Source organism: Chiloscyllium plagiosum, unplaced genomic scaffold (assembly GCF_037043375.1).
Source record: "Chiloscyllium plagiosum isolate Xiang-an unplaced genomic scaffold, Cpla_swu_hap1 HiC_scaffold_37, whole genome shotgun sequence".
Lineage (NCBI taxonomy): Eukaryota > Metazoa > Chordata > Chondrichthyes > Orectolobiformes > Hemiscylliidae > Chiloscyllium > Chiloscyllium plagiosum.
This window is the reverse complement of record NW_028270175.1, coordinates 52,072,986-52,217,164: the sequence shown is the minus strand read 5'-3', so window position 1 is coordinate 52,217,164 and position 144,179 is coordinate 52,072,986.

The window sequence follows — 144,179 nt, the reverse complement described above, 5'->3', positions numbered from 1 at the left end:
GAAGGCTGATGTTAGGATGAGAGAGCTCAGAAGAGCCAGGTGGAGGTATGAGAAGCTGTTGGCGGATAGGATCAGGGTAAATCCTAAGGCTTTCTATAGGTATTTAAGGAATAAATTAATGATGAGATTAGGATTAGGGCCAATCAAGGATATAGTGTGAAGTTGTGCGTGGAGTCAGAGGAGATAGGGCAAGCACTAAATGAATATTTTTCGAAAGTATTCACTCTAGAAAACGACAATGTTGTCGAGGAGAATACTGAGATACAGGTTACTAGACTAGGTGGGATTGAAGTTCAGAAGGACGAGGTATTAGAAATCCTGCGGAGTGTGAAAATAGATAACTCCCATGGGCCGGATGGGATGGTTCCTCGGAACCTGTTTGAATACAGCGAGGAGGTTGCTGAGCCTCTGGCATTACTCTTGAAATCGACATTGTATTCAGGAATAGTGCCAGAATACTGGAGGTTAGCAAATGTGCTTCCCCTGTTCCAGGAGGGGAGTAGAGACAACCCTGATAATGATAGACCAGTGAGTTTTACTTCAGTAGTTGTTAAAATATTGGAAAAGGTTATAAGAGATAGGATTTGTAATCATTTGAAAAGAATAATTTGATTAGGGATAGTCAGTACGATTTTGTAAAGGGTAGGTTGTCCCTCACAAACCATATTCAGTTCTTTGAGAAGGTGACCAAACCGGCAGAACAGAGTGAACAGATTGATGTGTTGTATATGGATTTCAGCAAGGCGTTCGATAAGATTTCCCAAAGTAGGCTATTGTACAAAATGTGCAAGAATAGGATTGTGGGAGATACAGCAGTTTGGATCAGTTATTGGCTTGGTGAAAGAAGACAGAGGGTAGTGGTTGATGGGAAATGTTCATCCCGGAGTCCTGTTACTAGTGTTGTACTGCAAGGGTCGGTGTTGGATCCACTGCTGTTCATCATTTTAATAAAAGACCTCGTTGAGGGCATAGAAGGGCGGGTTAGTAAACTTGCAGATTACACGAAGGTCGGTGGAGTTGTGGATAGTGACGAAGGATGTTGTAGGTTACAAAGATACATAGATAAGTTGTAGAGCTGGTCTGAGAGGTGGATAATAGGGTATAATGCGAACAAGTGTGAGGTGATTCACTTTGGTCTGAATAACCGAAATGCAAAGTACTGGGCTAATGGTAAGATTCGTGGTAGTGAAGATGAGCAGAGAAATCTCGGTGTCCAGGTACACAGATCCTTGAAAATTACCATCCAGGTCGACACGTTTGTTAAGAAGGCATAATGTTTTATAGCTTATATGAATTGAGTGATCGAGTTCCAGAACCATGAGGTTATGCTACAGCTTCCACCCACTCTCCTAATCTCCCTTCCCAGTTCTCTCTCTCTGTCCTTTCCCATCTGCTCTCCTTCTCTCCACCCACCGCCACTGCTTCTCAACTCGCTCCATCACTGTCTCTCTTCCCCTCTCACACTCCCCTTCCACACACTCTCTCCCCTTCAATATCTCTGCCCACGAGCATGCCCCCTCTCTTTCCTACCCCTCCTCCCACCACTTCTTCACGCCCCATCTCTTCCTCTCTCTCCCTCTCTCCCTTTCACTCTCTCCTTCCACTCCTTGCCTCTCTCCTCCTCGCTCTTCACTCCCTTTCACTCTTGCACTCTCACTATCTTCCCTCCCGCTCTCTCCTCCTTCCTCTTGTTATCGTTGTACGTCTCCATCTCCCGATCTCTCCCACCCCCTCTCTCTCCTTCAGGATCACTCCCCGTCCCCTCTCTCAGATACACGTCAATGTCTCTATCACTCTCTCTCCTCCTCCTTATCCGCACATTCCTTACCTCTCCTGAGTCTCACGCTCGATACACCTACCTCTATGTCTCCCCTGCCCCTCTTGCTTCATGACTCTCTCTGTCTCTCTCTCTCGCTGCTCCTGACCTTCTCTCCCTCCCTCTCTGTTTATCTCTTCCCTCTCTCATCCCTCCCATTCCCTTACTTCCCCGTCCCTCACTCTCTCTGCTCCCTCTCTCTCCCGCCTCCATTTCTCTAACCCCCTCCATCACTCTCTCATTTTCCTCTCTTTCGCTGTATCTCGCTCGCGCACCTCTCTCCTCCTGCCTTTTCCCTCTTTCTGTTGCTCCCGTCACCACTCTCCCGCTCTATCACTACCCTCGCTCTCTCGCACCCTCTCTCCCTCTCTTTCTCACTCGCCCCTCCTTTTGTCACTAAATCATTCTCTGTCCTCTCTCCCACTTGTCCCTGTCTCACACTCTCCCTTCACCTATGCCGCTCCAGTCTCTCTCACTCTCTTCCCTCTCTCTCCCATCCCCTCTCTCACCTTCCTTCTCCCTGTCTCTCTCTCTTCCTCCCGCCTCAGTCTGTATCTCTTTTCCTCCCCTCCCCTCTCTCTACCTTCACTCTCTCTCACCCCACTCTCCCCGTCCTGTCTGTCTCTCCTCACTGCCCTCTCTCTCTACCTCTCCCTCTACCTCTCTCTTTCTTCACATCCTCCTCTCTGACACTGCCCTCTCTCTGTCTCTCTCTCACCCCTTCTTTAGCTCACCCTCATGCTCTCTCCCTAAGCTCTCTGACTCTTCCCAAATCCCCACTTCCCCTCTCCATCTATCTATCCCTTCAGCCTTCTCTCTCCTTTCATCAGGTCTCTCCTGCTGCTCTTTACTTTTCGCAAAGCTCTCTCTCGCTCGCTTTCTCTATTTCTTTCACTCGCCTCCTTTGTATATTACTCTGCCATCCTCCCTCCAGCTCTCTCTCCGTCCTCTCCTCACTCCCTCTCTCTAATCCCTCCCTCAGTCTCTCTGTCCCTTTCCTCTCGCTCCCCTTCCACTGTTTTCCCCTTCAATCCCGTTGTCCTCCCCCCTACCTCTCACTCTCTATCCCGACCTCTCTCTCTCTATTGCCTCTGTTTATTTCTCCCCCTCTCTCTGCCCTTCCCATTTCTCTCGCTCTGTCTTTATCTTCCACTCCCTGTCTAGCACTCTGTTCCCTCCCCCTCTCTCATCTATTTCACTGTCTCTTCCCCACGCTCTCATCTCCACTACCATCTTTGTCTCTTTCTCTCTCCCTCTTCCTCTCTCTATCCTCCGTTTCCGTCCACTATCTCTCTCTTCCACCTCTCTCGTTCTCTCCTTTCTCCCGTCCTTCTTCGCTTGCCCCTCCTTGTTCTGTCCCTTCCCATCCCTTTATCTCTCACCCCTCCGCTCTCTCTACCCCCTCTATCTATCCACCCTCACTCTCTCCCCCTCCCTCTCTCTCGCCCCCGCCTCTCGGTCTGACTCTCACTCCAGCTCGCGAGCACCATCCATCTCTCTCTGTCTATCCACTCCATCTTTCTCTTTCCGCCAATCTATCACTGTCTTTCCCTGACCACACTCTCCCGTTGCCTCTCACTCTCTTTTCCACGCCCCACACTCTATCTCCAAACCTCTTATTTCCTCCTCTCTCTCTTGACTCTCAATTGGTCTCTCCAGATCACCCTCTCCCTATCTCCCTCACACTGTCTCTCTAAACCTCCCCCTCACTCTATCTCTCTCTCAAATGTCTCTCTCCGTCACACTCTCTCTCCACCCTCTCTGAAACCTCCCTCTCCAGCTATCCTGCTCTCCCCATTCTCGTTCCACTTCCCTGAGTTTCTCACTCCCCTATCTCTCTCTCTCTGTACCACCACACTGCCTCTCTCTGTCTGCACCCTCATTCTCTATCTCTCCCTCTTCCCTACCATTTCTCTCTCTTTCAACCCTGTCTCTGCAGCCCTCTCATTCGCCCTCTAAGTCTTGCCTCTCTCTCGCTCTCTCCCCACTGCCCGGTCTCTTTTGCTTCCTTCCCTCTCTCTCTCTCCATTACCCCATCCCTTTTCACTCCTCCACATCTATCTGTCCCGTCCTCTATCTTTCTTCTCCCATTTTCACCTTCTCTGTACCAGGCACCTCCCTCTCACTCAAACCCTCCCTCCAACTCTCCCCTTCATCTCATTCCCCCTTCCTCACTCTGACTCTACACAACTCGGTCACTCCCATAAAGCTCACACCTCACCATTTCTCCATCACTTTCCAAAATTTCCTTTCCCTCCTCTTTCTCTCTACCTCGCTTCTCCCTCTTTCGCGCTCAACTCCCCTCTCCTTCTAACTCCCTCCTCCATCTACCGTTTCTCCCCCTCTCTCCCCATTCTCCCTCTCTCCTCACTTTCTCTCCCCCTCCCACACTATTTTCCCTCCCTCTCTGCCGCTCTCTCTTCCCCTCTCTCTCCCCTCCATTTCCATTTCTCTCCCCTCGCTCTCCCCGTCCCACTCTCTTTATCTATTCCATTCCCTCTCTGTTTCTGTCTCTCCCCTTTCTCTCTCCCGTCTCCCTCTCAACTTCACTCTCTCTCTGTTTCCTCTCTCTCTCTAAGAGAGCAACGCCTCCGTCGTTTTCTCTCCCACTCCTAATCCCCGTTTCCTCTCGCACCGGCGGCCCACTTGCTACACGTTACCCCCTCTACCCCCTCCCTATCTATCTGTCGCTCTCCCCGCTGTCTGTGTCTCTCTCCCTGGTGTTCCCTTTCTTCCCCTCCCTCTCTGTTTATCTCTACCCTCTCCCTTCCCACCCAATTTCTCACTCAACCTGTCCCTCACTTTCCCCACTCCATATGTCCTTCTAAACCATTCACTCTCTCACTCCCTTCCCTCTCTTTCTTCTCTCTCGCTTCCCCGCACATTTCTCCCGCTCTCCACCACTCCTTCTCCGTCCCCACTCCATTTCTCTCCCCTTTCCTCTCTCTCACGTGTCTCCCTCTTTTTATCTCTCTTTCTTAATTGCCCCACTCTGTCTCTACCCTCGCTCTTTTCTTTCTCGCTCCCGTATGTCTTTACCCCATTCTCCCATCCCTGTCACTCACCAACCCTTCTCTCTCTCCCCCCCATCTGCCCCCTTCCAGCTCTTTTTATCTATACCCGCCCCTCTTTCTCTAACTATCTTCCACGAATCTCTCTTTCCCATCTCTCACTCTCTCGCTTACCCCCTCTGCCAGTCCAATCTCTCTCCCTCCCTCTCTCACTCTCTTCCCTTCTCTCAAACTTCTCCCCTCTCTGGCTCTCTCTTTCTCCAGCCACCCACTAAATCCCTCTTTATCCAGCTTCCCTCCTTATCTCCCTTCTTCCCGCCTCCCTCGCTATGTCTCTTCCCCTCTCTCTGCCCTCCTTCTCAGTGCCTCTCCCTCTCTACCCCACCTCTATCTCCGTGGGCGGCACGGTAGTACAGTGATTAGCACTGCTGCCTCACAGCGACAGAGACCCGGGTTCAATTCCCGCCTCAGGCGACTGACTGTGTGGAGTTTGCACGTTCTCCCCGTGTCTGCTTGGGTTTCCTCCGGGTGCTCCGGTTTCCTCCCACAGTCCAAAGATGTGCAGGTCAGGTGAATTGGCCATGCTAAATTGCCCGTAGTGTTAAGTAGAGGGTAAATGTAGGGGTATGGGTGGGTTGCGCTTCAGCGGGTCGGTGTGGACTTGTTGGGTCGAAGGGCCTGTTTCCACACTGTAATCTAAACTAACCTCCCCCCTGTCTATCACTCCCAACGCTCCCTCTACCTCCCCCTCTCCCTCACCATCACCCTCTCTCCCTCTCACTCCCTCCCTCTCTCTCCATTTCTTTCTCTCTTTGTCCCACCTCCACTCCCCCTCTCTCAGCTACCGGTCATGTTCCTTTCCCCCTCCCCCTTCCGCTCTCTTCTCTTCTCACTCTTCCCTCTCTCCCTCGCTTCCCCTGCTCTCTATCTCTCACCACTGCCGCCGCCCTTTCTCAACCTCTCCCTCTCTCTGTCACCGTTCAATCTCTCCCTCTCTCTTCTGCATCCCTCTCCCTACTCCGTTTATTACTTTCTCTCTATCTCCCCAATTCTATCTATCTCACTCCCCACCTGCCTCACTCTCTCAATTCATGTGTCTCTCTCTCTCGCCTCGCTTTGTCCCTCCCATCCTCCTCTCCTTATCTCGATCTCCCTCTCGCTCATTCTGCCTCGCACTCCCCTTCCTCTCTTCTTTCCTCTCTCTCATAATCTCCTCGTTCGCCCTCTCCTCCCCCCTCTCTGCCTGCCCCTCCTCATCTCTCTATCTCCCTTCTATCACTCTCTCTATATCGGTCTCCACTTCCCTACTCTTTATCTCACTCGCACTCTCCCTCTCCCCTATTTCTTTCTATCTCCCCTTTGCTCTCTCACTCTTCTGCAGCATTTCTTTTGCTCTTTCTCCTCTCTCTCTCTCTCCCCTCGCTCCCGCTTCTCTCTCACTCGGTTTACACTCCCTCTCGCTTCCCTCTCACCGCCACACCTACCTATCTTTCTTCCCCTCATGACTGTCCCTCTCTCCTTCTGTCTCTGTCTCCCTCTTCCCATTTCACCCACCCCTAGTCCACGAGTTCCTCTCACGTCCAAAATGTCTCTCACACCCTCGTCTCTCTCCACCTTCCTCCCTCTCTCTGCCCCTCCATTCCCTTTCATTCACTCTCCCACCCCATTCTTTATCTCGACTGTTCCCTCTCTTCATCCACTACCCCACTCTCCTTTCCTCTTGCCTCACTCTCACTTTTGTCCTCCTCGTCACTCTCACCTTCCCTCTCTTCCACATCCAGTCTGTCTCCCCATTCCTCTCTCCACCCACTCTCTCTCTGTTGTCTCTCATCCCTCCCTGACCCGCTCTGCCCCCTCCTTCACTCTCCTTCCGCCGCTCCCGTCCCTGTCCCTCTCCCCTTGTTCTCTCTTCATCCGTTTCCCCTACCTTCTCTACCCTCATTTCCCTCCTTCTTCACTTCTCTTTTCTTTAAACCTCTCCCTTCCCCTTCTCTCCTGCCCATCTCTTCCACCTGACCCTGTCGAAACCCACTCTGCCTCGCTTCCCCTCTCTCTCCATCCTCGTCTCTTTCTCTCTCGCTTCCTCCCGCCTCCCTCTCTGTCTTTTGCCCTTTCCGATCTCCCATCCTTCCGCTTGCTCACACCATCATTCCCCTCTCTCTCTCTATACTGTCTTTCTCTCTCTCCCTCTCCCCACCTCTCTGTCTTCCCGCATTGCCCCCTCTCTCGCTGGTTCTCTTCGTCTTTGTCTCAGAATGCCTCACACACCTCCACCCTCTATCACGCTTTCTCCCATCTCCCTCTCTCTAACACCCTCCCTTTCTCTCTGGACACTTCCTCGCTTTCTCTCTTTTTCTCCTTCCCTCCAACTCTCTCTTTCTTTCTCCCCATTTACCTCTCTCTCCACCCCCCCCCCCCCCCACGAACTCCCACTCACTTCACTCCCCTCCCTCTCTCGGCCTCTTACCGTCATCCCCATTCAATCTCCGCCCCTCTGTCTTTCTGCCACATTCTCTCTCCAGCCCTCTCTCCCATTCCTTTCTGTCTCTCCCCACTTCCCCATGCCCCTCTCTCCCTAACCCTCCCCCATTTCTCTCTCTCGCTTCCCACGCCCTCACCGGCGCAGCCTCCCTCTCTTACTCCCGCCTTCGCTCTCACACCCCTCATACTTGCGCTCTCTCCCTTTGATGCTCTTTGTCTCCCCTCACTCTCTGCCGCTCTGAGCCCTGTCTCTCTCACTCCCTCTCTCTCCATATGTTTCTTTCCCTTCTTTTCTTTCTGCCTCTCTCTCTCCACCCCTTGGTCTCTCTCCACAGTGCCTCGATTTACACCCTCTCCATCCCTCCACTCGTTCACTGTCTCCCACCTCCTCATTCTCTCCCCTCCATTTCTCTCTCCATCCACCCTCACGCCTCTCTCTCCATCACTGTCTCTGTGCCCACCTCCCTCACTCTCTATCTTTACCACTCTCTCTAATTCCCCATCACACTCTCACTTCTGTCTCTCTCGCTACCTCTTCCCTCCTCCCTACCTCCCTCTCTCTGCCCGCTCTCCCCCACTGTCTCTCCCATCCTCCAGCCCTATCTCGCCCAGCCCATACTTTCTCACTCTCCCACATTCCTCTATCTCACTCCTCGCACCTACTCTGTCTCTGTCTCAACCAGCCTCCTGCTCTCTGTCTGCCTTTCCCTCCTAGTATCGCCTTCGTAATCTCCCCCACTCTCTCTATCTCTCTCTCTAATTTCCCTTTCTCTCCCCTTCCTCTCTCATCCCCTTCTCTGTCCCTCCCCACTGCGCTCTCTCTCCCTCTCTACCCCACGCGCTCCCTCTCTATCTTCCCACACCCTTTATGTCTCTCTGCCTTTGTTACCCAAGCTCTTTAACCACCCTCTCTCCATCTCTCTCTCTCACTCCCATATCATTCTTACTCTCTTTGGCTCACATCTCTCGCTGTACCTCTCCATCGTTCCCTGCCCTACTTCTCTCTGTCTCTCTCCCCTCCCCATCTCTCTTCCTCACTTCCCCCTCCCTCTCACCTTCTCCTGTCTCTCCTTCCATCCCACTCTCTCTAACCCCCACACTCTCTCACACTGAGCCCCGCCCGCTCTCTTCCTCAATCGCCTTCTTAACTCTCTTTCCTCATCCTGACCTCTCTCCTAACCCACCACACACCTTCTCGAGCCCCACTATCGCCTCCCCATCTCCACACCCTCTCTCTCCCAATCTCTCTCCCCGCACTCTCTACATCCCCTCGCTGCACTCCTTCCCCCTCCCCTATACAGTCTCTCCTGAAGTCTCTCTGCCATCATCTCTTGCTTTCCCTCTCTCTCCCCCTCACTCTCACCACACCATTCTCTGTTCCCTTCCCTCCCTCTCCTCATTCCTCTTTCTGCTACGATCCATTTCTCCCCCTCAATCTTTTCTCTCGTTCCACTCAACCTCTCCACTTTCCCTATCTCTTACTCTCACCCGCTCTCTCCACCACTTGTTCTCTCTCACCTGTTTCTTTCTCCCTCCTAATCTCTAGAGACGCGTTTTCTTCCACCACTCTCCCTCCAATGTTCACTCTCACTCTTACCTCACTCTCACTCCCTTCACACCCTTTTGCTGTCCATTTCTTCCCCTCCCTCTCTGTCTTTCGCTGTCCCCACTCCTCTCCTCTCATCCTCCTTCGTCCTCGCTCCCCAGCCTCAATCTCAACTCCAAATCTCTCGCCCTTGCCCTTGCTCTCTCCCGCTTCCCTCTCGCTCCCTGTCTCTCTCCCCTCACTTCCTCCCTCTCTACAACAATCTCACTCTCTCCAACCTATCCACACTCGCTCCTGCTCCATCTCTCCCCTTGTCTCCCCACGTATCTCTCCCACACTGCCACTCTCTCTCTTCGACCCTTCATTTCTCTTTCTGTACCCACCAATCTTCCCTCTTGCACGCTCTCATTCTCTCCCTTGTACCCCTCCATTCCCTCTCTCTCCCTCACTCTCGCTCCCTCCTCATCTCTCTCTGTGTTCCTCACGTTTCCGTTTCTCGCTCACTTTCTCATTTTATTTCATTCACGCCATTCTCCCTCCCGTCCCTGTCGGTCTCTCACCACCGCCCGCTCTCCCTTTCTCTCCCACTCCACCTCCGTTTCCATTTCTCTCTGTCACCCTTCCCTCTCTCCCTGTCTCTCCCTCGAACCCTGACGCTCTCCCTTTCTCTTCTCCATCTCTTTCGCACTCCATCCCTCCCTCTCTCTCCTCTCCCTCTCCCTCTCCCAATATCCTCCTTTCCATGTCTCTTCCCGCCACTTCACCCCTCTCCCTTTGTCTCACACCTCACTTTCCACCTTCTCTCCCCCCCAATCGCTCTTTGTCTCTCACCTCCTCCTCCTCTCTACCCACCGTCTCTCTTTCTCCGGCTCTCTCTCTGTCTCTATCTGTCTCTCTCCCCCGCTGTGTCTCTCTATCCCCTCTCCTACTCTTTCTCACTGTCCCTTTTGTCACCCCCTCACGCTCGACCTCTCTCCTCTGCTGCCGCACGTTGACTTCCCTCCCTCTCTCCACCCTCTCTCCCCTTCTCTCCCTCATGCCTCCGCTCCTTCACTCTCTCCCGTTCCCTCTCTTGCTGCACACCATCGCTCTTTCTTCCCTCCTCCCTCTCTCTCCACCCCTCATCCTCGTCCTTTTAACGCTCTCCCGCTCCCTTTCGCTGCCCCATTCTCTCTCTACACCTGTCCCACTCTCTCCCTCCGATCTGTCTCTCCATACCTCCCTGTCTCTCTCTTTCTCCCTACCCTCTCCCCAATTTCTGTCTATCCATCTGCACTCCATCTCGGCGCCTCCCTCTCTTCCTCCCCGTCCCCATACCTCTCACATCCCTCACTCTCCAGCTCTCCCTCTTTGTATCTCTTTACCCCTCCCTCACTCTCTGTCTCTTTGCCCCTACCACTGTGTCTTTTACACCCTCTCCCTCCGTCTGTTTCCTTCCCTTATTATCTTTCCCTCTCTCCACTCCCATTTTCCCTGTTTCCGTCCCCACCTCTTAATCACATTCCCATATGCCTCTCTTTCTCCACCCCTAAGGCTCTATCCGCACTGCCACTCTCTCTCTCACCATCTCTCTCCACTCGCTCATTCACTTCCACGTCCCTTATTCTCTCCCGTTCACTTTTTCTCTCTCTGCGACCTCACGCTCTTTTTCCCACTCTCCAAGCCTCCTTCTCTCTCCCACTTTCCCTCCTTTTCTCTTCTGGACCCTCCCTTTCCCTGTGACGTCTCCCTCTTTCTCACCCCTTCTCTCTCGCCTCTCTCTCTCGTTCTCTCTTGCCTTACCCCTCTCTCCCTCCTCCCACTCACCCTTTCTCTCCTCCCTCCCTCGCTCTTCCCCTCTCTCTGTCCGCAATCATTCCCTCTTCTTCTTCCATCTCACTCTCACAATCTCTCTATCTCTCACTCCCACTTTAACTGTCTATCCCCTCCTTTCTCTGTCTCTTTCAGCTTCTATATCTCGCCCTCATCCTCTCTCCCTCTAGCCTCTCTTAACTCCCTACCCAGAGACTCACTTTTCCCCTTCCTTGACTCTCTCTCACACTCTTCATTCCCTCCCTCTCACTCGCCCATTGCCCTCTCTCTATCAACCCCCTCTCCAGCCTCCCTATCCCTCTCTCTGCACTTTCCCTTTATTTATCCACCCTCCCCGTCACTGTATTCTCTCCTCCCTCACTCTCATTCTCTGTCCACTTCAATCTGGCTCCACCCCGTCGTCCACTCTCTCTCCCATCCTCCCACTCTCTCTTTCACTCGCCTTCCCTCTCTTTCTCTCTCCATCCCCTTTCTCAGTCCTCACTCTCTTCCAGCATCCCTACCTTTCTCTCTTCTTACCCTCAGTATCTCTCAGCTCTTATGTCTATGTCGCCGACATTCTTTCTGTCGCCTCAATCTCCCCCTATCCACTTCTCTTTTTATCTCCTCACCATTCTATCTCTCCCTCTTCCTGTCTCTCACTCCCCATTTCCCTCTCTGTCCCAACTCCCTCTCAGTAAACTTCTCCCTATTTGACTCTCTCCTCTCCCTCTCTCTTTTCCTCTCGTTGTCCCCACCTCTCTATTTCGTTCTTCACACCTGCATCTGTCTCTCCACCCCTTCCACTCTATACTCTCTCTCTCGGCCTCACTATCTCTCCATATCTTTCTGTTTTTTTTTCTCTCTCTCTCTCTGTTCCATCTCCGTCTTTCTCTCACCATCCGCCCTCTCTTTGTTCCCCTGTCTCTCAGCCTCCCTCTCTCCCACTTTCCCTCTCTTTCACTCTGCACCTTCTCTCTCTTTCTGACCCCTCCCTCTTTCTCGCCGCTTCTCTCTCACTCTTCCTCACACTCCCCACCGCTGTCTCCCTCTTTCCTTCCATCAACTCACTAGTTCTCGCCTCTCTCTCGCTCACCTCTCTCTATCCCCAATCACTCTCCCTTCCTCTTCACCTCACTCTATCTGTCTCTTCACCCTCTCTCTCTTTCTCCCAATCACTCTCCCAGCCTTCCTATCTCTATCTCTCTCACTTTCCCTCACTCTCTCTCTGCCCGTCCCTTTCTTTGTTCGGTCCCTCTTTCTCACCGCTATTCTTTCGCCTGTACCTCTCACTCTCCACCGCCGTCTCTCTCTCCCTCCTCCCATTCATTCTCTCTCGTTCCGTCTGTTTCTCCCAAATCAGTCCACACTCCGCATCTCTCTCTCCCCTTCCTCTTAATCTCTCTCGGCCTCACTCAGTTGCTCTTCCCCCTCTGTCTGTCCCCAGTCTCTCCGTCTCGCTCTTCCACCTCACACTCTGCCTCCCACTCGCTCTTTAACTGTATCTCCCCTTCCCTCACTTTGTCGTTTGCTATCTGTCTCTCTCACCATCTACCTGCCCTCCCCGCCTCCCTTAACCGCCCCTGTCTCCGACTCTCACCCCATTCATTGTCTCTCACTGCCTCACTCCATCCCCGCACTCTCACTCCCCCACTCTCCCTTTTCTATCTTAAGGTCTCTCTCTCCCGAGCCTCCCTCTCCCTTTCTCTCCCCCCTCTTTCTTTCTCTTTCGCTCCTCACTGCCTCCTCTCTCTCCCTCGCTCTCCGTAAGTCCCTCTCCTTCTCTCTCTCCCTACCTCTCTTTCGCTCTCTCTCGCTCTCCACCTTCTGTCTTTCTCCCTCCCCATCTAACTCGCTCCCCCCATACTTCTCTGTGTCTCGCCACTCATTCCTCTCTCCACACCCTTCCTCTAACCATTCTCTCTCCATCTCTTTCTCCTCTCCCTCTCTCCCCACTGTCTTTCTTAAACGTCACTCAGCCCCTCTCGTGCCCTCCTTCTGTCTGTACCCCGCCCTCGCTCTTGCTATTCCCCCTCTGAATACTCGCCCATGTCCCTCTCTCTCTCGACCTCCTTCGCTCTCTATCCACTCCAACAGTCTCTCCTCTGATGCTTCTCTTCTCGCTCTGTCATATCGTTTCCCCAAACTTTATCATCTCTCAATATCTTTCACTCTTCCTGTCTGTCTCTCTCCATACTCCCACTCGCCCTCCACCCGCTCTCAGCCTCAATTCTCGGTCACTCGGTTTCCCTCCATTTCTCTCTGCACCTTCCATCTCTGTCTCGCCCTCTTTCCCTCTCGCCACTCCCTCTCGCTCCCACTCCCCCTCTCTTCCACACGTCCCCATCTTTCCTTGCCTCCGTATTTCTCTTTCACCACTTCTGCCACTCTGTGTCGCCCCCTCCCGCTAGTACTTCCCAATGTCTCTGTCCCTATTAGTCCGTCTCCCTCTCCCTCTTCAATCTCTCTTCACCCTTTCACTTGCCACCTCCCTGTCTCCCAGCACCCTCTCACTATCTGACGCCTCTCTCTATTCCTTTCTGCTCGTCTCCCTTTCTGTAAACGCCCCTTCCTCTCGGTACCCCACTCTCTCTTTCTGTCTCTCTCGTTCCCCACAGCTCTTTCTTCCTCTCTCGCCATTTGCCTTCTCTCTCCACAGCCGTCCATCTCACTCCCTCTCTCTACCTGTCCAAATTATCTCTCCGCCCCCTCACTCTCTCTCTCGATTCCCACTCTCATTATCCAAAACCCTCTTTCACTCGATACACCTCCTTTTTCTCTCTCACGTCTATTTCTATCTCGCCCCTCAGACTCTCTCTCTTCTCTGCTGCCTGTCTTTGTCTGCACTCTGCCTCTCTTCCCCAGCTCCCTCCGTCTCTATCATATCCTTTTCTTTCTCCCCGTCACCCACCCGTATCTCTTTCTCCCCCCTCAGTTTCTTTTTATCTCCTTTTCTCCATCTATGCTTTCATCCCCCTCCCCACACTTTCCGATTCCCTCTTTTCACCCTTCATCTCTGCCTCACAATATCTCACTCTCTCTCACGCAACCGCCCACTCTTTCTCTCTCGATCATTCTCCCAGGTTTCTCTTCCCATCGGCTTCCTTCTCTCCACCCAGCCCTTTCTGTCCTCTCCTCCTCCTCTCCCTGGCTCCCCATTCTCTTTTTCTCTGTCTCCCCTCCCTCTCTCCCTCTCTTCTCTCTAACCCTATCTCTCTTTTCCTGCAACAGACTGTCCTCTCACTCTCCCCTCCCTCTGTATCTATCATTCGCTCTCCCCGAGCTGCGTGTTCTGCTCCGAACTCCCTCTCCTCTCCCTCTCTCTCCCTCTCCGCTCACTCTCTCTTCCCCTCCCTCTACACCCCCATCTACCTTCTATCAACCTCTCTCCCTATATCCCTATCTCTCTCCCTATATCCCTCTCCCTCAGTCTCTGCCGCGCCTTCTTCTTCACTCTGTCTCCCCATCTCTCTCACTCCACAGCTCTCTCTATCTCACTCTCACTCGCTATGTCCTCTCTCACTCTTTATACTCTCTCTTCTCCCCTTTTACTTCCTCACTCTCTCTATTGCCCTTAGTATCTGTATTTCTTATAACCTACACTCTCTCTTCCCCCGCCTCTCTCGGCGCGACATGACATCCGCTCTCCCTCAACCTCTCCCTCTCTCTCCCTAGCTCACTCCATCACTCTATATCTGACTCCTCCCTCTGTCCCTTTCTCCCTCTCTCTCCGTCTGCCAGTCCCTGTCCTCTCTACTTCACACCCCACTCTGTCTCTGTCCCTCTCTCTCGTCAAGCTGCCTCTTTTGCTCCACCTCCATCTCTCCTCTCCTTCTCTTTCTCTCGCCTTCCTCTCCCAACAATTTCTCAGCCCTGCCTCTCTTTCAACCCTCCCTCGCTCTCTCAAATTCCTCCCTTTCTCTTACTTCTCCCTCTCTCTCAATCCCTCCACCTCTCCCCTCGTACTCTCTCACTCCTCTTCTCTATCATTGGCTGCCCCAGGTCCCTGCGTCTCTCTCTCTCTCCCTGCCTCTGTCGTATCTCACTCGGTACACCCTCTTTCCTACCTTTCCTCCTCCCCCTCTGTATTGTCCCTCGATCTATCTCTCTGTCTCTCTCTCAGCTCCTCTCATTGTCTCTTGCCCTACGTGTTTTTCCCTCATGTGCTTCCTCTCTTTCACTCCACCCTCTCCCTCTGCCCCTCCCATTCTCAATCACTCTCTCCCACCCCTCCCAGACACTCCTCTCTCCCCTCCCTCTCTCCCTCCTTTATCTCCCACTCTTCCGCAACCACACTCACGCATCAGCCTCCTTCTCCATCCCTCCCCTCCCTCTGTCACCCCTCCCTCTCTGATTCTACCCCCTCACTCTCTTATTCGCCCTTCCGCCTCTTCCCACCATCCTATTTCCTTCTCGCCCATCCCTCCCTCTCTCTCTTACACCTCCCTTGCACTTTCTCTCCTTCCCTGCCTCTCTTCCTTCCTCCCCCACTCTTATCCCTCCCTCTTTTCCCCTCCTTCTCTCACAACTCTAGCTCCCCACACTCGCTGCACCTTCCCCATGCTTCCTCCCCCTCTCTTTCTCTCCCTATCATTCGCTCCCAACTTTACGTCCATACTTGTCTCCCAGTCTCCACCACTGCCTGACACTCTCCGTCACCACAATATCCTTCCCCCATTCTCTGATCACTCCCTCTCTCCCGTTCAAACCTCTTTCTTCACCCTCCCCTCTCCCTATATTCCACGCCAGTACCCGTCTCTCCTCCTACTCTCCCTTCTCCCTCAGTCTCACCCCTATTCACTCTTTCGCCCCCAGTCTCTCTCAACCCTCCCTCTCTCTCCCCCCCCTTTCGCGTCTCTCCCCTCCCTCTCTGTGTCTGTACCCCCTCCATCTCTTTATCTCTGCCTCTCTGTCTCTCCCCACCACGGTCGCTCACTCTCACCGCTCCCTCTCCCCCCTCTCCATTTGTGTATCCCTCTCTCTCTGTCGCACCAACCTCTCTTTCTCTCTCTCGTTCCACCAATTCTCTTCCTCTCTCCCAACTGCTTTCTCTACGTCCACAATTCCTTCTCTCTCGTCTCTCTTGCTCGCCCTTCTCCTCTCACTGGCTTCCACTCTCCCTCATCCCTCTCTCTCTCCAATCCACCCTCTCTCTCTTCCCATCTGTATCTCTCTAACCATCGTCTTTCTAAAGCCATCGCTCTCTGTCTGTCCTCCTCCCTCTTCTGTTCCACATGCGTTTTTCGCACTCTGCCCTTCCCACTCTCTCGGTCAACTTTGCTGCCTGTCTTTCGCTGCTCCGTCCTTCTCTATTCCCTCCATCCCTCTTTCTCTGTTTTCCCCTCCCTCTCTTTCTCCTCTCCCACGCCCTGCCACCCCTCCATCTCTCTCTCTCCCACTTTGATTTTCTCTCCTTCCCTCGCGCTCTCCCATCCGCCCTCTCTCTTTCCCCTCTCTCTCCTCTCACTCTCTTAAGCCTCTCTCTCGCTGGCTCTACCTTCCTCGCTTTCTCTCCCTGCCATCCGTGCCTCCCTATAACTCTGCCATTCTCCCTCCCTCTCTGAGCCCACTCTTCCTTCCCCTCTCTGTCTCTGTCCCGCCTCCCTCTTTATCTATCCCTCATCTCCATCTGCCTTCACGTCTCTCCCTCTCTCACGTTTGCCTGTCTTCCTCTCTCCACTCACTCTCTCGATGAACTATTTCCCTCCACTTGTCCCAGCCTCCCCATCTCTCTTGCCCCTTTCCCTCTCTCTTTTCCTCTCCCCTCTCCCCTCTCTTTGCCCCTTTGCTCTCTCTCTCTGCCCATTCTCGCTTTCTCCACTCTGTCTCTACCCACTCTCTCACCCACCTCTCTTGCTCCTTGTCTCGATCGCTCCTCATCTCTCTTACTTTTCATCTCCATCTCTCCCTCCTCTCTTGTCTCTTTTTCGCTCCGCCGTTTCTCTCTTCTCCCCTCCCTCTCTCAATTTTGCCCTCATGTTCCTCTCCCCAGTCTCTTTCACCCCAATCTCTCTCATCCCTCTCTTATACTCCCTCACACCCTATCTCGACTATTCACTCTCCCTCCCCCCGTGTCCCTCTCTCTGCCCTCTCTCAAGCTCCTGTCCTTCCCCACTGTCGCATTCTCCCATCTCTCTCCTGTTTGGCTCTCTCCCTCGTTCTCTCTCCCTGTCTGCCCCGCAATCACTCTCTCTTCCTTCTTTCAATCTCTAATCCTATCTCCCTTCCTGTCTCTACCCCTTCCGTCTGTCATTTTCCACTCTCTATGTCTCTCTCTCTCCCACTCACTTCTACGCATCCTCTTTCCTCTCTCTCCTTCCCTCTCTCTCCCCTCCCTCTCTCTGTCTTGTCCTCTCTCCCCTTCCATCCCATCCCTCTCTCTTCTCGCTTTCACCTCCTCTCTAACCCGTGCCTCCGTCTCTCTCCCTCGCCCTCTACACCTGTCTCTCCCTCCCTCTCTCTCCACCTCTCTTACACCTCCCTCTCTCTTTCTCTCTCCTTCCATTTTCTGTCCCTCACCTCTCTCTCTCAATTCGCTCACTCTCTGCACACGTTACGTCTCTCCCCACCAACCTCTCTCCCTTTAATCCCTCCCTGTCTCCCTCTGTCACCGCGCCTCACTCTCTACAACCCTGTTTTTCTGTATCTCTCTTGCCCACACCTCTCTTTCTCTCTCCCCAACTACCTCTCTCTGTCTCCACAGCTGCCTCTCTCCCATTTTTTGTCTTCCCCTACCCCCTTTTGATACCCACTATCTCTTACCACTCATCTCTCTCTCCTCCTCTCTGTCTCAATCTCCTCCCTTCATGTTTCTTTTCCCTCCGTCTTTTTCTGTCTCTCTGCAACCTCCCTCTCTCTTTCCGCATCCCTTCTCTCTAACCTTTCCCTCTTTCTATCTCTCAATTCACTCCTCCTTGTTCTCTCTTCAACCTTCTTTCTCTTCACCCCTCCTCCCTATCCCTCCCTCTCACTCTTGAATCCGTCTGCCGCTCTCCCATTCTTCCTCTCTTTCTCTCTCACTTGCGTCTATTTCTCTATCTCTTTCGCCTTCACTCTTATCTGTCTTCATCTCTCTCCCTGTTTATCCCACCTTCCACCTCTCTCCCACTCACTCTCTCGCCCACCCCCCCTCCAAAAATCTCTATCTCTCTCTTTCTTCCATTCCCCCCTCTATTCCTCTGTCTCACTCGTCCCCTCTCTCCACCCTGCAGGCTTCATGCCTCTTTTGCTGATTAAGGGTTTGTGCCCGAAACGTTGATTTTTCTGCTCCTTGGATGCTGCCTGTCCTGCTGTGGTTTTTCAGCACCGTTCTAATTCTCTCTGTCAGTTTAACTCAGTTGGTTGCGCAGCTAGTTTGCAATGCAGAATAGTGCTAACCTCAGGGGTTTAAATCCGACACCAGCTGAGATTACTGTGAACGTTGTTACTTATAAAACCAAAGGTCGTATTTTCCAATCTCACTCGTGCATTTTTCAGATTCAGTCAAGTGGGTGGCACGGTGGATCAATAATTAGCACTTCTGCCTTGCATCGCCAGTGCTCTAGGTTGAATTCCAGCCTCGGTATGGAGTTTGCATATTATCTCCGTGTCTGCTTGGGTTTTCTCCGGGTGCTCTGTTTTCCTCTCACAGTCCAAAGATGTGCAGATCGTGTGAATTTGCTGTGCTGTATTGCCCGTTGGGTTAGCTTCATTAGTCAGAGGGTCGTTATGGACATGTTGGGCCGACGGGCCTGTTTCCACACTGTCGGGAATCTAAACTAATCTGTCCCGATTCCTCCTACACTCCACTCTCTCCCTTTCCCATCGTTCCCTCGTCTCTTTCGCTCACTTTATCTCTCGCCCGTCCCTCTCTCTCCATATCCCTAATTACTCTCTCGCTTTCCCACCTCTCTCTCTTTGCTTCCTCCACCTCCGCTTCTCTCTAATTCTCCTGTCTGTCTCTCCCCACGACGCTATCTCTTTCTCCCACAATGTCTCTTCCTCTCTCTGCCCACTATCTCTCTTCCCTCCCCTTTCTCTTCCATTTCCCCTGCTCCCCATTTCCTTTTCTCTCACTCTTCTCTTCCCACACTCTCTCCCCTCCACTCGTCCTGTACCGCACTCTCTCCCTTCTTCTACATGCCATCTCTCAGTCTCTCTCCATCTCCTCTGCATCTCTCACTATCACTGTCCACCTTCCCTCTCTCACTCCTATCTCTCTCTTAAAATTCCCCTTTTCTCTCTCCCTCACCATCTCCCCCACCGTCTCGCATTCTGTGTCTGTTTTACCTCTCACCGCCTCTCACTTTACCCCAACTCTATCTCTCCCCTTCCCCATCTCTCTCCCACTACATCTATCTCCGTCCCTCTCCCTCTGCCTCTCCCACCCGTTCCACTCTCTCTCATATTCTCCCTTTTCCCTCTCTCTTTCTCTCTCTCCCAAACTGTCCTTGCCCCACCTCTTCCCACTTTCTACTCTTTTCTCTCAACACCTTCTCTCTTCTCCTGCCCCTCCTATTTATCCCCTCTCCTTCGCCCCGTCACACTCTCTCCTCCAACCATCTCTCCCACAATCGCCACACCTCTCATATTCTATACTCTCGCTCTTAAAATCTCTCTCCCCATCATCTCTCTCTTCCCCCATTCCCCCATACTCTCTCTGTCAGCCCGAACCGTCTTTTTCCGTCTCTCTGCCCTCTTTCCCTTTCCCTCTCTCCCCCACATCTCCCCATCCGCTCTCTTCCCCCACAATTTCTCTCTTTCCCCCTCCACCTCCCTACACTCTCTCTCCCCTTCCATCACTGCCTCCCTCCCGCTACCTCTCTCCCTCACCCACTCCCGCTATTCCTCTGTCACCCCACTTCCCAATCTCTCCCCACCTCTCCGTCCATCTTGCTCCCGTCCCATTCTCTCTACCCCCTTCATTTCCACTGTCTCTGTTCCCCTCTTCCCACTTTGTGTCACCCATTCTCTCCCCGTCTATCTCACTCTCCCTCTCTCTCTCTCCATCCCCTTCCCATTCTCTTTCCCTTCTTTCTCGTTCTCTCTATCCTTCACTCCCTGCCCACTGTCTCTCCCTCCTGCCTTCCCACTTTGTCTCCCGCTTCCATATCTCTCTCTCCCGATGCCGCTCTCACTCTCTTCCTACACCCACCCACCCTTTCTTTCTCGCCTCCCCTCCCACTCGCTCCTCGCTGCCTCGCTGTCTCTCTTCCTCTCTCTCTCGTATCCTCTCTCTCCGCACACTCTGCGCCCTCTCTCTCCAACTCCCTCTGTGTGACTTCTTCTCATCGTCTCCCTCTGACTCGCATTCTCCCCGCCCTCAATCCGTTTCTCTCTGACTGTCAGTAGGGAGAAAATGGGGGAGGAATATGATGGTGGGTAGTAAGAGTTAGAGAGAAGTTGCTGGAGAGAGAGAAGGGTGAGAAGAGTGGACAAAGGTGGAGAAACCGTGGAGGTTAGAGAGAGCGAGACAAAAGGTTTGGTGGCAAGAGACGGAAGTGAAAGTGAGAGTGGAGAGGACGGGCGAGTGCACAGAGGGAGTGAGGGAGGAAAATGAGATGAAATAACGGCGGAGATAAATTTGGGACTGTGTGTAAATGAAGGATTCGAGAGCGAACCAGTGATAGAGAAAGCGAGAGACAAATGAGGTTGATTGGAGAGAGCGGCAACGGGGTAGAGAGATGAAATGTGTCGAAGACCAGGTCAGTGTGGGGGACCCAGTGGTGAAAGCAATGACAGAGCGACTTAAATCTAACTCCTGAACTCAGGCCCCGGTCCCCTCCCCTTCCCCAAGGACCAAGACTTGTGGCTGACTCTGTCCCTGTCCAGCTCAGCTTCTTCAAAACAACGACAAACAACAATATCCTTCACTCTGCTGCTCGGTAATTTTTAATGAACATTTTTATTGTTTGTACTTTGAAGTGATCGATACAGTGACTGGGATGGTGCCTTTACGTACTGGCACCTGAGTTGATGGAATGATTGAAATGTCCCTGTAACCCGCCTGTCGGATAAGGTTGGACAAACCCGTGATACCCACAGGCTGATACGAAAGCGACAGGCTGCTTCATCGCTGCAAAATTCAACTAAAATGTGAGACTCCCGGATGGATTGATTTATAAGTGAATCTGATTGATTGATATATTTGTCTTAAGGGATATTTCAGCACATTCTTCAGCTGCTGTCTGAACTTTGTCTGTGTCACAGCATAAAGTGCGGTGTTTGTGCAGCAACTGAGGAGCTGCAGCATGAAGCCCAGTTCCTTCACAAAGCTATGTAAAGACACAGAGCGACGGCCGATCACATCCATCCGGTAGGATATGGAAAACATCATTAATATTGACCATAACAGGATGAAATTGCCCGAGACTACAAACAGTAAAATGATAGATCTTTTGCGATTGCTCATTTCTATGTCAAACCGAGTATCCCCGCTGGTGTGAGCCCTGAGTCTCCTGCGGGTTCTGCTGCTCACTAAAATGTGCCTGACGGTGAAAACATTCAGCAGCAGGATCAGGAGAAATGGGAGAGCTGGGGTTAGAATGTGGTGGAGGAACTCGATTGCCACCCAGAAAGGGGAGAAATGAACACCGTCTATTACGTCACAAAACCAGGGCTGGTTCGCCAGCCAATATTGACCTGAGAGCATAAAATACCAGAAAATATTTTTTAAACAGCTCAGCACAGTCACTGTTTCCAGAACAACAGCCGCCGTTTTCTCACTACAATATTTCCTTTTAATCTTCTGGCAACAGATGGCCACAAATCGATCAAAGGTGAAAGTGACGGTGAACCAGACAGAACAGTCAGTGGCTGCATAAAGCAGGACGGCGTGGATATTACACACGGGAATGTCCCGCATGAAATAAAACTGTTCCCGATAAAGAATGGGAATGTGTCTCAATATCAGGTCGAGGATAATGACCAGTAGATCCGCCACTGCAATGGCCGCCAGGTAACGTCTGACACATGGGGACAATCCACAATCTTTATAAAGCAGGACGCAGGTCGTCACTACGTTAGCTGTAAGGAATTTTAAAAAATACATTTTACATCAACATGGAGGAATAGTGACTTGTTTGATTGAGGACAGATAGAGATTTTCAAATGTGTCACTGTACTCTGGGATTTATTAAAACAGTAGGAGCTGAAATGACAAATGTGAAAATCTGAATTTCAGACAGAAATGTATTATAAACCACAAGAAACATTCCCTCCCCAAACATACTGAGACACATCCAAAGGAACAGATGATTTCGAGGATACTCATACATACTCGATCGTTGGCGAGCAGACACAAATCACATTTTTCCATATTCTAACACGGAGGGTGAAACCGTGCTTTTGTGAAGGATTCTCTCCCAGTTCCTTGATGACAAATGGAGTTTGGAAATTTCTGACTTTTAGAATCAATTGTGATTGATCGTGCTAACCGAACAAATGTAAACAGAGGTAAAATGTATTCACCACTTTAACTGCCAGTGGGGACTCCGTAACAGTGTCTCCCTCACCCTTCAACTGTGCCTCTTCACTTGGGATCTGATCATTTCTTTCAATTCACTTACGTCCGGCCGTTCCCAACTAATGTCGGGTGTAGAATGGTACAGAGAATGATCGTTAGAGTATTTTCTCGGGAATTCCAGTTACAGACAGAATGTTTTGTGCAGATTGCTGCGGAGAAACTTCAGTTACATTGGCAACATTCCCCAACTATCTTGACGCTACTTCGATGAATTTATCGGCGCCAATTCGTGCTCCCACGAGAAGGTTGTACAGTTCATCAACTGTACCAACACGTTCCATCCCAAACGCAAGTTAACCTGTACAACCCCGGACACCTCCCTGCCCTTCCTCTAAATCTGCATCTCCATCTCTGGCGATCGTCTCAAAACGGACATCTACGACCCACTCACCAACTCCTACAGCTACCTCGACTACACATCCTCCCACCCTACTTGCTGGAAAATACGAAATCCATTATTCCCAATTCCTCCACAACGGCCCCACCTGCTCCCAGGATGACCAATTCCACCTTAAAACATCCCAGATGTCCTCCTTCCAATACCGCAATTTTGCCTCCTACATGGTCGATGATGCCCTCCATCGCCTCTCATCCACTTTGCGCACCTCCGCCCTCGAATGCCGACACCCAATTGCAATAAGGACAGAATGTTCCCGGTCCTTACCTGCAAATCCACCTCACTCCGTATCCTTCGCATCATCCTCCATCAATTCCACCACAGACAAGAAACCCATTACCTCCGTCCAGTGCCCCAAAAACCCTTTCGCATACGTCACAATTTTACATGCACTTCCACACATGTCATCTACTGTATCCATTTCATGCAATGTCATTACCTCTACGTTGGGGAGCCATGGCACCAACTTGTAGATCATTTCAGAGCACGTCTTTGGGACACCCGCACTCGCCGAGCCCCGTGGGTGAAAATTTCAACACCCTCTCACAATCCACCAAGAATATGCAGGTCGTGGTCTTCCTCCATCACCAAACCCGAACCACCCGATGACGGGACGAAGAACGTCTCAACTTCAATCATTGGATCCTGCAATCCCACGGTATTAAATGTAGATTTCACGAGTTTCCTCATTTCGCCTCCCCCAGCATTATCCGAGTCTCAAGTCTCCAACTCGGCACCGCTTTCTTGACAGGTCCATCGCCTTTCCCATCTATCCACTCGACTATATTTCCTAAATAATCAACTATTCCCTCAGATCCATCTTCATATAGAATTCGCAGCTACCTTGCCGCCAGCCACAGCACACCTCCGATTTATTTCTCGACCACACCCCTCCCCAAAAAAACGACATACAAGCCTCATTCATGGTAAAGGGCTTATGCCAGAAATATCGATTCTCTGGCTCGTATAATTCTGCCTGACGGGCTGTGTTTTCCGACAACTGGTCAGGAAACAGTCTGATACAGCCGTATTCACTGAATCATGCCTGATGGGTAATATTGAATGAATCTGTATCACCATCCCTGGCTATATCCTGTCCCGCGGGCAGGGCAGATCCAAAAGTGGTGGGAAAATCCTCGGGGATAAAGTCAGGAAAGGAGTTACCCTGCAATTGTCCAACACTGATTCCAGAACCCGGGAATTCTCATGGTAACAGATCCAGAAAATCTCCTGATGGTCGGCATCTACTGGTTTCCACAACACCCCTTGGTGATAACTCAATTCCTCAGAGCAAGCACTGAGGGTGACAAGGAAATAGAATGCACTCAGGGTGTGTGACTTCAATGTCCATTACAAAGCGTGTCTCCACAGATCCACCACTGGCTGAGCAGGCACAAGCCTCAAATACACAGCAGCAAGTCTGTGGGAAGCGATGGGGGAAACGACAAGAAGGAAGCATTCTCAACATACACCTTGGCACAGATGGATCTGTCTCTGACAACTTCTGTAGGAATACCGAGCAGACAGCCCAGATGGAGAGAATGTCCCAGTCTCATTCTGAAGATACTGCACACTGTGTTATGTGGCACGACCTCCTGTGAAGTAGGACATTCTTCTGAAGGTCTAAGCAAATAGAAACTGGGTATCCATCAGTTAATTTAGTTCATCAGCAGCTGCAGCATCGATGCACTTCCCTCCATCAAAATGTCAGAAGTAGGCTGTTCACTGATTGTTCCAAAATATTCAGCAACATTCATAACTGCGCAGATACTGAAGCAGGCTATTCAGCCCATCAAGAGTTTTACATGGGAACGGAATGAGGCCATTCACCATTCGAGCCTTCTACCTTGCAATTGGATCATATCTTTTAACTCTCATAGCTGTTACACAGGAAATGAAAGGGAATAGTCAGCATTCCAAAGTAGCTACATGTGAATGGGGGAGGACAGGTCATTGAGCCGGCAAAAGGGATATATTGCGAAAAATCGATTTTTATCATTTTAACACAAATCAATGACTGCAATGACAGAGTGACCAGTGCTGGGCCTCAACTTTTTGCAAACTATATCAAAGATTTAGATAAATGCAAAAGATGTATTCTAATTAAGATAGTTAGGAACTGAAGTTATCAAAAAGCGGTCGAGGCACTCTGATTGTATAAGCATAGGACAATAAGTTGCCAGCTGGAAAATTGCGTGTTTAAACGTGAACCTTTGAATTTTTCAGTCAGAATGAAATGCAGTATGCTACTGAAAAGGAATGAGATTACAGGACTCAGCGACACAGTGATTACTGGAGGGTTCACTCTGACCAGTTCAGACATGGGAAGTGTTGCTCCATCTCCTTGATAGTCTGCTCCCTGATGTTTCCAGTGGTCGCATTGCTCTCATTACACACTGAATATTTTCATGTGGTTGCTTGGCGGTGTGAAATAGTGAGGGGGAGCATGTTTTGATCTATGCACCAAGGGGACGGCCTTTAGCCAGAGGCCATCATTTCTTTCTACGTGAAGACACAAAGACAATGGGAATTGATGACTGCTTCTGAATAAAGAGACCGAGGCTGCTGCCATAAACAGTGTGAATTAAGAAACATGATGTACTGTATATGGGAACACTGCAGCATTAATAGAGCGAGAGACGAGGTTCCAAACACAAGAAGGAGGACATAAATAAAATGCAGTGTCAGATCAACTCAAAATGGGCGGTTATATCAAGTTATCAATGCACCACAGAGAGCCATTAATCAAGAGGGCCTCTCTAGTGAAGACACAGCACTGCATAAATCAAGCTGTGGTCGGTTCAACACAGAAAATTGCCAAATGTGGAAGACTGTGTAGTCGGCAGCATTGCATTGATCTATAAATCCGGAAGGGATGTCTGGCAAACATCGGGAGCTATGGCGTGAATTAATCTAAAAACAATCTCTCCAGCAAAGGAAGCTATGCTGACCACAGCAGTACGATTGCATCCAAGCCATTCTGAGTGAAGCAGTTTGGAAGAGGTTGAGATGAAGGTAATATCAATTTACCTAACTTTGAATGTGTTTTGATGTACTTTTCCAAGTTGCAGTGGGAATGGACTATAAAGTCCTGAAATAAAGCCAATGGCAGCATACAGGATAGTAATGGTCATGTTCATCTCCCTCTGTTCATATTTCAGGGACTGTATTGCAAGGAATCTGACAATATTGCTCTGAGTCTCCAAGTTATATGTGGAAGAAGGAAACAGCGTGAAATATGCTGCGTGAAACATGAAAGGAAACAGCGTGAAATATGAAGGATAGAGGCAGGGTAGGAGCTCATCTGCTTCCACCCACTTTGTGTCTCTCATTTTTATTCTGGTTTCTGGTGTATTTATTCCTACACAAACTTTTAATTTTTTAAAGTGACTCAAATGGTAATGGTGATGGTGAATCCCAGAACAGTGGCTTGCTTAGGGAGTTAAGGCCTCGCGATTTAATGCACAGTGCGGCCTGGAGACTGGGCTTTGTGTATTTTGGAGACTGGGCTGGTGCGTCCTGAACACTGGGTCTGGTGCGGTTTCAAGACTGGGCCTGGTGTGTTTTGGATACGAGCCCCGGTGCGGTCCAGAAACTCATTGCTGGCACACACTCGGGTGTAAGGGTCAGTAATTTGAATCCGTTCTTTTTATTTTATTATTCGTCTGCACCAAATACTGAAGAATGTGTACCGAGATTTCTTGCACTTGAGATGGTGTCATAACCGAAGACATTACTAAAATTTCACTGCTTTTTCGTTCATGTTGCGAATTTAATTCAAAGCTGAGAGAGTCACTGTCTTTGGTGCCTTTTCCCAACATAACTGCTGCTTCTGAAATGGCCTGCGGCGGCCAGCAGAGGATGGTAATACATCACTTCAAACACAGGAGGTTTGACAGAGAGCAAGAAGGGACATTTTGATTCACATTTCAATGGATTCACAAACATGCACATGTGCGCGTCCACAAACAGATGCACACACACATACACACACAGAGAAACACACAACCAGAAACACGAAATTATATGGAATTATTCTGCCCCTCATTCTGGCCTCACCCTTATTAGCTCTTGGAAATTAGGGAAGGGCAAGTGACTGTGCTGTTCGAGTGCGAGCACTTTCGTACCAGTGACCAGAATTCTCTTAGTTTGAAAATAGTTCTGGAAAAGGATAGGCCTGTTTCACAAGTCAATGTTGTAAATTGGGACATGGCCAATTGTGATGGCATTGGGTAAGAACTTTCAAAAGATGATTCGAGGGAAGCTGTTCTCAGATAAAAATACACCTGGCAAGTGGGAATCTTTCAAAAGCGAGATCGTGAGAGCTCAGAGACAGCATGTTCCTGTCAGTGTGAAGAGTAGGGAACAAGACATGACAGGGTACATTGACGGTCCAGTCATGGGAAAGGAATAAGGGTTATATCAGGAATAGGCAGCTGGGATCATGAATCCCTTTAGTAGAACACTTTCCAGGGAAATCAGAAGGGCAAAAAGGATTAATGAGATAGCTGTAGCTTATAAAGTTAAGGGAAATGGAAAGTGTTTATGTAAGTATATTAAAGGTTGACGAGTAACTAGAGAGAAAGAATAGGGTCCCCTTTAAATCAAACTGCCATGTATATGTAGTTTCACAGGAAATGAATTAGGTTTATTAGTGTCATTGCCACATGTACTCACATGAGACAGTGAAAAGTTTGCATGTCTGCACAGGTGGCATAATCGTAGGTACAAAATTCCACACACACGCCTCTCATGTACAGAATCTTGTTACAAAGCAGAAGATAAAGAAAAGAAAGTTAAAATGTAAAACATTGCAGCCCTTCCTGTAAAAGAGGAAAAAAACATAGAAACACAGTTAACAGTTCAACAGCACAGCCCATAAGTGACTGGCAATGCCGGGCTCACACTCCTCACAAGGAATCGCCCTGCCCCGCTCGGCCTTACAGCCTGTTACTGTTGTATGGGTGAGATTCCACATGAATACATCACGTCAGTATTTACTGTCGAGAAAGACATGGAAGCGAGGGAACTCGGGGAAATAAAATAAGTGATTTTTGAAACGTGACCACATTTCAGAAGAAAAAATGGAGATCATAAAATGCATAATCGCAGATAAATATCCGGGATCCGTTCACGTGTATCCCAGGCCTTTGCAGAAAGCTGGGGAAGAAACTGCGGGATCACGAGCTGAGATATTCATGTCATTCGTCAGAGTTCTGAATAATGATAGTTTCCAAGTCATCGGCTTCCTATGTCTCTTTGCTAGTGAAACACCGAGGACGCTGGGAGAGATTAGTTCTTCGAATTGGACGCCTGTGACCAGCGGAGTGCCACAGAGGCCAGGTTGCTGTTGTTCATTGTTTTCGTAATAGATTTGGATGACAGTATAGGAACCATGGATAGTTTGCAGACAATACGAAAGATTTGTGTGATAACGGACATTGAAGAAGGTTATCTAAGTGAACAATGAGATCTTGATCTACTGGGTCAGTAGTCTGAGGCATGGTAGATGGAGCTTCATGCAGATTAATGTGAGACATTGCATTTTGTTAGACAAACCAGGGCAGGATATAGTCACTTAACGGTAGGGACCTGGGGAGTGTTATTGAACAGAGAGATAAAGGGGCCAGCACTTTATTCCTTGAAAGTGGAGTCGCAGGTAGACAGGGCTGTGAAGAAGGCGTTAGCACTGAGTAAACGAAATGGGGCATTATGCTGTGGCTATACAAGGGAATGGTAAGGCCATATTTGGATCACTGAGTACAATTCTGATTGGCCTGCTACAGGATAAATGGTATAAACTGGAAAGGGGATAAAATATCTAAAATTATGGGGTGAATACTGGAGGTTTCGAGACATGTGGATGGCCTGGGATTTTGTTAGTTTTGCATTGGAGGCTGAGGGGTGACTTATTATAAGTTTATAACATCGTGAGGAGCATAGATAGGATGAATAGCAATGCCTTTTCCCTAGGGTAGGGGGATCCAAAACCAGAGAGGTTAGGTTGAAGTTAAGAGGGGAGAGATTTAAAAGAAATCTAAGGGGCATCTGTTTCTCACAATGGGTGGTGCATTAATGTAGCGCGCTGACAGAGGAAGTAGTATTGTTGAGTACAATTACAACATTTAAAAGAAAGTTTGATGGGTACCTGAATAGGGAAATGTTTGGAGGTGTACGTGCCTAAAGAAGAAAAATAGAACTAGTTCTGATCAGGAAAACTGGTGAGCATGGACGAGTTGGGTCGAATGCTCTGTCTGAATATTGCATGACTCTGAGAGTCTATGACTCAATTGTTCATCACTAATTCTTTACTGCAATCAATTCATTTAGAAATCAAAACATCCTCTGTACATGCTTTCAAAGTCTAGCTTTATGAAATTTCTTAAGTAGAGAATTCATGACATTGATGTGGTGCTGGAAACCACAACAGCAGCAGAAACAGAATTATATTCAACCACAATCTGAAACCTATTTACCCAGGATAATCTAATATTACTATCAAGCTGCTCTATGTTTCAATAACGAGAGTGGGTGAACGTGCCAGAGTCAGAACCATGTGTAGCAAAAACTGACGATAACGAGTTGAAGCGACTTCACTTTTTGCATTCGTTCCAAACAACAGGACGAACATCTGATAGACAGAGCGCAACGATCTCAAGATCAACAGACCATCAGTTCTGCAAACTCTCGCCATAAATGATGATGGGTGATTTAACGACTCACTGCAGGAGATTGCTCTGCAATTACCCCCATGTTAATTAATGTACCAGACCTGTACATAGTGCAAAAGGCAAGGATGTAGTCTCTGCACCATCCTCAGCCAGAACCGTTGAGTCAGAGATCCACCTCACCCTTGCCATGAAGCCCATAGGATCACCCATGGCAGTCTTCAACAAATGCACATGACATTAAGAAATAGCTGGATACAATAGATATGGCAAAGTCAATGGGCCCGACACTACTCCTGCAATAGGAATGAAGACTTCTGCTGCACAACAAGTCGTGTACCAGGGAAAGCTGCTTCATTCCGGCTCCAGCTCTGACAACTCCCTGGCAATGTGCAACATTACTCAACTATTTCCAGTCCGTTAAAGAGGGGAATAATTACAATCTAATGTCTTACTATCCCCTCAGTCTCATCACGATCGTCAAATCTTTGGAAATTCTTTTTGACAGAGCTGTCAGCTGCACAGAAATAACCTGCTCAATGTGGTTTCCGTTGGGTCCCCATGTGGAGGTGGAGCTGTGTGCAAGTGTCACTGGATTGCTCATCTATACAGGGCTAATGTTATGGCAGCTGGCGGAAGTTAAAAACAATTAATAAAATATCGACATTTAAAATCTGGTGTCAGTAATACAGACCTGAATCCAATGTCGATCCAACGTCAGTTTGCTTCCCCATGATACTTTTAGGAACAAATCTCCCGTGTTTCCCTGGTCTGGCCTAAAAGTGAGTCCAGACACAGACATGTGATAAGCTCTTCTGCTCCGAGGTCTTAAAGAATAAAACCGGACAGAACACCCGGCACCAGCCTCGGTATCGGAAAAAGGAATGGGAAACACAATTATGTCGACTCTTCAGAAACATATTTCCTAACATCTGAGAGCTTGTGACAACATTTATAGAGCTTACCCACAGATTTCAAAGAAACATCGGGAAAGGAGTAGGTCAATAAGAAAATTGAGCCTTCCCATTCTAGTTCACGATTGAACATCTCTCCATTGTATCTCACCCCCACAATGCACGCATCCCTTCATATGATTAACCGTTGGACAACATATTAAATATTAACATAATCAATCCTTTCGATCCATCGTTTTGTTCGCCTATTCAAAAAAAGAGGCTTGATACTCTATCTTCACAACATAGTCCTGTGCTATCTCTATCTCTTTAGTGTCTCAACATAATTATTTATATTCAGTGCCTTTGCTTCCACAGCTTGATGTGTGAGGGAGTTTCCCAGGTTCACCAGTCTCTGAATGCACACATTCATTCTCATCTCAATGCAGAGTGGCCTTCTGTATCGAATGTTGTGGCATGCTATTTTACACTTTGAGTGCGAGCAGCAGCTAAGGTAAGACAGTTTGTTTTAAAATTACTTACCGGTAGCGGGCAGAGGTTTTTTTTTTCTCTCTTTTCAGAAAGAGCGGGAGCAGCAGGGGAAGTGACGAAGACCGGAGGGGCAGCCGGGAAGGAAAGCAGTGAGTATAAATACTCACCCTTCGACGCCATCGGTCACTTTGAGTGCGAGCAGCAGCTAAGGTAAGACAGTTTGTTTTAAAATTACTTACCGGTGGCGGGCAGCGGTGTTTTATTTCTCTCTTTACAGAAAGAGCGGGAGCAGCAGGGGGAAGTGACGAAGACCGGAGGGGCAGCCGGGAAGGAAAGCAGTGAGTATAAATACTCACTCTTCGACGCCAACGGTCACTTTGAGTGCGAGCAGCAGCTAAGGTAAGACAGTTTGTTTCAAAATTACTTACCGGTAGCGGGCAGCGGTGTTTTTTTTCTCTCTTTACAGAAAGAGCGGGAGCAGCAGGGGGAAGTGACGAAGACCGGAGAGGCAGCCGGGTAGGTTTTTTCCCTTTAAAAGCGCACAGGAGAATAACCCGAGGCACTACAGAGGTAATGTCTCCCACCCGCCCTCCTCCTCTAACCTAAATAATAAGACCCGTTGTGGTAAGTAGGTAAGTGCTGCATTTTGCTTGTTGTATTCTTTAGACCCAGTTTTTTTTTTACAAAAGGTTACTTTCAGAGGGGTGGCAGTGAAGGCAGTGCAATGTTCCTCTTGCAACATGTTTGAGGTGAGGGATGCCATGGACGTCCCTGCTGAAAACACTTGCAGGAAGTGCACCCATCTCCAGCTCCTCCAAGACCGTGTTAGGGAACTGGAGCTGGAGTTGGATGAACTTAGGATCATTCGGGAGGCAGAGGGGGTCATAGATCGGAGCTTTAGGGAAGTAGTAACTCCAAAGATGGCAAATAGATGGGTGACAGTGAGGGGGACTGGGAGGAAGCAGCCAGTGCAGGGACCCCCTGCGGCCATTCCCCTCAAGAACAAGTATACCGTTTTGGATACTTGTGGGGGGGAGGGGGACTTACCAGGGGCAAGTAACGGGGCTCAGGCCTCTGGCACGGAGCCTGTCCCCGTTACTCAGAAGGGAAGGGTGGAGAAGAGCAGAGCAATAGTAATTGGGGACTCGATAGTTCGGGGCACAGATAGGCGGTTTTGTGGGAACGAGAGAGACTCACGTTTGGAATGTTGCCTCCCAGGTGCAAGGGTACGTGATGTCTCTGATCGTGTTTTCCGGGTCCTTAAGGGGGAGGGGGAGCAGCCAGAAGTCGTGGTCCACATTGGCACCAATGACATAGGTAGGAGGAGCGCTGAGGATGTTAGGCAGGCTTTCAGGGAGCTAGGTTGGAAGCTCAGAGTTAGAAAGAACAGAGTTGTTGTCTCTGGTTTGTTACCAGTGCCACGTGATAGAGAGTCGAGGAATAGGGAGAGAGAACAGTTAAATGCGTGGCTACAGGGATGGTGCAGGAGGGAGGGATTCCGGTATTTTGATAACTGGGGTTCGTTCTGGGGAAGGTGGGACCTCTATAAACAGGATGGTCTACACCTGAACCTGAGGGGCACCAGTATCCTTGGTGGGAGGTTTGTTAGTGCTCTTGGGGGGGGTTTAAACTAACTCTGCAGGGGCATGGGAACCCAGACTGTAGCTTTAGGATGCAGGACCTGGAGTGTAGGGAGGTTAGGAACATGGCATCAATTTCAAAGGAGGGTGCCTGTAAACAGGAAAGTGGTTTGAAGTGTGTATACTTCAATGCAAGAAGTATACGAAATAAGGTAGGTAAACTTGCAGCGTGGGTTGGGACCTGGGACTTCGATGTTGTGGCTATTACGGAGACATGGGTAGAACAGGGACAGGATTGGCTGTTGCGGGTTCCAGGGTTTAAAAGTTTTAGTAGGGTCAGAGGTGGGGGTAAAAGAGGGGGAGGTGTGGCATTGCTTGTCAAAGATAGTATTACAGCTGTGGAAAGGACGATGGATGAAGACTCGCCATCTGAGGTAGTTTGGGCTGAGGTTAGGAATAGGAAAGGTGAGCTCACCCTGTTAGGAGTTTTTTACAGGCCTCCTAATAGTCCTAGAAACGTAGAAGAAAGGATTGCGAGGATGATTCAAGAGAAGAGTGAAAGTAATAGGGTGGTTGTTATGGGGGACTTTAACTTTCCTGATATTAATTGGGAAAGCTATAGCTCAAGTTCGTTAGATGGGTCAGTGTTTGTCCAATGTGTGCAGGAGGGTTTCCTGACACAATATGTAGATAGGCCAACAAGAGGTGAGGCCATACTGGATTTGGTTCTGGGTAATGAACCAGGCCAGGTGTTAGAATTAGAGGTAGGTGAGCACTTTGCGGACCACAATTCGGTGACCTTTACTCTCGTGATGGAGAGGGATAAGTGTGCACTACAGGGCAAGAGTTATAGATGGGGGCAGGGAAATTATGATGCTGTGAGGCATGTCTTAGGATGTGTGGCCTGGAAAAGTAAGCTTCAAGGCAAGGGTGTAATTGATATGTGGAGCTTGTTCAAGGAGCAACTATTGAGTGTCCTTGATAAGTATGTACCTGTCAGGCAGGGAGGAAAGGGTCGTGTGAGGGAGCCGTGGTTTAATAAGGAATTGGAATCCCTTGTTAAATGGAAGAGGGCGGCCTACGTAAAGATGAGGCGTGAAGGTTCGATTGGGGCGATTGAGAGTTATAAGGTAGCCAGGAAGGACCTGAAGAGAGAGCTCAGAGCAGCAAGGAGGGGACATGAAAGGTCCTTAGTTGGTAGGATTAGGGAAAACCCTAAGGCTTTCCATAGGTATGTCAGGAATAAAAGAATGATTAGGGTAGGAATAGGTCCAGTCAAGGATAGTAGTGGGAAGTTGCGTGTGGAGGCTGAAGAGATTGGGGACACACTGAATGAATACTTTTCGTCAGTATTCAATCAGGAACAGGACATTGTTGTCAATGTGAGTACTGAGTCACAATTAAGTAGAATGGATGGCTTTGAGGTATGTAGAGAAGAGGTGTTGGAAATTCTGGAAAGGGTGAAAATAGATAAGTCCCCTGGGCCTGATGGCATTTATCCTAGGATTCTCTGGAAAGCAAGGGAGGAGATTGCAGAGCCATTGGCCTTGATTTGTATGTCCTCGTTGTCTACAGGAGTAGTGCCAGAAGATTGGAGGCTAGCAAATGTGGTTCCCTTGTTCAAGAAGGGGAGTAGGGATAACCCTAGTAACTATAGGCTGGTGAGTCTCACTTCTGTTGTGGGCAAAATCTTAGAGAGAATTGTAAGGGATAGGATTTATGAACATCTGGATAGGAATAATGTGATCAAGGATAGTCAGCATGGTTTTGTGAAGGGCAGGTCGTGCCTCACAAACCTTATTGAATTCTTTGAGAAGGTGACTAAGGAGGTGGACGAGGGGAAAGCAGTAGATGTGGTGTATATGGATTTTAGTAAGGCGTTTGATAAGGTTCCCCATGGTAGACTACTGCAAAAAATACGGAGGTATGGCATTGAGGGTGAGTTGGAGGTTTGGATTAGGAGTTGGCTGGCTGGAAGAAGACAGAGGGTAGTAGTTGATGGCAAAGGTTCATCTTCGAGTGCCGTCACTAGCGGTGTTCCGCAAGGATCTGTTTTGGGACCATTGCTGTTTGTCATTTTTATAAATGACCTGGAGGACGGGTTAGAAAGTTGGGTGAGCAAGTTTGCGGATGATACGAAAGTCGGAGGAGTTGTAGACAGTGAGGAAGGATGTGGCAGGTTACAGCGGGATATAGATAAGCTGCAGAACTGGGCAGAAAGGTGGCAAATGGAGTTCAATGTAGCTAAGTGTGAGGTGATTCACTTTGGTAAGAGTAATAAAAAGATGGGGTACTGGGCTAACGGTCGGATACTTGGTAGTGTGGATGAGCAGAGGGATCTTGGTGTCCATGTACACAAATCTTTGAAAGTTGCCACCCAGGTAAATAGTGCGGTGAAGAAGGCATATGGCGTACTGGCTTTTATTGGTAGAGGAATTGAGTTCCGGAGTACTGAGGTCATGTTGCAGTTGTATAAGACTCTGGTGCGGCCACATCTGGGGTATTGTGTGCGGTTTTGGTCGCCATACTATAGGAAGGATGTGGAGGCACTGGAACGGGTGCAGAGGAGGTTTACCAGGATGTTGCCTGGAATGGTAGAAAGATCGTATGAGGAAAGGCTGAGGCACTTGGGGTTGTTTTCATTGGAGAAAATAAGGTTTAGGGGTGACTTGATAGAGGTGTATAAGATGATTAGGGGTTTAGATAGGGTCAACAGTGAGAATCTTTTTCCTCGTATGGAGTCAGCTATTACAAGGGGGCATAGCTTTAAATTAAGGGGGGGGGGTAGGTATAGGACAGATGTTAGGGGTAGATTCTTTACTCAGCGAGTCGTGAGTTCATGGAATGCCCTGCCAGTAGCAGTGGTGGACTCTCCCTCATTATGGGCATTTAAGCAGGCATTGGATAGGCATATGGAGGATAATGAGCTAGTGTAGGTTAGGTGGGTTTGGATCGGCGCAACATCGAGGGCCGAAGGGCCTGTACTGCGCTGTATTCTTGTACATTCTACATCCCAGCCAGGGGAATTATCACCGCTGCTTCCAATCTGTCTGTCCCTGTCAGAGAGTTATATAATTCATTGAGATTTCGACTCATTTTCCGAAACCCAATGAAGCATAGGTCCCATCGAACCAAAATCTGCTCCCACACCAAGCCGGTCATCCCAGAGATTAGTCTGGTCATCCTTCACTGCACTCCCTCAATGTCACGTTTATCCGGCATTACTTAAGGAGATCAAAACTGCACACAATACCGCACAATGTTCGAAATGATGTCTCACTATGGCATTGTACAACTGCAGTAAGACATCCTTACTCTTGTGCTCAATACCCGTTGAAAGGAATTGCAACACAACATTTGTCTTCCTAATTGCTGTCTGCTCCGGCAATAATGTTTTCAGTGGCTGATGTGCAAGGAGATCCAGATCCTATTCAGTTACAGCTACCCACTTGGTATGTCTCTGTACACTGGTCAGTGTGCCACTGCCATTCGCAGCATTGACTTTGGGCTTCAGAACTCGCTGCGCTGTATGAACCTCGGAGGTCTGTAAACAAGGGAATAAGAAAGGAGCACGGTCCCTTTATAGAACCACATTTTTTTGTGCAATCCCTTTAAAAAAAAACAGGCTAGTATTCTATTCTTCCCACCAAAGTGCACAACGTCACATCTACCCACATTGCTCTCCACCTGCCCAGTATTTGTCCATTCATGCCACTTGTCTCAGTCACCTTGGAACTTCTGTTATGTTCTCCTCACCCACTTAGATGCCGACATCGTGTATTGCCAGTGCGCTTTGAAATATTATTTTGGAATCCAGCAATCAAGGTTTAATTTTTTTGGGGAATACATGAGGTGCAACACACAATCCCTGTGATCCCGACGATACTTACATCCCAAAAGAAAAGAGTGCCATTAACGTTTACACTGGTTTCTGTCAACTCTCCCATTTTAATACCATGTTCATATATTAGCCCATACCCATGAGATTTGATTTTGCAAAGTAGGTTTGGGACTTTATCAAAATTCTTTCTGAAAACCGAAATGCACTGCGTCCACTGCTTCTCCATAAGATGTCGAACAGTCAATTTCTCAAAGATGACTCTCATTTCATAAATCTACGTTTACCTTATCTCTATCCTTCTAAATCACATCGCCCTAGGCCTTCTCTGCTCCAATATAAACAACGTGAGCTTAGACTAGCTGATACTCTCCATCGCCGGGAACATACTGGTGAATCTCTACTGCATCCAATCCGGTGCAATCACTTCATTCTTGTAAATTGGCTCCCAGAACTGCACACATTATTCCATCTTGGCCGAACAAACGTCCTTGATAGCTCTTGTAACCTGTGCCACGATGAATATAGACAATAGCTATTGTCCACAATGACTTCTTAAAAACGTTGTATCCTGTGCAATCACATTCATGTACCTGTGGAAAAGCGCTCTCTGAACTTCCTAGTGTGCTGCCATTCATTGAGTACATGGGGCGACACGGTGCCTCAGTGGTTAGCCATACTTTCTGCTGTGGAAGCGACCAGAAGTTTATTCCCGCCACGGGGAAATCTCTGTGTGGAGTTTGCACATTCTCCTCATGTCTGTGTGCGTTTCCACCAGCTGCTCCGGTTTCCTCCCACAATCCAAAGATGTGCAGATCAAGTGAAAAGACCATGATACATTGCACAAAGTGTTAGGTGCATTAGTCAGGGATAAATATCGGTTATGGGAATGGGACTGTGTGGGTTATTCTTCAGAGGGTCAGTGTGGACAAGTTGAGCCAAAGGGTCATTTTCCACACTGTAAGAAACCAAATCTAACACCCTGTCTGTTTCATTCTTCCAAAGTGCTTCACCTCATATTTTTCAGGGTTAGATTCCATTGCCATTGATCTGTCCATCTGACCATTCCACCTATATCTTCCTGGAACACAAAATTTTCCTCCTCGCTGTCAAACATGCACTTACTAATGACACTCCTCCAATCTCACGCCTACATCATTTATGAAATCCGTTAATAATGCGGGGCACAGCACTGATCCCTGTGGTAAACCATTGGACACTGGTCTCTGGTTACACAAACATCATTCTGCCAACACCCTCTGTCTCCTACCATTTAAGACAGTTTTGGATATAACTTACCAAGATACCAATATGAGATTTTCCTTATTTTTCAGTTTTTCATGTGGGGCTTTGTCAAACGCCTGCTGAGAAACCCATTAAATGAATTCCTTGAAAATTTCCAACACAATTTCTTTAAGCATCGCTTCGCTCTGATAAAGCCATGCTGACAATCCCTGATCAAACATCGCCTCTCAAATGGAGATCAATTTTCTCCTTACCTATTTACTCCATAATTATCCCTAACAGTGAACTGATACTCGCTGGTCTGTTGTTCCCTGGTCTGTCTGCACCATCCTTCCCTTGAAGTGAAACACATCGGTCCTGTGGCGTCACTCCTGCGAACAGTTTCTACATTTTAAAAATGATCAGTAACTTTCCTCCCTTGTCTCAAACGTCAGCCTGGGGAGAAAAAAAAAACATAGGATCATTTGTCCAATTTTATTCGATCGAAAACCAACATTCCCCGCTCACATCTTATATAAATCTGCTCAAGAGCTTCCCAGTCTAACTTCTCGAATTCTGTCCCTGAATCCTTCTTCTCTCAAGGACAACAGACGTGATCTGCTCATGTAACAATCTGTCAATGTTCACGAGCTTCACACACAGATTACCCTCTTGGTTTCTAATGTGTTCTTATTGTTCCCTGGTGATTGTATTCTGCTTGATGCCCATGCAGATTATCTTGGGATTTTCTCCAATCTCGCCTGTTCCCACTTATCCATGTACCAGTTTTAGTCAGTCCTCTCCTTGAGATGTTTCTTAGTTTAATTAAGATTACTTCTCATTAGTTGAACCTCGAGGGAATACAGTCCGAATTCCATCATCAGACAATCTTGTCATCTGAGGGATTAATCTGGAAAATGTCTATTCAGGAAATGTTGTCAGTATGTTCTTCATTAGATCTGTAACCAAAACTGTGCACAGAACTCCAGGTACACTCTCGTCAGCACTCTGTGTCCGTTATGCCGGGCATATTGGTTTTTACTCCGAGTAAATTACTGTATATGTTTTTATCTGTTCTGAAATTAACAAATGCTGCAGTTCACAGCGGCTCAGACAGCATCCATGCAGAGAGCGCAAGCTAAGGCTTCCAGTCTGTATGACTCTTTATCATCTACACTCTCATACCCTTTAAATGAAAACACACCTAAATGTTATCTTCCCAGCTGCACATGGTCTTCCCAATATCCTTTGTTTCAATTATTTTCAAATGCCTTACTGTGAGATTTCATTAAAATATCCGCCTGAATGTGCAACTTTTTCACATCGGTCTGTTCTCCATTGTTTATATCTATAAACGATATCTTCAATCAAAATATTTTTAAAAATATGACTTCCCTTTCATAAGTGCAGAATCATTCTCTTGAAGCGTGCTATTATCTCCCAAATGACTCAAACCACTTTCATTATAATAGATTCCAACAGATTCTCTATTGTGGATGACAGGTTAACTGGTCATAGTTCTTCATTCTCCCTCTTCTTCCCATCTTGAATCGTTGGAATACATTAATAACCTTCCAAATTGATTGCAGAAAAGAAATACAGCCGATAGTCAATGCAATCCATATGCGTGTTGCTGCATTGGTCTATTGGAATACTGGTCATTTTATATTTCCGGGAGATGATGTATTCAGACGTCATCTGAACTTCAATATTTTAAGAACGCTATTCCCAAAAGTTATTTGACTGCCTCGTTTTCATTTAGCTGTTCTAACCACATACCACTTATTCCAAATTGCCTGATCTCTAGCTCAGTGCTCAACATATTGTTACGCATACTTGTATCACAACTTTGACTTTGATATATAATTCCCATCAATGTTTGAATCCTCTTGCTGTTTCTAAGCTGCACATTATCCGATTCTGTGGAATTTGAGTCACGTGGGCTCTGGCGAGATTAATGCTAGATACAGGCAAAGTGTTTGCCGAGGCATATCTCAGGATTGACATTATATTGCCACATTTTATCTGTTCTTCTCAAGTATCATTGCAACATTTTCAACCGGATGTTCCATTGTGCTGAAGGAGTAAACACCGACCATGATCCTTCATTAATGCAGTACATTTCACCAGACAGCTGAGGTTGATCTAACCTTGGTGGGAAATTTCTGTTATTTATAAATTAATTTCTGTTACGAAGTTGGTAATCATAGAATCACTACAGTGTGGAAGCAGGCCACTTGGCCCATAGACTCCATACTGTTCCTCTGAAGGTGACCATCCCATCCAAAAGTACCCACACCACCGTCCCCAACACAATTTCTGTAAGCCCGCACTTTCCATAAGTAATGCACCTAGCCTGCACATCCCGGATAATTTAGGATGGCCTGTAGATCGTGGGACTGTATGTGTGTGTGTGTGTGGGTGGGGGGGCGTGGGGGGGGAATGGAACACACGATGATAACCCACGCAGACAAGGAGAAAATATGCAGACTGCACGCAGACAATAAATTGCAGCTGGAATTGAACCTGCATCTTTGGTGCTGTGAGGCAGCTCTGCTAACCATTGAGCTACCCAGCGTGAGCTGCACAGCTTGCCCGTACAAATTAGCAGCGACACAGCCTTAATTTAGAGAGTAATCCCTGACGTAATTACAATATTCTTTCCTTAGTGAGGAGATTAAGTCTGTACACACTACTGCTGATGTGATCTCACTTAAATCCTGTACAACAACATCAGCACTTTTCCATACTGCTGTAGGATTCCCACCAAGGTTAGATCAACTTCAGCTGTATGGGGAAATGTACTGCATTAATGAAGGATCATGGTCGGTGTTTACTCCTTCAGCACAATGGAACATCTGGTGAACTTTTACATGTGAGGTCACTGCAATAACCACTACACTGCAGAAACGGAGTGTGGACCCGTCCCGCTGAAGTTTCTATCCTGTGTCGTCCTTTCGATCACTTTGCATGAAACAGATTGCATTGAGTTGCGTTCAATTTAAACAGTACTCACACGGACCAAGATTCAGTCAAACACCTTGTAAGCATAACTGGCAGTTATGCGAAATGAACTCATAGCAACTTCCATACTGAAGCTGAAGTCCAGCGCCTCAGCATGCACAGCTACGCTACCACACCGAACTAACCCCACCTGCTGGTTTTGAATCCTGATGAAATTACAAAATCACTGGAAGGAAAAGGAAGGAATTATATCAGTGTGCCACCACCTTGATGGAACACAACATTCTCTGATCGTGGCCAAGCACAGGCAACAGGAGTGGGAGCGCTAATTGCTTAAAACAATGGAATCACTTTCAGCCAATACCTCTCTGCTTCCACAGCACCAGGTTGGATCAACAACCTGATGGAACAGCAACATGGCATTTGAGAGATGTTAAAGCAATGAATGGTTAATGTAATGCCTGGGCAATGCTAAAGTTTGAAACACGGAAGCAAGCACTTTAATCAACTGATCCGCAGCGTCACGTGATCTTAAAAGCGAGCGATCGAGCAGGTTGATCAAATACTTACTCAAGTATACAAGAATGACAAATCATCTTCTTTTGATGCTCAGCAACAGAGGACAATCACACAACAAATTGAGGAGTTTGATCCACCTCTCGAACCTGTAACACATGAACAGCAGAAGTAGATTAATTGACACTGTTACCGTAGATATAGAGGCGGCTGTTTAGTTTCTGGCTCCTGATACACCGTTTCAGGAAGACGCCAGTCAGCCCCTCCACGCTACTACACAGGACCCATAATCGACTGTGCAGCACTTATATCCTGTTACACAACAATCAGATTCCACCGTTCAGCCTTCTTAATGCTGCAACACTAGAACTGGAAAAGGCCACAGAGTCACTGGATATTTTCACACTAGGTTAAGGCCAGCGTAATCCGTCTGTTGCACAAATAGAGGAGAATGACATGAAACCGTTTCAGATGTTTTGATGTGAACGGGAGGAGATAATTCAGCCCCTGTCTGTTGTATGGGAACAGGAGACTACCGATCTCTCTCTCTCTCTCTCTCTCAATGCCATTTCACGGATACGGGGAGGAGACTGTTCAGTACCTCAATCGTGTTGTGGAGGTACGTGAGGAGTCATTTCAGTCACTCGAAATGTTGCACTGCAGCAGCAAGATTCCGTAAGTCACCAAACCACTCATACAGCAGCGGGCAAGAACTTTCGGCCTTGAACGGCTTGATCTGGAACAGGGGCAGGACACTCAGCCCATTGATACTGTAATGTAAGAAGACCAGGAGGACATTCAGCCGATCGAGACAATATTGTAGGAGCACCACGAGGACAGTCAGCCCATCGAGACTGTAATGTAGAAACAACAGGAAGACATTCAGCCCATCGTGACTATAATGTAGGGACACCAGGAAGGATATACAGCTCATCCAGTATGTAAACCTGGAACAGAATGAGGCCATTCAGCAACTTCTGCCTCTTACACAGCAATAAGAGCAGATCGTTTTTAGCTTTGTGCCTGTCACACAGGTATTAAAAGGGAACGTAGACATTATAGAAAGCAATGAACTTAGAATAACCAATTTCACTAGAGAATAAAAGGAAGTGAAATAATATTGGGATCGAATGCAAATTTTTAGGCTAATTTCGTAAGGAACTAAAAACAGGAGATTGGCAAGTTCAAACCATAGTCAATCATAGTCAACATGATTTTATGAAGAATAAATCGTGTTTCAATTATTTGCCTGAGGTTTTTTTTAAAAACATGTGACAATCAAGTTGGAGGATGGGGATTCGATAGACGTATTATACCTGGACTTCCAGAGAAATTGCAAAATGTGCCTCACAAAAGATTAATATGCAAAATAAGAGCACATGGGGTTAGACAAAAATTATTTGCTTGGAGAGAGGATTGACTAGGAGAAAGTGAGGTCTGCAGATGCTGGAGATCAAAGTTGAAACTTTATTGCTGGAACAGCGCAGCAGGTCAGGCAGCATCCAGGGAACAGGAGATTCGACGTTTCGGGCACAGGCCCTTCTTCAGGAATGAGCAGAGAGTGTTCAGCAGGAGAAGATAAAAGGTAGGGAGGAGGGACTTGGAGGAGGGGCGTTGGAGAGGATTGACTAATCAGGATATGAAAGTGCTGGTGTTTGACTGGCTTGAACAAGGTCAAAAATCACACGACACCAGATTATAGTCCAACAGGATTATTTGAAAACCCTAGCTTCTGGAGTGCTGCAACTTAAAAATGTGTTAGTGAGAGATGATGATGTTCAACACAGAACTTATACGGAAAAGATCAAAGGGTTGTACTACTCATATGTATTAATTGAACACACTCGACGGTTTTTAATTCTTTAATTCGTTAGAATGAAGGTGCAGGATTTGACAGATTAATATGCAAATCCCAGAATTTCTTTCAATTCACTGCCTGGAGGTACCAGTGTGTGTATGTGTGTATTTGTCTCTGTGTGTCTGTGTGTGTGAGAGAGAGCGACAGAGAGAGAGAGAGAGAAAGAGAAGGGTTGTCTGGGGAGGTGGGGAGAACGTGAGTGTGTGTAAGGGGTGGAGTGAGAGTGTATGTGTCCAAGTTAAGACATCGACAGATACAGCGGATGCCTTTCCCCACACATACTCACTCCATGGTTTTAGATCTGCCCCTCCATGCAGCCTCTATTTCATTTGTTGTACATGTTGCAGACCCAGACGCTGTAACTACAGTTCCCATACTCCATCCAGAGTTTGGTCACTAAGTCCTCAGGTCTCCCTTAATGTTCACAGCACAACCTGCAGCAAAGCATCCCCTGCACCTCCACCAATTCGTCAATATAAAGAGTCAGTCGAAAGCCCCTCAGCTACTTGCTAATGCCAGTACTTCACAATACTCAAGGAGCTTCCTTGTGTTACTAACAACACGATCAACTGACAGGTACAAACATAGTCCATCAGTGGACAGGCACAGACCAAGTTTAAAAGTCACGCATCAAAGCTGCTTGAAACCTCTGTGCAACTTCGAGCACCACATGGAGCACACCGGGAAGTGAACAATTGCCTGACGCACACCATTTCATTGTTTTTGAGCTTCTCACTGGCAGCACTCGACAGACTGGGAGCTAAGAAACCAAGTCCAGAGAAAGAAAAATTCACATTAAGATAGAAACAGACAATTCAAGAACTGAGGACATGCGTGGAAACGTCGTGGAGTTGGGGACAACAGGGGAGTGAGACGCACTGGAAGTGATTCGCCTTGGAGGGTCCAAATCACAGGAAAGAGGACATTGAATAAAGGCATTGCAAAACCACTTGAAATGGTTCTTTGCATCAAATTCTGGATCTGTTTCACAGAACCATCCCAGACACTGCAAAAAGGGGCAAGGTAAAAGCCCAGCACAGAGAGTTGCGCAGATTATGGTAGTGTATTGCTCAGTAAACCAGGCTACCTGCCCAGTATGGGAAGTAGTGCAAAGCATTGCCACTATAATGCTGCTACGCTTGCACTAGTTATCTGCCTAACAGAAGTAAGCTGTAGCATTCTGTAAGGTAAAGCATGACAAGACTTATATGTAGGGTCTTGTGAAGTGTTGCCACAGAAAATTCAGAGCAGACAGGCATGGTCTTGTGCCATGCCCCCCCCCCCCCCCCCCCCACCACCACTAATCCTGGGGGAAAGGCATGTCCTGCTTGTGACCCTCCCCTCCCAGGAGGAGATCTATGCCCAAACGCACAATCTGGGTTTAGTGAGGTATGTAATGTTCCCCTGCCGGCCACTTAAAGGCTCAATATCAGGGGCTTTGCACGGTAGCTCCACATGGACTGTGCGTGTCCCAGTGAACTGTGCGCTTTCAAAGATGGCACTGATTCCCGGCATGCTGGGTAATTGCAGACTCTTTGCTGAGAGGGGAGGTGCTCTGGGAATGTTGTATCGTAAGAACTAAGGGAAACCCAATTTGACTTGCATTGTGTGGGCTCGAAAACCAATTAATGTGAGGAGTTGGTGAGATCCATTCCGCCTCCCAGTGCGAATTTCTACCCAAACTCAAATCAACTGGCAAAAGAACATAAGACATAAGACCAGTATTAGTCTATCTGCCCCAGCGAACCTGCTGCGCCATTCAATCCAATCATGCCTGATGTTTTCATGGACTCAGTTCCACTTAAACGCTTCATTTCCTGCAATGTTCAAATACCTCAATGTTTTCACACTAAGAACATGCAACCACTTAGCCTTGATTGCTTCACTGGGCGTTTTATTCACAGATTCACAATCCTTTGGATGAGACAATGCTAAATCTGCTCCTCCTTATTTTCAGGCAGTGTCCCCGAAATCGTGTTTCACCCGCCCGTGAGAAAAACCCTCACTGTTGCGATCATATTTGTTCCCTTCATGTTTTTCAATACGGTTCCCCCTCATGTTTCTAAATTCTGATGAGTATATACCAGTCTACTCAATATGTACTCATCAGGCAACACTCCCGATTCCGGAATCCACCCAGTCAACCTCATCTACACTCGACGCTCCATCCAGTGCCATGCATCACTTTCCAAGTAAGGAGACCAAAACTGTACACAGTACACCAGGCGTGTGTAATTGCTTTTGTTATAAGCAATTATAACAAAATCTCCCTGATTTTATCCTGCCTCCCACTGGCAATGAATGACATTATTCCATTTACATTCTTTATTACCTTCTAAACCTGCAAACCAACTTTAAGTGATTTATACACGAGACCCCTCTGCACAACAGCATGCTCCAGTTGTTCACCCTGGAGCATGCTGGGTGGGAACACCGTGGTATACAGTCAGGAAATGAGTTACGCTGGGATTCCCCAGCATTGATTGTGGAACCCGAGAAATCTCATGGTAACTGTTCAGATATGATCAGGAAATCTCTGGCCGATGCACATCTCCTGTGCTCCAAACCACCCCTCGGTGATAACTCAGTTCCACTCGATGTTGAAAAAAAATCAGAGGAAGCACTGAAGATGTCAGCAACTGTCATGGTGCATATCAGCAACCATGATATCGGTAAAAAACGGGATGTGGACATACAAGCAGAATTTAGGGAGTTATGAGCCATGTTAAAATATTGAACTTCAGAGGTACTAATATCAGGATGGCTACCAGTGCCACATGCTAGTCATAGTAGGAATGATAGAATAGGGAGGATTAATGCGTGACTTGAGAGATTGTGCAGAGGAAGAGGATCACATTTTTATGACATGGGGACTGGTTTTGGGAGAAGAGGGACTATTACAAATTGGACGGTCTTCACCTGGGCCGGACTGGAACCAAAGTCCTGAGGGGTGCTTTTGTGGACGCTATTGGGGAGGATTTAAACTAATGTTGCAGGGGGTGTTCGAACCAAATGGGCAGTTTAGTGGACAGTGAGGGGGTCTTAACTAAAGCCCGTCATAAACGAGATAATGAAGTCAGCGTGACTAAGGTAAGATAAGGCACGAAGCGGAGTATGATCACAAAGCCACAGGTGGACTCAGGTGTATTTGCTTTAATGTTAGAAGTGTAGTAGGTAAGGCAGGTGAACGTTATGCTTGGATGGGTATTTGGGAGCATGATGTTATTGTTATTCCTGAGAACTGTTTGAGGCTCAGGCAAGATTGGCAACTAAATGCCCCACGATATAGATGCTTCAGGCAGATAGCGAAGGAGGTAAAAGGAGTGGAGGAGTTGCAATACTGATCAGAGGGAATATCACAGCTATTCTGCAGGAGGGCATTATGGAGACTCGAGAATGGAGGCAATATAGGCAGAGCTCAAAAATAGGAATGGTGCGGTAGCAATGTTGGGCGTGATTGACAGGCCGCCCAACAGTGAGCGTGAGATCGCGATACAAATATGTAAACAGAATATGGAAAAATATAGGAGCAACAGAGTGCTGGTGATAGGATATTTAAATTTTCCCAGTATTGACTGGAATTTACATCGTGTTACTGGTTTAATTAGATTTAATTAAACATCACAACAGTTATTTAATATGATGAGATTTGATACCGCTAAAGAGTCATGATTATGACTTCTAAGATTAAATTTTAAAACGCTGTCACCAGTTATTGAAAGGAAGTTGTAAAAGAATGATGAGACTGGTCGAAAGATAAAAGAAATTAGACAATAGTGTGAATGGGGCAATTCTGATAAAATGCAATTACGTCTTATTTTTGTTGTCAAGCAAATACATTCAGACTTTTAACAAAAGTTATGGCTGAACAGGAAATTGGAGGAAATTCCATTGATACTTTGTGCTGCTACTAGTGCACTTGTGTACTGAACGTGTACAAGATGATTAGGGGGTTAGATAGGGTCGACAGTATGAACCTTTTCCCGCGTATTGAGTCGGGTATTACAAGGGGGCATAGCTTTAAATTAAGGGGGGGTAGATATAGGACTGATGTTAGGGGTAGGTTCTTCACTCAGCGAGTCGTTAGTTCATGGAATGCCCTGCCAGTAACAGTGGTGGACTCTCCCTCTTTATGGGCATTTAAGAGGGCATTGGATAGGTATATGGAGGATAGTGGGTTAGTGTAGTTTAGGTGGGTTTGGATCGGCGCAACATCGAGGGCCCAAGGGCCTGTACTGCGCTGTATTCTTCTATGTTCTATGTTCTATGAATGTGAAATTGATTGATCCAATGCCGCAAAGCCTAGTCACATTATGTCACCTAGTTTAGTGAGTCAAGTGGACAGCCAACTCTTTCCCTCTTAGTTTTGTTTTGTTTCTATTATGTTTAGTTCCAATAGTGCAATGAAATGAGACTACTTTTACTTTGTTATTTTATTTTGAAGACAACGTCCAGGAAGTTGCTGCTTTTGAGGAAACATTGGTGCATCAAATGACAATATTTCCCATTGTTTCTGCTTTCATAGTGCTTTTTTAAAAATAATTAATTCAACCTCTAAAGAAAATGATGATTATTGGTGTATGTATGCCCTTTTTCGATGGGCAGATATTGGCTTCGCGTTGGTAATCCCACTTGAAGTCGTCTGTTTTATATGAAGTGTCATTAGCACCGCACAAGCCAGGTGTAAGACAGCACAACTGCTAAATATGACCACAGTATTACATAGTATACAATTTCTTGTATGCGTTCTTAATCTCTCAAAGTAAAATTTAATTTCCTTTCAGAAAATATCACTCAACAACAGGTGTGGTCCAATGTGTTTATTTCGAGACAGTACACTTCGAAGCGCTGCTTCTTCAGCAGTTGGTTAAAGGGGCAACACTTCGAAGGCCAGTGCCTCCAAATCAACATGTTGAAATATAACCTGATGTCGTGTGATTATATAACGTTGTCCAACCCAGACCAACACCGGCTCCTCAAATCACGTTTCGATGGAGCAGAATTTGTAATGAGCAAAAAAGGAGTGTTTTCAAGGGCAGCATGTTAATATCCAAGTCGGGAAAAGTCTATATGGACTTGGTGTTGGGGAATAAGACTGGTCTGGTGGTTAAAGCTTCGGTCAGGGATTACTTTGTCAGTGGGGATCGCATTCTTGTAAGTTAGAAAACAGCCTTGGACAAAGACGAGAGAAGTCGGACAGGAAGAGGTCTTAATTGGTGGAAGGCCAACTGTAGCAAGATTCGGCTCTGGGGAATGTGGATTGGGAGCAACTGTTTGAGGATAAATCCAGATTTGATATTAGGGAGGTTTTTAAAGAGAGGTTGATTAAAGTCCATGAGAAATATGTTCCTGCGAAAATGAAGAATGGAAATGACAAGACTGTGGAACCATGGAGGACAGGTGGATTTGACAGAGGAGCTAAGAAGATAAAAACAACATATGTAACGTCCAGGCGACTGAAAGCAAATGAAGCTTTGGAAGAATATCAGGAAAATAGGACCAGTTTGAATCGAGGGATTCAGAGGGTTGAAAGGGATGATGATATAACATCAGAAAGCAAGGTTAAGGAAAATTCCAAAAGCTTTTATTCGTATATGGGATTGAGATGGTACCAAGGGAAAGGGTCGGTCCACTCATGAACAAAGTAGGAAAGTTATGGGTGGAATTAGAGAAAATAGCTGAGATTCCGAATGAGTACTGTGAGTCGGTACTGAGAGAAGAGAGGGACATAACAAATGTTGAGGTTAAGGACGGATGTTTGATTACTCGAGGTCAAGTCAGCACAAGGACGGAAGAAGTGTTGGGTACTTTTAAAGGCGCTAAGGTGGACATGTCCCCATTTCCGGATGGGATTTATCCCAATTAGTGAAGGAGGAGAGGCACGAATTTGTTGCAGCGATACCAGATGTCTTTGCAACATCCTTGAACACAGGTGAGGTCCCAGAGGACTGCAGATTTGCTAATGCAACCCCTTGTTTGAGAAGGGTAGCAGGGATTATCCAGGTAATTACTGACCTGTGAGACTGATGTCAGTGGTAAGGAAACTGCTGGAAAGATACTGAGGGATAGTATTTATTCCCATTTTGAAGTAAATGGGCTTATTAGTGATAGGCAACATGGTTTTGTCCAGGGAATGTCATGTTTTACCAAATTAATAGAATTCTTTGAAGAAGTGACAAAATTGATCGATGAGGAAATGGCAGTAGATATCATATACATGGACTTAAGTAAGGCGTTAGATAAGGTTCCCCATTGTATGCAGACGTAGAAAATGAAATCACATGGAATCCACTGTATACTAGCGAGATGGATAAAGAACTGGCTGGGCAACAGGAGACACACGTCAGTAGTCGAAGGCAGTTTCTCAAAATGGAGAACTGTAACCAGTGGTGTTCCACAGGGTTCTGTGCTGGGACCATTGTTGCTTGTGATGTACATAAATGATCTGGAGGAATGCATAGGTGGTCGAAGTAGCAAGTTTTCAGATGACACTAAGGTTGGTGCCGTGACAGATAGTGAATGGAACTGTCTGACAATACAGCAGAATACAGATACATTTGGAGTGTTGGGCAGAGAAATGGCAAATAAAGTTCAAACCGAGCAAATGTGAGGTGATGCAGTTTGGACGACCCAATTCTGGAGTGTACTACATGGTAAACGACAAAAGCCCTGGGGGAAACTAAAGCACATTGAGGTCTGGGTGTAGAGGTCTCTTGTTCCCTGAAGGTGGCAACGTAGTTCAATAGGGTGGTCAAGAAGGCACACAGCAAGCTTTCCTTCATTGAACCGTGTTATGTGAGTTGGCAAGACATGTTGCAGTTGTATAGGACTACGGTTTGGCCCCGTTTGGAATACTGCGTGCAGGTCTGGTCGCCACATTAGCAAAAGATTTTGAGTATTGTGAAGAGGGTGTAGAGAAGGTTCACCAGGATGTTGCCCGGTATGGAGCACGCTCGCTATGAAGAGAGATTGAGTATATTAGAATTACTTTCCACGAAAGACATAGATTGAGGGGGACCAGACTGAGATCGAGAAAATCATGGGAGATGGAGACAGGTTGGAAAGTCAGATTAATTTTTCCAAGAGTGGGGACTCCATTACTATGAGTCACGAATTCCAGGTGAGAGGGGAGAAGTTTAAGGGAGAAATGCATAGAAAGTTCTTCGTGCAGCGGGACAAGTTACCTGGAATGCATTGCCAGTGGGGGTGACAGAGGCGCATACAATAGCACCATTTTAGATCTATCAAGACAGATACATGAATCGGCAGTGAGCAGAGGGATGCATATCGCGGGAAAATAGACGATAGTTTTAGTTCGAGGGTCTGAATCGGTACAGGCTTGGAAGGCCGAAGGGCTTGTTCCTATGTTGTGATTTTCTTAGCTTTTATTCATTGCTACAGTGACACAGGACGTACCTTAGGTGTGGGACTTCAATGTCCATCAACAAGAGTGCCCCCACAGGCCCACGACTGACTAAACAGGGCAAGACCTCTAATACACAGCAGCAACAAAAGGGAAACATTCTTATCAAACTACTTGTCACAGATGGGTCTGTCCCAAACAGTACTGTTGGAGCAGCCACCACACAGACCTGGCGGAGGAAAAGGCTCTGCCTTAGATTGAAGATACAACCCACTTTATTTGCCATTTCTCTGCCCAACACTCCAAATGTATCTGTATTCTGCTGTATTGTCAGACAGTTCCATTCACTATCTGTTACGGCACCAATCTTAGTGTCATCTGAAAACATGCTACTTCGACCACCTATGCATTCCTCCAGATCATTTATGTACATCACAAGCAACAATGGTCCCAGCACAGAACCCTGTGGAACACAACGGGTTACAGTTCTCTGGAGCACCGACATATGGAAACTGGTCATCCATGAGTCACTGTGGGCTATCAGCAACTGCAGCATCAATGACCTTGCCTACATCATAAAGTTAGAAGTGGATTGTTCACTGAATGTTTCAAAATATTCAGCACAATTCAAAAAAGGCACCTATCCTGAAGCAGACGAATCAGCTTTTCAATAGTATTAAAATGGAACAGAATGAGCCTATTCGGGGCTGTTACTCAGGAACTGGAGCAGATCTTTTAACGTCTTATGTCCGTTACTCAGCAAATGGAAGGGGATATTCAGCCTTTCAAAACTGCGACACAGGAATACGGGGAGGACTGGTTACTGAGCCAGAAGCAGGGATAAATTTGTCTTTATCAGATTAACACAGATTCACTGTAACACAGTGAAAAGTGTTGAGCACTCAACTATTTGCAAACTATTTCAATCGTTTTGATAAATATAACGAAACCGTAGCTAAATTTGTGGATGAAAATAACAGTCTGGAAACTATGTCATCAAGTGGAGGTCGAGAATCTCCATTTGAATACCCAATGGACAATAATTGTTCGATAGTATATAATATCGGTGACTGTGAATCTGTGATTTTTTTTTCAGACAGAATGGAAATTGAATATTCCATAAATGAAGACAGACTACTGGACTTCTTGACTGTGTGTACTGGAGGGTTTACTCAGATTCTCTCAGACATGGGAAGTGTTACTCCATCTTCTTGATGGTCTGCACAACGCCGTTCACCGTGGCATCATTACTGTTGCTTCACAAAGGATATTTTCATTTAGTTGGTTGACGGTGGGTAGTGATGAGAGGGAGGTTGTTTTGAGCCATGTATCAAAGGGTCTGCCTTTATCCGAGAGTTCATCCTTTCTTTCTACATGGAGACCCTAAGACGATGGGAATGGATGGGTGCTTTCAAATGAAGAGGATTTGGCTGCTGCCAAGACAGTGTGTATACACCAACATGATGAAGTGTGCATCGGCACACTGTATTATTAGTAGAGTGAGAAACGGAGAGTCCAACTACAAGAATGGAAACATAAAAGAAATACATTGCTAGATCAGCTGAAATAGTTACTTATATCAGGTTCTCAATCCCACTAACAGAACCAGCCCATGTACCAGAAATTCAGAGGAGACATCTATTCAGCATTGAGCACTGTGCTGAGCAAGATCTACTTGATCCACACCATCAGTCTACTCAGAGTGCAACAATGTGCAGACCATGGACGTGCATTGATCTGTGAACCCGGCCAAGATATCTGTCCATCAAAGAGACGTATGCAGACCACATCCATGCATTGACCTGTAAAACCGGGTGGGATATATATTCTGCACAGGGAGCTATGCAGACCACAGGAGTACATTGGTCCATAAATTCAGACTCGATATCTGTCCAGAACGGGTTGCTGTGCAAACCACAACACTGCATTCATCTATAAACCCGGACTAGATATAGAGCCGTAGAAATGTACAGCATGGAAACAGAACCTTCGGTCCAACCCGTCCATACCGACCACATATCCCAACCCAATCTAGTTCCCACCGGCCGTCACCCCGCTCATCTCCCTCCAAATATTTCATATTCATATACCCATCCAAATGACTTTTAAAAGTTGCAATTGCACCCGCCTTCTGGTACCAGGAATTATGCAGAACACAGCAGTAAACTGACCTATGAACTTGGACTAGATATCTGTCCAGCACAGGCCAATATGCAGACCAAAGCAGTACAGTTATGTCTAAGCCACCCTGACTGAAGCATTTAGGAAGAGTTTGAGACGAATTTTATTACATTTTATTGATGCACTTTTCCAAATTATAGTGTGAATTGATTGAAAATTCCGGAAACAATCCCAGTGGTAGCTTACTGGGCAGCAATGGGCGTGTAGGAATCATACAGACATGGTACTTCGGACGAAACTTCTGTAATCCGACGAACATGTCCATTCACGGAGTCCCATTTCCCTGCACGTAGCCCATATCCTCCACAACATTGCCTATCCATGTACTTGTCCAAATGCATTTACAATGTTGTTAACATAACCATCTCAACGACTTCAGTTTGTCGCTCATTCCGAATGCATACAACCCTCTATATAAAAACGTTGTCCCTCAGGTTCACTTTCCTGCTTTCCCCTCGAGCTTTAAACTGATGCTTTCTCATCCTTGCTTTCCCAATCCTGGAAAAGTTTGTGTTCATTCACCATATACATGCCTCTTATGTTCTGATACACATCTATAAAATACACCCCTATAAGAGACACCACAGTCTCCTTTGTTCTAAAGAAACAAATTCCTACCTTGTCCGAACTCTCCATGGATCTCAGACTGTTGACTTGTGGCAACATCCATGTAAATTTCTTCTTCACATTTTCTAATTTAATATCCTTCCCTTAGCAATTAGGAAATAAGAGGGAAGGTGAACGCGCTGTTGCAGTGAAAGCACTTTGAGACCAATGACCATAATTCTATTTGCTTGAAAGTAGTTCTGGAAAAGGACAGTGCCCTTCCAAAACTTAGTATTATAAATTGGGCAAGGACCATATAGATAGTATTAGACAGGAACTTTCAGAAATGATTCAGGGAAACTGTTCACAGATAGAAGGATAGCTGCCAAGTGATACTCTTTCAGAAGCGACAACATGAGAGTTCAGTGACACCATGTTCCAGTAAGTGTCAAGGGCAATGTGAGAAGGAGTAGGGAACAAAACATGATTGAGACTCTAGTCAAGGTAAAAAGAAGGATGTATATGTCGGGTCTAGGAAGCGGGAGTCAATGAAACCATTAAGGAGCATGGAGGATGTATACTTATGGGAGAAATCGGGAGAGGAAAAGGGGGCATGAGACAGCTTTGGCATATAGTGTTTGCAGAATCAGATAAGATTCCATAAGCGTATGAATGGCAAAAGAGTAACCAGGGAGAAAATAGATCCCATTAGAAATTGGACAGCCATTTATGTCATAGAGTCATAGAGATGTACAGCACGGAAACGGACCCTACCTCCAACTCATGCATGCCGACCAGATATCTGATCCCAATCTATTCCCACCTGACAGCATCTGGTCCATATCCCTCTCTACCCCGACTATTCATATACCATTCCAGATGCCTTTTAAATGTTGCAATTGTACTAACAACCATCATTTCCTCTGTCAGCTCATTCCATACACGTATCATCCTCTGAGTGAAAAGGTTATCTCTTAGGTCTTTTTTATATCTTTCCCCTCTCACCCGAAACCTCTGCCCTCTATTTGTGATGATTCACAGGAGAATAATTAGGTTTATTGTTCTATGCACTCACATGAGCACAGTAAAAATGTTACAAGTCGCCACATGTGATGCAATCGTACGGAAAAAGATAACAGCCCCGCCACCCCACCCTGCCTCGCCCACTCTGCCTCACCCAACCCCATCCGAACCATTCAGGTATGGAATCCTGGTACAAAGCAGAAAAATAAAGAAAACAACATCACCATGTAGCACATTACATCGCTTCCTGTAAAAGTGGTGAAAAGCAGAAACATAGTTGACAGTTCAACAAAAGAGTTCATAAGTGCCTGGCCAAGCTGGGTTCATATTCCTCACAAGGACTCAATTTTCCCACTCCTATGCCTTACAGTTTGCTCCTGATCGATGTGTGAGGTCCTACACGAACATATTTCATGAATATTTACTGTGGGGAAAGACAGTCAAGCAAGTGAAATGGGGAAACGAATCCATGTAGTGATGTTTTCAAAGGACGCCACGTTACAGAAATTGACGTGCTGGAGGTCTTGAAATGCATAACAGTGGATCAATACCCAAGACATGTTTGTGTATGCCACGTCATTTTGGTAAACTGGGGAAGATATTACAGTGCCACTAGCTAAGATATGTGTATTATTCCTCAGAGATCTGAGAAAGGGTCACGGGACCAGAAACATTAACTCTGATTTCTCGAACAATATTTTAAATGATGTAATGGAGACGGGAGATTTGAGATATAAGGATAGAATGATAGTGCAGGATTATTTTCCCCTTTTGCGTGGGTGGTGATGAGGTGAACTTGAAGAGGTTTATAAAAGCAAGGGATGCATGGAGAAGGTGAATAGCTAATGTCTTTACGAGACGGTACAGGTGTCCAAAACAGGCAGCATCGGTTTAAGTTGAGATGCGAGAGATTTAAAAGGGAAATAAGATGCAGCTGTTTCTCAGACAGAGTGGTGTGCATATGTAACGAGCTGTCAGTGGAAGTCATACAGGGGAGGACAATTAAAACATGTAAAACACAATTGAATGGGGACAAGAAACGAACGTTTCAACGAGGTATGTGCCAAATGCAGGAAAATAGGATGAATTCAGTTTAGGAAACGTGGTGTGCATGGACAAGTTGGACTCAAGCGTCATTTTGCTCATTGAATGTCTCTAAGTGTCTATTACTTTATAGTGTCTCTTTCACCACCAATTCTCCAAAGCGCTCAATTCATTTCCATGTTCAAAGATTCTCTTTAAATACTTTCAATCATCTCCGAACTTTCGTAGAACATTCCTGGCATTGATTTGGTGCTGTGCACCACAGCAGCAGCAGCAGCAGAATTGTATTCAACGACAATCAGTAACTTTCTGGCTGGGATAATTCCGAAGTGTACCATGACCATAAAGCCGATCTATGGTTGTCTAACTGTGCAGGTGAATATTCAACGGTCAGAACCATGTGTACCTAAACCTGATGGCCACCCGTGAAAGCTACCGCACTTGACTGATTACATTCCAAACAGCAGGACTAACATATCATGGAGAGGGCGAAATGTTCCCAAGCAACAGATCAAGAGTCCTGTTACATCCAGTCGTAAATGGTGATGGAAACAACTCACTGAAGGAGACGTATTCACAAACATGCCGTTGCTAAATAATGGAACAGCCCTTTCCATCGGTGTAAGAGACAAGGATGTAGTATCTGCAATATCTTCAGACAGAAGTGTTGACTCCACGATCCAACTCACACTCACCACAGAATCAGAGATACCTGTCTTGAAACAATTCGATTCGCTGACCGTGACATGAAGAAACAGCTGAACACAATAGATACGACAAAGGCAATGGGCCATGACACCATTCCTGAAATAGGAGTGAGGACTTGTGCTGCTCAGCAAGCCGTGTCCCTGGGGATGCTGTTTCATTCCAGCTCAAACTCTGACATCTCCCAGGCAATATGGAAAATTACTCAACTATGTCCAGTCTCCAAAGAGGGGAATAATCACAATCTGACCAATTAGCACCCCTCGATCTCATCACAACGGTCAAACTGCTGGAAGCTCGTTCTTCAGCGTTGTGAAGCAGTACAAAAATAACCCGCTCAGTGTGGTTGCCAGAAGGTCAGTTGTGGAAATATCACTGGATTATTAATCCACACCAGGCTAATGCTCTGGCAACTGGTGGAAGTTAAATACAATTTTAAAAGTCAAGATCGAAAATTTGGTGTCTGTAATAGTCACCTTGAAGACAATGTCGTTTGTAAACACTAATCTGCTACCCCAATGTACTTTCAGGAAGCAAATATCCCCTGTTGTTCTGGTCTGGCTGAAAAGTGACTCCAGACACACAGATATGTGATAAACCCTTCAATGGTCTCTGAAACGGCGAAGCAAGAGACTCAGCTGTAGCAAAGTCAGAACAGCCGTCACCAGCCTCGTTGTCGAAAAGGGAATGGGAAATGCAGTCCAGTCGACCCTGCTGAGTCCTCCTTCCTAACATTCGAGAGCTTGTTACAACATTTGCAGAACATTCACATAGACTGCACAGAAACACCAAGAAAGGAGTAGGTCATTCAACAAATTAAATTCCCCCATTCTAGTACATGAGTGAGCATCGTCTCAATGCACTTTTCACACACAAGACATTTATTATTTATTGCTCTTTGGAAAAAATGTGAAGTAGGAACTGCAAGTATCCCTTCAGTCCAAAGAGTTTTCGATCCCATAGATGGTTAATTCCCCATCACCACAAAATACTCCTTTTCCCTTCATATCCCTTTAATGTCGGGAAGTCTTAATTGATATCAACTGCCTTGGCTTCCATAGTCTTCTGTGGGAGAAAATTCCCAGTTTGCCCCGTCTACTAGTGTAGGCATTTATTGTCATCTCAATGGGGAATGGCCTACCTATACCTAACACTGTGGTCCCTTTTTTTTAGACGTACCAGCCAGGGGAATTACCGTCCCTGATTCCAATCTGACTTGTCCTGCAGTGATTTAGATATTTCACTGATTTCTACACTCATTTTCCAGTATCCATAGAAACAGGCCCAGTCGACTCAAACTCTGCTTACACAAAGAGCCCGTCATCATAGAGATCAGTGTGGTCATCCTTCGCTACAATAACTCAGTGTCAGACTTGCTCTTTGGTTGGTAAGAAGAGCTAGCCTGCACACAATACTGAACAACATTTGAGACAAGGTCGCTCCAAGGCCCTGTACCGGTACAGCTCGTCACGCCAACACCTGTCCTCAAATGCTCATGAATTCAAGGTTCACACACCATTTTTTTTCTGACTGCTTCCTTTACCTGCAATATAGCTTTCAGCGATTGGTGTGCAGGAAGACACAGAGCCTTTGCAACGTTTCAGCTACAAACTTGCTCGGTCTATGTACACTAGTCCAAAGATGTGGAGGTCAGGTGAATTGGCCATACTAATTTGTCTATAGTGTTAAGTGCACGAGCCAAAGGTAAATGGGTCTGGGGTAATTGCTGTTCGGACTGTCGCTGTGGACTTGTTGGTCCGAATGGCCAGTTTCCACACTGTATGGAATCTAAGCTAATCAGTATGCCAATGCCATTCTCAGTATCGAACTCTGACTTTAGAACTCACTGCCCTGCATGGACCTGGGATGTCTGCACAGAAAGAAACATTAACGAGCATAATTCTCTTTATACAGTAACGTTTTTCAACCATTCACTTTCAAAATGCTAGGCTGAAATCTATTGTTCTCACCAATGGGCGCAACGTCTCATCTGCTCATTGTGTACTCCTTCTGCCACGTCGTTCCACATTCACCCCACTTGCCTCCATCACGTTAGATTTTTTTTATATCCAGCTCACACACTCACAATCCAACGTGCTTTAGTGCCGTCAGCAAACTGGGTCATATTACATTTGATTCACTCAGCCGAATGCTGAATGTCTATTGTGAGCATCTGGTGACCAAGCGTTGGTGATATTCCCTGACGTCTTCTGCCCTTGTCCTCCTGGATAGAAGTGGTCACTGTTTTGCAAGATGGTGTCTGCGGATCTTTGCTGAAACATTTCAGTGCAGCTTGGAAATAGTACAAACTGATGCTGATGAGAGTTGATGGTGGAGAATAGTGGATGAACTGATAGTCAAACCGCCTGCTTTGTCCTGGATGGTGTGAAGCATCTTGAGTATTGTTGGGGCTGCACTCATCCAGGCAAGTGAGCAGTCTTGCAACACATTTCAGTCAAAGTGTAATTACTTATTTCAAACCAACTATGAATTACGGCTGGCCTGTCTATCCTTATCAGTTTGGTAAAGAAAACCTTGTTCCTTTTGTTCGAGACATTTCATGAACTTTCGTCCTGTTACCATTTTGTTTATATCATTGAAATATTTACGGTGCCTTCCGATGTGAGGAATCATGTAAAGTACTGGTATAAATTATCCGCCTGTTCTCTGCACCCAATTCCACGGTGACAACATTCAAATGTTCTCAATACACTTTCCAAATTTGACTTCTGTCAAAAGTCGCACACTCATGTTGATTTTTTTTTCTTATGTATGTACAGAAAGCTCATGATGCTTTTGCAAGTATTCTACCATAATATTTTCTACCTTTTCTCTCAGCTGTATAGATTCATTTAGCGCAGAAACTAACTCTCATCCGTCTTGTCCATCTGGCCGAGTTTTCCAAGCTTGACATTCTCTACAGTGTGGAAACAGACCCTTCGGCCCAGCAGGTGACACCGCCCCTCCGAAGAGAAACCCACCCAAACCCATTCTCCTACCCTACATTTACCCCTGACAAACACTGTGGGAAATTTAGCATAGCCAATTCAACTGAACATCTTTGGATCGTGAGAGGAAACCCACACAGAAACAGGGAGAATGTGCAAACTCCACGCAGACAGGCGGGAATCGAACCCAGGACCGTGGTGGTGTGAGGCATAGTATTAAACACAGAGCCACCTTGCCGCCCATTTACTTAGTCCCATCAGTTTGCACTTGGCCCATATGACTCTAAACGTTCCAATTCATATCATTGTCCAAATAACTTTTAAATGTTGTTGCTGCATCTATCACTCTTTCTCTGGCAACTCATTCCATACCGACATCAGCTTTTGCGTGAAAAAAGTTGCCTATTTGTTCCTTTGTAATCTTTCCCCTCGCAACTTTAGCCTCTTCCCTCTATGTTTGAACACACCTACAGTGTGGAAAACACCTTGGCTATTTACCCTATACATGTCTCTCATGATTTTATAAAATTCCAGAACGTTACCCCTCGATATCCTACATTCCATCTGATAATAACTTCAAAAGAAAGCATTTAAAAGTAAGCACTGCAAATTTGAAACTAAATTTAAAATGACAGGTATACAGCACTCCGCCGAACACTTCATACTGTTGTTTGTTTTTCTTCATATTGCAATGCTAAGGCCGCATGAAATGTTTAATGGTGCCACTATGAAGCCAAGCACCTGAGTTCTTTTTCTAAAGGAGCTGATGATCTCTCCACTGAAAAAAGCATTTGCGCCAGATCTATATTGGAAAGGGAATTCTTCTATTATACGGTCAGCCTGCTCTTGCCTTAAGCAAAGTGAGACGAAGGCTGAATATACTTTTTGAAACTTGTATGAAAGTATGAATTCTGTACAAAGCATGAAAGATGTATTCAAGAAGGTTCACTACAAGAGGTAAACTTTCAAGAATGAAAAGTGAGTGGAAGATGTAAAACAGCATGAATGGAGAGGCTGAACCAAACTGAGACCAGAGGCAAAATGGCAGCACAAACTCAGATTGATGCAAGTGCATGGACGATCGACTTAATTAAGCAGCTCAAGGTGAACTGCGTGACAATCATGTCAGGGAATGCTCCGTAATTTGAGAAGGAGAACTGGGAATCAGAGGTATTGTTATTAGCATTGAGTAAAGGTTCCTACAAAGGCACGAGGGAGAGCTAGCCAGATTCAGTTGGAAGTCAGCAGGAAACAAGGTCGAGCAGCAATCGCAGGGCTTTCTGGGGATAATTCAGGAAGCACAGCTGAAATTCATGCTTATCACGGGCTTCTGGTTCCAGAAATAAACCTCCGAAATCGGTATGACAGTAATGCTCGCCAGTTTGTGATTCAATACTTTCCATGAAAGACGTTGTCAACCATGGATGCATCATCTTCTTATAGAGTCTTTCTGTTTGATCAGAAACAATAATTGCTGAGTGTTACTGGATATATGTTTGTATGTCTGCCCATGCATGCCCACTGATCTTCCTTTCAGTCTTTTTCCACATCCTGCTTCAGATCAGATGTCAGCCAGCAATCCTCAATCTCTGTGCCTTGTTCATTTCTACTATTCAGGGAGACATCTGCATGTGGCTGACCACATGATCAGTTGACAGTGACTCAATTCTCCCAGTTTCTACATCTCTGTCATTTTTGTGTGGCGATACCATATTCCCGTGAGCAGCCTTTGATATGATCTCCTTTTCCTTCAAAATAGAAATCCCCTTAAATCTTGCCGGCTGAGCCTCCAGCTGTGACTTTCCCAACTCTTGGGCTTCTGGTCTCACCCCTTGCCCTCCTTCCTCGAACAATAACAGAGTTCCCTTTGTCCTCACTGCAGTAGAATCCACATTCACAGAATTTTCGTCATCTACTTCCACCACCACCTGCACGACAGCGCCATCAAACACAGACAACGTAGAATATTATAGCGCAGTGCACGCTCTGCAGTCCTCGATGTTGTGCCGAAGTGTGAAACCAAGCTGAAGCCCTTCTAAACTATACCAGTTTATTTTTATAAATATATACATCCAACGACAATTTAAATACACTTAATGTTGACCAGTCTACTCCTGTTGCAGGTAGTCCTTTCCATGTTTCTACTACACTCCGAACAAAGGAAATACCACTGCCATCTGACCGATGTCTGTCACCTCTCAATGTAAAGCTATTTACCCTCGTGTTAGCCATCACCATCCGAAGAAAAATGCGCTCACTGTCTACGCTATCTAAACATCTTCTTATCTTATGTGTCTCAATTAATCACCACTCAACCTTCTCTCCATAACTTTATCAGTCTCAAGTTCCTCAGCCTTTCCTCAGAAGACCTTTCCTCCATTCCCGGCAGCATCCTATTAAATCTCTTCTGAACACTTTCGAAAGCCTCAACGTTCTTCTTGTCATACATGGGATTGCGTGTGCTTTAGTGATTTGAATCAGAAATTGGCGAGCTGAAAGCAGACATTATCGGTTGGCCGACAACATTCTTCAACACGATCCACAACTCTACCGAAGTCAAACACAAATTTACGAGCCCATTCTTCTCCGCTCTCATCCAGGTCATTTATGAAAATAACAAAAAGCAGTGGCCCCTAAAGAGATCCTTGCGGTACACTACTCGTAACTGTACTCCAGGATAAACGTTTCCTCTCAACCTCCAATCTTTGTCATCTTTCAGCCAATTTCTAATCCAAACAGCCAAATCACCCTCAATCCCATGCCTCCGTATTTTGTGCGATAGCCGACCGTGGGGAACCTTATGAAACGCCACATTAAACGCTTTACCCTCATCCAAGTATTGGTCACCCACTCAAAGATCTCAATGTGGTTTGTGAGGCACGACTTATCCTTCACAAAACCGGGTTGATTATCCCTAATCAATTTATTCTTTTCTCGATAATTTAAATCCTTCCTATTATAACCTTGTTCAACACTTTACCCACAACCAAAGTAATGCTCTCTGGTCTATATTATCCAGCGTAGCCTCTACTCAGCTTCTTGACCGAGGGAACAACACCCTACCGTCTTCTGGCACTATCCCTGAAGACAATGACGACATAGACATCAAAGCCAATGTCTCTAAAATCTCCTCCCTAACTTTCCAAAGAATCCTAGGATAACTCCCATCCAGGCCAGGGGACTTATCCATTTTCACACTTGCCAGAATATCTAAAAACTCCTCCTTCTGAACCTCAATCCAATCGCATCGAACAGCGTGTATCTCAGTATCCTCCTCGACATTTTCGTTTTCCAGTGTGAATGCCGACGAAAAATATTCATTCAGCGTTTGCACTACCTTCTCTGACTCGACGCACAGCTTTCCATTATTACTCCACTCCTATTGGCACTAAACGTCTTCTAGTCATTCTTTTTTTTCCTGCCAAACCAATAGAAAGCCTGAGGGTTTTCCTTGATACTATTTGCCAATGCCTTGTCATGCCCTTTCCTGACTCCTCTGACCTACAGCTTTAGGACTTCCCTGGCAAAATTTTAACTGTGAAGCATCCTTATTGAGCCTTCATGTGTCATCCTTACATAAGCTTTCCTTTTTCTCTGGACATGAGCCTCAAACAGGGTGACCAGTCCATTCCTGCTTCCACTCTCAGTCCATCCTACGTTTGTAGCCGAATCCATGAACGTTTTTTCTGCCTCTCCCATCTTCCGCTTCGGATCATTGTCCGCATTTCATATAGTTCCATTCCATTTGTAATATTGTGTATCACTTTGAACACTTTTCAATTTCTCCCATAGCACCTTCCCATGCAATTGCAGGATCTGAAATACTTGCCTTAACATTTCTTCCCTCCTCTTTGTCCGAGGCCCCAAACATACCTTCTATATGAAGCAGCATTTCACTTGTCATGGTTCAATCCAGTTTCCTGTCATTGCTATTCAGAATGCAGTCTGTTTTACACTGGGAAAACCAAACGGAGACTGCTTTGAGTAAAGCTGTCTCACCATCTGCTGGAATAATCCTAACCTTCGTGTTGCTTCCCACTTCAATTACCGAACTTGCTCTGATGTGAACATTTCAGCCCTGGCCTTCTACAAAGTTTCAATGAAGCACAACCAAAGGACGAGTAGCACCTCATTTTATATTTTGACAGTGTATATCCTGTCGGAGTTTATATTCAATTCCATAACTTCACAGCTAGACCTCACCATGACCGTACTCCATTTTCTCTATATTCTCCCTTTTGGCCTCCCTATTACCTTTCCTGGGTCTTGTTTATCTTGCTGCAATAGAGAGGACCCATTTCTCCCATGCACCCCTTAATTTTCACCAAATGTATACTTGTTTTTCTTTCACCACAACTAAATGGCCATTCTTCTCTGGCATTGTGCCTCCACATCCTCTATTTCCCATCACCCCCCTCCACTTCTGTCAAGTTCTGAAAAAGCCCATTTTACGGTCCATTTTTACTTCTGAAAAATGGTCCTGCTGGACTCGAAAGGTCCTCTCTATTTGACATTCGCCACAGATACTGGCATACCTTTTGATTTTTTCCAGAAATTGATGTTTTGGAACAAGTTCAAAAGATTTGTGTTCAACCAAGAAGCACCGTACACTGAGAGGTGAATGATAATGCACGGTGTGCAAACTCATTTCTTCTGAAACTACATAAGGCTGGAATCACCGACACGACATAGCTCTTAATCATAGTCGGCAGAGAAACAGATGGAAACACATCATTTCAAGCAGCGAAGATAACAAAATTCGAATGAAAGGTTTCAAATGAATATGTTGCATAGTTTTGCGGAACGTGACAACATGGGCAGTCCCTCAGAGGAATTAGAATATTGAAATGGATGTGTTACCATATCAGGCATCAGAGTGAGTAAATGGGTACAGGGGTGATAGTTGTATGGGTCTCGGTATGTCTTCAGGGACAGACAGCAGACTTGAACTGCAGATATTGCAGCACAAACTGGTATTCATGTGGTGCTGTGCACCCAGCGGAACAAAAGCAGAAATGTAATCAAACACAATCTGTAACATTTTTGTGGGAGTCATTCTAAGTCTACCATTACCATCAAACCAATCCATGGTTCAGTGAGAGTGTGGGCAAACATGCCAGGGTCAGGACCAAGTGTACCTAAACTGGATGACAAACCGTGAAAGCTACCACACTTAACTGCTTACATTCCAAACTGCAGAAATCACGTCTGAGAGAGAGGGCGAAATGATAAAATAAAGATCAGATCGAATTTTTGCATTCCTACCACAACCAGTCAGAACTGGAGTTGAACTCTGAAACATCTGACGAGACAAAATGGGTGCACAAATAATATTTTAATCAAAGATTTACTCTTGTTATTAGGATAGGTCTCATTTATTGTCCAGTGGGCAGTTAAGAGTCAACTACATTGCTGTGGGTCTGGAGTCACATGTGGGCCAGAGGAGGTATGGATGGAAGTTTCATTCCCTAAAGGACATTAATGAACCTGATGAGTTTTTCCAACAATCGACAATGGATTCATGAGCATTAATAGACTCTTAATTCCAAACATTTATTGCATTTAAATTCCCCCATCTGCTGTGACAGGATTCGAAGTCTTGTTATCAGAACATTACCAGGACTCCTAAACTAACACCACTAATCCATTACTTTGGCATTCCCCTGAAGAATGGAACAGCCCTGTATAGACAAGGATTCAGTGTCTGCAGCATTCTCTGCTAGAAGTGTTACGTGATGACATAAACAGAATGACAGATCCCCGTCTTCAAACAATTCGATTGTTGCACACCAAGGAACAGCTGAATACAGTAGATATGACAACGGCAATGGGCCCTGACACCATTCCTGCAATAGACCTGAATAATTATGCTGGACCATAAACCATGTCCATAGGGAAGCTGTTTAATTCCAGCTCCAACTTTGGAATCTCCCTGGCAATTTGGAAAATTTATTAAAAATGGTCAGTCCCTTAAGAGGAGAACAATTACAATCTGACTAATTGCCATTCCCTCACTTTCATCACGATAGTTAAACTAGTGGGTGTTCTTTTTCACAGAGCTTTCAAGCACCAAAGAAATTACGTGCTCAGTGTGGTTTACAATAGGCGCTGTTATGGAAATGTCACTGATTTTCTAATCCAGACCAGACTAATGCTGTGGCAGTTGGTGGATGTTAAAAACAATGAAATATCGAAATTTCAAATCTGATGCCAATAATATTGACCTTGACGCCAATGTCGATAGCAAGCATCAATTTCATTCCTCAATGTACTTTCAGGAAGGAAATCTCCTCTGTTTTCCTGGTTCTGACCTAAAAACGACTCCAGACACACAGACGCATGATAAAAACTTCAATGGTCTGTGAACCGGCAAAGTAAGATATTCAACTGCATCAAACTGTCCCGATATCTTAAAGGATAAGCGCTGACAGAACATCGGCACCAGCCTTGGGATTGGGAAAAGGAACGACAAACACAGTCCTGGGCCTACTTCCTAATATCGGAAAACTTCTGAAAACATTTACAGAGTTTTCCCACAGGCTGCACAGAAACATCCGGACAGGTGGAGGCCATTCAATGCATTGAGACTGCCTCATTCCAATTCATGGCCAATTATCTTCCTAATTTTTTTGTACCCAAACACTGTTTACTGTAATCCTTTAAAGTGATAACTATCGGTAAGATACAAAGTCGCAACTGCAGTAGGTCCTTTGGTCCATCAATGAAACTTCCCTTCAATATAATGAGGATTAATCCTCTATCTCAACACCATCCTCCGAGTGCAACCTCATGCCTTTCGTGCCGAGCAATCCTTAATTATATTCAATGCCTTGGCTTCCACAGTCTTATGCGGAAGATAATTTCCTCGCTTCACCAGTCTCTGCGTGCTGAAATTTGTTCTCATCTCAATGCAGCGTGGCCTGCTGCAAATAATATGGTAGCACTTTTGTTTAGACTTCCCACCCAGCGGATTTTATATACTTCACTGTGATCTCCACTCATGTTCTTGAACCCGGATGGAATAACGGCCCAGTCGACCCAAACTCTGCTCCCACTACTGCCTGTCATCCCAGAGATCATTTTGGTCATTCTTCGCTGGACTCCCTCAATGTCAAGTTTGCATTTTATTTGAGAGCAAAACTGCACACAAGACTGCACAATGTCCGAGATGTGGACTCACCAAGGCCTGTACAGCTGCAGAAAGACACCCTTACTCATCCAATCAAATCCACTTGAAGTGGAGATCAACATATCAATTATCATCATCATGGCTTTGTGCTCCTGCAGTATTGTTTTCAGTGGTGGGATGCATTGAAATCAAGGTCCCCTTCAATGTTCCAGCTATCCATTTGATAGATCTGTGCACACTGGTCAGTGTGCCAATGCCATTCCCAATTTTAACTTCTGGCTTCAAAACTGCCATGTATGAGCTTCGGAGTTCGCTGAAGAAGTCAACCAACGTATGCACATAAGAATTTCATAATCCAGTATGTTTACATTAATCTCTTTTGACATGTTAACCAACCATTCTGTTTTCCCACCAAATTACTCAATGCCACTTCCATCCATATTGATCTCCCTCTCCCACGTAATTGCCAATTCAGTTTACTTGTTTCAATCACATTGGAACTTCTTTAAATGTTCCTCACCAACTCACAATCTCACTTTTATGGCATTAGCAGATTTGAAAAGATTGCATTTAATGAGGATCTTTCTGAGTATCTGGGGCCAAATATCAATTTCTGGATTATCCCGCCAGACCATGCTTTCCACTCCAAATCTCTATGTTACCTTAAGCAGGTGTAATTTGGATATTCCAGGAGTTGTGCAGCCAGTCAAACATTTAGTTTATTACACAACAGTATTTCTTTGCAAGATTACCAAATGAACCACAAACAAAAGTGGATAGAATTTTGAATAACTTAGCCTATCTAAAAACTGAACCCATTATCGCACGTTAATGAAGTTGCTCAAGGTATTTGCAATAATCCCAATAAACACCTATGGCAAAAAAAGGGAAAAAATCAAATCATAGGTTCTTGCAGGAGAGATGTCGGAGATTGGGAGGATCAGTGTGGTACTGCTTCTTTGGGTTCAGCAGCTTCAGAACTGGCTCCTTACTTTCAGTGTTGAGCCAGTCTGATAAACGCCAAACCAAACAAACTAAAGCAGAGGAGCAGGTGGAGGCCAGCTGACTATTCCAGCCTGCTCAGACACTCAAAATGATCACATATTTTTTTCATGCATTCCCATCCACTTACCTACGCTTTTACCCTATTCCTTAATTACTTTACTGTTCAAATATATCTATCTTTGCTTTGAAAAGTTTTACTAAACTAGCGTCAACTACTTCACTGAGCAAAGAATTCCATCGATTTACAAACCATTGGCTGAAGAAGTTCGTTCTCAATTCAATCCTAAATCTGCTCTGTAATCTTGTGGCTATGCTCTTTTGTCCTAGCTTCACCTGCCATTTGAACCATCCTCTCTACTTCCATCTTGTGCCTTCCCGTAATAATTTTACATGTTTCTACAAATCCCCCCTCGTTGTTCTAAATCCCAATGAATATATTTCCAGACTACTCAGTGTCTCTTCATACATCAACCCCTCAACTCCACAATCAAACTAGTGAACATATTCTGCATTCCCTGCATTATCACTATATTATTTCTCAAGTAAGGAGAACAAAACTGCACACAGTACTCCAAGTGTGGCCTTACCAGAACCCTATTCAGCTGCAACACCACCTTCTTGCTTTTAATCTCAATGCTTTTAACATGATGGACAAAATTTGTTTGCCTTCCTAAGTACCTGTTGCACCTGCAGACCGACCTTCTGTGATTCATGCACAAGGATACCCAGGTCCCTCTCCAGAGTAGCATTCTGCAATATTTTATCATTCAAGTAATATTCATTTTTATGGTTACTCTTATGAAAATGATTGACTTCACATTTATTGCCATTGTATTCCATCTGCCAGACGTTTGCCTGCTCACTTTGAGGATCTATATTACTCTGCAAAGTTTCACAGTCCTCTGCACACTTTGCTCTGGCACTCATCTTCGTGTCAACTGCAAATTTTGACACACTACACGTGGTCCCCAACTCCTCATCATCTTTATAAAATGTGAATAATTGCAGTTCCAACACCGAATCCTGAGACACTCTTCCGAGTCACTGATTGCCAGCCAGAATAACACTCATTTAGTCCCACTCTCTACTTCCTGTTACTCATCCAATCGTCTGTCCATGCTAATACTTTAACCCGAACGTCATGCATTCTTATCCTATGCAGCGGCCTCCTGTGCAGCACTTTGTCAAAAATGTTTTGGAAATCTCGGTTCACCACATCTACCGGGTAGCCAGCGTTCTCTTTTCTAGTAATGCCTTCGTAGGTTTCCAGAGATTTGTTCAGCCTGTCGTGCCCTTCATTAAATCTGCGGTGTCTGCGCAACGGGATGATTTCTATCGAGATGCCTTGCATTTATTCCTTGGTAATAATCTCAAGCATCTTCCCCACATCAGACGTTATACTAATTGATGGGCAATTCCTGATCTTTTCTCCAAATCCATTTTGAATCGTGATGGCACATTCACTGTTTTACAATCCTCTGGAACTTCCCTAGAGTGCAGCTAATTTTGGAAAATTAGCACAAGTCCACTTGCTATTTCTCCCTCCATCTCCTTTCGTGTTCTGTGACGCATTCCATCAGGGTCAGGAGACATGTCTATCCTCAGCTCCATTAGGTTGCCCAACACCACATTTCCGTAATAATAATTTTTTCCAGGTCCTCACTTACCTTCATCTCTTTATCAATTACTGACATGTTATTACTCACATACTGTGAAGTCCGTCACAAAATACAATTCAATGCCTCTGCCCTTTAATCATATCCCATTACAAAATTGTTTTGTAATCCTCCACTGCTCGTCAACTCTCTCACCATAACGTATTTGCTCCCAGTCTACTTTAGCCTGAGTCCTCCATCTCTCTCTATTACAGTGTTACTTGTTTAAGCACAGGACCATGGAAATTGATTTTATTTTCACAGTCTCTATCTCTATTATAAATTCAACCAGATTGTGATCACTCCATCCAAGATGATCTGTAACTATGAAGTCATTAATTGTTCCTTTCTCATTACACAGGGCCACATCTAGGACAGCGAGCTCCTCATTGTACAAGTTTTATTTTGTCGTTCAAAACATTCCCTCATAGTCAAACACAGATTGTTCGGAAACGCTGCTTTTACGACATCTCTGATTAAAGAAAAACGCCAAGGACAGCATAACATTGTTAAAGGAGCAGCATTGTCACAACACTCGACTTGGGACATTATCAAAAATCTTTGTGTAAATCGAAATTCACGATATCCATTGCTTCGCCCATAACTTATTCACTAGTCTGTCAAATATGATTCACCTTTAATAATTCGATATTGCCTTCACCGATATTCATTACGTTTTAGTTAATTTAATTTTCAATGTTCCCTGGTAATGCATCCTTTAGAATAGACTCTTGTATTGTTGTGACTGCTTCTTTGGTTGCTCAGCAGACTGCAATTTCCTGCTGTCTCCCTGCCTCCTTTGGAAATATTATGGTTATGTTTGCTTCTCTCAAACCTGAAACTTCAGTTCCAGAAAACATCACTTCATGTCTTAATCCGTTAAATAGTTAATTTTGCACAATCATACAGTCAGAGAAGCATGGAATCTATACCGTAAGAAATACAACACCGCCTACATTAGTCCCACGTTCCGACACAAGACCCGTTACCGGGACTGTTATGATACTCTAGGTGCAAGCCCAATTACTTTTTTTTTTACCTTTATTGTGACAACTTCACAGTCATGAAGTGCATTCCAAATCCACAACATCATCTGCGTGAAACCAATCCTCGAACCCTATCTGAACCTTGAACCCTTCACTTTAAAAGTGTATTCCATAGTTCTTGATCCTTTGACTAAAAGGATTAGCTGCTGTCTATGCACCCTGTCCATTCTCCTCGGAACCTTATCCTTCCATATCCCACCACCTTCAGCCTTCTTTGCTCCAAAGCAAATGACCCGAGCTTATCCAGCCTCTCTTCACAGCTGATATGCTCCATCGCTGGGAACGTCCGTTTGAATCTCCTCTGCAGCCCATCCAGTGCGATCTCATCTTTCCAGTAATGTGGCTCACAGAAGTGTACACATTATTCCACATTGGCTGAAACATTTTTCCATATAGCTCTTACAATGTGCATCTTGATGAGTAAACGCTATATTTACTACTTCCAGTGAATTCTTAATAACCGTTCGCCCTATCCAGTCAGATTCAGAGATTTGTAGAGAAACACCCTTTGAGCCTCCTTATACGCTGCCACTCCCCTGTCTGGTTCCTTCTTCCAAATTACATCACTTCATATCTTTCAGAGTTAGAGTCCACCTGCCACTGATCTGCCCATCTGAGCATTCTATCTATATCTTCCTGTCACATAAGACCCTCCCCCTCAGTGCCGACCACTCAGGCAATCTTTGTGTCAAGTACAAACTTACTTATCACACTGACCACACTCCCCACTCCACATTCACACCAACGTAATTTATGAATACCACAAATAACAGCTGTGATCTCTGTGTAACAATCGTACAAAGAGTATTCTGCAGCCATATATGTACTTTAGTTACCTCTCAACTGTTCTAATACTCACTGGTCTCTATTTTCCTGGTTCATCTCGACCAGCCTTCCCATCAAAGGTGTTGCCCAATCTGCTGGCACCACCCCTGTGAACAGATTGCATTAAAATGTTTGCATCAGCGCCGTTCCTCCCTTGTCTCCAACAGCAGCTTAAGATACAACTCACCCTGACATAGGGACTTTTCCAATTTTTATTTTTAGATTACATTACAGTGTGGAAACAGGCCCTTCGGCCCAACAAGTCCACACCGACCCGCCGAAGCGCAACCCACCCATACCCCTACCCCTACATTTACATTTACCCCTTACCTAACACTACAGGCAATTTAGTATGGCCAATTCACCTAACCTGCACATCTTTGGACTGTGGGAGGAAACCGGAGTACCCGGAGGAAACCCACGCAGACAGGGGAGAACAGCTAAAACCGTCAATCCCTATTCGCATCTTAGAACAATCTGTAAAAGAGCTTCCCAGCCTATCTACTCGAATTCCATCCCTGAATCCCCAATGCAATCATTAGGTCCATTGCTGCTTCCTTCGAAATGTCGGTACTAAGGACATCTGGTCCGTCAGACTTAAACATCCGCAATCCAGTCGTGTGTCTAAATATTACTTCGTTACTAATATGATTGATTTTCGTCTTAGTTAAGAGAGAGAGAGAGAGTGAGATAAATGGAGAGTGTGAATTGGGGAGACAGTGAGAGAGTGTGTGTGTGTATGTATGTGACAGCGAGCTCGGGGATCGTCTGTGTGTGCATGTTTGTGTGCTTGTGTGTGTGTGTAAGGGTGAAAGTAAGGGTGAAGACCCAGACTGTCATGGCAGATCACTTCTTCCCCACACACTCACTCCGTGTTTTCAGAGTTTCCCCTCTTTGCAGCCTCTGTTCGATTGGCTGTTCATTTTGCAGACGCAGATGCTGTAACTACAGTCCCCATGCTGCGTCCAGAGTTGAATCATTAAATCCGCTGGTCTCCCTGAATGTCTGAGGCAAATCAGAGCACAACCTGCAGCAAAGCAAATCCAGAATCTCCACTAAACTTTCAATAACAGGTGTCAGTCAGCAGCACCTCAGCTACAATTTAGATGCCTGGTCCTTTACAATAGTACTCGAGAGGCTTCCTCTTGTTACTGGCCGCACGATCCGCTGAGAAGGACAAACACACGCATTCAATGATAGGCAAAGAACCAGCTTCAATGAAGTGTCTCACAGCTGCTGAGCCCCTCTCTCCAATATGGAGCACCCCATGGTACACACCAGGAAGTGAACAACAGCCCGACACAAACAATTTCACTGCTTTTGAGCTTGATAATGCCAGCACTCAATACACGAGGGAGCCAGAAACCAAAGCCCATACTGCGAATGACAGTAAAAGGGTCTCCCACAGTTTTGTGTCTCGGCATCTCCATGCATCAGCACAAGGCAAGGGGTTTCAAGTGTGCATGTGTGTGCGTGTGTCCGGAACAGTGATAGATATGAAAATCATGGTCTGAGAGAAAATGTGCATGGAGGAAATCAGTTAAAAGATTTACAACTGTTGGAGTTCGATTAATGGACAGAGAGAGACGGAGAAACTTTACATGGATAGGTGTCATGAGGTGCTTAAGAATATATAAGTAAACCCAATAACACTATAGATCAGTGTGCACAGGATGAATGTGGATTTTGTTGTGTGTTCAGATACCAGCTGTGGAGTATCGATTCAGATTTGTTTCTGCAGAGTTGAAGCTGGGAGTCTCAGTGGCAGATTATTGCCATCATAAAGACATCATTTCATAGTTCAAGAATAAAATAACAGATGGGATTTGACAGTGAAGTATCGTCAGGAGAAGTCAGATATAAACCACGGGTGGGATTGAGTCGGAGGAACGATTTAGCGTATGCAACCAGAAGAGACGACAGTGGGCTCCATGCTCCCAATATTTAGCTAGCAAGGGCAGTGATATAATGAATTGTGACTCACAGCTGATACTGAGTAAGTCAATTTAGAGACCCATGAGAAACACTGCCTGAAGCAAACAGGGAGACAGCGAAGTATCAAGTTCATTGATGCAGTTAGTAATGGTTTGTAAAGTGAAAATCTGGATTCATAGTGTTAGCAGGATAAAGAACCGTGGCAAGGATAGCACAATCAATTAAAAGAACAGCGTTATAATGAAACATGATATGTAGACTTAATGATTGAACAGTAAAACTTACCAGGGACACCGGTGAAAGCCAGGATTGGATAATAAAAATATTGAATAATGTAAAGTGCATGCAGGGTCCACCATGACAATGTTATTTGTTCATCAAATGTAGAAAACAACCAAACATCCCAAGATAAACTCCTGTTCATTCTTACAAATTTCCATCTACCTTGCTCAAATCCTGAACCAATGTAATAATATTCCAATCACTTGTACTCAGGTTCGGATCTCCCCTCCCCCTCTCTCTGGAGCTGCTGATCCCTGTAAATGCTGTCGGTGATGCTCCCGCTCATACACATTGTGATAACACATTGACAGAGCCCATTTATCATTAAACGATGGAAACCATCCACTGGGATAATTATAATCCACGGAGACTGAGATTAATCACTGTCAGTGATCAAACAGATTCAGTTAACACCTTCCTGACATCACTTTTAAAATCACAACAAAAGGAAACAATTACTCCATCTCTGTGGATTTTATGGCATTTGCTGAGGGACGTACCATAAATTTTCAAACATTTTACTCTACCTTTCTTGTACGCGAAGGTATTGCCAGACTACTTCAGGGTTTTATATGTTCTAACCCGTTTATAAAAGGTGACAAGAATAAAATAACAGATCAGTTGCATAAAATATCTGGTGGGGATATTTCTCGAGATCATAAGCCAGGGTTGCAAGATTTATTGCCCATTGACATTGTGCAATGCTGCTCCTGGTTATAAGTGATCCGTTATCAAATCCTTCCATAAAAATTAGACATTATACAGACAAATGCGACTGGTACTCAGGAACGGCAGGAATCAATTCTGTCTCATTTTGTGCCTGTTTCAGATTACTGGAGGAGGCCATTCAGTCTCTCAGGCCAGTCACATGGGAAGAGGAGGAAGACATTCAGCCTCTCGAGTCTGCTACAGTTGGACAGTAGAAGGTGATTCAAACTCTTGAGTCTGCGACACAGGGACAGGAAGAGGCCATTCAACTTGGTGGGAATGATCCAGAGGGATAGGAGGAGGCCAATCAGCCACTCGAGCCTGATACAGAGGCACAGGAGACCACTCAGCCTCTCGCGACTGGTACAAAGGGACAGGCGGAGTTCATTAAACCTTGCAAGTCAGTTACTCCGTAAATATTAGCTTTAAAATAGTTAAAGAAAACGACAGACCTGATGTCAACATTACATAGAACATAGAACATTACGGCACAGTACAGGCCCTTCAGCCTTCGATGTTGCGCCGACCCGTCATACCAATCTGAAGACCATCTAACGTCTACTATTCCATGTACGTTCATATGCTTGTTCAATTACGACTTAAATGTACTTAAATTTGGCGAATCTACTACCGTTCTAGGCAAAGCATTCCATACCCTTACTATTGTCTGAGTAAAGAAACTACCTCTGACATCTGTCCTATATCTATCGCCCCTCAATTTAAAGCTATGCCCCCTCGTGTATGCCGTCACCATACTTGGAAAAATGCTCTCCCTGTCCACCCTATCTAATACCCTGATTATCTTATATGTCTCTATTAAGTCACCTCTCAACCTTTTTCTCTGCAACGACAACAGCCTCAAGTCCCTCAGACTTTCCTCGTAAGACCTTCCCTCCATACCAGGCAATATTCTAGTAAATCTTTTCTGCACCCTTTCCAAAGCTTCCGCATCCTTATTATAATGCAGTGAACGAAACTGAACACAATACTCCAAGTGCGGCTGTACCAGAGCTTTGTACTGCTGTAGCATAACCTCATGGCTCCAGAACTCGATCCCTCTATTAATAAGAGCTAAACCACTGTATGCCTTCTTAACAACCCTGTTGCCCAGGGTGGCAACTTTCAAGGATCTATGTACCTGGACACCAAGATCCCTCTGCTCATCTACACTACCAAGAATCTTACCATTAGCCCAGTACTTTGCATTCTGGTTACTCCGATAAAAGTGAATCATCTCACACTTGTCTGCATTGATCTCCATTTACCTCCTCTCAGCCGACCTCTGCATTTAATCTATGTTTCTCTGTAACCTAAAACATCCTTCGTCACTGTCCACAACTCCACCGACCTTAAGGGGTCCTCTACAAATTTACTAATCCACCCTTCTACGTCCTATTTATTAAAATGATGTACAGCAGTGGACCCAACACCGACCCTTGCAGTACAACACTAGTAATAGGACTCCAGGATGAACATTTCCCATCAACCACCACCCTCTGTCTTCTTTCAGCAAGCCAATTACTGATCCAAACTGCTATATCTCCCACAATCACATTCTTCCACATTTTGTACAATAGCCTACTGTGGGGAACCTGATCGAAAGTCTTTCTGAAATCCATATACACCACATCAACCGCTTTACTCTCATCTACCTGTTTGGCCACCTTCTCCGAGAACTCAATATGGTTTGTGAGGCACGAACGAGCCTTCACAAAACCGTGCTGACGACCCGAATCAAATTATTCTCTTCCAGATGATTATAAATCCTATCTCTTCTAAGCGTTCCAACACTTTACCAACAACTGAAGTAAGGCTCACTGTTCTATAATTACCAGGGTTGTCTCTACTCCCCTTGTTGAACAGCGGAGTCACATTTGCTATCCTCCAGTCTTATGGCACTATTCCTGTAGACAATGACGACTGAAAAGATCCAAGCCAAAGGCTCGGGAATCTCCTCCCTGGCTTCACAGAGTATCATAGGATAAACAGAGCTTTCTGTGCAGAACGTTTCGAACACGAGATGGCTTTGTAAGTAGGGTTACCAAGGTATTGAAGAAATTCGACAAATACGTAAAAAGATTAACTAGGGAGTGAATATGGTCCATTAAGGATCAGAAAGACTGTCTATGTCTGGAACCACAGGAGATGGGTGAGATACTGAACGAGTATTCTCCCTCAATTTCTACTGTGTAGTAGACGACAAAAGCGAGAGAACTTGGAGAAATGCTTTGTGACATCTTGAAAAGTGGCTGTCTTGCAAGAAGTATTGGACATTTTAAAGCACATAAAGATGAACAAAACACTCGCACCTGATCGGTTGATTCCCAGAACTTCGTGGAAAGCTTGGGAATTGATCTTTAAGTCTTTTGCTGATATATGTGTCTCGTCGATTGCCAGATATATGGTGCCAAAAGATTGGATGGCTGCTGTCATAGTCTAGATTAGAGTGGTGCTGATGAAAGCCTTTTGCCCGAAACGTCCATTTTCCTGCTCCTCGGATGCTGCCTGACCTGCTGTACTTTTCTAACACCCCTCTAATCTCGACTCTGCTCTCCCGCATCTCCAGTCCTCACTTTCGCCTGGCTGCTAGCGTAGTGCCATTATTTAAGAAAGTAAGAATAAACATGGAATTATGGACTGTGAGCCTGAAATCCATGATGACAAAATTGTAGGCGGGACTTTGAGGGAAAGGCTATATATGTATCTGGAAGAGCCAGCAATGAAGAGGGTTTGTCCGTGGGAAATTGCGTTTCACTGACTTGCTGAATTTTTTTTGAAGAAGTGATTAAGGTGATTTTTGAAGGCAGGTCAGTCGATATTGTCTTCATGGGCATCGACATGGTTCTGCATGGTAGACTGGTTAGCAAGTGTACTCTGCTTGAAATCCAAGATGAGCTAGCTATTTAAATACAAAATTTCATGAAGGTTGGAGACAGCACGTGCAGGTTTGTTCATTGAAATTGGAGGCCTGTGTGCAATGGCGTGCCACAAGGATCAATAGTTTATACACTGCCATTTATTAATTTAAAAGGGACTATTTCTAAGTGTTGAGTCTGTGGGGTTACCTCTTAGAGTTTTATGTCATCATAAGCGGCATAGATAAGGAAAGTTGTCAATATCTTTTACCCAGTGTGGGGAGGTCACAAAATAGACGACAAAGGTTTGAGGAGAGTGGGGAAAGATTTAAAAGTGGGAAATGAGGCGCAACTTTTTTACACATCGGGTGCTATACGTGTAGAGTGAGCATAAGAGGGTGTGGAAGCAGCTAAAATTACACAATTTAAAAGGCATTTCGATGTGTACATGCATAGAAAGCTTTCAGACATATATGGGCAAAGTGCTGACAAACGGGACGAGATTAATTTCTGATATCTAGTCAGCATGGACAACCTGGACCGAAGAGTTTTTTAGTTTCTGTGCTATACATCTCTGAGACACTATTCTCTACTGAGTGTGTAACAAATGAACAGGAAGAGATCATTCAGCTTCAGAAATCTGTCAGTCAGCTTGCTTGCTGAATTACTGAGAGTAAAATACAAAAGTACAACATTTAGATTTTGAGAAGCAGCAGAAGGTTTTTCAGTCAACAGAAGCTTTGAGGAATGTGAAGAGACCAATTCGTTCATGAATTCCACTCGAAAGGAGCAGCAGGATAGCACAAAGCTGCTGGAGCCCGTTGGTCAGGAGAAGCAGGAGAGCGAACACCTGTTGGAGCATTTTACTCAAGAACAGGAGGAGGACATCTATTTTCACAAACCTGGGGCAGAGGAACAGGAGGCAGTCATTCACCTGCCCAAGACTAGGAGACAGGAACAGGAGGCAGTCATTCAACGGCTCGAGACTGGGCAAAGGAACAGAAGGAAGTCATTCAACTTCTCGACACGGGGACAAAGGACAGCAGGCAGTCATTCAACTGCTCGACACTGGGACACAGGGGCAGGAGGCTGTCATTCATCTAAATGAGACTGGTACACAGGAACGGAGAACAGTCATTCAGCTGCACAAGACTAGGTTACAAGGACAGGAAGCAGTCATTCAAATTTTTGAGTGTGGGACACCCGGAAATCTCGAAGTCAATGAGTACCCAGGATACCGTTACACAGGAAGTGAAATCCAGGCAGTAGTTTCATGATGAATGATTATCCCTAAAGGAGTGTAGTGGAACAGACATACCTTACATATCAGGGGCATGGTTCTCTGAAAATGGAGTCGCAAATACATAGGGCAGTGAATAAGGCTTTTGGCACACTGGCCATCATCAGGACATTGAGTAAATAAGTTGTGATGTTTTGTTGAAAATGCACAGGACTACGGTAAGACCTCAGTTGATCAGGAGAATCTTCGACTTATTGAGCTGAATCTAATAATAACCTATCTCAGTGACATTTTCACTGAGTTTGACAGAGGAATTGTCTGCATCAAGCTGAGCTAGTTTCCTGGTGCTACCATATTGAACTTACCTCATTAACTGCCTACCCCACCCCATGGTGTTCCAAAATTCAATGCCAGCTGCATCTCCACCCATCATGCTGGAGGTACTCACCATTACCCAGATGGCGCTAGACATTCTGAGATTCTAGGCACAGATATCATCTTTAAAAGACCAATGAGCGCACCGTTGAGATTTCTCAGTTCTGAGCTGCCCTGCATAGTTTAGCCCGAGAATGGTAAATAAGGGGCAATTGCACCACTGTCTGTCGACAGGGGTGTGGAGGGCCTGTGGATGGGCTAGTGCAGAGGGGACAATTCGCTTACTGGGCGGGGGGAGTGGGAGTAAACTACCAGACCTATCAGACCCATGGTCTGAGCTCACAAAGCAGCTCAGTGCAGTATCTGCGGTCTGAATATATGTACAGCAATACACGACAAGAATCAATAAACTTCCCCACTCTGTCAGGATAAGTGCCACTATATTCGCTCTGCTCTCTCAAACTCACAGCATGTCTGTCATCGCGCTTAACCCGAACAATACCCATGCTCACTGTTGCAGGCAGAAACACTCTCACTGCTGCAGGTAGGACGTTCCCTCTATCTGTCTTGCTTTTTCAATACCCCGTAAACTGTTAGAGTATGTTGTGAAGAGTGCTGATCAGGGAATGCCCCAAATAATATTCCAAATAATTCCCAGTTTCAGGAAACTGGCAGTATCCCAGTGTGAAAACATAAGAGGGAGGAGTAGATTTGTATGTTTTTAACATCACTTGCAATTCAAATCCATTGTGAGACCATACAGCCATTCAATTGTAGTTTATCATTTATTTCGATAACGGCTGATATGTATGTTTTCTCAGCTCCATGTTACGGGAACTTTCATTCGTTCAACCCCCTGTGTTCCTGTCACTGGCGAGACGACACTCAGGCACTTCTACCCAGGTTTCCATCGAGGATGTGTTCGGGAGGCATTTCCCAAGAGGACTGACTCTCCAATATAGTCGATCAGGTTTATCCTTTCATTTAATAGTAAGCATGCTTTACACAGGGCAACCAAAAACTTAAAGTAGTTTATGGTTTTCGATATCCAAACACAGTTAGTAATAGTCTCCCACTCACTTGGCTTGACGGCTGGTTTGTGCTGCCGAGACAGGTCAACTTCACAGATTGAACTCCCCACACTGACTGAGGTTACCATTAAGAGGCCGCTTTCTCAACCTCGTCCCTCCCCCGAAATGTGCTGATCCTTAATTTAAACGACTATTTGTGGTCTCTCAATTGAGAATCCTTTGGGACTCTCTAACAATGTTAACAATTTAATTTTTAAAATGTATTTTATTGAGAAAGAGATTTATTAATGTCATAATAAACCAATAATAATACAACTCAAAAACTGTACAAATTGTGCAGCATTACACCAATGGGCGTGTACATACAACGCAGCAAGATAAATACAGTAATCGGATAGAAGAAAAACAAAAAAAATTAAAAAATAAATAATGGATCTCAGCAGAACGACATGACAGCTCTCGTTCTTCGAGGGCTTGACATAGTGTACATTCAAACGTTCGTAATTCTTCCTATCTATATCTTAGATTCGTTAGATAAGAACGTCATGGCCATACAAAAGGCCTTATTAGAGTAGAAGATAAGCCTGTATCTACTTGTGAGAAATTCCAAAGTGATATGCTCCATGACCAGCTTACGCCAACCTTACAGATCAGAGGCGTTTTCAGACACCTGGCACAACATAATTTTTTTTTTCGATGACAGGAAGTGATGGTGCTATCTTTTTTTCTCCCCATGCACATCTGCAGAAGGCACCCTGGACAGGCACTGGTGAAGACAACCCGGGTCCTTCTCCAATTCCGTCCCCAAGACCCTCTCTATCACACCAAAACAGCCCTCGAATGTATATGAAGCCTGTGGCAAGGCCACAGGCAATCAATAAGAGTGTCCGTAGTCATTCTGCATTTATAACATGTTGAAGATAACCCCACTTTGAAATTTGAGACCCACCCTTGGTCAGATAGACTCAATGAGGCATCTTGAACTGCATGACAATGGGTTCTATCACAAATTAAAATCCTTTTTGCATTTTTACAAATATCCTTCCAGGTCTCCCAAGAGATCTGAACACCAACTCTTTCTTTGACATCACAAAGCCACACAGGCTCGTCTGACAGTCCACTCTCCAACTAATGATAAAGTGGACTGACTGAGAGTCGGATCTAAGCATTTAGCATCCTCTTCTCTGTAACGGATCTGTCAAGATCCATTAGTGGTGTTGTTCTTTTTTGAAGAAATTCCCAGGTGTGCAAAAAAGAAAGAGGTCTTCACGACGTAGTCCATACTTGCGAGTTCTTTGATAAAAGGATATCATTCTGTCACTGGCGAATGCCTCCCCTTCATGTTCCAGGTACACCATTTCAGTACATCATTAGGAAGAATACACTGTAACAACATTTGAAATCCAGAGAGGAAGAAGTCCAACAGCAAATCGGTGAGCATCAAAGAAAAATAATTATAGAGCCTAAAAACTACACAGACGAAACTTACTACAATTAACATGCTCTCAAAATCTTCCAAAATTACTTACACACAAAACCACAAAATGAAACGCATCTAGCCCCTGCGCACTGGGGGCACTCACACACCCCAAAACGTCATCTTCTGCCTGGCTACCAATGTGCCATCCAGGACAATTAATCACAAGAAAGGGCTTAAGCAGACCATAGGGGGCATTTAGTCATCACAGCCACATTAATAATTACCACCAGCTTCGCGACACTCAGAGGAAGATAAAAATGAACACGCTCCCCATTCCCGACTATAATATACCAGAATAACAGAAAAATCCAGCAAACATTATTTCAGAAAAAAAACATGATTATCTGTATTTTTAAATCATCCAGCACACTGTAAAGTGTCCACAATTGTTTCGATTTCACTGGAGAATTAAGTAAGTTCGAGAATCCATTGAAAGTTATATAGAGCTCCGCTCGGTACCTGAAGGAATACTCAATCCCAAGTTCCCTTAGTTCTCTTGATAACATCAATAAACTTCCTTTTTGAATCACTGCCACGGAAAATTGCTGAAAGAACATAATCCTGAAGCTCTCGTGAAGTCAACCCGTCCGAAACTACCCCTTGGTTTTGCAAGCTTCCGTATATCTTTGTTTGTTTCAGTAACTTACGTAATCACGTAAGGGCAAGGCGAAGGCGCTGATCCGAGCTTGCCTGCAGGCCGTAGCCCGACTTGCTCTGTCAATCTTCATCTGATCCGTTTAAGCATCTAATTGAACGAATCGTGACAGCCAGTTCTCAAACAAAAACTCACTGTCTGACCGCCTTCCATCCAGTCCAGCAGTCCGATGATGAGAACATTTTTCATGCTGCCCCTGTTGCCAAGGTCAAGCTATTCAGTTAAGTAACGGGCCTGTTTTTCAAGGGTTTTGGATTCGCTCCTCAAAGGAATCAATCTCAGTCTCTGCCGCTTCAATTCTTCGTTTGCCTTCATGCATTCTGTTTCCAACGCTTTCAGTTTGCTGCTCATGCTTTTGGAGCATGGCTGAGAACTGAATCTAGCCAACTGCTGAACATTTCTTCATTTATGGCTTCAATCATTTCATGCAACTTCGTAAAGTCCACAATCTTGGCCGGTAAGGAATCGATCCATCGAAAGAGCAGAGGCGATTGCCGCTGCAGCTGCAGGTACGCCCCTTGCTTCTGACGGGTGCCCCGGGCTTTGGGATTTCCTTCATCCTTTCCCGTGTTTTGTCATTTCCACTGAACAAGGGTAAATCAGTAAAGCTTCTTTAGATCTTTCAGTCTTGAAATTTGAAGAGAATTGTTTAGGTGGAGTGGGTTAGAGCACCATGTTGCCTGTGCTTTGAAGCAGAGCCCAGTAAAGCAGGCTTTTCAGTTTGCGGCTACCTTGGATCACGCCCACCCCAAAAACTATTTATATTATCGCTTCGTTTTTCACTATATTCCTGGATGATGTGGAGCCGTGTCATGTGGTACCAATGTCAACATATTCTCCAACACTGCACATTTATGTCCACTCCCTGATAATTCTTGACTTCTTTGTGATTAATAAATCTTGACTCAAAAATATTCAATACCTCTGCCTCCAATACTCTGGGGGGAAGACTGTTCCAAAGGCTCGCAACACTCTGAGAAAACTAAAGTAAACCTACTCTTCGGTGTGTGAAATTTTTCTTTGTTTTGTGTCCTTACCTGAGAACGTATATAGTTACATTGAAAGCAGTTCAGGGATGTTTAACTTCACGTATTCATGCGAGGAATGGTTTATATTATGGAGGCTTGAACAGGTTACTTTTGTAATGAGAGGTAATCTTATTCACACAGGCAAGACCTTGAGGAGAATGGATCAGGTAGATACCCACGGGGTGTTTGTTCAGTCAAAATCTATTATAATTCTTATGGAGCCTCTACAGTGTGGAAGCAGGACAGTCCGCCCATTTGAGTTCGCATGGGCTCATTGAACAGCATCTCACCCAGAGCTGCTCCTCTACCCTATCCTTGTAACCCTACATTTTCAATCAGTAACCCACCTAACATACACATCCCTGGGAATTATGGGTAATTTATTATGGCCAATTCACTCTAATCTGCATGTCTTTTGACTGCGGAAGGAAATTCAACCATTTGAACGAAAAATCCACAGACATTGGTCGAATGTGCAACTTCACATAACGGGTCGCCTGATGTTAGAAATGAACCCAACTCCTTTGTGGTCTGTGGCAGCAATGCCGACCACAGATCCACAATGCTCCTCCGTTAGGTTCTAACATATATTTGTGGTTGACTATAAAAAGCTGCCTCATTGTTCCTTTCACGAAACCTGACCCAGTCTGAGTACTTTTCCATTGGCCATGTCATCAAACTGGTTACATTTAAAATCTTTTGTGATCAGTGGATGAGTGGAATTTGAAAATGAAACAGTGACACTCCCAGTCGGAACAGAACAGAGAAGAAATTCATAAATTGGGATTCAGTCAGTTGGTAATTCTCCTTTCCGAAATTTGTGTTGCTTGGGTCTTTAAATCGTGACGAAGCTGGGTTAATTTGTTTTTTTTTTGATAGACAGGTGATTGAGGGACAATGAAGTATTGACAGAATAGTGCATCTGGGAGAACAAAGAGATTAGCCATAACGGCATTTACTGGTGGAGTCGTGTCAAAGGATAGAGTTTGGTGCCTCTCAATCCTATGTTCTGAGGTTCCATTTAGCCCTAAAAACCTGCTACGTAGGATTTAGGTCGACGAGACGTCACCGATTAGATATTATTTGGAAAACGTACTTCGAATATCCAGGCTGATTCAGGATGTGACTCCCCACCACCGGCAATGCCTCTGCCAGGCCAACCCTCTCTCTAAACTCTGCTCCAGATTTGAGCCTTGCTGCAAAACTATATTCGCTGTGAATACAGCCACCATGCCCCAACAAGTGTGAATTCAACCAAATCCTCTGTTGTGCCGGAATGTAACATTACACAATGTTAGAGGAAAGTAGCAGTTACTTTCGAAAAACAGAAGATAGGAACGTGAAAAATAGGAACTGGAGAAGGTTATTCGGTCCCTCAACCTTTGCCCTGTCATTTAATAAGAACATCAATGACTGGCTCCCTGTCTCAACTCCACTTTCTTGTCAAATCGTTATATCCCTCCACAAGTCTCAGAGTTCGGGAATTCTATGCATTTACCACCTTATGAGAGAAGACATGACTTTCCATCTCTGTTCGAAATCGATGCCTTTATTCTGTATCTATGTCCCTGAGTTCGAGACTCCGCCGAGGAGTGGAAACACCTTCTCAAAATGTACATTATACAGCCCCCATTACTTGTATTTTTAGCAGTATTGTCACTCATTCATTTAAAACACAATGAATATACACCTCACCATTTTCGAGCTTTGCGATGACTCAAAGCTTTCATTCCAGTCTAATGAAACAACCTGCTGCACAAGCAGGCAAATGTTATGTTGCATACACAGAAAAACGCCAATCCATTTGGACTGCACATTTTGTGAAAGCTCTCTCCTTTAAACAAAAGTTTGACTTTTTTGTTGTCAGTGTCATCCACAAACGTGAACACATATTCAACTCAGTTCCCTTCTTCAGGCTATCAGTATAGATTGAAAATAGCTGATTCCACCAATAGACAATAGACAATAGACAAGAGGTGCAGGAGTAGGCCATTCAGCCCTTCGAGCCTGCACCGCCATTCAATATAATCATGGCTGATCATTCCTAATCAGTATCCTGTTCCTGCCTTATCTCCATAACCCTTGATTCCACTATCTTTGAGAGCTCTATCCAACTCTTTCTTCAATGAATCCAGAGAGTGGACCTCCACTGCCCTCTGGGGCAGAGCATTCCACACAGCCACCCTCTCTGGGTGAAGAAATTTCTCCTAAACTCTGTCCTAAATGGTATACCCCGTATTTTTAAGCTGTGTCCTCTGGTTCGGCACTCACCCATCAGTGGAAATATGTTTCCTACTGCCAGAGTGTCCAATCCTTTCATAATCTTATACGTCTCAATCAGATCCCCTCTCAGTCTTCGAAACTCAAGGGTACACAAGCCCAGTCGCTTCAGTCTTTCAGTGTAAGGTAATCCTGCCATTCCAGGAATTGACCTCGTGAATCTCCACTGCACTCGCTCAATAGCCAGAATATCTTTTCTCAAATTTGGAGACCCGAACTGCACACAGTACTCCAGGTGTGGTCTCACCAGGGCCCTGTACAGCTGCAGAAGCACCTCTTTGCTTCTATACTCAATTCCTCTTGTTATGAAGGCTAGCATGCTATTAGCCTTCTTCACTACCTGCTGTACCTGCATGCTTGCCTTCATTTACTGGTGTACAAGAACACCCAGATCTCTCTGTACTGTCCCTTTACATAAATTGATTCCGTTGAGGTAGTAGTCCGCCTTCCTGTTCTTGCCACCAAAGTGGATAACCATACATTTATCCACATTAAACTGCACCTACCATGCATCTGCCCACTCACTTAACTTGTCCAGGTCACCCTGTAATCTCCTAACATCCTCATCACATTTCACCCTGACACCCAGCTTTGTATCATCAGCAAATGTGCGAATGTTATGGCTGATACCATCTTCTATATCATTAACATATATTGTAAAAAGCTGCGGTCCCAGCACGGATCCCTGCGGTACCCCACCGGTCACTGCCTGCCATTCCGAAATGGAGCCGTTTATCAGTACCCTTTGTTTCCTATTAGCCAACCAATTTTCAATCCAATCTAGTACTTTGCCCCCAATACCATGCGCCCTAATTTTACTCACTAACCTCCTGTGTAGGACTTTATCAAAAGCTTTCTGAAAGTCCAGGTTCACCACATCTACTGGATATCCCTTGTCAAACTTCAGAGTTACATCCTCAAAAAATTCAAGGAGATTAGTCAAGCATGATTTCCCCTTCATAAATCCATGCTGACTCTGTCCTATCCTGTTACTATTATCCAGATGTGCAGTAATTTCATCCTTTATAATAGACTCCAGCATTTTTCCCACCACTGAGGACAGACTAACTGGTCTATAAATTCCTGCTTTCTCTCGCCCATCTTTCTTAAAAAGTGGTATAACATTAGCCACCCTCCAATCCTCAGGAACCGACCCCGAATCTATCGAACTCTGGAAAATAATCACCAACGCATCCACGATTTCCCGAGCCACCTCCTTCAGTACCCTGGGATGCAGACCATCAGGCCCCGGAGACTTATCAACCTTCACACCTAACAGTCTCTCCAACACCAAATACTGACAAATATAAATTCCCTTAAGTTCAGGTCCTTCAGCCACTGTTACCTCAGGGAGATTGCTTGTGTCTTCTCCAGTGAACACAGATCTGAAGTACCCATTTAATTCCTCTGCCATTTCTTTGTTCCGAGTAATATATTCCCCTGTTTCCGTCTTCAAGGGCCCAATTTTTGTCCTAACCATTTTTTTGCCTTGCACAGACGTAAAAAAGCTTTTACTATCCTCCTTAATATTCTTGGCCAGTTTACCTTCGTACCTCATTTTTCCTCTGCGTAATTCCTTCTTAGTAATCCTCTGTTGCTCTTTAAAAGCTTCCCAGTCCTCAGTTTTCCCACTTATCTTAGCTATGTTCTACTTTTTCTCTTTTAACTTTATATGTGTCTTTACTTTCCTCGTCAGCCACGGCCGCCCATACCTCCTCCTGGGATCTTTCTTCCTTTTAGGAATGAACTGATCCTGCAACTTCTGCATTATACACAGAAATATCCGCCATTGTTCCTCCACGGTCATCCCTGCTAAGGTATTGCACCATTGAACTTTGGCCAGCTCCTCCCTCATAGCTCCATAGTTCCCTTTATTCAACAGAAGTACTGTCACTTCCGACTGTACACTATCCCTCTAAAATTGCAGATTGATGCTTATTGTATTATGGCCACTACTTCCCAATGGCTCATTCACTTCGAGGTCTCTGACCACTTCTGGTTCGTTACACAATACCAGATCCAGAATTGCCTTCTCCCTGGTCGGCTCCAGCACCAGCTGCTCTAAGAATCCATCTCTGAGGCACTCCACAAAGTTTCTTTCTTGAGGCCCAATACCATCCTGATTCTCCCAGTCTACCTGCATGTTAAAATCCCCCATAACAACTGTAGTGACATCTTTGCGACAGGCCAATTTCAGCTCCTGATTTAACTTACATCTAACATCCAGACTACTGTTATTTCGGACTGATATTTGTGGTAATTCAGGAGATACGATTCTCCACTTTCTATGTGTCAAGCAATCGTCATACCATGCAAATATATTATCTGTCAATGTATGAGCTTTTGTCTTGTGTAAGACCCTATATTTTGTGATGCCTTGTGGAAAATCTCTGGAAGGCCTCGGGTCTACTAGTTCCCCTTCATCAAATGCGTTTGTCACATACGCAAAGTACACCAAAAACAACTCTGCATGATTTTACAGGGCAAAGCATACCTTCTTAAACACAAAACAATGCTGCTTCTACATGAAGGTTTTCGAAGTACCCTGCAATTCTTTCCTTCATAATAGATTTCAGCAAATCCCCAGCAATAATTCTGAGGTTCAGCGGTTCCCGCTTCCTGTCTCGATTCTTTCTTGAAAACAGGGGCCACATTGGAGTTTTGCCAGTTTCTCTGGAACACTCCTGCAATCCAGAGACTTATAGAATATTTCACACAGTTCCACCAGTCACTCTCTGACCACTTCTTTTAAAAGCAATTATGAATGACTGATGGCCTGTCTACCATGATCGGTTTATTTAAAAAAACAACGTTGCTCCTTTTGTTAAAGACAGTTCAAGAACTTTCCTCCTATTATAATTCAGTTTATATCATTGAATTATTTACGATTTCTTTCACTGTGAGGAATGATGTAAAGTTCTGGTGTAAATTACCTGCCTGTTCCCTGTGTAATACTTGCATAACACTTTCTTCCTTTTTGCTTCACTTTATCGATTCATACAGTCACATAGCACAGAAACAGACGTTTGATCCAATTTGTCAATGATGACCATGGTTGTCAAGCTAAATTCAACACATAGAGGCCCATATGTCGCGAAATGTTCCCATTCATATGTTTGTCCAAATGCCTTTTAAAAGTGGTAGTTGTACTTGCATCTACTACTCTTCCTCTGACAACTCATTCCATACACACATCACCCTCTGCTTGAAAAAAGTTACCCTTTGTTTATTTTATATCATTGCCCTCGCAAGTTAATCCTATGCACTCTATGTCTGAACTCCCTATCTGTGGAAAATACCTTGACTGTTCACCCTATCCATGCCTTTCATGATTTTATAAAAATCTGGAATGTCATCCTGAACCACAGAAACTCCATCTGATAATAACTTCAAGAGCAAGCATTTCTTTTGAAGAAAAAAGCACTGCAATTTTTAAGGAGTATTTAAAATGAGAGGTGAACATCACTCAGCCAAACACTGCATACTGTTCTTTGATTTTTTTCCTCCATACTACAATAATAAGGCAGCATGAAACTCATACTCGTGCCAATATGAAGTCAAGCAACTAAATTCCTTTGTCTAAAGGAGGTGATGATCTCTCCAGTAAAAAGGCGTCGTCGGCAGATCTATATGAGAAAGGGAATTCTTCCACCACATGGTCAGCCTGCAATTGCCTTCAGTAGAGTAAGACGAAGGCTGAGTATAATTTTCTTGCAAATTGCATGAAAGTTTGAACTCTGTACCACGAGGTAAATTTGTGTATAGTTAGGGTCCCTGCAAGAAGTAGATTTTCCAGAATGAGATGTGAGTGGAAGGCTGGAAAACAGCATGAATGGAGAAGCTGATGCATACTGAGACCAGCGGCAAAATTGCAGCACAAAAGTCAAATTGATATAAGGAGCATGGAAGGTAGACTTGACTAGGCAACTAAAGGTTGAAGTGGGTAGCGATCATCATGCGGGAGAAAATGCTTGGCAATTTGAGAAGGATAACCAGGAATCAGACGAAATAGTATTAGCACTGACAAAAGGTAACTACAAAGACATGAGTGAGATTTAGCGATTGCCAATTGGAAGTGGAGAGGAGCAGGAAAGATTAGATTAGATTACTTACAGTGTGGAAACAGGCCGTTCGGCCCAACAAGTCCACACCGACCCACCGAAGAGCAACCCACCCATACACCTACATTCATCCCTTCACCTCAGGCGACGGGAAATTTAGCATGACCAATTAACCTACCCTGCACATCTTTAGACTGTGGGAGGAAACCGGAGGACCGGGAGGAAAGCCATGCAGACACGGGGAGAATGTGCAAACTCCACACAGTCAGTCACCTGAAGTGGGAATTGAACACGGGTCTCTGGCGCTGTGAGGCAGCAGTGCTAACCACTGTGCCACCGTGCCGTCCCAAATCTGGTGGATCAGCAATCGCAAGGAGTTTCTGGGGTTAATTTAGGAAGCACAGCTGACATTTTTGCCGATCACCTGTTTCCTGCCCTGAAGTAAGCATCTTAAATCTGGCCCTGTACTAATGCTCGCCAACTTGTGATTGAACACAGTCCTTGGCAGCATTTCTCAACTATGGGCGGTTCAAGTGCTTATAGAGTCCTTCTGTTTGAACAGAAACAATCATTGCTGAGCGTTATGGGATATCTGTTTGAATGCCTGCTCATGTATACTCACTGACTTTCCTCGCTGTCTATTTCCCTATCCAGCATCAGACCAGATGTCAGACAGAAGTCGTCAATTTCGATGCCTGCTTCATTACCATCATTCCGGGAGAACGCCTGAAAATGGCTGAACACATGATCAACTGAGAGTGAATCCATTCTCCGAATTTCCCTATCTCTGTCATTTTTCTGTGGTGATACCACATTCCAGTGAACAGCCTTTGATATGATTTCATTTTCTTTCAAAATATAAATTCCCATAATATTAGTAGACTGACCCTCCAGTTGTGACTGTCCCATCTCTGGGCTTCTGTTTTCACCTCTTCCCTTCCTTCCCAGAATTATGAGAGAGATCCCCTTGCCCTCATTCCCACTGCAGTAGAATCCACATTCACAGAATCATCTTGAACCACATCCACCACCTGCTGCAAGACATCATAGACTATTACAGTGCAGTACAGACCTTCAGCCCTCGATGTTGCACCGAACTATGAAACAAATCTCAAGGCCATCTAACCTGTTCTATTATATTTTCATACACTTGCCTACCCAATGACAATTCAAATGCCATTTGAGTTAACATGGCTACTACTGTTGATGACAGTTTGTTCCACGCCACTATTACTCGCTGAGTAAAGAAACTACTTCTGACAGCTGTCCTATACCAACACCTGTGATCATAAAGCAATGTATTTCCTGATGAAGGGCATTTGCCCGAAACGTCGACTTTCCTGTTCCTCGGATGCTGCCTGACAAGCTGTGCTTTCTCAGCACCACTCTAATCTTGACTCTTATCTCCAGCATCTGCAGTCCTCACTTTCACCGTAAAACTATGTCACCCTCATGCAAACCATCACCATCCGAGGAAAAGGATTCACACTGGCTACGCTATCTAAACCCCTCGGTTCATCTGATATGTCTCAATGAAGTCATTTCTCAACCTTCTCTCTAACGAAAACAGCCTCAAGTGCATTAGCCTTTCCACGTAAGTCTTTCTCTCCCTACAAGGCAACGTTCTATTAAATCTCATGTGAACCCTTGCCAATGCTTCCACTTCCTTCTTATTGTGCATGGGATGGAGGGTGGTTTGCCGGTTTGGGTCAGAACTTGAGCTGGAAGAAGACATTAGAAGTTAGTCTACAATATCCTTCGGCACTATCCACAACTATCGACCTTAGTGTCATCCGCAAATTTACTAACCTATCCTTCCACACCCATATCCAGGACGCTTATAAAAATGACAAAAAGCCGTGGCACTTGAACAGATCGTTGTGTTCAACTACCACTAACTGAACTCCAAGATGAACATTTTCCATCAACCATCTGGCTTCTTTCAGCAAGCCAATTTCTGATCCAACCTACCAAATCGCCATCAATGTCATGCCTCCGTACGAACTAGTGTGCAGAACCTTATGAAATGCCTTATTGAAATCAAGATGCATCATCCACCCGTTTTACCCTCATCCACCTGTGTGTTCATCCTCTCAAAAAACTCAATATTGTTTGTGAGGCACGACTTACCTTTCACAAAACCGGCTTAAATGTCGCTAATGAACTTAGTCATTTCTAGATGATTATAAACTTTTTTTAAGATTAGATTACCTACAGAGTGGAAACAGGCCCTTCGGACCAACAAGTCCATACCAACCCACCGAAGCACAACCCGCCCATACCCCTACACTTACCCCTTCACCTAACACTACGGGCAATTTAGCATGGCCATTTCATCTGACCTACACATCTTTGGACTGTGGGAGTCAACTGGAGCACCCGGAGGAAACCCACGCAGACACGGGGAGAATGTGCAAACTCCACACAGTCAGTCGCCTGATGCAGGAATTGAACCCGGGTATCTGGCGCTGTGAGGCAGCAGTGTTAACCACTGTGCCACCGTGCCGCCCACTAATTATATCTTTTAAATCCTTTTCTAAAACTTTTTAAGTAAGGCTCACTGGTGCATAATAACGAGGGTTGCCTCTACTCTGCTTCTTCAACAAGGGAACAGCACTTGCTTTCCTCTAGTTTTCTGGCACTATTCCTGTAGACAATGATGGCATAAAGATCAAAGCCAAAGGCTCTGCAATTTCCTCTCTGGCTTATCAGAGAACCCTATGATAAATCCCATCTGGTCCAGGGGACTTATCTATTTTCACGCTTGCCAGAATGGTCAGCACCTACATTTTGTTAAACTTAAACACCTCTAGTCCAGTAGCCTGTGTCTCAGTGTTCGCCTCGAAAACATAGTCTTTTTCCAGTGTGAATACTGATGAAAAATATTCGTTTAGTGCTTACTCTCACTCCTCTGACTCCACGCACAGCATACTACTACTTTCCTCGATTAGTCCTCATTTGACTCGAGTCATTAATTTTTTCCTGATGTACCTGTAAAAGGTCTAAGGGTTTTCCTTGATCCTATCCGCCAATGACTTCGCATGTCTCTTCCTGATTCTTCTTAGCTATCGCTTTAGGTATTTACTGGCGAACGTGTAGCTCTCAAGCGCCCTAACTGAGCCTTCACGCCTCATCCGAACATAAGCCTTCTTCTTTCTCTGGACAAGAGCTTCAACTTCTTTCGTAATCCACGGCTCCCTCGCTCGACAACTTCCTCCCTGCCTGACAGGTACATACTTTTCAAGGAAGCACAGTAATGTTTCCTTGAATAATGTCCACATATCAATCGTGCCCATTCCCTGCAGTTTCATTTAACATCCTAACTCTTGCCGAATCACTAATAATTGACTTAACCCAGTAGCATTAAAAACTCTTGCCCTGCGGTTTTTAAATATCCCTTTCCATTGGGAAAGGAGACATAACCGAGTTGTGGTCATTATCATCAAAGTGCTTACCTATATCCAAATCTAACACATGGCCGGGTTCACTAGCCTGTACCAAATCCAATCTGGCCTCCCCTCTTTTTGCCCTGTCTACATACTGTGTCAGGAAACCCTCTTGCACACACTGGACAAAAACTGACACACCTAAACTCCTTGGAATATAGTACTCCCACTCTATACGTGGAATGTAAATGTCGCCTATAGCAACTACATTTTCGCTCTCGCTCCTATCGAGAATGTCTTTGATATCCTTTCCTCTATATCTATGGAAATATTCGGAGGCCTGTAGATACCTCCCAACAGGGTGACCTCTACTTTCCTGTTTCTAACCTCAGCCTATCGTACCTCAGTAGACGAGTCCTCAAACGAGCTTTCTGCCCCTTCCCATTTTCCCATTCCGATCATTGTCCGTATTTCACAGGGACGATTCCAGCTGCAACGCCGTCCACCACTCTGAACAATTTTCCATTTTCCCCTTGTCACTTTCCCAAGCAATTGCAGTAGCAGTAACACTTGCTCAAACACCTCTTGCCTCCTCACTGGCCAAGTCCCAAATGCACATTCCAGATGAAGCAGCATTTCACTTCTTCTATTTCAATGTTTTCCCCTGTCATTGCTGCTCTCAATGAAGCCTTTACAGTGGGGAAACCAAATTGAGACTGCTTTGAAGAACACTTTAACACTGCAGGAATAAAACACGACCTTCGCAGTGCTTCTCATTTCAATAATCTACCTTGCTCTCATGCAAACATTTCTTTCCTGGGCTGCTGCAATGATCCATTGAAGCACAACTCAAGCTGCAGTAACAACTCACTTTACACTTTGTTATGTTATACCCTCTAGGAGTTAGTATTTAATTCAAACCTCCACAGCCTGACCACGTTATGACCATTCCCCATTTAACATACATTCTCCCTCTTGGCCTCCCGAATACCTTGCCTTTTTCTTTTTTATGTTACACAAAATAAAGAGAATCCATTTACCACATTCACACCGTCCACCACTCTGAACACTTTTCCATTTTCCCCTTGTCACTTTCCCAAGCAATTGCAGTAGCTGTAACACTTGCTCAAACACCTCTTGCCTCCTCACTGGCCAAGGCCCAAATGCACATTCCAGATGAAGCAGCATTTCACTTCGTCTAATTCAATCTTTTCTCCTGTCATTGCTGCTCTCAATGAAGTCTTTACATTGGGGAAACCAAATGGACACTGCTTTGAAGAACACTTTAACACTGTAGGAATAAAACCTGATCTTCGCAGTGCTTCTCATTTCAATAACCTACCTTGCTCTCATGTAAACATTTCTTTCCTGGGCTGCTGCAATGATCCATTGAAGCACAACCCAAGCTGCAGTAACAACTCACTTTACACTTTGATATGTTATACCCTCTAGGATTAATATTTAATTTAAACCTTCACAGCCTGACCACGTTATGACCATTCCCCATTTAACATACATTCACCCTCTTGGCCTCCCTAATACCTTGCTTTTTCTTTTTTATGTTACACAAAATAAAGAGAATCCATTTACCACATTCACACCGTCCACCACTCTGAACACTTTTCCATTTTCCCTTTGTCACTTTCCCAAGCAATTGCAGTAGCGGTAACATTTGCTCAAACACCTCTTGTCTCCTCACTGGCCAAGGCCCAAATGCACATTCCAGATAAAGCAGCATTTCACTTCGTCTAATTCAATCTTTTCTCCTGTCATTGCTGCTCTCAATGAAGTCTTTACATTGGGGAAACCAAATTGAGACTGCTTTGAAGAACACTTTAACATGCAGGAATAAAACCTGATCTTCGCAGTGCTTCTCATTTCAATAACCTACCTTGCTCTCATGCAAACATTTCTTTCCTGGGCTGCTGCAATGATCCATTGAAGCACAACCCAAGCTGCAGTAACAACTCACTTTACACTTTTTTATGTTATACCCACTAGGAGTTAATATTTAATTCAAACCTCCACAGCCTGACCACGTTATGACCATTCCCCATTTAACATACATTCTCCCTCAAAGTTTGTGCGAAGATTTGTAGCTCGGGTGCTCGTTGTTGTGGTTCTGTTCGCCGAGCTGGAAGGTTTTGTTGCAAACGTTTCGTCCCCTGGCTAGGCGACATCATCAGTGCTTGGGAGCCTCCTGCGAAGCACTTCTCTGATGTTTCCTCCGGTGTTTATAGTGGTCTGTCCGTGCCACTTCCGGTTGTCAGTTTCAGCTGTCCGCTGTAGTGGTTGGTATATTGGGTCCAGTTCGATGTGTTTTTTGATGGAGTTTGTGGATGAATGCCATGCCTCTAGGAATTCCCTGGCTGTTCTCTGTCTGGCTTGCCCTATGACAGTAGTGTTGCACTAAACACTATATAGGACAAACAGGAAGACAGCTAACAATCCGCATACATGAACATCAACTAGCCACGAAACGACACGACCAGCTATCCTTAGTAGCACACACGCAGACAACAAGCAACATGAATTCGACTGGGACAACACTACTCTCATAGGGCAAGCCAGACAGAGAACAGCCAGGGAATTCCGAGAGGCATGGCATTCATCCATAAACTCCATCAACAAACACATCGACCTGGACCCAATATACCAACCACTACAGCGGACAGCTGAAACTGACAACCGGAAGTGGCAGGGACAGACGACTATAAACACCGGAGGAAACATCAAAGAAGCGCTTCACAGGAGGCTCCCAAGCACTGATGATGTCGCCTAGCCAGGGGATGAAACGTTTGCAACAAAAACTTCCAGCTCGGCGAACAGAACCACAACATACATTCTCCCTCTTGGCCTACCTAATACCTTGCCTTTTCTTTTATGTTACACAAAATAAAGAGAATCCTTTTACCACATTCACCATTGAATTTACACAGATTTTATACCCGTTTCTCTTCCACCACAACTAAAAGCCCGTTGGTCTGTGGCGTCGTCCCTCCACCTCTTCTGTTTCCCATCACCCCGCCTCCTCCTCTGTGAAGATATTAGAAATCCAAATTTACAATCCCTTTTTATTTCTGAAGAAGGGTTACGGTGGACTTGAAACGTTATCTATCTTTCTCTGTCTGCACAGATGCTGCTAGACCATTTGTGTTTCTCGAGAAATTGCTGTTTTTGAACAAGTTCCAAAGATGTGTGTGAAAGCGGCTCAAAAGCCTTGACAAACACGTAGCGCCATACAACAGGAAATGAACGATAATGCAAGGTGTGCAAATTCTTTGGATCTGAAGCTGTATAAGGCTGACATCACTGATACTACACAGCTCTTAATCATGGTCAGAGAGAGAAACAGAGGGAAACACATCACTTGAAACATGGCATGGGTGGGGGGCACGGTAGCACAGTGGTTAGCACTGCTGCCTCACAGCGCCCGAAAGCCGGGTTCAATTCCCGCCTCTGGTGACTGACTGTGTGGAGTTTCCACGTTCTCCCCGTGTCTGCGTGGGCTTCCTCTGGGTGCTCCGGTTTCCTCCCACAATCCAAAGATGTGCAGGTCAGGTGAATTGGCCATGCTAAGTTGCCCGTAGTGTCGGCGGATCGGTGTGGACTTGTTGGGCTGCAGGGCCTGTTTCCACACTTCAATGTAATGTAATAGCATGTGAAACTGTTGGAAAGAAAAGATTCAGATGAATATGTTAAAATGTTTTGTGGGACGTGACAACTTAGAGTCGTGACAATACGGACAGACCCTCAGATGAATCAGAAAATCAAAATGGAAATATTACCATTCAGAAATCAGGTAGGTAGCTACCGCATTTGATTGCTTACATTACTAACAGCGGAACTAACTTCTGATAGAGAGGGTGCATTGATTCCAAAGCAAATAGATCAGATCGAAGCTCTGCAGTCCTGCCACATCCAGTCAGAAATGGAATTCAACTCTGAAACATCTTACTCGAGAAGAGGGTTCCACAAATATTATTTTTAACACAAAAGTGATCAAGGGAGTAGGGCGCCCCTGAATTTGACATCCTTTATTGTCTTGTGGGCAGTTAAGAGTCAACCACATTCCTGTTGGTCTGGAGTCCCATGTGGACCAGACAAGGTGCAGATGGAAGTTGCATTCTCTAAAGGACATTAGTGAACCTCATGGGTTTTACCAACAATGGATTCATGATCATTATTAAACTTTTAACTGCAAACATTTATTGTATTTGAATTTCACCACTTGCTATGACAGTATTGGAAGTCATATTACCAGACCATTACTTGCGTCACTGATCTAACACCACCAGACTATTGATTTGCCATTCGCCTGAAGAATGGGACAGTTCTTCGATCGGTATAAAAACAAGGATGCAGTGTCTGCACCATCCTCTGCCAGAATTGTTGCGTGGATGACGGCAACAGAATCTCAGATGCCAGTCTTCAAACAATTCGATTCGCTGCACATCACGAAACAGCTGAACACAGTCGGTCCGACAAAGGCAATGGACCCTGACACTATTCCCGTAATAGATCAGAATACTTCTGCTTGACAACATGCCGGGTTTAATGGGGAAGCGGTTTCATTCCAGCTCCAAATCTGACATCTCCCTGGCAATGTGGAAATTATTCGACTATGTCCAGCCCTCTAAGAGGAGCGCAATTACAATCTGACCAATTACCAATCCCTCACTCTCATCACGAGAGTCAAACTGGTGAGAGTTCTTTTTCATAGAGCTTTGAAGCAATACTGAAGTAACCAGCTCAATGTGATTTACGATTGGTCCCCACATGGAGATGGCGCTATTGTGGAGCATTCATTGAATTACCAATTCCCGACAGTGCTAATGCTCTGGCAGCTAATGGAAGTTAAAATAAAGTAATAAAATATCGAGATCTAAAATCTCGTGTCAGTGAAAATGTTCTTGAAGGCAATGTCAATTGTAAACACCAATTTGCTTCCACAATGTGCTTTCAGAAAGCAAGTCTCTCTTGCTTTCCTGGTCTGGTCTAAAACTGATTCCAGACATAGAGTCATGTAAGAAAACTTCAATGTTCTCTGAAACAGACAAGCAAGACACTCAACTGTATCAAATTGCTCCGAGGTCTTAAGGGACAAAACTGGTCAGAACACTCGTTACCAACCTCAGTGTCGGAAAAGGAAATGGGAAACACAGTCGTATCGACCCTGCAGAAACATTACCAAATACCAAAAGTTGGTGACAACTTTTGCATAGCTTTCCGACAGACTGCATAGAAACATCGGAAAGGAATAGATGAATTTAGCACACTGAGCCCTCACCATTCTCATCCATGGCCGAACATCACCCCAATGCAATTTGTTCCACACGCTGCACATATCCATTAATGTGACTGACCTTTGGAAAATACAATATAGGAACTGCAGTCGGCCTTTGGTCCGTCGACATTTATACCTACTTTAAAATATTAATAGCTGATCCTTTGTTTCCACACCCTAATCATCTCTCTATCTATCCCCTTCATGTCTAGAAATCATTATTTATATAAGTGCCTTGTCTTCACCAGCATTTCATTGCAGAGAATTCCGCAGATTCACCAGTCTCCCGAGTGCAGACACTTATACTCATCTTAATGCAGAGAAACCTGCATATTCCAAGTACTGTGGCGCCTTGTATAAAATGCCCTAGCCAGGGGAAGTGTCATCCCTGCTTCCAATCTGCCTCACCATGTCATATCTTTATGTATTTGACTGTGATCTCTGCTCATCATCCTAAACCCAGGGAATACACGCCCAATCGACCCAGACCGAGTTCAAGTGGACACATATCCACTTGGTCAGCGTAACAGTACCATTCCCATTATTGACGTCTGCCCTCAGAACTCAATGCCCTGCATGGACCTCGGAGGTCTGCGCAGAAGAAACCAAGGAAAAGAGTACAAGCACCGTTAAATATCAACGCTTTTAACCAATCCCTTTTGAAATGACAAGCTGCCGTTCTACTTTTCAAACCAAAGTGCACAACGTCAAATCTACCCATATTGCTCTTCATCTGCCACGTATTTTCCCATTCACTCCAATTGTCTCACACACCTTGGTGCTTTTTATATCCCCGTCAACCACTCATATTCCAACACCGTTTTGTGCCATCGGCAAAATGCGAAATATTGCAGTTGATTCCGTCAACCAAATATGTGACATCTATTGGGAATAGCTGGTGCAAAAGCAGCAATCCATGCAACGCCCCACGACTCTTCGAATTGAAAAACAGATTGTTTAATTACTGTTCACTGTTTCGTGTCAGCTCTCCTATTCTATCACCATATTCATATTCTAATCCCAATCCCATATCATTTGACTTTATAAACTAGGCCAGAGTCTTCATGCAAAATCTTTCTGAAAATCCAAATGAATTGCATTCTGTAAGTATAGAGACTAGTCAGTTTCTCTTATATGATTCCCATTTCATGTTGATTTGCGTACATGTTAACTCATTACATAAGACCTAAGAGCAGAAGTAGGCCATCTGGCTCTTCATCCCTACTCCGTCATCAAAGAAAATCATGTCTGTTTTTTCATTGCCTCAGCTCCACAAAACAGCTCTCTCAGCATAACCCTTAATTCGTTTACAGTTCAAAAAAAATCTATCTTCGCTTCAAAAAATTCAATGTCAAAACCTCAACTACTTCACTGGGCAGGAAATTCTACAGATTCACAACTTTCCTGGTCAAGAAATTACTGCTCAACTCAGTCCTCAATCTGCTCCCGCTAAGTTCTGAGTTTGTGCCCTCTTGTCCCAGTTTCCCCTACTTGTAAAAACAGCCTTTCTACTTATATCTTATCTTTTCCATTCATATTCATGCACGTTTTTAGAAGACTCTCCCCTCATTCTTCTAAATTCCAACCTATACATAATTGCAGTGATCTCAGTCTCTCCTCATAAGCCAACCCCTCAACTCCAGAATCAACCGAACGGACCTCCACTGTATCCGCTCAAGTATCAGCATTTCATTTCTCAAGTAAGTAGACCAAACATTTACGTACTCCAGGTAGAGCTTCTTCAGCAACATAACCTCTCTCCTTTTGATCATAATCTGTTTCGCAATGTAGGACCAAATTCCATTTGACTTCTTAATTATCTGTTGCCCCTGCAGACCAACCGTCTGTGATTCATGCACAAGGGCAGCCAGGTCTCTCTACACAGAAGCATGCTGCATTTCTTTTTATCTTTCAAATGATAGTCATTTTTTGCATTATTATTCCGACCAAAATGGATGACTTAACGTTTCGCAATATTTTTTCCATCTGCCCGAACTTTGCCCACTCCCTTATAGTATCTCTGACCCTTGGCAAAGTCTCAAAGTACTCTGCACACTTTGCCGTACCACTCATCTTCGTATCATCTGCAACCTTTGGCTCACTACACGTGGTGCTCAAATCATCTATGTAAATTGTGAATAATTGCAGTCCCAACATCTATCCCTGAGGCACACCACTAGTGACCGATTACCAACTAGAAAATTGCTTATCTACTGACATTCTTTGCTTTCTGTTAGTTAACCAATTCTCCATCCACGTTAATATATTACCCGTAACAACATGCAGCTTTAAGGCACCAAAATCCCTTTTTGGAAATCTAGAAACACCACATCATCTCGGTTCCTATGGTAGAAACGTTTCCATTGAATTCCAGTTGATTAGTTAGGCATGAATTGCCTTTCATGAAGCGATGCTGTGTCTGCCTAACGGGACAATGTGCTTGTGGATAACCTGCTGTTTCTTCCTTGATAATAGAACGAAGTATTTTCCCCACAACGGAAGCTAGGTTTTTGGCCTATAATCCCCCACCGCTTGTCCACTGTTTTTTAAAAAAAGTGGCTTCACATTTAGTGTTTTCCAAACTGCTGGAATTCTACCAGAGTCAGTGAATTCAGGAAAATTTCCAGAAGTCCATTTGCTATTTATTCCACCACCTCTTTTATTTCCCTGGGATGCATACCTTCAAAGTTAGGAGACCTATCTACTTTTCGTTACATTTGCTTGCCCAGCACTACCTCATTATTGATAATGATTATTTCCAGGTTCTCACTTTCCTTCGTCCCTTTGTGAATTACTGGCATGTCATTACTGGTCCATTACGGTGAAGACTGACGGAAAAAGCCTGTCCAATTCCGCAGCTGTTTCATCATATCCCATTACGAAACATCCTCTAAAGGACCGATGATTAGCTTAACAACTCTTTTCGTTTCAGAGATTTATGGAAACTATAGCTAGCTGTCTTATTTTCTGAGTTTCTATCTTTCGTTTCTTGACAGGTTTTTGGGACGTTCTGTTGCCCTTTAAAAGTTTCCTAATCTTCCAGTTTCAATCTAGCCTTTACCATTATTTATGCCATATCTTTTAACTTGATTACCTACCTTATTTTCTGAGACATTCATGGTAGATCATCGCTTTTCCGGCAGTCCTTCCATTTGTCTGGTATATAATTTTGCTGAGCACGTTGAAAAAGAATGATTTGACAGTCATCCCCTGTTAATTAATGGTCCCACCATAATGTATTTGTTTCCGTCTATTTTAGACACCTCTTCCCTCATCCTATGGTCTTCTCCTTTGTGTAAGTACAGGACACTGGTATTGGATTTTGCTTTCTCACCTTGCATTTGTATTTTTAATTTAACCAAAATTCCAGTTCCAAGAATTTTTACCAAAGCATTTATTTACAAATTTCATTCTTTTTTTCTCACCAGATGTAGGGCTCCCAGTATTGCTGGGAAGATTTGATTTGTTTGGTTAGTTTTCTTCTGTGAAGATAGAACTGAAGTAGTTGTTTCATAGTTCTGCCAATTCCCTGCTCTCCGCTATTCTCTTGGTTCAGACTGTAAGGAAGCTGCACTTATGTTCTTCTACCTTTTTCATTGGCCATTTATGCTTACAACTCTTGTCAATATACACCTCAGAAAACCAGCAAATCCTGTCCACACCTTACAATCACAGGATCGTAAACTCTGTACGATCGGAAATACAGCAAAGTTTACATTAGTCCCCGTTTCCTGCACCAGGCCCGTAGTCGGGGATGTTAAGACACTTGAAGAGTTTGTCCACGAATATTTTAACGTTTGTGTGGTTACCGTGACAACTCTCATCTCGGGAAGTACCTTCCAGGTCGCAAGATCCTCTGGATGAAAAACAATGATCAAATTCTCTGTAAAACTCATTCATTCACTTTAAAAATATGCTGCCTTGCTTTTGATCCTTTTGAATAGAGGGAACAGCTGCTGTGTATGCAGCTTGTCCATCTGAATCACGTCCATCTCAACTTTCTCTGCTGCAACTTAAACAATCCGAGATTATCCATCCTCTTTTCATTGCTGATGTGCTCCATCCCAAATAACATACGAATGAATCAACTCTGCACCCCATCTAGTGCAATCACATGCTTCCATGAATGTGGCATACAGTATTCTATCTTGAACTAACCAAAGTCCTGTATAACTGTTATAATATATGTCTCGATGAGTAAAGGCTATGCTTACTATCCACAATTCCTAATTCGACTTTTAATCTGTCCAGTCACATTCAGGGATCTGTGGATAAACACTCTCTGAGCTTCTTTGTGTGCCGCCATTCATTGAGCGCTCCCCTGTATGGTTCCTTTTTCCAAAGTGAATCATCTTATATTTATCAGGGTTACATTTCATCTGCCAATGATCTGCCCATCTAACCATTCCGTCTATACTTTCCTGAAACATAAAACCTTCCTCCTCACAGCCAAAGTTTGTGTCCAACCCAAACTTACCCATCAGACTCCCTTAACATTCACATCTATATCATTTAGGATTAACTCAAATAACAAGCAGCATACCACTGGTGACTATGGTAGACCAGGGGGATACTGGTTTCCAGTCACACAAACAGACTTTCCCCCCACCACCCTCTGTTGACTGCTACTGAGACAAATTGAATGTAATATCCCAAGTTACCCTTGATAACATAGTTGTTACTTCATTTATCAGATTCCCATGTGGGGCTTTGTCAAAGACCTGGTTGAAAAACCGTCTAAATGAACTCCTCCAAAAAGTTTAATAAAATTCGTTCGGCATTACTTCTCTTTGATGACCTCGTGTAGGCAAACAGTGATCAAACATTGCTTCGCTGAATGAAGATCAATTTTGTCCCTCCCGATTACCGCAGCACTTCCCCTGACACTGATCTGACACTCAGTGGTCAATTGTTCCCTGGTCTATCTCCACCACCCATCGTGTAAAGGGTGTTCTCCAGTTCTATAGCACCTCTCCTGTCACCAGATTCCACTGAAATCTACTGAATGGTTTGGGCCTTTCGTCTCTTGTCTCCAACAGTAGCTCGAGATACAACCCATCCAGATCCGTGGGAGTGTCCAGTTTTATACCAGCCAAAACCATCAAACACTGCTCACATCTGCTATCAATCTGCTCAACAATTTGCCAGTCCATCTTCACGAATTCTGTACCTGCATCCTTGTACCAAGTAAAACAGATGTGAAGCTCTCATGTCACAATCGATCAATGTTCTCCATCAACATAAACCGATTGCCCGCTTTGGTTTTTAATAGGCCTCAATTGTTCCCTCGTCATTCTGTTCTGCTTGATGTTCTTGTGCAATATGTTGGGATTTCGCTAACCTTGTTCACACTTGTCAATACCCCTATGTTCGTCACTCTGCTCTGTGTGATTTTTTCTTTAAGTTTAACTGCAATCACCTCTCATTCTCTCAATGTCTGGAGGACACAGGCCGAAGTTCCTTAGCAGACAATCTTGCCATCTGAGGGATTAATCTTGAGAACTTCCATTCAGTTTATGGGATCAGTGCGTTTTACTTAAATCAGGACAGCAAAACTACATGCAATGTTCCAGGTACAGTCTTACCAGCACTCTGGATATCTGGTACCGAACGCCTTTACTGATACGAGGAGCAAATTACTGAAGAATCTGGAATCTGTACTTAAAACAACACATGCTTGAGATCACAGTGATCAAACAGCATCGGTGGAGAGAGAGAAAGCTAACGCTTTGAGTCTCGTTATCTCTTCATCGTCTTTATTTTGATTCCCCTTAAACAAAGGGAAACCTAACATTTACTTCCGCCCAATTTCATATATTCCTCCCAATGCAATTTGTTTTCCTTTTTTCTGATAACGCATGCATCAATTCAGTAAAAGAACCAAATGAATATCCAACTATACCATATTCACGAATTCTCCATTACTGATATCTGCAAGGGAAATCTTCATGCAAAAAGTTTGCAGATTTGACTTCCCTTTCACAAAAATAGAATCATTCTCGAGACGTTTGCGAAAACTTGCTCAGTCCCCAATATCGCACAGATTCGACACTGTGGATGATACATTAACTGGTTTGTAGTTCTTCACTCTCCCTTTTCTTCCCTTCTTAAATCCATGGAATGAATTTCAAACCTTCTAAATTGAATACGGAAAAGTACAGTATTCCCTCATGCAATCTACATGCCCACTGCGACTTTGTGTGAAATTTTGATATGAAGTACATCTGGGCTGACGACACATCAATGGTCAATCTAGTTATGTTTTCAAACATTGCCTCCTCACTGAGATGAATGATTGTCGTCTTTAGTTACACAAGTCTTCCAGTCACATGGTATTCCTGGGATATTATCTGGATCTTTCCCCATGAAGACAGGCATCAAGAAACTGTTTAATTTCCCTTTCATTTTTCTGTTCTCAACAATAGACTATCCTGACCACACATTCACTGTTCCACATTCGACCTACATTTATTTTCTGTCTAAATATTGATAGAGGGTTTTCGTTATTCATCGTGTTTCTTGTCAATTTGCATTCTTTTTCTCTTTTTGATGTCTTCATCAGTTTATTCTTCCTCTTTTGCTGTATCCCAAATTTCAATGAATCCACAATATCTGGCATGTTACTGAGGCATTTACTTTGATCAAATGCACATTTAGCTTCTTTTTTTTTAACCATCCTTGAATCAACTTTTGCTTTTGCTATTTAGACCTTGGAGGAATATATGTCTATTGTACACGTTACAGAATTTTGAAAAATTACAGACATTGTCTGCTTTTCATTAAATCATTTCAAATTCACCGAAACCATTTTGTTTCTCGTGCATTCATTGCTTGCATGACGCAGGGACATATTGTTATATAAGAAAGAAAACCGGTTTATATTCAGACATCATGTAAAATTCAATATTTTAAAATCACTATTCCCCAAAAACACCTTTACAACAAAGATTACATTTCGCTGTTCTGATCACACAGCACCAATTCCAAAATTGCCTGATATCTAGCTCAGTGATCAATATAATGAGGAATGAAATCATCCCATACATGCTCTTCAAATCAATTTACCCAGCATTAGCATTCCCTTGGATTAATGCAGTTTAGATGTAACTTGAAACTGTCCATTATTAATGCAGTACCCACAAGCCTGTCTGTCTAATTTCATGTTTTATAAATGCCAAACATTTCTATTGCAGTTTTAACTTTAATAGAATATTTCCATCATTGTTTGCTTCCCCCTGCTGTTTCTGAGCTCCACCTCACATGATTCTATGGAAGCTGAATGAGAGGGTTCTGGGGAAATTAATGGTAGATTCAATTCAGGGCGAGATGTTCAGTGCAACATATCCTTCATATCATTTCGCCACAACTTACCTGTTCTTCTGCTGTGTCATTGTCACATTTTCAACAGTTCTCCCGTTGTGGTGGTAGAGTCGTGAAGGACCATGACCTTTGAACAACGCTGTGCATTCTCTCAGACTGCTCTAACCTGGGTGACAACCTTTCAGAAGGCTGGTAAAGAGTTGATGGTGCTGTACATGACGTTGGGACATCACATCTGGAGAAGTGTGCACAGATTAAAACTCCTTGCTGAAGGAACTAACACAGAGATTATTCCCTCTACTGTTTCGTTTCTTTTTGTAATGAGCGTGTCTATCATAGAATCCAAACAGTGTGCAAGCAGGCCAGTTGACCAATCGAATCCACACCGATCCTGCAAAGGCCATCCCATCCAAACTTCTGCACCGCCTCCACACTCCCACCCTATCTCTGTCACTGGCATTTTCAATGACTAATCCATGTAGCCTGCACATTCCCGAATATATGGAAAGTTTAGCTTGGCCAGTCCACGTACACTGCACATCTTGGGAGTGTGGGAGGATCTCGAGAACCCGACAGAAACTCACGAAGACACGGGGAGAATGTGCAAACAACACACATTGAACAGAGACTGAAATTGAACTCAGATCTCTGGTGCTGTGAGGCACGATAGATAACCTGGGTGACAACCTTACAGATAACCAGTTAAAGTATCCAAATGGGGAAACGGAAGTTACCTGCACAACTCAGTCCTCTACATGTGACATAAAAGCTAAGCGATTCCATCAGTCTGGAAATCTATCATTGATCAACAGGAGGAGGACCATTGAGGTCTTGACCGGCTGGGTCAGGAACAGGAGCAGGACATTCAAACCATGGAGACTACAATGTCAGAGCAGCAGGAGGTCATTCGCCCAATCGAGTGTGTAAACCAAGAACAGAATGATTCCAATGAGGCACTCATGCCTCTTAAACAGCAATGGAAGCAGATCTTTAAAGCCTCGTGCCTGTTACACAGAAATTGAAAAGAAACGTAAAGGTTATAGAAAGGGAAGGACGAAGACTTTCCGGGATTGGGCATGTCGGCTTATTTTCCAGCACATCGCACCCCTCCCGGTAGCTAGCATGTCTTAGTCAATGGGGGCGTGCATTGTCACTGCCCGGGCGCCTGGGCCACAGTCGAGACCATCTCGGGCCAAGATAATGCTATGGGGCGAGAGAGGGGGTGGATGGAGACAGTTCAGGACCATGACAATCCAGTACTAGTACCGTTATTCACTGAACAAGATGGCAGCCTTCATCATCATGACGTGGGGAAACCTTCTACCACATATGTGCTCTGCAAAGCGCAGATCTATGGGCCCTAACACTAATCATGAGTAATAAACGTGGGGTCTGAAAAAACTTTCAACTAACTGTAGCTCTAGATTCTTGCATTCAATCAGCCCGAGAGTGCACTGTCCCAGTCTGTTTCAGCGTCAGATCAAACTTTCCCAGTCTCTGTCAATACGAGACATGTTGTGATTCAACAGACAACATCTTCGATAAGGCCGCGCCCAAACTCCTCGTCATCTGCATCCTGCACATCATCTGCTTCGCATCCCTCGCACATGCCCATCTTCGCCATCAACCCATTGACCCATACCATTCCAACAACATCGAGATCCACATCCGTCAGTCCATCACCTTTTCTCACACAATCTCTATCCACCACACCACCCTCATCCTGCACATAGAATCTCCACAATGTGGAAACAGGCCATTCGGCCCATCAAGTCTACGCCAACCCTCCGAAGAGAATCCCAAGCAGACCCATTCCCCTACAATGTCCCAAGTCACACTGTAATTACCTTGGCTAATGACTGTAATGATGCTGACAGCAAATTCTCTCTTGTCTGCTTGGGCCATTACCCAGTTCCCCTGTTTCCTCCCACAGTGCAGTCAGATGAATCGGCTCTGCTAAATTGTACTTAATGTTCAGGTTAGATACATTAGTCAAGTGTAAATGCAGTGCATGGGGAATGGGTCTGAGTGATTTGCTGTTTGGAAGATGGGGGTGGGGCCCTTGCAACAGCCTGTGAACCAACTCGTTAATCTATTTCCCTAGGAACTGCTTGTGAACTCAATTCATCTCTGATTTCCTAGCAACGGCCTGTGACTCCATCGCTCCTCTGTTACTGTGTTAATGTCCTTTGAGTTCTTGACCACTTAGTTCCCCTAGCAATAACCTGTGACCACCATTTCCATACAGTCCGCCGAGCAATTGGCTGTGAAGCCATTCTCATTTTGTTACCGTTATAATGACCCGAGAAACCATCACACCCCTGTGAACAGCCTGTGAACTGTGAACTCATTCAGACGGTGTTTACCCAGGAACGGACTGTGAACCTAACCCCAGTTTGTTTTCCGCGCAGTGACTTGCGAAATACTTCCCATTCTGTTTCCATTGCAACGCACTGTAAAACCATCAACCACCATTCCCATCACAACAAACTGTGAACACATTTCCACTCTGTTACCCCAGCAACAGTTTGTGAACATTCCCACTTTGATCTCCTGGCAATGGCCTGTGAGTCATCCTCACTTTGTTCCGGTCGCAACGGCCTGCACTCCCATTCTCACACTTTTTCCTCGCAACGGTCTGTGAACACATCTCTTCTCACAGCATTGGCCTGCAACCATTCCCATTTTTTCCCATAGCAACGGCCTGTAATCCCATCCTCACTCTATTCCCCTAGCTGCGTCTTGAGAACCATTCCCTCTCTATCCCCCAGGCACTGGCCTGTTTCCCCATACCCTTTCTGTTCTCCTAGCAATCACCTGTGTAACACAGCCAAACCTGTTTCTTTTTTGTCGAAATGGCTTTTGGTCTATCTTCACTCTGCTCCCCGAGCAACTGTCTGTAACTCCATCATCGATCTGTTCTCTCGCAATGATTTCGAACCCGACCCATACTATTTTCTCTTAGCAATGGACTCTGAACACATTCAGAAGAATTTCTCCGAGCAACAGCCTGTGACAAAAATTCCTCTGTGTTTCACTAGCAACTGCCTGTAGCCCCGTCCCCACTCCGATCTGCTCGCAAACGACTGTTGAATCATCCCAACTCGGCTCCCCTAGAAACGGCCTGTAGACCCATTCCCACTCCTTTCGCAGCACAATGAACGATGAAGCCATTGCATCTCTATTATCCGAGCAACTGACAGTCAGTACTTCGCCACTCTGCTTCCCAAGCCACTGTCTGTGAACCAACTCCCAATCTGTTCTCCATGGAACAGCCTATCTCGCCATCACTGCTCTGCTCTCCAAACAACGTCCTGTGATCTCTTACCCTCTTTATTTTCCAAGGTGTGCCAGTGAAAGTATCCGGACAATATCTGTCTCGCAACGGCCTGTAACTCCAATGTCTCTGTCATTCTCCTGGCGATGGCCTCTGCCCCATTCAAGCTCCATTCTAGGAGCAAAGTCCTATGAATTGATGACCAATCTATTCCTGTACCAATGGCCTGTGACCCCATCTCCAATCTATTTCCCTACCAGCTATTTGTGACCGACATCACTCTGTTTACCGATTAATGACCAGTGAACCAGTCGCCACTTTGTTCCCGAGTAATCGCCATTGAACCCATCCCGACTCTTTTTTCTTCTGATGGAGTGTGAGAACATCCCTGCTCTGTTCTCCGAGCAATGACCTATGACCCCATCACCACTCTGGTTCACCTGACAACAGCCTGTGAACCCATACCCACTCATGTGTCTGAACAATGGAGTGAATTCGCATCCTCAATGTGTACCCCTAGCAACTGCCTGTGACCTCATCCCCGCTCTCGTCTGCCAGCAAATGGACACTAACCCGATCCTCATTCCCTTCCCCCAGCAACGACCTGTGATCCCATACCCACACTGTTCAATTAACAATGTCCTGTGACCCGACCCCTCTCTATTATCCGAGTATGCCCTGTGAACCTATCCCAACTCTGCCTTTCCAAAAACAGCTTGAAACTTCGACCTCACGCTTTTCCACTCGTAAGGGCCTCTGGAATCATCTGCACTCTATTTGCGAGAAACGGAATACGATCCCAAGCTTTTGTCTGAGCAAAAGAATGTGAAACAATCCCCGCACTATTCCCCTGCAAAGTCAAAACGTCCTTCGCCGCGCTTATTCCACAGCATATTCTTGTGAATCCATTCCATCTCATTTCTCCGAGCAACAGACAGTAACCCCATCACCATTCTGTTCCCCTCGCAACTGCCTGTGATCCCATCTCACTATTTTCTGCTTCGCACCGCCTGTGACCCAATCCTGTCTCTGCCGTTTCGTCACGGCCTGTGAACCCATCCGAAATCTGTTCTCATAGCAATAGCCTATTTCCATAATAATGGCCTGTAACCCCATCCTCAGTCTGTTCGACAACTACGGCCTATGGCCCCTTTCCCAAACTCTTCCAAGCAGTGGGCTGTGACGAAACCCTCACTGTTGTCCTGGCAACGCCCTGTGAACCCATTCTCTATTTGTTCTCCAGCAACGGCCAGTGAAATCATCACCGCTCTGTTAGTCCAGCAACAGCCTGCGAATCCATCCCAACACCGTTTCCCTTGCAACAGCATGTGAACCTATTCCCATAGTGTTCCCGTTGCAACAGCCTGAGAAACCATCAACTCGAGTTCCCTTAGAAACAACCTGTGAACGCATTTCCACGCTGTTTCCCTAGCAGCAACCTTTAAATCCATTACCATTCTGTTCCTCTTTCAGTGGCCGGTAAACCCACCTCTTTTAAACCCAGCAACAGCCTATGAACCTATTCCCACTCTGAGCCCCTGGTAACGGCCTGTGAACCCATCCCGAATCTGGTCTCGTAGAAATGGCCTGTGAATCATCCTCATTTTTTTCGCACATAAACAGCCTGCAATCTCATTCCCACACTTTTTCCCTCGCAACGACCTTTGAAAACATCCTCAATCTGTTCTCGTGTAATGACCTTCGAACCAGTCTCATTGTTTCCCAAATTGTATTTCAATTTTCACGGTGTTCCAATCGCAACGGTCTGTTTACCATTCTCTCTCAATCTTCCTCGCATTGGCCTGCTACCCCATACCCTTTCTATCCTCCTAGCAATGGACTGTGCAACCATCACAAGCCTGATGTGAAGAAATGGCTTTTGATCAGTCCTGACTCTGCTCCCCTCGCAACTACCTGTAACAACATCATCAAACTGTCCTTCAGCAATGCTGTCTTACCCTATCCGTACACTTTGCTCTTAGCAACGGGCTCTGAACACATTTCCAAGAATTTGTCCGAGCAAAAGCCTGTAACCACATCTCCTCCATTTTCGAATACCTTCGGCCTGTAGCCACATTCCACTCCTATCTCCTCGCAAATGCCAGTTTAATCATCCCCATTCGCTTCCCCAACAAACTACCTGTAGACCCATTCCAACGTTTTTCGCCGCACAATGACTGTTGAAGCCATTGCTCATCTGCTTTCCGAGCAACCGCCTGTGAACCAATTCCCACTCTGCTCTTCACTCAGCGGCCTATCACGCCATCACTGCTCTGCTCTCCAAGCAACGGCCTGTAATCCCATACCCTAATCATTTTCTGAGCAGTCCCCAGTGAACTTATCCCAATGCTATATTTCTAGGAACAGGCTTTCACTCCATCCTCTCTGTGTTCTTCTCGCAATGGCCTCTGATCCCATTCAAACTCTCTTCTCCGTGCAACGTCCTATGAATTGATACCAAATCTATTCTCGTAACAATGCCCTGTGACCCCTTCACCAATCTGTTTCCTTACCAACTATTTGTGACCGGAACCATTCTGTTCACTGAGCAGTGACCAGTGGACCAGTCTGTTCCCCGAGCAACCGCAATGAACCCACACCCACTCTGCTTTCTGAGTAACGGATTGTGAATTTTTGCCTACTCTGTTCTCCGAGCAACGGCCTATGACTCCATCACCACTCTGTTTCACATGGCAACAGCCTATTAACTCACTCCCACTCATGTCTCTGAGCAATGGAGTGTAATCGCATATTCAATGTGCCACCTTAGCAAATGTCTGTGAAGCCCATCCCCACTCTGCACTCCCAAGAAATGAACTGCAACCCGATCTTCACTCTCTTCCACTAGCAACGGCCTGTGATTCCATACCCACAGTAATCCCTTAACGATGTCCTGTGAACCCATCCCCTCTCTCTTCTTCGAAAATGTCCTGTGTATCTCTCCCCTCCCCATTCTCCCAGCATTACCCAGTGAACCCATATCAACTCTGCCTTTCCAGCAACAGCTTGAAAATTCTCACCCTGTTCCACTCGTAATGGCCTCTGAACCGATCTGCACTCTGTTTTACTAGCAACCGTCTCTGTGCATATTCCCAAGCTTTTCTCTGAGCAAACAAACCACGCACTATTCACCCAGCAACGTCAAAAAAGCCCATCGCCGCGGTTATCCCACCGCAAATTCCTGTGAAGCCATTCACTCTCTTCTCCTCGAATCAGAGTGGGTCCTCATCCCCATTCTGTTCCCCTCGCAACAGCCTGCGATCTCATCCCACTGTATACTGCTTGGCACATCAATGTGACCCAATCCTCTCTCTGTTCTTTTCGTCACGGCCTGTTAACCCACCCGCAATCTGTTCTCATAGCAATAGCCTGTGAACAATCCCTATCCTATTTCCATGACAACGGCCTGTAGCCCCTTCCTCAGTCTATTCTACAACTACGGCCTATGACCCCTTTACGAATCTCTTCTCAAGCAGCTGCCTGTTTCCAAACACTCACTGTTGTCCTGGTAAAGCCCTGTGAACCCATCGTCTACTTGTTCTCCAGCAATGGTCAGTGAAAGCATCCCCCCTCTGTTAGTCTGCCCAAAGACTGCGAACTCATCCCCACTCTTTTTCCCTTGCAGCAGCATGTGAACCCATTCCCTTTGTTTTCCCGTTGCAACAGCTTGAGAAACCATCAACACGCGTTCTCTTCGCAGCAGCCTGTGAACCCATCTCCACGCTGTTTCCCCAGCAGCAAACATTGAACCCATTCCCATTGTGTTCGTCTGTCAATGGCCGGTGAACCCATTTCCACATTTTTTATTCTCCAGCAACAGCCTGTGAACCTATTCCCAATCTGATCACATGGCAACGGCCTGTGAACCCATCCCCAATCTGGTCTCGTAGTAATGACCTTTGAACCATTCTCATTTTTCCCCTTAGCAACGGCCAGTATTTCCATTCTCACGCTGTTCCTTTCACAACGGTGTGTTAACCATTCCCTCTCAATCTTCCTAGCATTGTCCTGTTAGCCCATAACCTTTCTGTCCCCGTAGCAATGGCCTGTGTAACCATCCCAAACTTGATTTGAAGAAATGGCTTTTGATCCATACTCACTTTGCTCACGTAGCAACTACCTGTAACCCTATCATCGAAATGTTCTCTAGCAATATTGTCTAAACCTAACTGTACACCTTTCTCTTCGCAACTGACTCAGAACACATTACCAAGAATTTGTCCGAGCAACTGCCTGTGACCACATCTCCTCCGTTTTCAACTAGCTTAGGCCTATAGCCACATTCCACTCCTATATCGTCGCAACTGCCTGTCTTTCAATTAGATTAGATTACTTACAGTGTGGAAACAGGCCTTTTGGCCCAACAAGTCCACATCGACACGCCGAAGCGCAACCCACCCAGACCCATTCCCCTTACATTTACCCCTTCACCTAACACTAGGGGAAATTTAGCATGGCCAATTCACCTAACCTGCACATTTTTGGACTGTGGGAGGAAAACGGAACACACGGGAGTTGCTCACGCAGACACGGGCAGAATGTCCAAACTCCACATAGTCCGTCGCCTGAGGCGGGGATTGGACCCTGATATCTGTCGCTGTTCCTGGGAATGTCTGGAACAGAATGTGACAGAGTCATAAAGCACCCCTTCACAAATGCCCTCCTGTTCATTAAGTTTGGTGAGACTTCTTCTCCTCACTGTAAGAATCTCTCCCCAAACTCAACTCAACTGGCATTTTCTATAAAAAAATGAGTTACATAAATATAAGAGCTCAACAATTTCATGTAAATCCGCATTTATGGACATACGGATGTCATTCCTTGTTCTGAGATCTCCCAATTTCCGATTCAGTTCTGTCTAACAGTCCCAGCAACAAAAAGCTCTGGATATTCTGTTCCCAATCAGTCAACCTGTCGTCATGTCTCCATAATGCCATTAAATGATATCCATTTCCCTCAATGTATAGATTATTTTCCTCAGCCTATTTTGAGAATACAACACACAGTTAGATAGAGTGCGTTTTATTCAGCATTTGAAACCATTATTCCCTGCTCAATTGTCTCCTTTATTCCACATATTAACCCGGTTAGGAAGCAGTCTGATATCGTCTTACTCACAGAATCAGACCCGATGGGTAATGTTTCATGAAGCACCATCACTATCCCTGGGTATATCCTGACCCATGGATAGGAGAGATCCACCAGTGTTTGGGATACCGTGGGATACACTCGGGAAAGGAATCCCCTGACCTCCCCACCTTGATTCCAGAAACCGGGAAATCTCGAGGAAACAGTTCAGAAATGGTCAAGGAAATCGCCTGATGATGGATATTTACTGGCCCACAGCACCCCTCAGTAATAACTCAGTTTCCTATCTTGTTGAAAACAAATTCGAGGAATCACTGAGGGTGAAGAAGACACAGTACGTACTCTGGGGGTGGGACTTCAATGATCAGCACCAAGAGTGTCTTCACACCTCCCATTGATTGAGCAGGGCGATGCCTTAAATACACAGCAGTGGAATTGTGGGAAGTGATGGGGGAACCAACAGAAGTGAAACATTCTCTCCAAACCCATTGTCACAGATGTATCTGTTCGTAACAGTCTCTGCAAGCGTACCCAGAAAGTTTCATCCTCATATTGAATATAGCACCCACTCCGTTATGCGGCACCACCTCCTGCAAAGTAGGACACACTTCTTAATGACCGAGTAACTGGAAACTGGATATCCAACTGAACACTGTTGTCGAACAGCATATTTTGCATCAAGAGCCTTCCCTTCATCATAAAGTCAGAAGTGGACAGTTCACTGATGTAACCAAAATATTCAGCACCATTCACAACTTCACACATCTACTCAAGCAGGCCATTGTGACCTTCAAGGGCCTTAAACTGGAACATATTTTTAAACAGGAACATTCAGTCATTCGAGGCTGTTACTCAGCAATTGGAGCAGATTGTTTAATTTCTCAATCCTGTTACACAGGAAATGTAAGGTGTTAGAAACGAAAATCGCTTCTCAATAATCGCTCTAGACAAATTCAGGAAAACAAAGTTTTATTAACAAGTCAAGTCTGCAGAGTCGGGCACCCTTAAAGAAAAGGCGCGCAGAGGCTTACAAAGTTCTCGTTTAAATACAGTATAAGCTCCTCCCCTCTATAGCTCCAAAGAGCCACGAGGTTCACATTTTAAAAGAAATCATTATTTTAAAGTCTGTAACAAATGTCTCCAGACCCTCCCCTCCCTGGCTCTAATGAGCTATAAGGTTCACATTCCTAAACTGTCACGATACTCCAATTTTCACCTTTATCTCAAAGTCCGCAACAAATGTCTTCAGAGTCTCTAGAGTTGTTGTTTTTCTCACCCCGTAGTCTCATTAGTCAAAGACCTATTCTTCTTTGTCTGTCTAGGGTCTTATCAGCAGATGTTTTCTGCATTAATTTGTAACTGATGTCTTCTCGAGTCGTTTCGCTATCCTCAGCCTTATCAGCCAAGGTCTCATTCTTCCCTGTCTGTGTTCATCAATCAAGGGCCTGTTTGTTCTTACTTTGCAGCTTGAATTGTTAGACACTATTCTACTTTTAAATATATAAAATGTTAAAATGTTCTAAAGGAAACACAAGCTTTGCACATCTACTTTTGAGTATATAAAATGTTCTAAAGGAAACACAAGCTTTGTCTTTTCTGTGGTTTCTAAAGGAAACACAAGCTTTGTCTTTTCTGTGGTTTCTAAAGGAAACACAAGCTTTGTCTTTTCTGTGGTTCAGGCACATCTTAAAGTTCAAACCAAAATCACTTCTCACAATTCCACCCTTTTCTTTCTTTAAGATGTGCCTGACCAAGATAAACCCCCCTTTTCAAGGGCCCGGGAAATCCTAGGTCTTTCGCAGTAACATCACTTTAAGTTCCCGCGTCCCATGTTGTGGAACCACCACTGCCTGGAGTCGGGAAATATTTTTCTGAATTAAAAACTGAATACAGGGAGTTAGGCAGGGTAATACGAGAAGAAGAATCATGCCGCCCCCAACCACCAGCAACGCCGTGCGCCACCAGCTACCACCTAGGAGACCATCCCACCATCCGATGCCACTAAGAGGACGCCAAGATTGTACTGGCACATGGGCCAATCTCCGGATTTCATCGGAAATTTTCAGAACCGCTTTACCATTATCGTCAATTTCTAGACAGCAGTTTGTCAGGTTAAATTTCCCGCACACACCCCCCACATACAGGAGTAAACTGATCAATATCCCCACCAATACAGTCCAAGTAGAGTTCATTATTACTGTCTTTTCAGTTTTACCGACAACGGCTTGTCCCCTTGCTCGCATGTCCAGGTGCTTTCTTCTTCAGGCGGAACAGGCCCCTTTATCCTTGATGCGTGGACCCACCCTTTTTCTTTCGTCCGAACAGCTGCTTCAGTTGTTAACAGAACCAGGAACGGTCCTTCCCACCGCGGCTGGAGCTTTTCGGCCTTCCAGGTCTTAACAAGTATCCAATCTCCGGGCTCCACCTTATGCAGGAGGAAGTTGAGCGGCGGAGTCTGAGCCAGGAGACCTTTCCTTCGGAGTTCTGCAAAAGAACGGGATAAGGCCAGTAAATAGGTTCGGATAAATACATCCCCCCCTTGTAGAGTGGGACATCCATCAACCTTACTCCAATACGGTAATCCGAAGAGCATTTCATAGGGGGAAACCCCGACATCTCGGCGAGGTGCCGTACGTGTCCTCATTAGGGCTATGGGCAGGCACTTTGGCCAGGGTAACTTAGTTTCTAACATCAGCTTAGTCAATTGGGTCTTGAGCGTGCCATTCATTCTCTCAACTCGACCCGAACTCTGAGGATGCCAGGGTGTGTGGAATTTCCATTGGATGCCCAGGGCATTACAGATCAAATGGTGTAGCTTAGAAATAAAATGCGTCCCGCAATCGGAGTCAATAGATTCCATTATGCCATATCTCGGGATTATGTTCTCTAACAACAGTCGGGCCACGGTTGGTGCATCGTCTTTGGCAGTTGGGAAAGCCTCTACCCAGTGAGTGAAATGGTCTACTATTACTAGCAGATATTTCCATCTCTGTACTGGGGGTAATTCTGTAAAGTCAACTTGGATCCTCTGAAATGGCCTAATCGCTAGGGGCTGACCACCAGCTGGCATAGAACGCATGGTTTTCTGATTAATACGCCGACAAGTGGGGCATCCGACTACCTCTTGTTGGGCTAATGTGTATATCCCCCTGCATACATAGTCTCTCAGGATTGTGTCACACATGGCTTGCACCCCCCAGTGGGTCTGATGGTGTAATCGGTGCAGAATACCCCGGGTGATCTGTTTGTTCAGTACTTGTCTCCCATCAGGAACTGTCCACTTCCCGTTAGTATCTAGCCGGGCACCCAATTGATCCATTTTATCAATCTCCCCCTGGGTGAAGACGGGTTGTTTAGCGAGGCCCTCCCTCAACGGTATTAACTTTAACAATTGGACGGATTTTTCGACCGCTGCCCGCTTGGCTTCCTCGTCTGCCAGCCGGTTTCCCACCGCTTCCGGTGTCGACCCCTTCTGGTGACCGGGTACATGGACTACTGCAAGTTCCGTAGGTAACGCCAGGGCTTCCAACGTTAGGCTGATCATTTGTTCGTGAGCTAATTCCTTTCCCCGGGAAGTTATCAATCCTCGCTCTTTCCAGATTTTCCCGAAAGTATGAACGACTCCGTATGCATACTTTGAGTCAGTATATATGGTCCCCACTTTCCCTTCCAACAGCTTCAGGGCCCTCTGGAGGGCGTACAACTCACAGGATTGGGCTGACCACTTCCCGGGCAGTCGTCCAGACTCAATCGTCCGTTTCGTTGCACCATCTATAACAGCATAGCCACTGTATCGTACTCCACTGATGCACCGGGAGGACCCGTCGATATACAGTTCCTGTCCCTCACCCAGCGGGGCTTCTTGCAGGTCCTCTCGGCTTTTGGTCTGCAAGTCCACAAATTCCACACAATCATGCTCCTGTTCCCCGTCTGCAGGACGTCCGTACAGAAACTGGGCTGGGTTGCAACTGAGATCTTTTGCAAAATTGAGATCGTTCCCGGTCATCAAAATCGTCTCATACTTTAGGATGCGAGCGTCTGTTAACCAGCGGTGAGCCTTCTGAGCCAGTATGGCACTAACCGAATGTGGGGAGTATACTGTGATCCTTCCTCCAAAGGTAAGTTTTCGGGCCTCTTCTACTAACATTGCCGTAGCTGCCACTGCCTGTATACAGGTCGGTCATCCACGTGACACAGGGTCTAACATTTTTGACAAAAATGCAACCGGCTGACGTTTCCCTGCCCGCAGCTGAGTGAGCACACCCTGGGCAATTCCGCCGGCGCTATTAACATATAACTGGAACGGTTCCTTCAGGGTGGGTAAAGCCAATACCGGAGCTCGAATCAGTTTATTTTTAATAATATTAAATCGCTGCTCCTCCTCATCTGACCAGTCCACCTTTTGTCCTTCTTGTCCCAGTTTGTCGTACAAAAATTTTACTAAAGTGGTGTAACTTTCAATCCATATCCGGCAATACCCTACTAGTCCCAGGAATTGTCTGACTTCCTTCTTCGTCCTGAGTATTGGCATACCCGTAATTCCTGATATTCGTTCTGGCGTGATACGGCGGTGCCCCTTACTGACTTGATGGCCCAGATATCTTACTTCTCGCTCCACAAACTGGAGTTTTGTCCTGGAGACGCGTAGACCCTGTTTCCCCAGGAAGTTCAACAGGGCAACGGTGTCTGCTCGTACCTCCTCGTCTCTTGGTCCTGAGAGTAAGAGATCATCGACATATTGGAGCAATTGATTCTCCGCGTTACATTGAAATCCTTCTAAGATCTGCTCCAGTATTTGTCCAAACAAATTGGGTGACTCCGTGAATCCCTGCGGCAAGACCGTCCATCTTAACTGTCGCTTTCGTCCTGTGAAGGGATTCTCCCATTCAAAGGCAAAAAGGTTCCGACTTTCTTCGTCAAGGGGGCAACTCCAAAAAGCATCCTTCAGATCTATTACGCTGAACCATTCATGTTCGGGGGGAATTTTACTCATTAACGTGTAGGGATTAGGTACCACCGGGTATCTAGCCTGGACTACTTCATTCAACCCCCGCAGGTCTTGCACCAGCCTATATGTCCCGTCCGGCTTCCTCACAGGGAGTATTGGAGTATTGAAAGGGGACATGCATTCCTCCAGTAGTCCATCTGTGATTAATCTTTCTATCACAGGTTGTAACCCCTCCCGTCCTTCCATAGCAATCGGGTATTGTTTCCTTCTTACCGGGCCTCTTCCTGGTAACATGGTGATTTGGAGAGGTTTGATGTTTAGACCCCCTCTGTTCCCCTCTCGGTACCAAACCTCCGGGTCTATTTGTTGATCATCATCTTCGGTGAGGGCGAACAACCTTACCACCATTTCCCCGTTACTTGGTACCGTTCCGATCCCTAGTTTGACCTGCAAGTCTCTTCCTAACAAATTAAATCCCGCCGATGGCAGTAGAAGGAGGTCTCGTTTAGTAGTTCTGTTTTCATATCCAATTTCCACGTCCTCTACCACTGGGACTTGTAATTTCTGTCCTCCAATTCCAGATACCCCCATAACTTTTCCTCCTGCTCGGGTGCCGGGGGGTATTTGGATTATACTTGATCTTTCGGCTCCCGAGTCCACCATAAATGTGATCTCCGATCCTTGGGGCCCTACTTTCAAGTTTACCAGGGGTTCCTGTCGATAGTCCTTTTGCCCCAAGGGTAGGAACCCCCGACCTCCCTAATCTTCCTCCATCAGGGCGTACGACCTCACCTCCCGCTTGTAGCGGGAGCACTCTCGTTTAAAATGTCCCTCTTCATTACAATAGTAACATCTGAGTGTCCTCTTCGTTTCCCTGTCGCGGTCTCGCGTTCCTCCACTCTTCCTTTGTTCCGGCCATGGTTCTCTTTTCCTCTGCTCTTGCCACGATTCTCCCCTTTCCTGTTTCTGCCACGGCTCTCCCTTTTCCTTTCTTCCAGCTGTCATTTGTTGCACCGTTTGCATCATTATCTTTGTCGCCTTCCTTTGCTTCTCATCGTCCCTTCTCACAAACACCTTTTGCGCCTCTCGTAGTAATTCACTTAAAGATTTACTATCCCAATCATCCATTTTCTCTAACTTCTTTCGTATGTCCGGCCAGGCCTTTGATACAAACTCTACGCGTATGAGTTGTTGCCCCACGTCCGTCTCAGGGTCCACCCCAGCAAACTGCTGCACATTCTTCCTAATCCTGTCTAGGAAGTCCGTAGGGGTTTCCTCCGGATTTTGATGATTACCAAAGGCCTTGGTAAAATTGTGCCCCTTTGGGGCTGCGTGTCTTATTCCTTTTATCCAATATTCCCGCATGTCTCTCATGTTGCGCCGTCCTCCCTCCGTGTTCTTATCCCACTCGGGGTCGGTGAGGGGAAACTTCTGCTCCCCTCCTTCTCCCCCCTCTCTCTCCCAGACCAAGAGCGCAGCTTGTCGTATCATCTGACGCTCCTGGCTAGAGAACAATGTTTTCATGATGGAACACATCTCTTCCCACGTGTAAGTATTCGGACCCAGGAACTGATCCAATTGTTCAGCAAGTCCCATGGGGTCCTCTAGTAGACCCTTCATCTCCCTCCTGAAATTCCGTACTTCAGTACTCGTCAAGGGAACGTTCACATATCCCGTCCTTCCTTCCTCGACCCCCATGGGCACTTCCCGGAGTGGATTCATTCTTGCAATCGAGACAGGGTTTTGTCTGTGACCCTTTTCAGCTTGAGATCTGGTCTGTACCCCTGAGGTAGTTTGTGATTCCTCCCCATCTTCTTCCCCTTCCCCTGAATCGTCGTCACCCGAAGGAACATTCTGTGGGGCAGACGGGGTCACGTAGGGCGGCGGTAAGTGATCTAAAGGGTCCCATTCTTTCTGCCCTTTCGAGTCTTTATTAGTTACCTGCATTTGACAAGATATCGTAACCGGCAGCCAACAAAGGGCATAATCACTTTCTTCCAGATTAACATCAGGTTTTGAATTGACATATAAAATGAGGGCTTGCCGGACCCAGTCTTCGTCAGTACCGAATCTAGGCCACCACACTGAGTCGCCCTGAATAGGTTTCTGGGACCACTTTTGACAGTATTTTACCATCTTCCTTTTAGATTTTCCCTTTCTTCCAGCCTGATCCCAATTATTTAGCATTCTCCCTAACGGACTATCGTCAGGTACCCCGGGGTATGTGTCATTGTCCCTGTTTAAGCCTACCTTTCCCTTAATCACCTTAGATCCCTTATTTCCCATTTCCGACGACTTCGTATTTTTCCCGTGATAATCTATCACAATGTAGCCAATTCCCGGACCTTCAGTCCCGTGATCGCCCAGGTTCCTTTGCAGGCACCCCCGGTCTTTGGATTCCTGTGTCCTACGTCTCTGTGACACAAATCACAGGCACCCCGTAGGTACACGTTCCTCCTCAAACACGGTCTCTGCAAAATCCCTCACAGGCGAGCCCCGGCCTCCAGATTCCTGAGTCCCACGTCTCTGTAGAAAAAAAAAATCCACAGGCACCCCGTAGGTACCCAGTCCTCCGGAAACACGGTCCCCGCAAGTTTTGTCTTACCTGGGTTCGGTGCACCGAAATTACTCGATCGTTAACCGTCCCCACTGCCTCGGGTACACCCCTCCTTTGTTTTCCTGAGCCTCCCGGATATCACTCGCTCAAGCCGCGCGGGGCGACAAGCAAGGAATCAGGGACTGCTGAACTCAGCAGGGTGCACCTTCTCCGATATCCTTCCTCAACTCCCCTTGCGGCCGGAGTGTTGATCCCGGACGAGCCCCCAAGTTGTTAGAAACGAAAATCGCTTCTCAATAATCGCTCTAGACAAATTCAGGAAAACAAAGTTTTATTAACAAGTCAAGTCTGCAGAGTCGGGCACCCTTAAAGAAAAGGCGCGCAGAGGCTTACAAAGTTCTCGTTTAAATACAGTATAAGCTCCTCCCCTCTATAGCTCCAAAGAGCCACGAGGTTCACATTTTAAAAGAAATCATTATTTTAAAGTCTGTAACAAATGTCTCCAGACCCTCCCCTCCCTGGCTCTAATGAGCTATAAGGTTCACATTCCTAAACTGTCACGATACTCCAATTTTCACCTTTATCTCAAAGTCCGCAACAAATGTCTTCAGAGTCTCTAGAGTTGTTGTTTTTCTCACCCCGTAGTCTCATTAGTCAAAGACCTATTCTTCTTTGTCTGTCTAGGGTCTTATCAGCAGATGTTTTCTGCATTAATTTGTAACTGATGTCTTCTCGAGTCGTTTCGCTATCCTCAGCCTTATCAGCCAAGGTCTCATTCTTCCCTGTCTGTGTTCATCAATCAAGGGCCTGTTTGTTCTTACTTTGCAGCTTGAATTGTTAGACACTATTCTACTTTTAAATATATAAAATGTTAAAATGTTCTAAAGGAAACACAAGCTTTGCACATCTACTTTTGAGTATATAAAATGTTCTAAAGGAAACACAAGCTTTGTCTTTTCTGTGGTTTCTCAAGGAAACACAAGCTTTGTCTTTTCTGTGGTTTCTAAAGGAAACACAAGCTTTGTCTTTTCTGTGGTTCAGGCACATCTTTAAGTTCAAACCAAAATCACTTCTCACATAAGGGAATTTTGAGCCCTTTAAAACTGTTACTTGGGAATACGGGGAGGATGGGATAGTGAGCCGAGAGCAGCGATACATTAGGGATAAATCAGTCTTTATCAGTTTCGCAAAAATTAACGACTACAGTGACACAGTGACCAGTGCTGGGGTCTCAGCTATTTGCGAACAATATCAACGTTTTAGACACAACGGAGATTTTGATGTGTTTGGTTGGCGGTGGAAGTTGAGGGGTTGGGTATTTTGAGCGGTGCAACAAGAGGATGCCCTTTTTCCGAGAGGACATCTGTGCTTTCTACATGGAGACAGGAAGACGATTGGAATGGCTGACTACTTCTGAATGAAGAGGTTGTGGTTGCTGCCAGAAAAGGTTGCTGCATATATCAATGGAGTGAGAGATGGAGGATGTAATTGTAAGAATTAGAACCTAAAATAAAGGCATTGACAGACCAGCTGAAATCGTTATTTCTGTCACATTCTCAAACCACCTCACAGAACCAGCCCAGACACAATAAAGCCAGAGGTGATACATGTTCAGCACAGAGAATTGTGTAGCCCAAGCACTGCTCAGTCCAAACCAGCAACCTGTCGAGGGCGGAAAACTGTCAAGATTACGCCAGTGCATTAAATTATAAAGGTGAGAGTGAGGTCTGCAGATGCCGGAAATCAGAGTTGAGAGTGTGACGCTGGAAAAACACATCACGTCAGGCAGCTTCCGAGGTGTAAGAAAATCTCCAAGATTTTCATGCTCCTTGGATACTGCCTGACTCATTGACTTTTAAAACCTACAGCACGGGAAGTTGTGTAGACCACAGCTCTGCATTGATCTATAAATCCAGACTTGATATTTATCCAGTCCGGGGAGCGATGCAGACCATAGCAGGACATGGATCTATAAACCTGGATGAGATATAATCCCAGAACCGGGGGTTACACAAGCACGGCTGTGCCAGTCTAAATCCGAACTAGATAGGTGCACCGTACCGGAAGCTATGCAGAGCACAGAAGTGTATTGATCTTTAAACCCGGACTAGATATCTGTCCAGTACTGGGAGCTATGCAGACCTCAGCAGTCTAATCATCTACAATCCCGTGCGAGATATCTGTCCACCACCGGGGGTATGCAGACCACAGGAGCGTTGATCTGTAAACACCAATTGGATATCTGTCCAGCAGAGGAAACTGCGCAGACCACAGCAGTGCGATTGTATACAGAACAGTCTTAGGAAAGCACTCCGGAAGAGGTTAAGTTTGAATTTTCTGACACTTTCTCTAACGTTCAATCTTTCTTTGATGTACTCTTCCAAAATAAAATGGGAACGGATTGTAAACTCCTGAAACAAACCCAATGACAGCAAACAGGTGCATCGTCAGCTCGTTTGTTAATATCTCAGGAACAGCATTGCAAGTAATCGGACAAAACTGCTCTGAGACTCAAAAGTCATTCTTTGAACAGGGAAACATATGTGTGATTTCTTACAAATGGCGGCAGGTTCAATTTTTCCAGGGAGAAATCATCTGTTCCGCCCATTATTTCTTTTTCTCTTTTTTACACTTTTTGGAAGCATTTTATCCCCAAAATGTAAGTTTTACCGTTGCAACAGTGGGATTAGGAGGAGGTCAGTTCCAGACCGGACTTTGGTTTTGGAAGGTGAGGACTCAAGATTTCGAGCACAATGCGTCCTGGTGACTGAGCCCGAAGCGGTCTGCAGACAGAGCCAGGTTCAGTCTGGTGACTGTGCCCGAAGTGTTCTGGAGACTGGGCCTAGATAAACCTGGAGACGGATGCCAGTATGGTCTGGAAACTGGGTCTGGTGCGTTCTGGAGACATGGCATGGTGTGATCTGGAGATTGGCATTGCTGCAGTCTGGAGACTTGGCCTGGTGCAGCCTGGAGACTTGAGCAATATACAGTCTGGAGACTGGGCCCGGTGCAGTCTGGAGAACGCACTTGGTGGGGTCTGCAGACTGGGCCCAGTGCGATCTGGAGACTGGGCCCGATGTGGTCTGAAAACTGGGCATGGCGTGATCGAGAGACTGGGTCTGGTGCCTCGTCACATTGCAGTCTGTGGACTGGGCCACTATGGCCTGGAGACTAGGCCATGTGCGGTCTGGAGACTGGGTCCGATGCAGCCTAGGAACAGTGCAGTCTGAACACTAGGTTTGCTACGTTCTGGAGAGTGGTGCAGTGCAAATTGGTAACTGGGCACATTGCCCTCTCGAGACTGGGCTACTTGCAGTCTGGAGACTGCAGCCAGTGTGGTCCGGACACTTGCATGGAGAGTGTGTCCAGTGTGGCCTGGAGACTCGGTCAGAAGCAGATAGAGACTGGACCATTTGCGGCCTGGAAACTTTACTGTTGGGGCCTGGAGACCCTGCCCTATGCAGACAGGATGCTGGGCCTGTTGTGTTCTGGACACTGGACCAGAAGAGGTGCAGAGACTGGGGCTGGAGACAGAGATCTTCTTTCATTTGGACAATGGCGTGAACCTGCCTGGAGACTGGTGCTGGCGCAGTCAGCAGACAGGGCCTGGTGCAGACAGGACACTGGGCCTGGTGCGCCTGCAGAATGGGCCCAGCATCGTCTGGAGACTAGGCCATGTGCAGGCTGGCGACTGGGGCTGGTGTGCTCTGGACACCAGCCTGAGGCGTCCAGTGGGGCCACTGGGGTCATGGTCTGTTGCAGCCTGGAGTTTCAACCTGATGTGGTCTTGAGACTCAACATGGTGAGGTCTAATGACTATGTCTAGGTTAGTCAAAACGGTTGACCAAGCACGGTCTGGAGACTGGGGCTAGTATGGTCTGGAGGCTGGGGCCATTGTGCTCTCAATACTGGCCCATCGCGCCCTGGAGTAAGCCAACACGGTCTGGAGATTGGGCCCGGTACGGCCTGGCGACTGGGGTTGCAATGGTCTGGAGACACGGCCCAGTCCAGGTTTGAGACTGGGACACGTGTGGTCTGAAGACAGGGACCAGTGTGGTCTGCAGACTGGACCCAGTGTGTTCTTGCGACTGGGCCCGCTGCAGCCTGGAGGCTGGACCCAGAGTGCTCTGGAGACTGGGACAGGAGACAGTGCACTGCGCAGCTTGGAGACTGTAGCCAGTGTGTACTGGTCACTGAGCAAGTGCGGCCTTGAGACTAGACCCAGCACGCTCTGTTGACTGGGCCCAATGTGGTTTGGAGACTGGCCCCTGTGCAGTCTGGAGATTTGGCCTGGGGCTGCCTGTTGACTTGGCTGAGTGCATTCTGGAGATTGGTTCTCGAAACTTGGTCCAGTGTTGTCTGGCGATTCAGCTCAGTGCGGCATGAAGACTGCACCTGGGGCTGCCTGGTGACTGGGCCCAGTGCATTCTGAAGATTGGTTCTTGAGACAGGGTTCAGTGCTGTCTGGCGAGTGGGCCCGCTGCATTCTGGAGACTCGATCTGGTGTGTTTTGGAACCTGCGCGCAATGCAGCCTGGAGATTGCGGTTGGTGTGATCTGGATATTGGCCTGGTACAGCGGGGAGACTGGGCCCAGTGCAGTTTGGCGACTGGGCCTGGTGCGGTGTGGAGATCAGGCCCGTGCCCTTGAGAGACTCGGCCCGATGCATTCAATAAGATCGTGGCTGGTCTGATCTCCAGATATCCCAATCCAATCTCGTCCCACCTGCCAGCACCTGGCCAATGTCTCTCCAAATCGTTCCTGTGCATATGTACATCCAAATGCCTTTTAAATGTTGCCATTTCAGGAGCCTCCACCACTTACTCTGGCAGCTCATTCCATACACATATCACCCTACCATATCCACCCTATTGTTCTTACAGATTACAGATGTCTCCTTACAATTTGTATCTCAATTTCCCTTTGACTATGAGAGGGTTTATAATAATACAATCACAATAAGGTAAGCATCCAATTCTTATTTCTCAGTTTAACCCAAATAACTTCCGTGGATGAATTTCCGGGAATAACAGCCCTCACTACAACTGTAATCCTATCCCTTATCAAATAAGCTACTCCCCCTCCTGTATTGGCTCCCTTTCTATACTTCCTGTAGCATTTGTGTCCTGGAATATTGATCTTCTAGTCCTGTCCATCACTGAACCATGTTTCTGTAAATGCTATGATATCCCAATCCCATATTCCATGTTCCTAACAATGTCCTGAGTTCATCTGCCTTTCGGGGTGGCACTGTGACTCAGGGGTGAGCACTGTTCCCTCATAGGGCCAGGGACCCGGGTTCAATTACCACCTCTGCCAGCTGTCTGCGTGGAATTACAAATTCTCTGCATGGGGTTCCTACGCATGCTCCAGTTTCCTCCCACAATCCACGTTAGGTAAATTGACCATGCTAAACTGCCCATGTAAATGTAATGAAATGGGTCTGGGTGGGTTGCTCTTTGGAGGGTCGGTGTGGTATTGTTGGGCTGAAGGGCCTGTTTCCACACTGTAGGGAATCCAAGAATTCCCTGTTAGGCTCCTCGCATTGAAATAAATGAGGTTCAATTTTAAGTCCTACCTTGTTCTCTGCTTTGTCCCTGACTATTTGACTCGCCTTTGTTCTCAACTGAACCAATCTTAGATTGATGTCTTTCCTCACTACCTCCTTGGGTCTCACCCCCTCACCCCAACTTACTACTTAAATCCTCCCGAGCAGATCTCGCAAATCGCCCTGCCCGTATATTACTCTCCTTCCAATTTTGGTAAAATCCTTCATTTGTGTACAGATCACTTCTACCCAAAAACATTTATCTGCATGAAGCTCCATCTGCCATTCCTTAGCCCGTTGACCCAGTTGTTCAAGGTCTCACTGCCCTTTTAAGTGACCTTCTTCACTGTTCACTATAAAACCAATTTTGGTTTCGTCTCCAAAATTACTATTCATCATTCCAAAACACTAATAAAAATAACGAAAAATGGCAGACTTTTCGTTATATGACTTATCATAGACAACAAATTGGGGCAACAAATCTCTACCACTACCCTCTGTCTCATACTGTCAAACCACCTTTGCATCTAATTACCTAGCCCTCCCTAATCCCCTGTGATATCACCTTCTTAACCAAGCTACTATATGGAATTTTTGTTGAGCCTTACTAAGTCCACGTAGATTGCCTTCATCTGACTTCATTACCACCTCCTGAAAATTTTCAATCAAGATGGTGAGACACGTTTTACCATACACAAAGCCCCCAATCAGCCCCTGCCTTTCCCAATGCTGATCAATCCTGTCTCTTAAAATCTCCGCCAAAGACTTGTCCACCCCGATATCAACCTCAACTTTCTGTAGCTCCCTGGTTTTTCCTTGCAGTCACTTTTAAAAATAAGCATGTGATTACATTAGCTGTCTTCCAGTCCTCCAGCAGCTCATCTGTGATTGTCAATTATACAAATAAAATACTAAAAGAGCTGAGGATGCTGTAAATTAAAAACAAAGACAGCAAGTGCTGGGAAAGCTCAGCAGGTGTGGCCGCATCTGTGCAGTGAAATCACAGTTAATCTTTTGGATCCTCAAAGCACCAAGCGATGAATCAATATCTCAGCTAGGGGCACCGCAGTTTCTTTCTCAGCTTCCAGCAATGATCTGGGATACAACTGAAAACGTGCTGGGTGTTTACCAACGGTTATTTTATCACCTGCAGCAATTCCTCTTTTAAAAAAAGGACTCGTTTCAAAACATTACCTTCTTTTTGGTGTCAACAAGTTCCCTCGCTTCCATGACTTTCTCCGCAGTAAATACTGACGCGATTTATTCATGTAGAATCTCATCCAATGAGCAGGAATTGGCTGTAAAGCAGCGGAGTGGGAGGAGGTCGAGTCTTTGTGAGGAGTATGAACCCAGCATGGCCATACACATATGGGCTGTGTTGTTAGACGGTTAACTGTTTCTGTGCTTTTACACTTTTGCAGGAAGGGATGAAATGCTTTACATTTTAACATTTTTTTCTTTTTTCCACATTGCACCATGTTTCTGTACTTGGGGGTTGGGCGTGGTTACCTTTCTACTGAAGATGTGTCACATGAGGTTATTGTAGAAATGTAACTGTCCTTATGTGAGTACATGTGACATTAAACCTAGATTATTTAAGATTCTCTAAAGTGTGGAAACAGGCCCTTCTGCACAACCAGCCCACACCAACCCTCCGAAGAGTAACCCACTCAGTACCATTTCCCTCTGATTAATGCATCTAACACTATGGACAATTTAGCGTGGCCAACTCAACTGACCTGCACATCTTTGGACTTTGGGAGGAAACCGAAGCACCTGGAGCCCCTAGTTACTCAAATGCATCGTCTGTGAGTCCACAAATTGAATGCTCTTCGATACTTAAGGGGCTCGATTCTCTCCAGATTTACTCTTTTTTTCCCGTAATACCATTGTAGATTCTCCTTTGGTTCTCCATAACCTTATCAGCCAAAGCTATCGCATGCCTCATTTCCCTCTCCTGATTTCCCTCGGGTTTTCTCCTACACCGCCTAAAGTCCTTGAAGAATTCCCTTGATACCCAGCAGCCTGTATCTGACATAAACCTCCTTGTTATTTCTTTGCCTCAATATCTCCTGTCTTGACCTGTTCCCTACTACTGCTGGCATTCCACTTCATACTAACACAAACATGTTGTCCCTTAACGTTCTCGTTTTTGAAAGTCTCGCACTTGCCTGACGTCCCTTTACCTGTGACCAGCTTTCCCGCAAACATCCTCCGAAAGTTCCTGTCTAATGCCATCGCAGTTGGTCTTTCCCCACTTTACAACCTTACCTTGTGGAAAAGGCTTATCGTTTTCCGGAACTATTTTCAAACTCATAAACATTAAGTCACAAGTTCCAATGTGCACAAAGTGTAACAGGTCAGACACTTGCCCTGCCTTATTTCCCAAGAGGAAATAAAGGCGAGGCCAGGATCAGATCAGCCTTGATCTTATTGATTGGGAAGGCAGGCACGAGTGGTCGAATGTCTGCTTCTACCTGTGTTTTTATGGTTGTGTGCATGTGTGTCTATCTGTGTATGGGTGTTTATAGTTGTGTGTGTGTGTTTTTATGTGTCTTTGTGTCAGTACGTCAATGTATTAATGCATCTACGTCTCGAAGCATTTGGCTTCCTGTTGTTTTGGGAGTGAATCCATTGAAATGGGCATGAAAGTCTTTGCACTCTCACTCTTTCTCAATCTATCTCCCGTGTATTTGAAATGACGTAATGCCACCCACTGCACGCTGCTCCAGGCCACTGCAGAAGGAGCAGCTTTGTTGGGAAAAACATCAAAGAAGGCGACTCTCTCACATTTGAGTTGAATTGGCTTCATTGACACGTGCACTCTAATAAATGCAGTGAAAACCATGTAATGTCCTCGCTTATGTCGTCATCTTATTTACAAGGCACCTCGGTAAAGATTCTTGAGTGTATGGTGCAAAATTGAAAGAATAGTAAATGTAAGTCCAGGAGAAGAATAAAAATGAAACTGAACCGAATCGAATTAAAGTTGCTTACACCCCAGTCTGTGTGAGCACCGAGTCTCCAGGCTGCGCTGGGCCCAGTCGACAGACCATACCGGACCCAGCCTCCAGACTTCACTGGGACAAGTCTCCAGACTGCGCCGGGTCCAGTTTCTAGACAGCATGGGGCCCAGTGTCGAGACCTCAGCTAGCCATGTCTCCGGGCGACACTGGGCCCAGTCTTCAGGCCAAACTGCGCCCCGTTTCCAGGCCGCACAAAACCCAGTCTCCAGTCTGCGCAAGGCCGAGTATCCAGCTGCAAAAGACCAGTCTACCAATCACATCGAGCCGAGTATCCACGCTATGCCCAGTCGAGTCTTCAGACTATAATGAGCCCAAGCTTCAGGCACCACAGTCTCCAGATTGCACACAGCCCAGTGTATAGAGAGCGCCGGGATCAGTCTCCAGACCACAATGGGCACAGTCTACAGAACTTGCGGGTTCAGTCTGCACACCGCGCCTGGCCCAGTCCCCAGTCAGCACCACACTCAGACGCCAAGCTGCACCGGCCCCAGTCTTCAGACCTTACCGGGCCTTGTCTCCAGACTGCACGAAGCACAGCGTCGGATCATACACGTCCGATCTCCTGGACGCAGCGGGCCCAGTCTCCAGACCGTGCCAGCCCAGTCTCCAGGCCGCACTGGCCCAGGCTCTAGACCATGCCGGGCCCCATTTCCAGACCATGCCAGGCCCACTCTCCAGACTGCTCTGTGCTTCAAATCTCATGACCTTCCCTCCCAACACCAACCTCCATCCTGAGACTCAACTCCTCCATTCCTGTCGGAGTGTCTTCAAAAATTTTAACGTTTGGGGAAAAAAAGACCCTCAAGAATAAAGGATTAAAAAAGGAGACACACAATGAGTGAGTGGATGAAGCAGAGGAGCGCCGCCTGGAAAGATTCTGATCCTGCCACCATCTTTCGGACAATTCATGACTGTATCCTTCGAAGAGATTTTTTTGGTGTCTCAGACATATTTTGTCCGATTCCTTGCAATTCAGTCCCTGAGATATTAACAGAAGGAGATGAACATGCCCATTGCTGCCATTTCATTTGGTTCAAGCCTTTACAAACTATTGTCACTATAATTTGGAAGAGTACATTAAAAAAAATTAAAAACGGGAGAAAATGAAATAAAATTTATTTCAACATCATACAAAGTGCTTCGCTCAGAGTGGCCTGAATACAATTGTTCTGCTGTGATGACAAATATTGCTCCCAGTGATGACAAATATTCAGTCTGGGTTCATTGGTCAATGCACTTCTTTGTTCTGCATAGTTCCCCGTGCAGGACTGCTATCTAGACCATATTTAAAGATCAATGCACTGCTGTGGTCTGCATAGCACCCAGTGATGAACAGAGATCCAGTCCGTGTTTATAGACCAATACACATCTGTGGTCTGCACAGTTTCTGGTGCCGGACAGATATGTGACTGGGTTCATAGATCAACGTACTGCTGTGGTCTGCACCTTTTCTGCACTCAACAGATTGTTGGGTTGGACCGAGCACGGATTGTTCTGTGCTGAACAGATATCTCCTCTGGGTTAATGCTCCTCTGTGGTGGATTGAGAATGTGATTTAACTAACTAATTCAGCTATTCTGTCAATGCTTTTTTAAAATATTCTCATTCTTATTATTGGACACTCCATTTGTCACGTCATTAATATCGGTGTGCAACCATGCTCAGTATATCATGTTAGTTAATGCAGTCTCCTGGCAACAGCCACAGTGTCTTCATTTAGTAACAGTTAGACATTCCCATCATTTTAGGGTCTCCACGTAGAAAGAAACGATGCCCTCTTGTATAAAGGCCATCCACTTGATACACGATTCAAAACACCCTCCCCGTCACCACTCCCCACTGCCAACAAACAACATTTGAAACTTCCGCGTGTACTGTAAGCAACGGGACCATCAGGGAGATGGAACAACACTGAATGGGTCAGAGTGAATCCTCCAGTACTCACCGGGCCGATAAGTCCTGTAAACTCTCTTCGTTTATATAATAAACAGCCTTCTATTCTTCCAGAAAAATTCAAAGGTCCACGGTAACCCACGTTATATTACAGCTGCTGAATTGTTGTCCGTTGCTTGCCCAATATACCTCCTCTCGATAACAATGTCCTGCCTTTCCTAGTTAGAATACATTTGTTCCAATTATCTAAAAATTTGCTATTGGTTGCCAATGGTTAAGGCCCCAGCACTAGTCACTGTGTCAGTACAGTGGTCAGTTTGTTTTAAACTGTTAAAAACTGATTTATCCCGAATTTATTCCTGCTCGCTTCTCAGTAACCAGTCTTACCTGTATATCTGTGCAGCAGCTTTGAAAGTTTGAATGCTCAATTCCATTTCCTGTGTCACAGGCATAAGGAATTACAAGATCGACTGCACTCATTGAGTAAAATGATCGAATGTCTGAATGGCCTCATTTGTTCCTATCGCAAACTCTTGATGGGCTGAATAGTTTGCTTCAGTGTAGGTGTCTATATGAATGGGCTGAAACTTTTGGAACCATCAGTGAGCAGCCCTTGGATTCATGTCACACTAAAGGTGACCACGCTGCACTATACACACACAGACACAGACACCCAAACACACTGACAGACACGGACACTACTACACACACAGTCCGACACACAAGTATACTTGTGCATACACGAACTCGTACAGGCACACGCGCTCCTTCAGACCCATACACTAATGCAGAGCTCTCTCAAACGCTGACACATACACACCCACACTCACACACACCCTCTCACAGACGTGTACACCTTTACAATCATTCTCAGATACATGCGCACACACTCTCACAGACGGTCATAACCAACAACACCGACACCCCCGACACATGCACACACATACATGTGCACACACAAAAACACACATAAGTTTGTTGCCTGAACTTGTATTTGCTTAATTACATTTTATTTTGCTCAAACATGTGCACGAATCCATTTAAGGTTCTGTAAACCCGTTGTTTTTTTATAAAATTAGAATCGATCTGAACATTGTGGCACAGACATTCTCACACAGTGCAACTCACACCTTAAACGCATTATCTGGGCCGACATGCCACCAATTCAAGTTCATTTGAGAATGTAACTGTTAAAAGGGTTCTCCAATTTACATATAAAACAACTGAAAATAACATGTTCATTCTAAATGATGAGAGGTTTAACGAACAATCCAGATCTTTTTTCAAAATATAATGACAGTTACATCACACTGTAAATTCTGCTATAAATTCCGTGTCTTACGACCTTATATTCAACAACCACCTGGTGATGGAGCAGTGCTCCGAAAGTTAGTGCTTCGAAATAAACCTGTTGAGCTATAACCTGGTGTTGTGTAATTTTTAACTTTGCCCTTCACACCGGCATCTCCAAATCACTTCTGAATTTATGATAGCGGGAGAGCTATTGATGTTACAGCTGCTGATATCCCACCGTGCCTCATGGATGTCCGGTTTCCACTTGGTCGGTCATTTACAAGCATGTCCTACTTCAGAGTATGTAGTACCACAGAACACAGTGGATAGTTTCTTCAACATTAGGCTGAGACTTGCCCTCTGCAGGATAGTGTGATGCGTGCTCCGACAAATACTTTGAGGGACAGATCCATGTATGACAAGGTGTTTGGTGTGAATGTTTCCCTTGGTTCATCCATCACTTCCCGCAGTCTGGCTGCTGTGTATTTGAGGCCTCGCCGTGCTCAGTCAGTGCTGGGTCTGTGGAGACAATCTTGATGATGGACATTGTGGACCCACACCCAGAGTACGTTCGGTGTCCTTATCAAACTCATTTGTTTTCAACATCGAGGCAACTGAGTTATCATCAAGGCATGCGGCAGAGGGTAGTAGATGTCCATCAGGCAATTTCCTTGAGCATTTTTGCCCTGTTACCATGAGATTTCCCGTGTTCTGGAATCAATGTTGGCCAATTCCAGGGTAAGTCGTTCCATGACAGTATTGTCGGGTTTCGCCAACACTAGTCGGGCTGTCCTGGCAGAGGGACAGGATAGAGCCATGTACGGTGATCGGGCTTCATGAAACATTATCCCTCAGGTCTGCGTCTGTGAGTATGATTGAGTCAGATAGTTTTCTGACAGAAAGTGCTGTACTGGAAAAATACAGCAGGACAGGCGGCATCCGAGCAGCAGGAGAATCTATGTTTTGGGCAAAAGCCCTTCATCAGGAATGAGGTCCGTGTGCCAAGGAGCTGAGAAATAAATGAGAGGGGAGTGGGGCTTGTACAAAGCTAGCTGGGAATGCGGTAGGTCGATGAATGTGGGGGATACGGTGATAGGTCTCAAAGGAGGGTGGAGCTTATGTATGGGAAAGGCTTATGTATGGATAGTTCAAGAGGTTCGAGCTGAGTTGGTCGCTTACACCTCTGATAATGTGGGAGGAGAGGAATGAGGAAACTGGTTGAATCTACATTGACACCACGTGGTTGGAGGGTCCAAAGCCAGAATATTAGGTGTTCTTCCTCCAGGCATCGGATGGTTAGGGTGTGGCGATGTAGGATGCCCAGCACCTGCAGGATCTTGTTGAATTAGGAGGGGGATTTGAAGTGTTCAGTCACAGGGTGGTGGGGGTGATTTGTGCGGTCGTCCCAGAGATGTTCTCTGAAACGATCAGCAAGTTGGTGTCCGATTTCCCCGATGTAGAGAAGACCATAACGGATACAGTAGATGACATGAGTGAAAGTACAGGTAAATTTCTGTCGGACGTGGAAGTTTCCTTTGGGATGGTGAGGGGATGTTTTGGGCGGCGTTGGTGGGGTAGATTTGTAGTTGGCGCTGGATGATGGGATGTATATGGACGTTGGTGAGCTGGAAACCGAGGAACAGGGAGATTGTGTCATTGTTGTGGTTGAAGGGGAGAAGTGTGAGGACGGAGGTCTGGGAAATGGGTGAAATGCGCTGAAGGGCATCGTCGACTACGTAGGAGGGGAAATTGTGGGTCTTTGAAGAAGGAAGCCATCTGACATTTTTTTAATTGTAGTTGGTCATCCTGGGAAGAGATGCGGCTGAGGTGGTGGGATAGCGAATACGGGATGGCGTTTTTACAGCAGGCAGGGTGGGAGGAGGTGTAGTCTAGGTACCTGTCGGAGTTTGCGGGTTTGTATTAAATGTCCGTGTTTAGTCAGTCGCTGGAAATGGAGATGGAGCGGCCCAGGAAAGGGAGGAACGAAACCAAGATCGTCCCGGTCAAATTGAAGTCGGGATGTAATGTGCTAGTGAAGTGATGAATTCTTCAAACACCCCGTGGCAGGGAGAGCTCATCAATACAGCAGAGGAAACTTTGGGGAATGGTGCAGGTGAAGTGGAGATACAGTTATGGATGTGTCTCTGTGTGTTTGAGAAGGGAGGGTTTCTTGTGTTTCATGACACATTTTTGTAAGCAGTTCAGACCTTGCCATTTCTTATTTCAGGTCCAATTATTTGAATAAATCTCTGACGACTGTGACACAATTGAATATTTCACTGGCTCCGCAGTCAAACTGGTCATTTTGTCTCCAGGCAGATAGATAAGGTGTTTGTTTTCTGTCCTCAAAGTTGATGTCGTGACAACCTATGTCATGCTTTGCAAAGATTGTGGACTGTCTCCATGTGTCAGACGTTACCTGAGGGCCATTACATCGGAGGATCTACTGGTCATTATCGTCAACCTGATATTGAGACACATTCCCATTGTTATCCGGAACAGTTTTATTTCTCATGGGATTCCATCCCCGTGTGTAATATCCACGCCGTCTTGCTTTATGCAGCCATTGACCATCATTTTCACCTTTGATCGGTTTGTGGCCATTTGTTGCAAGAAGCTCAAAAGTAAATATTGCATTGAGAAAAATGCGGCGGTGGTTCTGGGAGTAGCGAATATGCTGAGCTATTTAAAGACTATTTCCTGGTAGTTTATGTTCACAGCTTGGTATTGGATGTGGAACACGTCCTGGTTTTGTCAGGAAACGGACAGTGTTCTATTCTCTTGCGTCTGCGTCACAATCGAGATCCTCCAACACATTCTAACACAGACTCTCCCGTTTCTCCCGAATCTGCTGCTCAATATTTTCACAGTCAGATACATTTTTAGTGACATACATAGCCCGCAGTAGACTCCGGGTTCAAACAAATGGAGACGCTCAGTCTGACACAGAAAATAGACATTGAAAAAAGGTCCATCATTTTACAGTTCGTGATCTCGTCCAAATTCATCCTGTTATGGTCAACGTTAATGGTTTATTCCATATGATAGCGGAAGTATTGGGTTGTAGATACCCCTGGCCATCTAGATTGTTTCGTGCAGGCATTGGGCTTCAGGCTGCAGCTCCTCAGTTGCTGCACCAACACCACGATTTATGTTGTGACCTAGACAAAGTTCAGACAGCAGCTGAAGAATGTGCCGAAATATCTCTTCACCGAAATACATCAATCTATCAAATTCACTCATTAATAAATTCATCCGGCATTTTCTTACCTCAGTTCAGTTTTTTCAGCGAAGAAGCAGCCTGCCTCTATGGTAACAGTCTGAGGACAGTGCTTGTTCGTCCAATCTTATCCCACAGGGACACCTTACAATGTTCCTCACACCTCAGTGGCGCAGTGACAAAAGGCATCCATCCCAATGACTGCATCAGTTACTTTAATTTGTAAAGATTAAAACTTTGCATCTAAATGTGCCGAGCAGCAGAGTGAAAGATGTTGTTTTTATTTGTTTTGAGGAATCTGAGCTGGAGAGAGACAAACTCAGCTCCAAGTCGTGGTTCTCAGTGAAGGGTCGGGGACCGTGGCCTGAGTTCAAACTTTGCAGGAAATTCGTTCTGTCATTGCTCTCACCTCTGCGTCTCCCACACCGATCTGGCCTCAACAAAATTAATCTCTGCGACCCCGTTCAACAAATCTCCATCCGACCACATCTGTGTCTCTCTCTCTCTCCTCCTCCCCCTCTCCCTCCATCCATTCCTCGCACTCCTCTCAATCACTCTCTCTTGAAATCTCTCACCATTTCCTCTCCCTGCTCTTCCTTCTCATTTTCTCCCCGCCACTGCACAATCTTTCTTTCTTACCGCCTTTCCCTTTCACTGCCTCACTTCCCACTCTCTCACTCTCTCACCCCCTGTTGCTCCATCTGGCTCCACTCTTCTCTCTCTTTCCCTCCCTTTCTCTCTGACTCTTCTGCTTTCTTTGTTCCCCACCCTCTTTCTATCTCACTGCTCCAACCACACGGGCGGCACGGTGGCACAGTGGTTAGCACTGCTGCCTCACAGCGTCAGAGACCCGGGTTCAATTCCCGCCTCAGGCGACTGACTGTGTGGAGTTTGCACGTTCTCCCCGTGTCTGCGTGGGTTTCCTCCGGGTGCTCCGGTTTCCTCCCACCATCCAAAGATGTGCAGGGTCAGGTGAATTGGCCATACTAAATTGCCTGTAGTGTTAGGTAAGGGGTAAATGTAGGGGTATGGGTGGGTTTCGCTTCGGCGGGTCGGTGTGGACTTGTTGGGCCGAAGGGCCTGTTTCCACACTGTAATCTCATCTAATCTAATCTAATCATACCCTTCATATCCACTCCCACACACACACCCTCACCCCACAGTTTCTCTAACGCCTCCGGTCACTGGGTCAGGTGGAGAGCGAAGGACCAGCGAGAGAGAGTATGTCAGACAGCGAGGGAGGAGGAAGATTCAGTCAGAAGGAAAGGGAGTGAGGAAACAGGGAGTCTTTGGGAGTTGGGTGGAGAGAGAGTGAGCGGGGAGAGATAAAGAGAGAAGGAGGAAGAAGGGTAGACAGAGAAAGAGAAAGAGTTGGAGGGGGTAGACACCGAGTGCGAGGGGTATAGAGAGATAGAGCTTGAGGGGTTAGAGCGAAAGAGAGGAAATTGGTTGCGAGAGAGCTGGAGAGGGTAAATAGAGGGGGAGGTAACGTGGTAGAGAGAGAGAAAGGGAGAGAGAGTGGGGTAGCGAGAAACAGAGAAGGGGAGTGGTGTAGAGAGAGTGGGAGGGGGTATAGAGTGGGGTGGGGTAGAGAGACAGAGGCAGTGGGAGAGTATGTAGATACAGAGAGAGTGGGAACAGAGTAGAGACAAAGAGAGAGAGAGATAAAGATGGAGTGGGGTAAAGAGAGAAAGAGGGGTAAGGCTGTAAAGCGGGGTCAGGGTAAAGAGAGAGAGTGGACGGATTCGAGACACAGAGAGAGACAACGAGGTAGACAGACCGAAACACAGAGGGAAGAGGGAGGGAGAGAAAGAGAGAGACACAGAGAGAGAAAATGGGAGAAGATTACAGAGAGAGATTTGAAGGAGACTACAGACAGAGTGGGATTTGGTTACGGAGAGAGAGAGTGGAAGGAGTGAGAGAGAGTGAGGTCCAAAGAGATTGGGAGCGAGCGGGGAAGAGCGAGAGAATTGGTGTGGGGAATTTGGAGGGGCGGCACAGTGGCTCTGTGGTAGCACTCTACTTCAAAGCACTGGGGAACGAGATTCGATTCTCGTCTCGGGTGACTGTGTGTTCTTTGCACATTCTCCCCGTGTCTGCGTGCGTTTCTTCTGGTCGTTCTGGTTTCCTCCCACAATCCAAAGATGCGCAGGTCAGGTGGACTGTTCATGCTAATTTGCCCATCGTGTTAGGTGCGTTAGTCAAGGGGAGATGAGTCTGGTTTCGATGCACTTAGGAGGGTAGGAGTAGACTTTTCGGGCCATGTGGCCTGTTTCCATGTTGTCGGGAATCTAATCTAATCTGTAGAGTGAGTGGGAGGACGGTGGACAGACAGAGGGAGAGGGATGAGTGCAGTGGAGAGAGAAACAGAAAGTGGTAGGGACGAGAGACAGTGTGGGAGGGACCTGGAAACAGGGATTAGAAGGTGGTGAGAGAGAGTGTGGGGTGTGTATATATATATATATATATATATATAGGAGTGGCTAACGAGAAAGAGGATGAGGGTGTATGGAGAGAGATTGGGAGCACCTAGAGAGTGAGAAGGAGAGTGGGAGGTGTGGGAGCGAGACAGATATACCGAAAGAGAAATTGAGAGGAGGGTAAACAGAGACAGTGGGACATGGAGAGATAGGGGCAGACAGAGTGGCGGTGGGGAGGGAAGGGAAAAGAGAGGGGTGGTGATGAAAAGAGCGTGTTAGCGGGTAGAGCGAGTAAGTCAAAAAGTCGGAGTGGGGAAGAGAGAGAAAATGGGAGGGGGTAGAGAGCGCGAATGTACAGGAGTTTAGAAACAGAGTTCGGAAGAGTGTAGAGGAGACAGAGGGGAGGGCGTGGAGATTAAGTGGGAAGACGTAGTTAGCGTTGTGGTGTGGAGAGAGATAGATGGCGGAGGGTGGAATTGGGGACAAGGAGAGGAAGTTAAAGAAAAGAAAATTGAATGTGGAAGGGTCAGAGGGAGGGAGAATGGCGGGATGCTGAGAGATTTGCAGCAGGGTGGGGCCAGTGGGTGGAGGGCTAAGCAAAAGTGATAGTCGGGTAGATGGAGGAAGGGAGAGTGGAGCGGGGGTATACATAGTGTGGTTCTGGGTAGAGAGAGACAGTAGGAATGGAGAGACAGACTGGCGGGGTGGTAGAGAGATTGGGACATGTAGAGACAAAGTGGGTGTGGGCAAAAAGAGACAGTCAGAGAGTGTGGGACGGATGCACAGAAAGAGTGGAGGGAGCAGAAAGAGCAAGGGTGGGATGAGGGTCGAGCGAGAAAGAGTCAGAGGGTGGTAGAAAGTGAGGGGAGAGACAGTGGGACGGAAAAAAATGAAGCAGTACCGGGGCGTGTGTCGGAATACAACTGGTTCCCAGGGAGTGTTCTGACATCTGCAGGGGATTCTGGGGAGTGTCTTGGTGTTAAAAGATGGTTCCCGGGTGTGTGTCTTTTTGTTGGGGGCCTCGGGGACTGTGTCGGTATTCAGGGGGTTCCTGGGGACGATGACTGTATTAATAGGGTGGCCCAGGCATAGTGTCAGTATTTGCACGGGCTTCCCAGGGAGTGTGTCTGTATTTACAGGGGTTTGACTGGGAATGCGTGAGTATTTGGATAGGAGTCCCAAAGAGTATGTCAGTATTTAGAGGGAGGTCCCAGGGACCGTGTCAGATTTTACGGGGGGTGTTCCCAGGGAGGGCGAAAGTATTTACAGGGAATATCACGGAAGTGTACTCGATTTTACAGGAGTTACCCAGCGTGTCAGTATTTACAGTGAGGTCATGAGGGGTGTGTCAGTATTTGCACGACGGGGTCCCTGGGGAGTGTGCCCGTCATCATAGAGGGGTTCCGGGGAATGTGGCGGTATTTGCAGGGTCGTCCTTAGGAGTGTATTTGTATTTACATGCGGGTCCCTGGGGAATGTGCAAGTCTTTGAAGGGATCCCAGGGAGTGATTCTATATTTACACCCGGTCCGCGAGAAGTGCGTCAGTATTCAGAGGGGAGTCTCGGGGAGCATGTTGCAATTTATGGGAGTGTGTGGTTGGTCCCAAGGAGTGTCTCAGTCTTTACAGGGGCCTTCCACGCAGTTAGTATTCACAGGGGAGTCCGAGGAGCATGTTCTCACAGTGAGCATGTTTGCACTTACAGGCAGTGTCCAGAGGAGAGTGCCTGTATTTGCAGGGCTGTTCTTGGAGTGCATCGGTATTCACAGGGGAGGTACCGATGACTGCAATGGTATGTTCAGGGTTTCCCAGACAGTTTGTCAGTAGTTCCAGGTAGTCCCGGTGAGTGTGTCAGTAGTTGCAGGTGGGTCTTGGGGATGTGTGTCAGTATGTACAGGAGGGGCCCTTGTAGTATGTCACCAATTAAAAGGGTGATCCTGGCGAGTGTGTCGGTACTTATATGGGTTTTCTGTGGAGTATGTCAGGTTTTCAACGTGGGGGCGGTGAGTGTGCCGGTTTTTACCGGGGGTGGGTGTCCCGGGCAGTATGTGGGCATTTAAAGGGGGGTCCCGGGGAGACGACAGGTATTCACGGGAGCTCGCCCGGGGAGTGACAGGGGTGTCCCAGGGCATTTGTTGATATTTACAGGGTGGTCCCTGTGTGTATGTCATTATATGCGTTGGGGTCCGGGGGAGTGTGTGTGTATGTATTGTGGAGTCCCGTGAAGTGTATCATTATTTATAGGAGGTCCTGGTGTGTGTGTCAGCATTTGCAGGGAGCCGAGCAGGGAATGTGCCAGCATGTACAGGGAAGACCAGGGAGTGTATTATTACTTATAATGTGGTCCTGGGAAGTGTATCAGCATTTGCATGGATGTCAGGGTCAGTGTTGACAGTGGGTTCCCGGGGAGTGTGTCTGTTTTCACAGAGGGTGTACCGGGGAGTGTATTTTCAGGTGGGTCACTGAGCGTTTGATGGTATTTATATGGGGGAACGTGGGAGTGTATCGGGATTTACATTAGGTCCTCCAGGGTGTGTCAGTATTTACATCAGAGGTCCAGTGGGTAGTGTTGGTTTTTACAGGAGGTTCTGGGAATGGCCTTGGTGTTTTCAGGTGAGTTCTGGGACACGTGTGAGTGTTTACAGAACAGTCATGCGGAGCATGTCGGTAACTACAGGGTAGACATGGGGATTGTGTCAGTATTTTCAGGTGGGTCCATGAGGGTTTGTTGGTCTTTACATGGGGGAACGTGGGAGTGTGTCAGTATTTACATTAGGTCCTCCAGGGTGCATCAGTGTTTACAGCAGAGGTCCCGTAGACAGTGTTGGTCTTTACAGGGAGGTTCTGGGAACTGTATTGGTGTTTACAGGGGTGTTCTGGGGCACGTGTGAGAATTTACAGAACAGTCGTGCGGAGCGTGTTGGTAACTATAGGGTAGACATGTGAATTGTGTCAATATTTGAAGAGGGTGGTCTCAGGGAGTGTTTCACGATTTACAAGGGTGTCCCGGGGATTGTGTCAGTATTTACAGGGGAGACGTCGGCAAGTGTTTCTGTTTTTACTCGGGGCTCCTTGTGAGTGTGTTGCTTTTTTCAGGGAGGTCCTGGGGAGTATGTCATTATTTAAAGGCATGTTTCCAGGTGTGTATGTGTATTTACAAAGGGATCCCAGGGAGTGCATCGTTATTTCCATGGAGGTTCCAAGGAGTATGTCGCTATTTACAGGGGATTCCTGGAGTTTATGTCGGTATTTATTTGGAGGGGAATGTCCCGGGGCAGGTGTCAGTATTTCCAAAGGGGTCCTGTGAATTGCATCAGTATCAATAGCGTGGTCTTGGGGAGTGTGTCTGTATTTACATGGGTGGTCCAGGGGACTGTGTCTGCATTTCAGCATTGTCCTGGCAATGGGTCAGTATTTGCAGTTGTATGTCGGGGAATGTACGATATTTACAGGTGTGTCCTGTTGAGTGTGTTTTTATGTACAGTTGTGATCGCAGGGAGTGTGTCAGTGCTGAAATGTGGGTCCCGGTGAGTGTGTCAGTATTTGCAGATGTGTCCGACCGAGTGAATTGGTATTAACAGGGGGGGTCCTGGGAAATGTTTCTGCTTTTCCAAGGGGGCCCTAGTGACCGTGTCAAAATTATCAGGCAGGTCCCAGGAAGTGTGTGTGTATTTAGAGCAAGGAGTGTGTCAGTGTTTTCAGGGGGGTCCAGGCAATGTGTCAGCGTTTTACGTCTGGCCCGGAAAGTGTGTCAGTATTTACAAGGGGACCGAGGGAGTGTGTCAGTACTAACTGGGGTGTTCAGGCAGGTTGTCAGTATTAACTGTAGTCCCGGAGAGTGTGCCGGTATTTATAGGAATGTCCAGGGGGTGTGTGTCAGTATTGACAGGAGGTGCTCTGGTGAGTGTGTCAGGATTGAAAGGTGGGTCCCTGGGAAATGAGGGGGTCGAGGGGAATGTATCGGTATTTACAGAATATTCCAGAGATTGTGTCGATATTTGCAGTAGTCGTCCCAGGGACTGTGTTGGACATCACAGCGAGCCTGTCAAAATTTTGCAGGGTTGTCCTGGGGAGCGTGAAGGTATTTACTGTATGGATCCGTGGATTGTTTTGATTTTAAAGGAGGGTCGCATGAAGTGTGTCAGTACTTACGGGTGGATCCCGTGGATTCTATCTGTATTACAGGGAAGATGTCGTGGAGTATCACGGTATTTGCTAAGAATCCTGAGGAATGTGCGGTGTTTTGGGGGGCCCATAGGGAGTTTGCTGATATTTACAGCGGAGTTCTGGTGAGTGTGGGAAGATGTCGGGGAGTATCACGGTATTTGCGAAGAATCCTGAGGAATGAGCGGTATTTTTGGGGAGCCATAGGGCGTTTGCTGATATTTACAGCGGGGTCCTGGTTAGTGTGTCAGTTTGATTTATAGTGTTCTGGGGAGCATGCCATTATTTCCAGAGGAGGCACAAGGATGTATGCCAGTAATTACAGGGAAGTCCCAGGGAGTGTGCCACTATTTACAGCGGTCCCAGGAAATGTGTCAATATTTACAAGAGTCCCGGGGAACATGTAGATATTTCCTGGTGTCATGTGGAGTGTGTCGGTAATCACAAGAGGGGTCCCGGTAGTGTGTCAGTGTTTACAGGACGGTCCTTAGCAATGTGTCAGTATTCACAGGGGTGTTCTGAGGAGTGTGTCATTATTTATCGGGCAGTCCTGATGAAAGTGTCAGTATTCATAGGGGGATTGCGGGGATTGTGTCAGTGTTCACTGGGGTGTTCCGAGGAGTGTGCAATTATTTATAGGGCAGTCCTGATGAATGTGTAAATATTCACAAAAGTCAGGTGGAAGATGTGTCGATATTTACCGGGGGTTTCCATGGAGTGTGTTGGTATTCACAGGGGTGTCCCAGAGGTGTGTTCATAAGTTCCCAGCAGTTAAAAGGGAGAGAATCTGCATTTATGGGGTGTCCCAGGGAGTGTGACTACTATTAGAGGGGAGGTACTGGGGAAGGTGTCGGTAGTTACATGGATTCCTGGGGTGTGTATCAGTATTTACAGGGGTGTCCTAGTAGGGTGTCATAATTTGCAATGGGGTCCTGGGGGGTGTGTCGGTATTTATGGAGTGTCTCAGATCCTGTATAAGTATTTACAACAGAAGTCCAGGTATTGTGTTGGTATTTAGAGGGGAGATGCCTGAGTATTTACAGGGGGACCCAGGGACTGTGCCAGTATTAATGCAAGTCATGGGATTGTGTTTTTATTTACACTGTGGTCGTAGGGAGTGTATCGCTATTTACAGGGGATGCCAGGGAGTGTGTCAAGTTTTATTAGGGCGCACCGAGGGCTCTAAAAAGTGTAAATATATTCACAGGATGGCTCCGGGGACTGTATCTGCATTTTAATAAGACCACCTGGGAATATGTCAGTATTCACAGGGGAGTCGTGTGTTTTGGCATTTACACAGGTTGTCCCGGGAGTGTGTCCGCATTCACAGAGGGATCCTGAGGAATGTGTCCGTGGTTTGAGGGTAGGTACTAAGGTATGCGTCGGTATTTACAAGATGCCCCGGGGAATGGGTAATATGATACTGGCGTGGTCCTGGGCAGTGTGTCAATATTTACAGGGGTGTCCAGGAAGTTTGTTAATATTCACAGTGATGTCTTGGGGACTGTGTGTGTTGTTATTTACAGGATGTGTGTTGGCATTTACAGGGGTGTTCCAGGGCAACGTGTCTGCATTTATTAGGGGTTTCTGGGGCATGCGTCAGAACTTTCAGGGAGTTTCCAGTGAGTGTGTCAGCATTTGAACGGAGGGGTCCTGGGGAAAGTGTCACGATTTAAAGGGGACATCCCGTGCATTTTGTGGTAATTATAAGACAGATGGCAGGAAGTGTGTCAATATTTTCAGGGGTGTTTTGGGGATTATGTCGGCTTTTATAATGGGGGTCCCGGGGAGCGTGTCAGTATTTACGTTGGGCGTCTAGTGAGTGTGGCATTATTTACTTGGGAGGTGGTGTCGGGTCCCTGGCAATTTGTCGGCATTGATGGGGTTTACGGGGAATGTGTTGCTATTTACAGGGGGAGCCTTGGGGTGTGTGGCGGTATTTAAATGGGGTACCCAGGGAACTCGGTACTTAGATGGGGTCCTGGACAGAATGTCAGTCTTCACAGGCAGCGTCACGGGAAGTGTGTCAATATTTACTGGGGTTTCCAGGGGAATGTGTCAGTATGTGCAGGTGTGTTCAGGGAGTGTGTCAGTATTTCCAGGAGTTCCACGTGGTGTGTGTCAGCATTTACAGGAGGTGTCCCGGGGAGTGTGTTAATATTTATTGGTTGTTCCCGCGAAATGTGTCAGTATTTAGAGGGGATCCTGATGGATGCACCAATTTTCAAAGTCGGGATGTGAGGAGTGTGTCGGTATTTACATAGATAGTCACAGGAATTCCTTGCAGTGTGTCCATACTGGAATCTATGTCAGCATTTATAGGAATACAGGCGACTGTGTTATTACATATTCTGGAGAGGAGTGGGTGCGGGACTGTGTCAATATTTGCAAGTGAGTCCTGGTGAGTCTGTCGGTATTTAGACGGAGGACCCGGCAACTGTATCGGTAATCACAGGGAATCCCGGTGAGTGTGTTGGCATTTACAAGGGCTGTAGTTGTGATCCGTGGTAAGTCAAAGGAGAAAATGAAGTCACAGGGTGTGCACGATGTTCTAGCCCGGTGGATAATGAACTGGTGGAGCAACAGGAGACAGAGAATGGTCGTTGTTGGAAGTTTCTCAAAATGGAGAAAGCTGACCAGTGGTGTTCCACAGGGTTCAGTTCTGAAGCCACAATTGCTGGTAATATATATAAATGATCTGGAAGAGGGCATTTTTGATCTGATCAGTAAGTTCGCAGTTGACATGAAGATTGGTGGAGTAGCAATAAGCATAGGG